General features: G+C 37.7%; 3 protein-coding genes and 1 pseudogene across 4 annotated transcripts in view; 2 read left to right on the forward strand and 2 right to left on the reverse strand.

Annotated features, from left to right (window-relative positions):
• The first annotated feature begins 15,908 nt into the window (after positions 1–15,908).
• On the forward strand, positions 15,909–31,489 carry cer (crammer). 2 transcript variants are annotated; one of them, XM_072302624.1, is made up of 4 exons: positions 15,914–16,070; positions 23,666–23,759; positions 28,789–29,020; positions 30,533–31,489. In XM_072302624.1, the coding sequence occupies exons 2-4, from the start codon at positions 23,709–23,711 to the stop codon at positions 30,583–30,585; spliced, it is 336 nt and encodes a 111-aa protein (XP_072158725.1). In that variant the 5' UTR covers positions 15,914–16,070; positions 23,666–23,708; the 3' UTR covers positions 30,586–31,489. The 2 variants fall into 2 exon arrangements, with proteins under 2 accessions (XP_072158726.1, XP_072158725.1); XM_072302625.1 differs by lacking the exon at positions 23,666–23,759 and having other exon boundaries at positions 15,909–16,070.
• A 480-nt stretch (positions 31,490–31,969) lies between these two features.
• LOC109040588 (cytoplasmic FMR1-interacting protein-like) lies at positions 31,970–69,586 on the reverse strand (annotated as a pseudogene).
• An 18,858-nt stretch (positions 69,587–88,444) lies between these two features.
• LOC109039946 (cytoplasmic FMR1-interacting protein) lies at positions 88,445–111,240 on the forward strand. The gene is given in 13 exon segments (XM_072302494.1): positions 88,445–88,525; positions 88,527–88,637; positions 91,223–91,404; positions 91,961–92,186; positions 94,283–94,387; positions 94,996–95,192; positions 95,715–95,905; positions 96,245–96,451; positions 98,858–99,042; positions 100,516–100,730; positions 103,139–103,204; positions 104,905–105,081; positions 111,183–111,240. Coding segments are annotated over 6 exon segments (738 nt in total). The 3' UTR covers positions 95,029–95,192; positions 95,715–95,905; positions 96,245–96,451; positions 98,858–99,042; positions 100,516–100,730; positions 103,139–103,204; positions 104,905–105,081; positions 111,183–111,240.
• A 15,507-nt stretch (positions 111,241–126,747) lies between these two features.
• Positions 126,748–144,179, reverse strand: part of LOC109041609 (uncharacterized) — a 26,740-nt gene continuing 9,308 nt past the window's right edge. The window contains exons 6-14 of the mRNA XM_019057993.2: positions 143,142–143,242; positions 139,113–139,314; positions 137,975–138,128; positions 136,736–136,922; positions 135,887–135,919; positions 134,726–134,767; positions 133,804–134,027; positions 131,600–131,830; positions 126,748–128,844 (exon numbers count right to left, since the gene is read on the reverse strand). Coding sequence (XP_018913538.1) covers positions 128,704–128,844; positions 131,600–131,830; positions 133,804–134,027; positions 134,726–134,767; positions 135,887–135,919; positions 136,736–136,922; positions 137,975–138,128; positions 139,113–139,314; positions 143,142–143,242 — 1,315 coding nt within the window. The 3' untranslated portion in view covers positions 126,748–128,703. The remainder of the gene's footprint in view (positions 128,845–131,599; positions 131,831–133,803; positions 134,028–134,725; positions 134,768–135,886; positions 135,920–136,735; positions 136,923–137,974; positions 138,129–139,112; positions 139,315–143,141; positions 143,243–144,179) is intronic.

A 144,179-nucleotide genomic window follows, 5' to 3' on the forward strand; every position in this document is an offset into this window, starting at 1 on the left:
GAGACAAAGCCAATTTTATACCCCTGTATCCCAATGTAATTTTTGCTTGTTTCTTTCTTTTAAATCAGAGTAAAACAGCGACATCGCTTATGCAATTCTAAACGCGCGGTTAATTCTTCAATTCAACATTTTTCTGGTTATGCTGTTAATTTAATATGTTCCATTTTAGTTAAATTTTTCAGTTGTCGATGGAAAGAATCCCCGCAGCAGCTCTGCAACTCGGCGGCAAAGCTACGAGCCTCTCCCACAATGACTGTTGTGTGGTTTGAATTCTTGACAGCGTGTGGGAGATGGTTTGTAGCAAAAATTTTCACCTTCAAACTACTTTTATTATAGTACCTACATTCACACTGTTGCTGTAATAGGGCGGAGGATGAGCTTACTTCTGGAGGAATTGGATAAACTTCTGGTGAGTCTGTGTTTTCTTAACTTTTCCTATCATCATATGTTTTTTTGGTTTTTTCCCCTTCATTTTTCTGTTGAAAAAAAACTGCAAAGTGAGAATGGATACCCATGTACTTTTGCTTCTATACTATTTACAATCTTTTTATAATAGATTCTCATCAGACCGAGACCTTGACTCACTGGAAATCAACGATCAGGAGAATTCAAGCTGGCTGGGATTCAACGATCAGGATCATTCAAGCTAGTTGGGATTCAACGATCAGGATCATTCAAGCTCGTTGAAATTCAACGATCAGGATCATTCAAGCTCGTTGAAATTCAACGATCAGGATCATTCAAACTCGTTGGAATTCAATGATCACGATCATTCAAGCTCATTGGAATCCAATGATCCGGATCATTCAAGCTCGTTGAAATCCAATGATCCGGATCATTCAAGCTCGTTGAAATCCAATGATCCGGATCATTCAAGCTCGTTGAAATCCAATGATCCGGATCATTCAGGCTCGTTGAAATCCAATGATCCGGATCATTCAAGCTCGTTGAAATCCAATGATCCGGATCATTCAAGCTCGTTGAAATCCAATGATCCGGATCATTCAAGCTCGTTGAAATCCAATGATCCGGATCATTCAAGCTCGTTCAAATCCAATGATCCGGATCATTCAAGCTCATTGAAATTCAATGATCAGGATCATTCAAACTCATTCGGGCGCATTAAAATTCAATGATCAAGTGAACGATCTGGATCATTCAAATTTGAATGAGCTGACGAAAAACTCATTCAAATTGAATGATCCGGATCGTTCATTTTTCAATGAGCTTGAATGATCCATTTTTTCTCGGGAAATATTTCCATGTGACTAATTTCCATGAAAATTTTTCATTGAAACAAAAAGATTTCCGTGAAAATTTTTCATGGAAACGAAACCATTTCCATAAAAAGTGATCACGAGATGGTTTCAGTACCATCCAAATTGCTCATGGAAATTAAATAGTTTTTAGAATCAAGACAAAGGAGACGAGCGTCCCCATGGGGGCAAGTGATACGTGAGTCATGCAGACATTCTCAATAAAATAGAAAATGAACAAACAACACTCACCAACTTGCTCGAATCTGTGATCCACTGGGTCAGGAAAGTCCACTTGAAGACAATAAATCCAAATTTCCAATTGGAACTGGTATTGGTACGGAGGAACACTTGAAAACACTATGAGTGCATTATAAAAATATCTACAGCACTCTTTAACGTAAAAGAGAAAAATTAGCACCATGATTTAATAGCTGATCAATACAGAACAGCACTCTCAGAAAAGCACTGACACAACACCATTTTTCAGTTTATTTTTGGAAGAGAAAGCACTTTTTAGAAGATGCGACATCATAGCTCGACAGCTTAAATAATTTCACAATTTACTCCGATCATTGATGATATTAAGGTAGCCATTGATTCTCTACCCGACGTTCCTTCCACACATGACAGGGAACGTCAAGAGGCACAGAGCAAATGGTAGTAAGCAGCAATATACATCTGATAAGGCAAGCTCCTGGAGTTGTCGATCTGCAAAAATACAAAGCAAGAGACAAATCATCAAATTGATCTACCTATAACGTTTAACATTCGCCAATTGTAGGCCAGTAAACAAGGTCTGAACTAGAAGCTAGAGGTCGAGTCATATTTCCTCTCCTCAAAATTTCACGTACAAATTTTTTCTCACGACGGAAAATTCGGAAATCAACATATTAACGAAATATTAACACGGAGCAAATGGACTGCATTTTGAAATCATAAACTACCTGCTATTTTTGGCTCATTTTAGAAACGACGTGTGTGCAATTGGTTTCCCTATGTGGATGGTTGATTTTGAGGTTGTGGCAGAAACGGAGAGGGTTGAGCGAAACAGTCGTATCCACGGTACAGAGCTTCAAAATCTCCAGTCATTGCAGAGTTATTCAAGTTATTAAAAATAACTGGAAGGAAACCAACCGACGTTCTCAATTAATTTCGTGGAAGTAACTTTCGCAAGAACAAGAAAAATAACACTTTTTGAGTGAAGATAATGATTGTTTTCCTATCAAAAATTAAGATAAGAGATGAGCTTTTGAAACATTGCAATGAAGATCAGGGCCGGATAAGGGGGTGGCCACATGGGCCGCGGCCCATGGCGGCAAATCTAGGGGGCGGCAAAAATTTGCAATTTATTTAAGTGTAGGAATAAAAAAAATCGGATTTAGGAAAAAAAATTTCAAACTAGAAAAGGCGACAAAATCTCTCATTTTCTGAGAATATAGTAATTTCTAGTTTTGTCGTCTCTTAGTGATATACAAGAGACAGCACCTTTAATTAGTCGAGTTAAGAGAGAAACCATACATGTAATCTGGCCTGGAACGGCGCGACTTAGAGAGAAATGATGACGAGGACTTGAGATGAAAAGAAGAAGCTCTCGGCGCGGCGATCGGCATGTAACACATATTAGCGCCTGCAATACTGCACGAATACTTCACGCATTGCATCAAATACAGTGTGTCCATTGCGGTCAGCGTGAAACGGATAGCGCCTACAAGAATGCATGAATACTTCACGCATTGCGTCCAACACGGTGCGGTCTGCGCGGCGCGGCGGCGGAAGTTAAAATAATTAAACCACATTTATGTTTGTTCTTTCATAATTTTTTCGTTCATTTCTTATGAATGGAAGGCCTTATCCACACAGAGATAGGTTTACGAAACATAACTTCCGCGCAAAGTTCCATGAATTTTTGCTAGTAGTGTTGACAGAGCTTTCCCAAAAAATGTGTTCAACACGAGTAAATGCGTCTTATGCACCCCTCCCCCGGTGGCACGCTCACTTGATGGTTTTTATTGAGTTTCAAAGCGAATGAGAAGAGGGCGGCAAAATACAGGCGGCCCATGGGTGGCAAGTAGGTAAATCAGGCCCTGATGAAGATGTGAAAGTCTTGCTTAGCTCTATCCCAATAGTAGCTATCCTCATTGTCAAATGTGATCCAAATGACAAACACAAACATTATAATGTTGATCGTGAACACTTTTTTGCCCAGGACTTGATCCCTAGACTTCTCGTTGTTAATTTTTTTTTCCTCCTGTTTGAAGAGAAACTATGATCCGTATATAATTCATATTACCTTGTCCAGTGGCCCATTATTATGTTTTATCGTCTTCGATAAAAATTAATCAAAATAGCTTATCTTACAACTCTTAGTGATTCCTTTTGAAACAATGAAATATGAGCAGAGACTTTAAACATCCGGATCTAATATATAAGTATTTTCCTCCTTTATACATCAATATATCGAGAGGGAGGTAACTTTGCGCTGCTCTCTAAAACACGCTTTGAGGCCACTGTGCGTCACTTTAACTAGTCGTTATAAACCACCTGTATGTCCCTGCGATGAGGGTCGAAAATATTGTCATCCCTTATGAGAATCTGAACGGCATTCGCCGAGAAACAAGTCGCACGTCTGACGCCGTAAGGACAAATCTCTATTTCCACGTGGGCCGCAGCAAGCATAGATTATATGTAGAACAGGACTCGCCTGGAAATTTAGATGCGCCCTTACGTCACGCCAGAGGAGCGACGAACATTGGGCTGGGGATGTATGGGTGGAGCTTCAACTCACGTCACTTGGCAACCGTGATTACAATGAGAGCAGGGAGGGGAGGCCTGAGGGTCGATCATTGAATTTTCATCGAATGACATCCATCGATAGATAATATTGGTAAGATCTATGTATACATCGGGATCGTTCAATAAAGATCCAATAATCAAACTGCTGGGGATTATTACGGACACTGGAAAAAAGTAGCTTGGATCTAGAGTCCAGACTCTTAAAAACATTGACAAGAAAAAGTGCTTTTGATTCAATAAGATTTTTCCTTGAATCGAAGAGCCCCAGCCTCTTGATTTAGGCGGATATCCTTTTGATTCAAGCAAGAATCCGATTGAATCAAGAGTCATTTTTCTTGTCCATGTGTTTAAGAGTCTGGACTCTAGATCCAAGCGACTTTTTTTCCAGTGGATACTCAAAAATTTTTGGTAGAGTAGTACCGTGAGCTACATTCATTAGAGAAGGAAGAAGAATCTTGGCAGGGCTGTAGCCAGGGGGGGGGCGAGAGGGGGCGTCGCCCCCCCAAGTGAGATTTGTCGCCCCCCCTAGTGATATTGCGGGGTTTAATTAACTTCATTATTTATAGTCCCGGACTTTAGTCAAAAGTTCGGTTATTATTCCTCAATCCTAAAAGAGTTGGTGAATCAACTTATCAACAAGTTATTTGTGGAGTTGTCTTACAGCCAGGGCGCACACGCTGATCGCAGATAGCTTGTTTTTGAAGATGAGGCGACAGGCGACAGGGCATAGAGAAAAAAAGGAGGTCTTTGCATTGCGGGCATCTTGGAATTTTTTTGATGACGTAGGTCGGCACAGCGACTTTTATCATCGATTTCCGATTCGGTCCGGATTCGATCCGATTCGAGTCACATATAAGCCTCTGTGAACTCTTAAATGCTCAAGACTTTTTTATACGCAAAAATCCAAGTCAAGTCAAAGCGACTCTTTCTCACTCCCCTCCTACATATCTGCCATGTGTAACTCCCCCAGAAGAGATAGTCAGCTTGGGATTTCTAGGGATAGTCGTCAAAAAAATTCAATAACTCTCGGCAAAATACTAATTTTTAGACGTATGCCCTTCACGACTCTTGAAAACCCCTAAATATGTTTTTACTTTTTCCCCCTTTTTTAAAAATGAGTAGTGATTTGGACACATCATAGCATAATCTGAGCAAACATAACCTTCACATTCCTCAAATATCCGTGCTTGATGGATGTTCATGTTGCATCTGCAAAACTGAAGGCGCGATAACGTGAGACTTGAACTCGAAATGCTCCGCTCTATGCTTTCAATGAGGTATCGTTCAGATTCGGGAAAAGATTCAAAATCAAGGCCCGATCTCGTCTCTAAAATATTTTGCTGTGTTTCTCACGTAGCTCATGAAGCATCACCACAATAATAAGACAAACAGAACCAATACAACACGGAAATAGAGCAATAGAAAGGACCTGTGGTAAGACGGCGCAAAAATACAACTATTCGTGCTTGATTGATGTCGTCGTTGCATCTGCAAAATTGAAGGCGCGATGGCGTGAGGCGTGAACTCGCAACGCTCTGCTTCATGCTGCTGATGAGGTGCCGTCGCTCAGATTTGGTAGAAAAGTTAAGAAACGAGACCCTATTGCGTCTCTCTTATCTCCGGCTGTAGTGACTCTAGATTTTTTCCTATTTTTTTAAGTTCATGTCTGATTATTCTTTTTTTACGATGTATTAGAGGACCTGTATCTAAAGCTCGTTTTTGCCGACATCATACATCCCATGGGTCACATATTTTCAGCAAGCCTCGGCTCAATTTGACCTGGCTTGGGTATTTAAGGGTTAAGTGAGTCCTGGTAAATGTAATTGTTCCTTACACGTATCAAATCATTTCCGAGATCTTAATGGAGATGTTGCATGTGTGGGGGATTTGCGATTTGACCATTGATTCTTGTGTAAAAGTTCGCGAGAAACACGATGGTGCCACTGGTTTTCTCTGAAATCATCTCCCAAGCTCAAAAAAAGCTCTCAAAGTGAGGCCAAAATGGAGGGGATATCCCACCCTATGTTTTCCCTAATGCCTCGCGTCCGAAAACACATTGTTCTTAAATCAATTTTTGCCCCCCCCCCCGCGACCTACAGATTTCTCGCCCCCTCATGTTGAAATTCTGCCCCCCCAATCATACCATCCTGGCTACAGCCCTGAATCTTGGTACTGTGCAGTTTTTGTCGCAAGTTATTTACTGACATGCCTAGAATCGTCACATGCTGAAGGCCTTTTCTGCCTCTCGCAGGGCTATCTTCAGAGGAATAGAACAAACAGAAAATAAAAACTACATGCTGGTATCAAACGGATGAACGAGCACCAGAAAAATTTAAACTATAGTTAAAATTTTAGGATTTAAGTTGGAAAAGACGAAAATGAGAAAATTCCCAACACTTTTAATTTTGATCGCCGTTCGGTGCTCAAAAGAATAAAAAAAATCTATCATAAAGAGACCCGTTCTCTCAGATTTGCAAATTGAATCAGTGAGAACGAAAACATAACAACTCGAAAAGCTGAAAATAATCAAGACACACACAAAACTGCACAGTGGGTGAAGAAGCCTAAGAAAGAGATTTTTGGTGTCGAAGGACAAGCACTTGAGGACATTTTAAAGGTATAAGCTGGAACAGTTGCGCTACCTCCGATGACTTTTATGAAAATTGACTGCCTTTAATGCAAATTGAGCATTTTTGAGTTACCGAGTTGGTGTGTTTTCGTTCTCACTCATTCAATTGACTTTTGACTATGTTGAACCAATCGACATGGTTACAATCTCACCCGTTTGATGTGTCGGATACGATTTATTCATCCTGAGCTTTTTTTTTCTGATCTTATTTTTTGTCTTCCTCCGAGTAGACACCGAAGCCCGAGCCGACAGTTCACCAAATCCACGAACGGCCCCGGCGCGGCGCTAACCCCAAGTCGAAGCGCCGAGATATATTTAAAACGATCCTGGAATCGGGGGATCGGGCGGCGCGTGGATCGTGGAAAACTCGAACGCTTCGCCGTTCGGAAACTAATCCAACGATTTGTTCAAAAAATTCTCGCGCCTCAGCGTCCATCCAACAGACGTGTTATCAGACGCCGCTGCACCCCCCCTGCCCACCTCTGCACCCCCCTCGCCCCGGCGGACGGATTTCATCACGGCGCATTAAAACTGATCCGCGCCTCTCGTGTCGACCCGGCCCACGATTTCCCCCGACCGAAAAAAAGAAAAAAAAAATGTAAAAATGTGTATTTATAATAAAATAAAATGTGGCTGTGGATTTTTCCTGTCGCTCGGCGATGCCGGGGCTTGTCGGGGGCTTTTTGGAATTTCGTCGTCGGACGCGACGCGAGTCGCGAGGCAAAGTCGAGACGCCACGGATACGGATCGCACGAATGTCCTCAGGAACAAGGCCCGGCCGTAAGAGCATTATATATATATATAGTTTTATATATATAAGTATATATATAGTATATATATAAGAGCATTCTAACGTGCCAAATTTCTCCCCAGGAAATGTTTCAAAACCCGCTCATGTCTCCTAGAGTACCTGTATAGGGAGAGTAGCGACAGATCTGAAACTCCGAAAGTCCATCAGGCCTTCACCGATGCCTCCGCGAATAAAGTTAGGGCCAAAAAGGGCAGCCAACCTATGAATTTCGAATGTCCAGAGCGATTTACAAATACAATTGGACCGCGTTAAACAGAAAGGAACCACGCCACATCAGCGATTGCCAAATTGCTTTAGCCAATTTAATTTTTTACATGAAAAGTGTTCTTCGGATTTTCGTGCAAATTGCAGTGAAAAGTCTCCATAGTCTGAATCAAATTCCTAAAAAATTTCAAAGGAATCCGCACAAACGTTCTCTCGTAAAAAATTGTATTGCCCAGTTAAATTTGGCAATAGCTGATGTGGCTTGGTTCCTTTCTGTTAAACTCGGTCCAATTGTTACGAACCGTCGTTTAGAAATCATGTATTTGGTTTACTTTTTGCATAAATTTACTTATTTTTGCGAAAGAACGCTCATTTATGTACATTCTTAGCCATCTTGGTTAGAATTGAAATCTGTAGGCTGGCAGTGAAATTTTGTGTGTTAGAAGTTGCTCAGAAGGGTGGCTGCACTTTTGGGCCCTAAGCCCTCCATGAACCGATCTGTCGCTACTCTCCCTATACAGGTACTCTAATGTCTCCGCTGAATGAGAAAGGCAGTTGGGGGTTCTTAACGTCCTGTGGGCTCATCACTGAAATCGATAGGATAGACATACCGACAAACGAGGGAGACCGAAGGAAAATGGAGCGGTCCCGTTGGTTGAGCCGATCAAACGGATGGTTGATTGCTATGGCAATTTGGCATGGTTGATTGTCGGTTGGAGGGTAAATTGAAAATTACTTTATACTAAGGGGGAAAATGATGGATCTACTATAGTGTCCTTCGTGGGTTTCGGCTAGTTAGTATATTATTCACCAGGGCTGGATTAGCCGAATTGACAACACCCCGAACCCTTGACAAGCGGGGGCTGAGACGGAGAGAGGAGAGGGAGTCGTAGCCGTAAACGAATCCTCATTTTTGGGAAACGAGAGCTGCCTTCAATTTAGAGAGTATGCAATCCGCAAATATACAATCCGTTTGTGCGGAGCCCTACCTACCTGCCAGTATCCGGGGCCCCTGAGCGCTAATCCGGCCCTCTTATTTGCATCTTTACGTCCGCTTTGTATATCAATTGGACCATCAAACGGAACTATGTGCATTATGACGTGAGCCCTGTTATGCATTGTTTCTTATGGGTCTCAGGGCTCATGTCTTAATGCACATAGTCTGTTTCGTTTGATAGAAATACGTCTCATCATTTCTTGAACGAAAGAACGTAGGTAACTACATATTAATGCTGAAAAACTTCCACTCACAAATTATATTCTCCGTAAGGGACGAATAGGTGTTTCTAACTTGAAATCTGCCTGGTTTCTTTCGGATTATACGTAGAATTAACATAATTTTGGACGGAAATTGCACCGTCAAATTCTTCCCTGGTAAAAATTGACAGTAGAATCTGTGTTCCAAAATTCCATAGACCTACGGCCGGCTGTAAGATTTCCAATAGCTTCTATAGCCGGCTACAAAATTTCTTATAGCCTTTTATAGCCGATGGCGATTAATACGGCGAACAATACCTCTGGTGTGAAATAGTTGCTTCAAGCGCCGTGGCACGCTGCGGTGCGGCAGGCGGGCAGCCAGCGCGAAACGCGCGTTGGCGCCTACAAACCTAACAGGGATACTTCACGCGTTGCGCAATGCGTGAAGTATCTCTGTTAGGTTTGTAGGCGCCAGTGCGTCGCCGCTCCGCTTTGTGTGCTCTAATATTTAATCTGGCGGAGTCAGCGTTACTCAACTCATGATTTTAGAATGTTTGTACATCCTGTACCTATGGATTACTCTCATTTTGATTGATGAAAAAAAATATGTATTAAAGGAAAATATAATGTGTGTTTTGTAAATATTAAGATGGTTCTGTATCGAACTTAATAATTTCCAAAGCACACGAATTTCTACACAATTTCTTATAGCCTTTTATAATCGATGGCGAAATAGCAACAGCCAGGCGATAAAGTGTAAAGCCCAGCGATAGGAACCATAGCCCGGCTGCATAATTTTTTATCGCTTCGTATAGCCCGGCCGTTTGATTTTCTCCGCATTCTGTAGCCTTCTTTAGCCGGCTATAAGAATTCCTATGGTATTTTGACACGCAGCTCTTATCGCCAATTTTTACCAGAGTTGTGGAGAATCGAGCTGTTAGAATGAATTTTTCAGCCTTGTGATGTAGTGACGTCCTTTCTCCCGGGAAACGACAATTTCTGGCTCATTTCAGAAACAGCGTATGCGCCATTCCTTTTCATGTGCAAAAATGGTATTTTATACATGAGCCAGAAATAGTGGTTTCTAATTGCAAATTACAGTCCATTTCTGGCTCATCTATAAAATCATCTATTTTAATGGGGATGATAAAGCACAAAAAGATGAAATTTAGCAAAAATACAACTGTTGATGAAATGTCTTGTCTAGACTTCGAGGAGACTGTATTTTGGGAAACGGCGCGTAAGTGCGATCTTATTAGAACTTGCGGTAGATACGCGGTAATCGTGTGGTTCCCGTGCTAAACGCACTCTTGGAGATACATTTTGGGATACGGAAATAAAAATTGGTTCCCAATGGATCATCCCATATCTATCGACGTGAGTAATAATAATAATACTACACACTTACGCGACGTTTCCCGAAATGCGGTCGCTTCGAAGCGAATACTGCCGTGCTCAGGAGAAACATCGTATGAACCTTCAAGCGTTGCAAAATTTCCTTTGATAAAATACGAATTCACCGGGAAAGTTGAAAATATTTTGCCTCCGCAATTTTTCAGACAATTTTCCTAGCAATTCAATCTAAGATATCTGGTCATTTCAAGGAAAAATATGCATAACTTTCTTCTAAAAAAATAGCGATAGTAGTATCAGTAATATTAGCACTAGTAGGTATAGCAGTAACAATGTGATTTTTTATACGTGTGTGGGGAACTCTCCCATGCCTCCGTCAATCAACATTATAGGTGAATTTCTTCCAATTAAATCAATGATAAACTGATCAAGCTCTATTATAATAATTATAATAATATTTATATTCTCAAGCTCACTATATAGAACTTTTACATTGTATTTAAAACTCACAGGATCTACACAGGGCTCACAGGAACTTAATAGGATTTTTTTTATTTTTTATTTTATTTTATCCGGGGAAAGCTTGTGTCAGCATAGAAATATACATACGGCGTTTCGCTCCGACGCGACGAGTTTGAGGGAGGATATTATTTTTTCACCTCGCGCAATGTTCGGACGAGCATGAGCCATAATGGATGGAGCCGAAGCAGCGTCACGTGATCCATTTCTCGGAGGAGTCGGAGCGGCGAGGAAATATATGGGGTAAGGCGTCGTTTAAATTTCTCTGCCACCCTGTCTTGTTGACACGTCTCTTAATTTGTGACTCCTTTCCCCACATCAATCCTCCCATTCCTCCCGCGGCGACAACATTTTTTCAACATTTTTGGATTTTCCACAAACTTCCCGGCGGCCGCGGCTTCGTGCTCCACTCGTTTCGTCCATTCCACTCGATTCCAGAGGTGCACTGGAAAAAAAAAAAAAAAAAAACACATTGGATCTAGAGTCCAGACTCTTGAAAACATTGCCAAGAAAAGGACTCTTGATTCAATCGGATTTAAGCTTAAATTAAAAGGAAATCCGCTCAAATTAAGAGGCTTGGCTCTTGATTTAAACCTAAATCTGATTGAATCAAGAGTATATTTTCTTATCGATGTTTTTAAGAGTCTGGACTCTAGATCCAATGTGTTTTTTTTTTTTTTTTCCAGTGTGGGATCGAGGGTTTAGCGTTCTTATGATATTGTTCTAAGCTTCACCTAAATATTTCTCCCATAATGACTTGAAGTACCTACATCATTGAGGCAATATTGGAATCTCATTGGCACAAGCTTTACAACAGAAGCTTGTCTCAATCTTCAGACAATATTGTGGAAAAATCTTAATGCTCTACCTAAGAGCTTTTGTCATCCAATATTGGCCAAAGGTTGGAGTCACAAGCTTCCGCGAAGATTTCACCACGAAGCTTTTCTTCCCAACCTTCTCCCAACATTGAATGACAAAAGCTCTTTGGTAGAACATTAAGATATTTCCACAATATTGTCAGGTGATTGTGACAAGCTCCCAGTCAAAGCTTGTGACAATGAAAACACAATATGTATTGTTACAATGAAAATCATCCGATGGGGGTATTTTATTTTTAAATCCATACTCCCCGCTTTTGTCTGGTAAGAGAGAAAGAAGAAAGTATAGAGAATGCATTACATCAAGGTGGGCATCATTATTTCAGGTCAATGATTAATATCCATTGAACAAACAAGGAGGTGTTCGCATGACGTAGGTTGGTACAGGTACTCCAGCAAAATCCGTAATTCGTAGTATGAAAAATGGACCACAACGTCCGATTTTTTTGCTTACAACAACTCATTATATAATTTCAAACATTTTATATGGTAAGACTTTTTTCCATAAATTACATAATTTTCAAGAAAATCGATGGTAAAAATCGTCCGTATCTACCAGCGTCATCAAAAAAATCCAAGATGTCCGAAATGCAAACACCTCATTTTTTTCTCTATGATTAATGTCTGAATCAACCAGGCTAAATAGAGGCTGTTCAGTACAAAGGCAGAATACAGAATGATGGTGGTTACTTGATTCCTCGTTACATATCCATCGATATGAAACACTATTGGAAAACTTGTCAAACTAATTTCTTGAAAGCACCCTTGATTTTTCCTACCTATACTTGCAGAATTTTTCGTACAAACAACTTATACAGTTCGCTTGATTTTCTTCAAAAAATAAAGTAGGAGCAGAGATTCTGACACTCCGCGATAAAGATGCGCGTAAGATAGCCATTAACACGAAGAGATAGCCGAGCAGGCTTGGACTGGCTATAGGGCCAATCTGCCATTGGCAGATACGCCCCCTTGGCGCGCCGAAAACGCGCCCCTCTGACAGATAGCAAAATAAGAGGAGAAAAAAAATTACGACCTAGAAAATATGTAGAGAATTTCTTGAATGAACGGAAGAAGAGGGAGTTAGGAGTAAAGAAAGGTACTTTTACACATGGTAGTGGTGAACAGAGGTCCAAGAACTACTTTCTGAGGCGTAAACACATTTCTGTGAAATTTTCACCTTTTAGTTCGACATACAGGCGCTTTATCGTACACCTCCTTCATTCGCTACGTGTATTCGCCCTTAGAGGCGATGGTCGGTTAGATTTTTAGACATAAGCACCCTTTATAGACCTCTTGAAAGACCTTTGAACAAATTTCTTCCTATTCAAAATGACTATTGATTTGGACATACCGTAGCATATCTCGGGCAAACTTAACCTTAATTTATCTCGAAATTCAACAATAAGAGACATCTGAAGTGTAAACGCGATACAACTATTCGCGCAAGATGGATGTCAACATGGCATTAGAAAAATGTAAGACTCGATGGCGTGAGTCGTGAATGATCTGCTCTATTCTACTAGTTTGAAGCACCATTACGAATAAGACAGACACATACAAACACAATATGGAAATAAAACGAGGGAAAGGATGCGCGTCTACGACGGCGCAGAGATAAAACTATTCGTACTTGATGGACGTCCGTGCTGCGTCTGAAAAATTGAAGGCGCGATGACGCGAAGCGTGAGCTCTCAATGCTCTGCTATATGCTGTCAATGAGGTGCCACTCAGATTCGATATAAAAGTTAAAGAAGAGGCCCGAACACATCTCTCCTACTCTCGGCTGTGTTACTCACGTAGTGCTTGAAGCACCATTACGAATAAGACAGACGCAAACAAACACAATATGGAAATAAAGCGAGGGAAAGGATGCGCATTTACGACGGCGCAGAGATACACTATTCGTACTATTCGTACTTGGTGAACGTCAGTGCTGCATCCGAAAAATTGAAGGCGCGATGATGCGAAACGTGAGCTCTCAATGCCTATACATATGCTGTCAATGAGGTGTCGCTCAGATTCGCGGAAGAAAAGTTAAAAAAAGAGTCCCGAATACATCTTTCCTGTCTTCAGATGTGTTGATACTCGTTCTTTCTTCTTTCTTCAGGTTCTTGTCTGATTTTTTTAAAGGATGGATTTGCAGACCCACGTCTAAAGCTCGTGTAAACCGCAGCTTTGGCTCGGTTCTTTTGGAAATAATGGTGCTTCGATGCGTATAGTGGCTTCAATTTTGTATGTTTTCTTTAATTTCAGAAGTCTGTCGGTTACTTAAATGCGTTCAATTTTGCAATTGTTACTCTGTACGATAAATAAACTTTGAACCTGAAAATAGCGTAAACTCATGCTGTTTTGCCAAAATTTTCTGAACCCCTCTCCACGTAGGGGATGCCCTACCAGGAAATATCACATTACGCCCCTTTCACCAGCCAAGGGTCTACGCCCTCCGATGCGAGCCAGTCCGACCCTGTAGCCGAAAAAAGGTCCAGATGTCCATTTTTTGGGGATGACAGCTTTAGTAAATTTTTAAGCTTCCAAGAGAGAAGGCACCAAGTTTGAAACTTAAAGCTTAATCTCAAATTGAGTGACGAGTTAAAAATTGAGTAAAATTTATGTAAAGACCACGAATGTAAAAATCTACCCGCAGCAGTTAGTTTTAGTGTATTTTCCGAAGGAAATACACTATTGCGTTCTCCCCTGATGTCAGACCTGGACCAAAGACCATGTAATGAGCATCGATCATGGGTCGTAGATTACGAATATGCATGCCGTTTGAATTCATGTTTATATATTTATATATATACTTATATATATATCTGCTTATTTATGTATGTATTTCCGACTCATCGTGGTTTTTCCGATTTTTGCTGGGTTATATCTCCCTCATTTTAAAAAATTTCCGGGTGAAACTTTTTGCGATGAAAAGTAGAGGAACAGGACTACCATTCTGCGAAGAAAAAACGGAGATCTAAGTATTACATTTCGAATGGTGGGGGCGAGAAGTGGGGGGAGGTTTAATTTTGTGGGCGCGATAACTCGCGCAAATTAAAAGCTTTCCCCCCGAAATTTTTACAGAAGGAAGATCTTACTTAGTTCTAGGCTGGTATTGAATTTGAGCGAAATCGGTCGAGCCGTTTAAAAATGGCGAGCTTCGAAAGTTTTAGGCGGGGGGTGTGCGGCAAAAGAGGAGGGAAGCCGCACAGTGGGTCACGACCTGAAAATTGGTGGACAAGACGGCAATGTGGTCGCACGGTGAGTCACGAACTGAAAGTTGGTGGACAAGACGGCAATGTTGTCGCACAGTGGGTCACGAACTGAAAATTGGTGGACAAGACGGCAATGTTGTCGCACAGTGGGTCACGAACTGAAAATTGGTGGATAAGACGGCAATGTTGTCGTACAATGGGTCACGAACTGAAAATTGGTGGACAAGACAGCATTGTTGTCGCACAGTGGGTCACGAACTGAAAATTGGTGGATAAGACGGCAATGTGGTCGCACAGTGGGTTATGGAGATTTATTCATCGTCATTCAAGCTTGGCCCCGCCCCTCCCTTCGGAAAATACACTCTTCCCGCGGTGGATGCGCGGGTCACTTAACAGACACAACAACTGAGGCCGGATACTCAAACTAAAAAACGCGCGCGAAGCGCGCGTCCCGGGGGGGCTTGGGGGGGCGAAGCCCCCCCAAAAACCGGCGCGGAGCGAAGCGGAGCGCCGGTTTTTTTAAATTTTTCTCTCGAATCTGAGCGACACCTCACCGGCAGCATAGAACGAGCAATGAGCATTGCGAGTTCACGCCTGGCGCCATCGCGCCTTCAATTTTGCAGATGCAACACGGACATCCATCGTGTACGAATAGTTGTATCTCTGCGCCTAGAACTACCGAAGAAAGAACGCAAATTTTGAAATACCGCAACTAACATCTGCGTTTTTGTATTTTGACCGTCAGTGCATCACATAAATTAATTTCAGGCGTCATCGCTCACAGTGGCGTGGCGTGCTTTGCGATATATCGACTGATCTGTCATTAGCCGTATGGAAAAAGATCGATAATCAGGGTGTCTGTAACGAGCACCTGAATAATCGATTCTATACCATAGCTTCAAACGGGGAAATATCGATGATTGATCATTCACGCCTCGCCATTGATCGCTCAACGTATTCTTATCTTCCCCTTCTCTCCGAGACACTAGGTATATTTTAGTTAATTTCTCATTTTTTCTGTCATCAGGCAATTTAGATCTCCGTTAATTCGTCTCTCCTGACAGCTAGAAAATTACTCTAGTGCTTTTTTGTGACGTAGCCTTCTTGTTTGAACCATTCTCAGAGCTCTTCGCGACAATGCGTGACGTAGCACAACACACTAAGTACTGTAGTTAAGTAGATTAGTAAGTTAAATAGGAGTTGCAACGGAAGATCGAGATACAGGTAAAGATCCGCGGAACCCATGTGAACGCTCCTCTTATATCTGTGTGTGATAAGTCTCAATGTGTTTCCTTACGACCACATGGAATGGATCAATAACTGGGATAGGTGGATCATTTTGCAATTCGGAACTACAACGTCTGATCCAGTTTCATAACAACGTATGTGTCATTAGTTTTCCCATACACATAAGTGTTTTTACGGAGGAGGCAGAAATTTTAGTTTCTAACTGCAAAATGAAGTCCAAATAACCTATTAAGGAACGAGAAGCATGCTATAGCCACATCAAACCGTAAAATTAATGAATAAAACGAGGGGAGTTTGGCAGAGCATAACCGAAATAGAGGGAAGGCAGTAGCGTGGCGCGAATTGCAATGTATCGATTGTTATGCCATTTAAACTTATGGTAAAGAATCGATTATTAAAATGTTCGCTGTAAACACCCTGTTCATCGTTCCTTTCCCATAGGTTTAAATGGCATAACATTCGACATATCGCAATTCACGCTACGCCACTGAGGGAAAGAGCTCATTGCTCATTAGCAGTTGTTCCCGGATTTTTATACTGATTTTTAAATAGTCACACCACAATGATTGGAAATTCTAAGAAACATAGAGATTCATAAGAAAACATTTGGATTACAGAAAGAGTTTAAGGAAAGTGAATCTGAGAATTTTTAGTCAAATCATTTTACTCGGTAAAAATGAATGAATCGAATTTGTGTAAAATAGAAATTAAAATAAAAAATAGCAATTAGACAAAAGGCTCCACACAGCCATAAAAAACTAGAGTTAATGTAATGAGATGGCTACATTCTAATCAAAGCCTAAAATGTTTTGACTCGAGTTGCCGCGCGAGGTTTTCACTTACTCAAGTTGCGCTTTATAGTCAAATTAATCGGTATCCTCGATAAAATACAAGAGTCTAGGTTCGGTTTGAGAAAACTTTGGTTACTTGGACTGATAACACCAACATACCACAGGAACCAAAGTTTTATTACCAGTGAACGAAGTTCGACTCCTTCATTTTCCACAAAAAAAACTTGGTTCCTTCTTTTTTAGAGCACGATAGACAATTTTGAAATTGTATGATGTCAATACTTCCGATCTGCAAATTTTATCATCATCAGTGCAAGAGCCTCGAGGACATTCGCAGAGAGAACAATTTCAGCTCGCAAAGATACATTAACATTTTCAGCCTGGGTTATCGAAGTTTTCAATCATCGGAACTAAATTTTGGTTCGGGTAACTTTGAGTTTTTGCCAGTCATACAGATTGCTTTACATGCGTATTCGATTTTACCAAAAACTAAGGTTATTCGGAGGGTAGTTTGGTTCGTTCAACCGTAAAATTGAGTTACTCGGGCCGAAATTTTGTTTTCACGATGCTTCGCTCCCGTCTCGCCGGATCCGAAGCTCAGCGCCCAGGCAAAGCGACTCAAAAAGTCGCCTCGTGGAAGTTTTAGAATTTTGTCAATTTTAGACCCGCATCCACGGCTGCCACTCATCCGCGACCGGGCGCTCCGTCGCACGGAAACAACTAAATTCGCCGCGAAATCCGGCAACGTCGCACGACAGCGTCGCGACGCGAGGGCGACGCGGCGCGTCTATTTAAAACCCGGCGGTTCGCGCCCGAGGGGCGGGGGGGGGGCCTCCCCCCGCCCCCGGGCTCTGAGTAGCGTCACCGCAGGTCTCTTGCTTCCTTCAGGCCCATTTCTTCAAGTGCAGAGAGATTGATCGATTATAGCCCCATGTGTTAATGACTTTGAACTTTTTCCCCGTTGCCGGCACCCGGCGGATCCGCTCGCAAGCGTAAAATAATTAAAAACCCGCCGGGAAATTTGCGCCAGCGCCGGTGGTTCACCGACGGCCACAAAATTGTAAAAGTACATACATATTATCACACCATACTCTATGATATAAATGATTAGAGTGACGCGGAACGCGTGACGCCAGAGATGCGAAGCACTTGGATAGGTTGAACTGCGAAGCGTTCAAGGGACGTGCTCCCTAGTTGTTTAAAATAGATATATTGCTTTACATAGAATTGAATTCCAAATTATCCAACTTGAAAATCACTAGGGATCGTGTTCATGGTCGTTTCTTGAACAGTTCCAGTTTTTTTTAAAAAAAAAAAAAAAAAAACCCTATACAGCCGTGCTAAAGAGAAAAGCCATATGAGCCTTCAGATGTTGCCAAGTTTCCTCCGACAAAAACCGAAATTACTGCACTGGAGGAAAAAACACGTTGGATCTAGAGTCCAGACTCTTAAAAACATCGACAAGAAAAAGTACTCTTGATTGAATCAGAATCTAGCTTAAATCAAAAACCAATAGCCTCTTAATTTAAGCGGATTTTGTTTTGATTCAAGCAAAAATCCGATTGAATCAAGAGTATTTTTTCTTGTCAATGTTTTCAAGAGTCTGGACTCTAGATCCTATGTGTTTTTTTTTTTCCAGTGTGGGAAAACTGTGAATATTATGTTCTCAGATTTTCAGAAAATTTTGTACACAATTTAATCTATAATATCTGAAAATTTCAAGGAAAAATATGCATGAATTTTGTCAAAAATACAGGTTTTATCAAGGGAAATCTGGCAACTCCCGAATGTTTATACGGTGTTCTTCCTTAGCTAGCACGGCAGTGTATGGTGTATGCACTGTGATCAAAGGCCGGAGAATCAAGGAGATCCTAACTTGGCATCATGAAAACCGACAGTTTTTGTCGACCTTGAGTGTTCAGCAATATGAATTGGGAAATGGACCCTTGCAAGGGATTACAATGATTAACCTTGGCAAAAAGTACGCCAGAATACGGAAGAAAGAATCCAATGATTTGGAGAAACTTTGAGGTAGTAATCCTAAAATGCACAAAGCGCGCAGTATGTTTTCTTTCGTATTTTGTATTTTTTGACGTGATAAATGATTTTAATCCCTTCTAAAGACCCATTTCCAAAGTTATGCTGCTGAATCCACCCCAAATTTGTCAATGGACCACTAGACAAGGTACGAATTTCAGCATTCTGATACATGTTTCTACACCAAAATTTAACGTAGAACACGATGCGCACAACGAAAATTACCGAAATCAACTCCTTACGAAGATATTTAATGATTCTTGATGCGTGAATTCAAACCACCCGCTCATGAAAACTCAATGCTCTACGTAATTCACATCGTGCGCTAAACGTTATATCATGACAGTCTCTGCGATATAAAAATCTGCCAACCTCAATCTTGACGCTTTGGCTCAGCTATAGCACATTGCTGATAGTTTTAACAATACATGGTGGGAAATGAACATTGCTCGATTGAGAAGCTTGCTGAAACCGTTGTAGTGCGCGATTTGACTTAGAGCTTTGAGTTCCTTGTGAGCGGGTAGTTCAAATTCCTCGTAACCAATGTGAAATAAAAACGTTAATATCTTCGTTAGGAGTTGGTTTCAGTAATTTTCGTTGTGTGAATCGTGTTCTACATGAAATTCTGGTTAAGAAACATGTATCAAATCGCTTAAATTCGTACCTTGTCTAGTGGTCCATTGCTCGCATAGGGTAATAGAATGAAACTAGATGGAATTTTCAGTGTTCCTTGATGACATAAAAGTATGACATGGCTCTAAAACTTGTGCAACCCAAAATCCTGGGTTATCATTTTACAAATATTCACGTGGACTGACTTTAAGTGGTTGGAAGATGAGTAGAAAATCAAAGGCTGGGCGGAGGATGAGGACAACACCTGAGTGTACGGGAAACACAAGGTGGAAGGATAGATCAAGCCACTAAGGAGCGACACATCCTAGGAAGAAAAGCTATACGATAGTAAATGGAGTCCTCTAGGATCATCCAAGTCGATCTTCGAAAGAGAACAAGAGGTGAATTTAGAACGTTGTAGTAAAAAGTATTTTAACATATGGACGCAAAGTTGGACAGCTGAAGAAACGGACACGGGACATGCCGAGGGCAAAATAGATGGATTTCTAGAGGAAGTCAGCATTGTGGCCAGGTTAGCTGATGTGTCAGGGTGCTATGGCACCCTCCGGGCCCCCTTGAGCGATCTTTGTTTTATTCTAGATTATGTAGTGGTCTTTGAAGTCTGAAAGACGGATTTAAAGAGGCCCTAAGACTGGAATTTTGACCGCGTGGGGCCCTTCAATGTTAGGTTATGGAGCCCCTCATGACGAGCACCCCCGGTCCCTGAGTGCTAATCCGGCTCTGGTCAGCGAGGATTTTTAAAAAAGATTTGGTCCGTAATGGGTATGCAGACAGTATGTCTACAGAAAAAAGGGCTACCTTTTTTAGTCTACTGTCAAAACGTCTACATTAAAATGCCTACTGAAATTTTGTCCACATTCAAATATGTCTACGCTATTAAAATGTCTACGGTTTGTTTGCCCACTTAAAAAATGTCAAAATATTTATGTTGGCCACTAAAAATATATAAAATATATTTATAAAATAAAACGATAAATAAAATATACATGTTGATATTTATAGGGTCAATAATTCGCGAAATGTGACTGACAATTTTGACGCATCAGCTTCTGCAGCATCCGCAGCCTCGTCCTGTCTTTGGGGATACACTTTCAAATGAGATTTTTATCAGATGACATAAAGACGTACTTTGAAATGTTTGACTTTTTGGAGTAGGCAGTCAAACCAAAGACATTTTAATACCGCAGACATATTTTACTATAGACACTATTTTAATAGGAATTTTCATGTAGACATTTTGACTGTAGACCAAAAAAGGTAGCCCTTTTTTTGTAGCCCTTTTTCTTGTAGACCTACTGTCCGTAAACCCCGTAATGATCGAGTGTCTCGGCTCATGGAAGTCGAAAATGACATCGTAAATCGACGTAAAGACCGAACAGCATGTCTGATGTCGCCATGTTAACAGGATGCGATGGAGGAGAGGCCATCAAAGAAGATGCTTGGTCGGGTACCTCTTGGGAGTAGACGATGGTGACGCCCACTAAAAGGATGGCAACAGAGGGTTATAACTGAAATGTGGGAGCTCCAACTCCCTACAGGGTTGCGGGAGGACAGAGACACTGTGGCGATTGCGTGCTGCAGAGCGCTGGGGAGCACTGTGAAAGTGGGCTCTTGAGCATGCACGTGGAATGATGGACTCTCCAACGCTGTTTTATTGAATAATTTACTTGAAGAGCAAAGTATGCGCAACCTTGGAGAAAATTAAAAATCGTTCTACTTTTTCCTTCGTCTCCTCCTCCCCCTCCCCCTCCGAAATTAGCACCGTCTCGTAAGAAGAAGGATGAATCAAAATCACAACCCCTGATCGGCGTGAATCAAATAAATATTCATCGGTATAAATCAAGTGAGCTTGGTCTTTTGCCGCTCTCCGACAAGAGCACAAGAAAAAAAGAATGATTAAAGGCGCCATGATCCGATAAGAAGTTACTTAAATATCCGACAAAGTTTGTAAAAATACTTTTAATTATTTACCTCACCTGTCAAACCGTGCCAGAAGTGTATTTTTCACGCAAAGAAAGTAAATTATTAGCGTTAGAAATTCATGTTAAAAATAGGAGGTCTGTTAAGGTTCCATGCCAACAGCCTTCTGGGAATCGTTTGATCTCTTTGGCGCCACTTGCTCCATCGGACTCTCGTCTCTCAACACTCTCATCCAGCCGTTCATCCTACCGCCCTCTAGCGGCAGACGCCTCAAGTCCAGCTACAACCAGCCAGCAGCAGAGCGAGCTATCCTCTTCGTCGTTTCTCCAAATAAAAATAAGGGTTAACAAACTCATACTGCCGTTTCAAACAACTAACACGACAAGTGCTTCACTCTGTTGCAATCTTTCTACGCGACTATTTCTGTCGACATTTTCTCGAAATGGAACTCGATCGACATGAATCTATCGATAGCGATTCGATCGGCACCGCAGGGGGGGAGGTGTCCCTGCAAGGGAGGGGGAGAGGAGACGTGGAGGGCGTGAATCCACCACCCCCTCCCCTTCCGTTTGCCAGAAAAAAAGAGGAAGAAAGAAGGAAGAAAGAAAGAAGGGAAGACGCTTACAATTGGTAATAGTTCATGACGAAATTGACCCAAACTGCATATTAAATGGATACAAATTTTGGAAATTTTCCGCGAAAGCCCCCCAGACCCCTCTCCGCCCCCCCCCCTTCGTTTGGAGTATCTGGATCGGTCGATGATCGATAGACACAAATGTGAACCAATCGACACCTCTTCGGTCGATTCTCGGTGCTGTCGATAAAGGTACGAAGGTCATCCAAAAAGTAAGGTTCCCTACCATGTATCTTCCGAACGAAAAGAGATAAATCAAATCAGTAAACAGAAACATATTAGACATACTCTAAGCTTTAAAATAAACCCAAGTTTTTTAAAAATCGGTTAAAAGGTTCGCGAGAAAACTTAATTTTACTGAGACAACCTCCTGTCGCCGCGTGCCCACCTCCGGGGTCAGGATACGCGGAGAGTAGACTCGGGCATTCGCCTCTAAACATCACATCAAAAGGAATTAAAAAGTTTTCATTGAGTAGGTCTTAACTTACTTTTTGACGTAGTCTCCACATCTTTTTTGACATTTCTGGTTTCATTACAGCAGTTTATTGTTGTCGTCCGCGTAAAAGATATCGCCTTGGCTCCGAAACCAGTCATTGACAGCAATCTGTACCTCTGAATCGGTTGGCAATCGCTTTTCATTGTGGAAGTTTTTCCGCTCGGGAACAGATGAAAGTCACATAAGACTAAATTAAGAGAGTATGGAGGATTGGGGGAAAATTTCCCGACGCAAAGCAACTGATTTGGAAGTGCAGATCGCTGTCAATGACTAGTTCCGGAGCCATGACGAGAGCTTTTACGCGGACGGCATCAAGAAGCTGCTGTAATGATACCAGAAATGTCAACAAAGATGTGAAGACTACGTCAAAAAGTAAGTTAAGGCCTACTCAATGAAAACTTTTAAATTCCTTTTTGATTTGATGTTTAGAGGCGAACGCCCGAGTCTGAAATAATTGACTCTCTGTGTATCCTGACCCCGGAGGTGGGCACGCGGCGACAGGAGGTTGTCTCAGTAAAATTAAGTTTTCTCGCGAACCCCTAGACCGATTTTCAAAACCTTGGGCATATTTTAAAGCGTAGAGTACGTCTAATATGTGTCTATTTGCCGATTTGATTTATCTCTTTTCGTTCGGAAGATACAAGGTAGGGAACCTTACTTTTTGGATGGCCCTCGTATTTACGGGTTATTCTTGTTTCGATCGATTCGCGGATTTGTCGATCAAATCGTTTTCGATGGCGGTTCGAGTTTTTGGTGTTCGATCGATTTGGGTCCACCGAATCAACGCTGGGTCTCTTCAATTAATCGTGGATAGGTTCACGTTTTTGTTTTTTGATCGATCCATGTCGATCGAATCTCTACCCTTCGAAAATTCCAAATTCACCGGCAAAAAATCAGACCCGTCATGAGACGAACTCGCGCACGCCCTGGGAATGCAACTGTGGGAGCGCGAACCATAAGAGCGCAAAAATCTCCCTCACTTATTTCCTTCATTTCATTCAATTTCTGAAGAAAATATGTTTGTATAGGATTTGATTTAATCTCTAAATTTGTTAAATAGGTGTTGTAAAACAGTAGTCTACGCTGCAATAAACTGTTCGCAGATGGCCTATACAACCTACATAGCGATAATTTCAACTCTCACGATTACAATGGTGAGTGCATAAGTAGTTCCATGGGTGGTAAAACTTACTCGGTTTTTATTTTGTATCAGAATGAACGCAGTATGATGTTCAATCAACATTTTTTGTCTTCACCTCCTTAAATACTTTAACTGCTGCAAACATAGACCATCGTGAACAATTTCAGGAGCCCCCTAATAGCCAGCGCGAAACGCGCATTGGCGCCTACAAACCCAACAGGGATACTTCACGCGTTGCGCAATGCGTGAAGTATCCCTGTTAGGTTTGTAGGCGCCAGTGCGTCGCCGCTCCGCTTTGTGTTAGGCTATAATATTTAATCTGACGGAGTCAGCGTTATTCAACTCATGATTTTGAAATGTTTGCACATCCTGTATGGATTATTCTCATTTTAATTGATGAAAAAAAATATGTATTAAAGGAAAATATAATGTGTGTTTTGTAAATATTAAGGTGGTTCCGTATCAAACTTAATGATTTCCAAAGCACACGAATTTCTACACAATTTCTTATAGCCTTTTATAATCGATGGCGAAAAAGCAACAGCCAGGCGATAAAGTGTAAAGCCCAGCGATAGGTACCATAGCCCGGCTGCATAATTTTTTATCGCTTCGTATAGCCGAGCCGTATGATTTTCTCCGCATTCTACAGCCAGCTATATGATTTTCTATAGCCTCCCTTTATCCGGCTATAAAACTTCCTATGGTATTTTGAAACGCAGCTCTTATCGCCAATTTTTACCAGGGCATGCAGGATTTCAGGCTCCTACAGGAGTCCTTCCGAGACCCATTGATTCACGCGGGAGAATTTCTGGGGTGCTGAAGAAGGTACTCTAGCACCCCTGGTTACTGCCAACCGCGCAGAGCAAAAATGCACGTTCTCTCGTCCGGGGATAGCATTTGCCAACCACGCAGAACAAAGATACCTACACCACGCGGGAACCATCGATCACAGTTTGAGGTACTCCCTGTAGCAGAGGATACCTAAAACTGTGATCCCTGTGTCAATTCTCTTTGCCGCAGCTCCCAATTCGTGGCCTTTGTCCCACGATCATCGGTTGAGGAATGAATCGCCTACATCGTCTTCAGACCACCTATTCGATGAATGTCAAAGCTGTGAGTTTAAATGTCACACGGTTTAATCTTTCACGAAAGTTAGGGGAGATTCTCTTCCCAGTTTTCCGAGTGGGACAGAGAGCTTTCTCTCTGTACAGTTCCTTTTTCTTTCACATGAACTGTATTTTTTTTCAAGCACGTTTCATTCCTTTATAAACTATAGATATTCTACTTGAAACTGTAGAAGTATTATTGGATTACATTTTGCAACGAGGAACCACCATCTCTGGCTTTCCCATAAAAGCACATATCTGAATTAGAGTCGAACTGGCCATAAAGCCAATTTGCCATTGGCAGATACGCCCCCTGGGGACGTAGGGGACGCCCGGTGAATGGTTGGCGACAGGGGGTTAAGGATGAGATGAGGGAATACCAACTCCCTGATGACCTGTGGGAGGACCGAGCTTTGTGGCGGTTAGGCGTCGCAGAGCGCCGGAGAGCGCTGTGAGAGCGACTCTTATGTATGTAGATATACGCCCCCTGACGCATCGAAGACGCGCTCCTCTGCCACAATAGCAAAATAAAATGAGAGAAAAAATAATGACCGAGAAAAAATGCGGAAAATTAAAAAATGAACGGGAGAAGAGAGAGTAAGAGTAAAGAAAGGTCTTCGTACGCATGATAGTGGTGAATGGATGTCCTGGAACAATAATCCGGAAATAAGTGCCCAGAGGCGCCTGGGCCTAAAAAAATGCTGGAAAATTGATGTTTTGGTTTGCGCTTTACGATTTTAGATTTCGCTATTACGCAAAAAATTGGTTACTCTTGCTTATAGTTTTCGAAAACAGGATAGCGTCATTAAGTGAGGAAATCAGACTAGCTCTCGAACTTTTGTCAAGTGTCAAAATAACTAGGTATTCATAAAAGTTCGAAGAAGAAGGTAAAAAATTCTTTCCTTCGAAATTTTTACCTTTTTGGTAACACAAGGACGCTTTAATCACCCCCCCCCCCCCCCCTTCCTCATCTGCCATATGTCACTCTCTCAGAAGAGGTAGTACAGTCAATTTTTAGACGTGCGCCCTTTTGATAGCTTCAGAGACCTCTAACATCTGTTTTTCTTTTCAAAATGATAATTGATGAAAGCACATCCTATTTTCGGCTGTGTTGCTGACGTAGCCCTTGAAGCACCACTACAGATGAGACAAACGAAACTAACACAATATGGAAATAGAGCAAACGGAAAGACGGCGCAGAGATACAACTATTCGTGCTCGGTGAATGTCTGTGTTGCATCTTCAAAATTGAAGGCGCGATGGCGCGAGCTGTGCATTCGCGATGTTCAGCAGCTCCGCTTTATGCTGCCAATGAAGTGTCCTGAGAAAAGTTAAGAAACTCGATTATTACGGCTCTCCTATTTACGGCTATGTTGCTCATACAGTCTTTAAGGCACCGCTAAAAATACAAATAAGACAAACTGAAACAAACACAGTATGGAAATAGAGCAAAGTAAAAGGAGGCGCATTGATGACGGCGCAGAGATACAACTATTCGTACATGATGGATGTCCGTGTTGCATCTGCAAAATTGAAGGCGCGGTGGCGCTGTGCGTGAACTCGCAATGCTCCTTTCTATGCTGCTAGTGAGGTGTCACTCAGATTCGAGAGAAATATTTAAAATGCACGATTATGTCTCGACTCGGTTGTTCCTCAATTTTTTAATCTTTTTTCAATTTGAGGTTTGATTCTTGTTTTAATGCACAAATATTTATAGACCTTACATATACGGCTCGTATATACCGCGGTCCCTCACAACTCGCGTGGCGTTTTCTTAAACAAGTCTCCAGTCAATTTGACCGGGCCTCAGCATCTAAGGGTTAATGAAAATATCATTAAAATATGACTGCACCTTGTTCGCCAAAAACTGTGGATTCAAGAGGGGAGCCAAAAGAAGTCATTCACTATCAGTCAGTGAATTTTAATAAAATTTAGTTTAGTTTAATCTTGCAAAATTAGGCTTATAATGTTCGGGTACGTCCTAATATATTGTCATTGCCAATAAAATGATTGCTGAATGGGACCTCCTGCAGCCTGCTATAGATCTCTGGTGCATTTAATCTAAATGTATTTCTATCTCTTTATTTTTACGTTTTTTACTGAACACCTTGTCTCTCCTTCAAAACTTCACGTTGTACTTTCTAGATTGAATGTTTTATTTTTCGATGAGGTTGAGAGGAACTTTTTGACGTACATATTGTGGGGTTTATGAACCCAAAAACAATACGAGGGCTGCCCCAAAAGAAACCGGACTTTTCTCATAGAAGGCGCACCGAGTGTCGTAATGAAGTTTTCTTGGGCTTGTTTGAAAGCTGATAAGCTACTGAAGATGCTTGTTTTTACAGAATGCAAAAAATCGTCTTGGTAAGGAAACTACACGCTTTGGAATAAAGGAAAGTCAAACTCGAGTTGCGATTTTTGTCTTCATTTCAAGAAAAATTTAGATACAACTTAAATAAACCCAGGTTTTAAGTTAAAAACTTCGTTGCTCTCTTATTCAAATGTTTAAAAATAAGGAAATTAACATTTTAAGCAGCTTACACCAAGTCATCACCTATCCCCTCCAAAATACTCGCCAGCTTTGTCGATGCATTTTTTTCCACCGTTTCTTCAACTAGGAGAAACACTGTTGGAAATCATCAGGTATGAATGATCGCAATTCCTTCAAGGTGACCTGACCTGGCTCCGTGTGATTTTTTCTTATTTCCACGACTTAAATCTACCTTGAAAGGTCGACGTTTTCAAACCATTCCGGAAATTCAAGAGAACACCTTGTAGGAATTGCGATCATTCAAATCTGAGGATTTCCGACATTGTTTCTCCCGGTTGAAGAACGGTGGAAAAAAATGCATCGACAAAGCTGGCGAGTATTTTGAAGGGGATAGGTGATGACTTAGCGTAAGCTGCTTAAAATTTTAATTTCCTTATTTTTAAGCATTTGAATAAGAGAGCAACGAAGTTTTTAACTTAAAACCTGGGTTTTTTTAAGTTGTATCTAAAATTTTCTTGAAATAAAGACAAAAATCGCAACTCGAGTTGGACTTTCCTTTATTCCAAAGCGTGTAGTTTCCTTACCAAGACGAATTTTTGCATTCTGTAAAAACAAGCATCTTCAGTAGCTTATCAGCTTTCAAACAAGCCCAAGAAAACTTCAATAGGTACGACACTCGGTTCGCCTTCTATGAGAAAAGTCCGGTTTCTTTTGGGACAGCCCTCGTACATCATTTTCTGACTTCTAGTTTTTAAAAGCAGTATTATAATTTTCAAGCTCTGGCTCCATTCTTCTGGAAAGAATGATGCATGAGTGCGTCTGGTACCTATAGCTTTTATATTAGGTATATTTTTTTTCCATGTCGCAAGTCTCCCGGTTACTGAAAAGTGTTCAATTTTGCTAGTTTTGCTCTGTGTAATTACCTAATAAACTTTGAACCTGAAAAAAGCGTAAGGATGTGCTGATTTGCCAGAAATTTCTGGACCGACTTTCACGTCAGAGGGGGGGAGGGATATCACTTCACGCCCCTTTAGCCGGCTAAGGGTCTCCGCCCTGAGATGTGAGCCAGTCCGACCCTGATCTGCATAGGGAAACCAATGTCATGCGTGTTGTCTCTAAAATGGGCCACATATACTGGTTCCTTATTTCAAATGGAATCCAAAGGTCTTAAAATTATTAAATTACTTTAGATACTAGCTATTTGTACTGGAAATCTTGGCTCTCCGAATATACAGATCCTGTGAGAAGGGAGGAGTGCGGTGCGTTTAAATCAGCAAGTAAAAACTAACATACCGTAATGAAAGTTCTGTGGAATATGAACATTTGGCTTCAATTTTTCAAATGATAATTCAAATCAATTCCACAAAAAAATTTTGAGAGCATTGCTGTGTGATACCTTAAGATATAGAACTCCGTAAGAATGAATTTATGCCCCTTGTGTTTAGATCGTCGCCGATATGAAAGATCCTGTGGAGGATTTGGATCTCAGAAGCGAGGCAGTGCTCAAAGAGAAGTGGGATGAGTACAAATCAGCATTCAAGAAGAATTACAAAACTCCTGAAGAGGATGAGTACAGGTTTCATGTTTTCAGCGATAATATAAATCAAATTCAAATATGGAACGATCAGGCGATGGAAAGGAACAAATACGGAATCACAAAATACGCCGACCTCACTAGTAAGCATCACCTTATTTTTTCCAATCGCCAATTCAATTTGAAACACCTAAGGGTTTTTCTCATCTACATGTAGTTTGAAATACTATATTTATGGTTTGTACCCAAGTAGCATTTCTCAACGGAAAAATCGCTATATTGCGATTTTATTCGCGATTTTATCGGCGATAAAATCGCCAAAATCATGAACATCTAAGCGATTATCCTCAATCTTATCGCGATAAAGTTGCGCTTTTATCGCCCGACGCAATGTATCGCGATATTTTCGAAATAAAAATCGCGATAAATAACGATTTAATCTTGATTTTATCGACGAAAATCGATCACGATTATATCGAACCAAAAGTTGCGATTCAATCGCCATATATTGCAATTTTTAATGCGGTAATATCTCGATATATTGCCACCGATATAATCGCGATAACCAACCAATAAAATCGCTGTTTATCGCGGTCACTGCTACTTGGGTAGCTTGATGTTTCTTAATCAATAATTATGTCAAATTGGAACTTGGGTTCTTTTGAAGAAGACATCTAGCAATTTTCTCCAACACGAAAAACCGTCAGACAGACGCAGACTTATCGAAATAGGCGGATCCAGCAATTTGGTAACACCGAGATTCCTACATTTAAACCTATGTTGAATAATCGATTCTTGACGGAGCACCTGGCCCCCCTCTAAGAATCGATACATTTCCATAGGTTTAAATGGAGACACACAATGTTGCCAATTCGCTGGATCCGCCAATTCTTATCGACGGCGAAACTTTTAACGCACATATTTCGCTTTGCAAGACTTCTCGTTGCAGACTTCCTACCATACATTATTTTTGAAAAGAGAACTATTTAACGTCAATTGGACTATTTATGCCAAAAGGAACTATGTTATACGAAAAACTTATGCACATGGTTCCTTTTAGCATAAATACGTCCAATTTTGAAAAACTTCCAAGATTTTTCTTCTCTGTTTGAAAATTCTGAGGAAACTCCGTGCGATGATGTTGATTAGATCTCCTTTAAAGAAACAGAAGTGGAAATTGTTGAACATAGCAAACGAGAAATATGGTATGGGAGTTTCATTATCAATATCCGACTGCCATGCGTAAATTCAACAGGGTTTTGTATCAGTGTGCAGTAGGGTCAAAGTGACCAATTATTCTGTTCCCATATTGAAGATGAAATTGAGTTAATTTGACTCTATTTTCACTTTAGTTGCCTTTAAGCAGTGCTCTCATTTAACCCGATGATGAGTTGATCGACTCGACTATTTTTCAATATAAAAACAGAATATTATTATTTTGAACAGTGTGTATGCTTCTAATAACAGCAGTACTACATCGGTTTACTATTCAGCTGACCGGTTACTTCCTTTATAAAAAGGCATAATATGATGACCTATGATGATTCTCTTAACGCTATCTAATCGTACCGAAAATTCAACTCGAGAATTTTACAAATGCAGGGCTACTTTCTACTCGGCTGGTTCTCAAAAAATCTTAATTTTTCGAATTTCAGAGGAGGAAATGTATCGCCATACAGGATTTGTTCCTGACGAATATGCGCTTTAAGACGCCTCTCGTCCGAGATGCTGCGGCTGTTAAGGACATCCTCGAACTTCCGAAATCGTTTCTCTGTCGCGCAATTCACTACTGCTGTAATATTAAACATATGATCATGGATGAAACCTGCCGTCATTTCCTTTTTTTCCTCTTTCTTTCTAATGGTAGATTTCTGAATTGATTCGCAGTGGCTTTTGTCATTACTCAGGGGAAGTAGGTATGGAGTACGAAAGTTTTTGCCAGCACATTTGAAAAGTGAGAAAGAAGAAGAGTCCAGTTTCTGTGTATATGAACTAGATGCAAAAATGTACAGTATGTAAAGTATTTATCTTGATTATAGAAGGTAACGAAATGCCTGCTTGACTTGATTTTATTGGTTTAAAATGAAACTGTCAGACTCTGAATCAACATCAATACACCAAGTGTTCTGACTCAAGATCAGCGTATTTATTTAGATTTCCTTCCGATCAGGCTTACATCCGCAGTGGAGGTGCGAGACCTGCTAATTCAGGAGCCTGTATGTATATATGGAGTGATATGACAGTTCCATGATCTAAAGATTGCTTTGAAAATATACGTACTTCTTGGAGAAATTTTAGCAGAATTATCATTTTTGAGCTTAAGAAGGCTCATAAGAATTTTTTGACTGGAGAGAAAAATTAAAGTTAAAATTAAGCTGGGTAAAAAATTGAGTTCGTCTCCAATTTTGCTGCATAGGCAAGAAGCAAGAATTCAAGCAACAAACTTGTCTTGCTCCATACATTTTCATTAAACCAATAAACAGTGCATACACCAATTGGTAATAAATGTTTACGTAAAATTTGCCTTCAATTTTGTTGCAGGCAATAAACCTGCAGGAGAGCTAGAATAGTTAGCTGTTCGAACAAAACTTTAATAAAACCAACAGACAATACGTTGACTTATTGGCACTACTTTTCAACCTGAGGTTCCCCTTCAATTTCTCTGCTTATGTGTTTTACAGCAAATGGGAAATAGTTCTCGGCAAAGGTGAGTGTATAAAATGATGATTGGGAAAAATGAGAACAGAGCCCAAATTTGATTTGCTGCTTGACTGTAATACATGACAAAGAGACAACTTAGGAAAATCTGTGATGTGAAAGGTTTTAATTTTTTTTCACTGAAAAAAGTTCAACTTTTGCTTTTACAGCCTACATCATAATCCCGAATTTTTTGAAGATGTAGGTTATGGTATATATTGACGTTCTGCCGGGCTAAGACAGAATGATGTATGAACATGCATATGTCGCCTAATATCCCCCGACAAAATATTTTTCAGGAAACTCATGCTTATTTTTCATCGAAATTTTCATATACTTTATATTAAATTATGAACGAAATAGTCCGGAATATTAGAAGAAAAATATTCACGATCTTCCATTGAAATTTGAGTTTTATTAGACAAACATTTTACAGTTTTATACATACAATAACTTTCCTGATAGTAAACACACAGCTTAGTGTTCGATTTTGATTGCATGTTTATAAAGAAAAGGCCAGATTCCTGGTTGACTCGATGACTTGAACAATTTGAAGATAAAAAGGATAAATGGATGCTTTTGTTCAGCATCGATGCTTTGAAAAACAAGGAGCAACAGAATGGCCCAAAGCATCTAAAAGAAAAGGAAAAAAAATAGTGAAAACAAGGCTAAAATGTTTACAGTCCGTATTTCAACCTTGTTTCAGCAATTTTTTCTCCCTTCTTTTCACTTGTATTGTAAGAACTTCAGTTGTTCTTCATGAGTCATAAGAACTTTAGTATGGGTTTCAAATTGAAGCAATTGAAACCCCCGTAAACCAGTTAAATGAGATCCATATTCAGAGGGTCTAGAGACTTGATTATGGAACGTCTTATTGAGAGAAACATTTGACCGTATATTTCCAGCCTGCTCGACAATGAATTGAAAAATAAAAAATATCAAGGATATGGAAAAGTGTGCAAGTAAAGCTTGAAGTTATGCGATCTCAATCCTCCACAGGCCACTTCTTACCAATTCAAACCCACTCGACATTGAATATTCTGGAGACAAATCCAGACCTTTTTCAGGAACGTGTAGAAATTTCATTCCTCAAAATCTCTATCACATTGTTGATAGAGGTTTATTCAACACATTAAGTCAAAGACATTAAATGACCTTTTTGGAATTCGGACAAAATAGATTCACTACCTCTGAGGAAAGAAAATCTCATCGCAGAAATTGTTGCAAATCTTAAAAAAGGCTGGTAAATACAGTGTGATTCATCATTAACAGATTGTATTCTTAAAAAGGGCGGAAAATGTTAGGTTTCATGGCAGACATTATGATTGAGAAGACCTCACTGAGTGCTTCAGATTTTGCGGTCCAAACTTCGAAGAATGTTTTTCCTTTTTCGATGATTTTTGTGAAGTTACAGAGCGTATGAAAATCAATAAAAATTTGAATTCCATAATCTTCACAGACTTAATTAAGTTAATTTAGAACCAATTCCTGACTAGAGTTTGAGCCAAAAATATTTATGAACTTTTAAAATGTGAATGAGGATCATGTGTCTTTAGCTTAGCATTGAATATAAATACGAGAATCAAGATCGTAGATCTTCTGTCGCTCCCTGTAATCCGTAAATTTCTTGACATAGACTCTATGCTACAATCAAGAAAAATCATAACAGCCGAATTAAAAGTAAAAGGAAACCCAAAATCATTCAATAAATCTAACCCCGATTACTATCCAAGTAGGAGATACAAAGTCCGTGTACCATATTTAGTACATCTCGGCTGCTTGGAATGTGGGTAAAACCTGGTATTTAGAAAAAAAAACCATTACTTAAAATAAAAATCAAGACATCCAAATACTCGTTTCTTGACTTCTTTACCCTGTCAAAAATTTGAATTGGCAGAAAAATAAAAAACTGTAATGAGGAGATGCCCCTCTACACACTTAAAAAGTACAAGTAACATTTTAGGTACATGATTATAAATACCTACATGCAAAACACTATCCGTATACTTAGAAAGCCAATAATGAGACAATTGACCATTAAGTCAGCGACAGTAGGTAATCTCAGAGCAGAAACTTAATGTTGAGTACTAAATTACCTACTAAATTTAGATTTTATGAAGATTTACGTAGAAATTTTGAAAAATACTCTGAACAGCTCAGGGATCTGAGATTAAAATCGATATAGCGGAAATTAACCCTTTCCTTGGGCTCATTATTGAAAATTTTCAAAACATTACTACGAAGATTGCACACAGATTTTTTGTGAACAAAAATTCAATTCCTTGGTTGAAGAAAAGGCTGCAGGAAGATACATAATTGTTTCCGGTTTAAATAATTTTCAGCGCTGTACTGCACTGGAGGTTGACTATTCTTAGCACAGAACAATTAGGAAATAAATAAAAGTAAAAAAAAAAAAAAAAAAAAAAAAATGGAAGGCAAAGAACCTTGAACAATTCTTCCAAGACCAGAACACTCCGACAATAACTGAACGATGGGTGAGAATAAACCAATGTGCATTTTCATGAACTGTATGATAGCTTATTTTCATCAAGATGGAACAACTGAGTAGGGAAATTAATACCCTTGCACTAAAAAAGGTAATCAAGCATCTTGCATATACAGTGCAATGCTAAATAATTTTCGTGTCTTGTATATTCACTAACAATGGCAGATAATATATGATAAACTAATCGCCTATGTAGACATGGGAGAAATATTAGAAAATGGTGTAGCATAATAGAAAACGAACTTAGAAGAATTGTCTTCCAATGATCTCGAGATCCTAACACCTACCTTTGGTATGAGCAGCCTTGCCAGGCGTACAAGAATTCTCAAGCTGCGAGTGATGGAGCCGTTGGCTAAATATAGACCAACAACTGTACCAAAAATTTTTGGAATCTAGATTTCTTGCAAGGTGTTAATTTTACATGACACAAGTTGGAGTGCTCATTTCTTCGTACAAACTCGACAGCACAAAAACTAATTTAGTTTAAATATGATAAAATTTCAGTTCCACACAATTCTTAACTGAGGAGAGCAGCAATATACTCTTCAATAGGTACAAAATGCATTTTGGGTACCAATTGCCTACAAAAATAAAACAAATTTTGGATGTAGAAAAAAGAGGGGATAAGAGGTATTGTACTCACACGCTGGAACTAAAATTTCCTAATCACGATAGCTCACAGTAACAGTTAGCCTTTCACAAATGGAATGAAATAATCCTTGAAATGAAGATAATCACCAATTCCTTTCAGCAGGGGAATTTAGAGGTTATGCACGGTTTGTGACTGCAGGTTCTCCCGTCGATAGTAGTGTGCGAGCGCTGCAAGGGAGGGGAGAATCGGTGGCAGGAAGTAGCGGACTTGCTCGACTGAGGCACTATCGTGTTCGCTTGGTTTCAGGTACTTGTTTGACGTTGCGAATATCTGAGAGTTAAGCACCTGGAACCTGCGGATTCCGTCCACCATCCGTTTGAGGTTCTGAAACGAGAAATTAATAACACTCAGAAAACCTAGCTCAGGAAACAGATGAATGCTTTAGATAATGAAGGATTTGAAGCACTCCAGATCAATTCATCTTTCTTAGACAAGATTTGTCTTTTATTTGGGTAAATTCTGATTCTTCAATTGTTTTTACTGCATGCAGTTGTGTATTGAAATGCCTGCTCAGCAAGGTTGCCAGATTGTGAGAAAAGATATGGATGTTTGACATTTTGTTAAATGTAGAAATGCACTGAAATTTCAGCACTGTCTGGCAACAATGCTGTTCAGACCGTGAATCTCAGCAGAGGAGTCCCGATGGGTCACTCATAAATGTGTCTGCAACAGGACAGATATTTTTCTGTGTTATCTTAGTTTTCTCAGCAATTTCCATCGGAATGGAAGCTCAAATTACACAACTTTGAACTTGATTTTTGTAGGTTGTTTTCGTTCAAAAAAATCCAAGAAAATTCCTGTGAGCTGAACAGGGTGTCTACAGCCTCAGCAGGAAAAACTTCCCTGACTTTTGCAGGTTTTCCCTGACTAAAATGTTCTGACTTTCCATGTCGACTACTTTCACTCATGGAACTGAAAATGACAAATTTTTGGCATTGGTTAATTTCACTACAAATGACGAAAACGTAACTTAGGGCATTGAGCTTCGAGCGTAATGAGCTTTTTTTCGATTGTGTGGACAACAGTGAAGTTTTTTCAGATTTCAAAATTCAAGATTTTTCAAATTTCAGATTTCTGCCATAACATTTCAAGGCTTTCCTGATTTCCCTGACCTGATGGAATTTCCAGACAATTCCTGGTTTTCAAGAGCTGAAGACACCCTATTAAGTACACTTGTTACTTCCCATGAGTGAAAGGATTAAAAATTATTGAATAACCTCTACGAGAATCTGGAGAATGATTTAATAAAAAAAAAACCCTCAAAATAATAAACATACGTGGGTTATTAAATAGGCAAATATTGAGAAGAAATGAAAGGTCTTTTCATTTTTATACATTTCATGTATTTTTGGTATTTTGCCACTGCTCAATACTTCAAAAATGATGGGAGGAGGGGTGATTTTAAAAGAATGATTTAATGGACTTACGATGCCTTTGACAGCTTCATCTTCCCCATCGACCCTCTGGACTCTTAAAATATGATAGCAGAAGTCAAGGGCTTCAAATCGGCGTTGCTGTCCTAGAAGGACGATCATTGTGCAGCTAGCAAAGTTGAGACCTTCACCGAAAAGTGACCCAGAAAACGACACAAAAATCATAATTGAAAAGAAAGAAAACCATTGAGAGATTTAGGCACATTCATTTTTTAATGATTACTATCTCCTTGAATTAAACACTCTGGGAAAAGGGGTCTCATCCTGAAAGAGCCATGAGTGAAGTAGAACACCGATTTTTGGAGGGAGGTCATTGAGGACTTTCTTGCATCTCCTTGCATCAAATTATTTGGAGTTATTATTGCAGGAAAATAGAAGGGCATACAACTTGATGAGATTAAAAGTAACGCAGAATGAAAAAATTGAAACACATTGGACAAAGGAGGGATATCGATAAGGGCCTTTTTGGCCCCCTCCTAGAATCTGGAAATTTATGCGGGTTTTCCAAGTTGACTCAATGTAGTTTACGGAAATAATCATGATTTGCCCCATAGGCCACTGGACCCATGTTAAACGGTTGCCTAAACATAGGTCTGCAGGCGTATTTTAGCGAAAATTCGTGTTTCTCTATCACTCCGAGGCTTTTTTGACACCGAGCGCATCGTCTAGCTAAAACGAGCTTTTGATAAGTTATCAAGGGGGCTTTAGGACACACTTTAACCCTGGTTTGGTTTTAGTTAGATGATACGCTCATAGTTAAAAAAAACTTTTTACAACAATCAACGTTTAAGGGACATCCGCAAAAATCTGAGGGAACACGTCTCTCCAACTTTATGCACGCTACGTATATTATCGAGGGCACTTATTGAACCTTGTAAAACCCTTGCAAGGAGATTTTCTTTAAGTATAGCCAAAAAAACCCTTACCACGTAATTTCCTAAGATTTTTGCGGATGTCCCTTAAACGTTGATTTTTGTAGAAGGTTTTTTTAACTATGAGCGCATCATCTAACTAAAACCAAACCAGGGTTAAAATGTGTCCTGAAGCCTCCTTGATAACATATCAAAAACTCGTTTTAGTTAGACGATGTGCTCGGTATCAAAAAAGCCTCAGAGTGATAGAAAAACACGAATTTTCGCTAAAATACGCCTGCAGACCTATGTTTAGGCAACCGTTTAACACGGATCCAGTGGCCTATGGGCCAAATCATGATTATTTCCGTAAACTACATTGAGTCAACTTGGAAAACCTGCATAAATTTCCAGATTCTAGGAGGGGGACAAAAAAGGCCTTTATCAATACCCCTCCTTTGGACACATTTAAGCACTGTCCTGAAACACAGCAACAACGCCTCTCTGATTCTTGTTTTGAAAAGAACAAAGCCGTTCAATATTTCCTATGAATTTTTTACACATTATAATAGGTATAGCGCCATAATTTGGAGGAAATCAATGTTATACTTTTCTTTAAGAGGAATAAAAAGGTGTGAATGAGGGTGAAAGGAAGAATGCAAAACCATTAAACTAAAAACCTTTATGTTATAATACATTTAAGAAAGAAGGCAGAGAATTTACAATTCCTGTTCTTTTAGGTAATCATAGTATTATCTAACGTTAACATATAAAATTAATGCAGTTTGTTAAGTTTTAGTTTTAAGCCACGTAGATAGATACAAGAAACACTTGTAGTAGTTACGATATATTTAAATAAAATTTCTTTTTAAAAAAAAAAAAAAAAAAAAGGAATAAAAAGGGCCCGAGTTAAACAGGGACGCAGTAAGTAACATTTGAAGGGGGGGGGGGGGGGGGAAGAGTTGGGAGTAGTTTCGAATTGAATTAGACATCTTCCTGTTGTAACTTTAATATCAAGACAAGAAAGAGTACTCACTCGACAGTGAATTCCGTCTCTCTGACAGGAATGGAATAAACGAATTGCAGTGCAGACCACAGCCTATGGAATTCCTCCACTCATCGATATTCATGACTCCATTGGTGGGCGGTACTCCCTCCCAGATGGGATCATCGAGGGACCCACGAAGGCGAGACAAGATGATTTTGAATGTCAACAAACCGCAGTACAATCTTTCGCGGGTCAAAAGGTCTCCTTCTTGGCAATCATAGTTTGTTTGAAGAAGGTTAAAAAAAGCAGAAATTAATGATCGCAACCAAAAGACAAGAAAAAACAGCACAGAGAAAAGAGAGCAAAAAATATCTTGATAATATACAGAACCACGCATGAAAAGCAATCTAATACAACTGAATTGCTCCTATTATATTAAAGATCTCATTTGATAAATACAATTGATATTACAATGTTATTTGGATGGATTAAAACTGGAATTACCCTTAATGCATTTGATGTTATCCAATTCTCGCACAGAACAACGAGAATCATTATATCAGTACCCCAGAGTCAAAAGGTACCTAACTCCATTTCAGTCATTTCGAGATATCAGAGAAAAACCGTGCATCAGCCCCATCAATTCCAATGTAAATCGCAACTTTTGAAATTTCGTACCTCATAACCGGAGTAAGATACTGCTTTTTCCGTACACAGAACCGTTATTGAATATTTCCAAAAGGACACTGACTCGATTTTTCGAGAATGTGAGTTGGGTTCCTTTTGACTCTGCGGTAATGATATGATCTAGGATGAATTGATTTGTTAATGATGAAGATGCAAAGTGACTTTCGTCATATCTAACAGTAAGTCGGGGCATAATTTTTTCTTTTTGATAGATTGCCAACTTATGAATTACTCACCTTGGCAGATCCAAGTTTTTCTACATACACGACCACATGAGGAGAATCAAATTTGGCTTCTAGCTTCCGCAAGTAAACTTCTGGTTTCTCACCCTCTGGAAAATAGAGATAATGATTAGAAACTTGTCTTTAAAAAAATCAGGAATCACTTTTCCAACACAAGAGCAAAATACAATAGAGGGCCTCTACAAAGTCTATGAAATAAAGTACTGTGCGGCATGTTTACTGTTAAAAATTTGCTAGGAAAACAAAAAACACAACAAGACGACTAGGAATAAACTCCTGAACAAAATTGAAGTATTTACAATCAACATTGGTTAAACAACAAAATTACAAACGGCATTATTTGAGTTATCTGACTTCTATTTTATTTAATTAAAAATATTTATCCATGTCTCATTCAGGACTTGATTTCGGAACTTTGTATTGTGTGAATTGTAATCTGCAAAAGATTTTAAAGGGAAAACATGCCGCATTTTTACTTAGTAAAAACCTAGTTAAACGAAAGACTAAAGTCTTTCTCTTGGGATCAGATATGAAATTTTTCTCCATGCAAAATTTTAAGCACGCAGTCTCATGAAATTGAAAAAAAAATACAATTCTTTGCTGAAAGAAAAAAATGACAAGGTTCCCCAACAAAATCCCCTTGCTTTTCAGAGTTGGAAGAAATTCTCAAACTTTTCAAGACCCCTCTAAAAATTTGAAATTTTTTAGAGGGGACCTTGGACTAGACGTTGAAAGTTCCATATTTCGAATAATTTTCGGACATTTCAAGATTCAGATGGAGAGAATCTTTACCTACACAAAACGGCCTTGGCAAGATGTTCTGGAATGCAGCAGTATGGGCTAGGTCGCACGTTTCTTCTTGGGAGAGCGCCTGCTCCACGAGCGGACAAAATAGGATTGTGTTGCCGAACTCACGGAAGTTGTGAAACAGTTCCGTCCTGGCATCTGGGTATTGCACTACATCGTTTAATTGAGCATGATAATAACCTAGGACCCCTAAAATAGAAGAGAGATCATTAATTAATTTTCACTCGCCATAACAATACCATGATTAACTGACCATAGCTCATGATAGCTTTGTGAAACCAAAATCAAGGACTTTTCAAGGGATTTAAATGAGTAAAATTATGAAAATTTTAGAGACAGCAGAAAAGAATATTTTTGACAAAGGAGAAATCAAGAAATTGAATGAAAAAGTGAAGCGGAGAACCCTAAATAAGGAAACATCAAAGTTAAATATAAAGAAAGCCGAGATGAGGTTCAAGAAATTCTCATACCATCCGAAATATGCCCCAGCTTTTCGTAGGATTTTTGAGAAGTTCAACATAAAACTAAGCTTCACCAATAGGTTCAATGTTGCTCAACAATTTAGCAAGAAGATTGAAAACAGAAGACCTGATAATGAGGAGAAAGGTATTTACCAAATAAACTGTACAGAGTGCAATAAATTCTACATCGGACAGACCAGCCGTTCACTGAAAGTGAGAGCCCAAGAACATAAAAGATGTGTTAGAAATAGAGAAACAGAGAAATAAGCAGTAGCCCTACACTACTGGGAAGAAGGACACGAAATATCGTTTGAACCGAAACTGCTAAAAAAAGTCACTGAGAAAAATAAACTAGACACATGGGAAAATATTTACATGTACCAAAACAAGAACAACATTTTTAATACGGACCTAACGGGAGTAAATAACAGACTATTCAGAACAATACACTCGAAATGTGACAACGATGGAGGGACGGGAAATAATCCGGGACCGAAATCAGCTGATTGAGATTGACCAGTCGCGCCGATGATGGAGGACAGGAGCCTCTGAAACGCGTCCGCTCCGTCAAAACATTTTATGCAAGTGAGTGTTTTCACAAATTGTTTTTTTAAAAGTTTTAAAATTGTAAATTTTTAAAAAAAAATTTTAAAATTTTAAATTTTACGTACTCTTGTGTAGTGCTTTAAACTCCTTAACCGTTTTCATGCTTCAAAGAATGCCTTAATTTAGGAAGATTACTTTTCTTGCCTCTTTGTTCTCTGCTACATATTCGTAAGAAAGTATTGTGACACTCAGATGACGCTATTTGACACTTCAAAGACTAAATAAACAGAGAGAAACTGATTTTCCAAACAATTGCAAACGAAAAACAAAAAAATCTTTTGATACATTTCCTAGTGAACATTCATAATTGGCTCAAGAATTTACTTTCCAAACTGACAAGTGCATCCATCATTAAGCAAGTGAAATTTTGAGGAGAAAAAGCGTCACTTAAGTCCTTTAAATCAAATCTTCTCCTTCCGAGGAAAGCAAAACCGGGCAAATACTTGGGCAAACCGAGCAGTAGGGTGTGTTAAAAAAGTAATCCACGTTTCTGTCTTATGAGCAAATGGAAACAGCTATCAATTCGCGGTTTGCATGCGCTTAAAGTAGACGTAATTACCAATAAAACAAGACAAAGAATAGCTATCTAGCTTAAAAATTGACCGTGTGACAGGGTTTTGAAAATGATAGGTCGAGGGACATCCTCCAGGCTTTTTAGCTACAAATATGTTTGTCAAGAAAAAAAAAGTTAAATGAGATTTGAGTGTTTCTATTGAAAAAACTTACAAATCTTACGGAAATTGACTTCAAGCTTCTTCATCGGATGACACGGCTGACTCAACATTCACTGTTTTTCGAAGTATTTTCCACCACTTTGAACACAGAGATTCAGCTGTTCTGCTCACTTCACAAGGATCGTCTTTTCAAAGTCTTTTTGACGGTGGGCTTGGAAGAATTTTTGAACAGCAGTTTTGATCTCGACTATGGAATGGCTCTGTCCTGAGTTAAAGAAATTCCTGAGAGGTACACGGTTTGATTCCATAGCCGAGATCAAAACCGCTGTTCAAAAATTCTTCCAAGCCCACCGTCAAGAGGACTTCGAAAAGACGATCCTTGTGAAGTGGGCAGAACGGCTGAAGCTCTGTGTTCAAAAAGGTGGAAAATACTCCGAAAAACAGCAAATGTTGAGTCAGCCGTATCATCCAATGAAGAAGCTTGAAGTCAATTTCCGTTAAGATTTGTATGTTTTTTTTAATGAAAACACTCAACTCGCATTTGACTTTTTTTTCTTGACTAACATATTTGTAGCTAAAAATCCTGGAGGGTGTCCCTTGACCTCGCATTTTCAAAACCCTGTCACTCGGTCAATTTTTAAGCTAGAGAGCTATTATTGGTCTTGTTTTATTGGTAATTACATTAATCTACTTTAAGCGCACGCAAACCGCAAATTAATAGCTGTTTCCGTTCGCTCAAAAAACGAAAACGCACATTACTTTTTGAACACCCTATGTATCTTACTCCACATATTGCAATTTTCTTCCTTCTTTTGCGTTCAATTTGTAGGAAAATCTAATCCTCACTATGTGTCATTCCTTTGATTTGTATTTTCAATGATACGCAAAAGCTGCTCTGAAAATCTGAAGAATATGTATGCATTTGCGTTTGTTTAATAATACATTTCCTCAGACAAAAAGTGAAAATCTAGAGTTGAGTCACAGCATGTTTTCTTTTGATGGCAGATTCACTGGCTCACTCTCTACTTTTGTCTCCATAGGGAACAAAACAAACTTAGAAACAGAGGAAGAATCTATCAGCAGATTAAAAAAGTAGGATGATAACTTGAACAAACCTGGGGATCCATAGTCGTATCGTGAAAGCTTGCATGTTTTGGGCATTGCTTCCATCAAAGTCTTCGTGACCTGAAGAAGGTTTCCTTAGATGAGTAATTTGACGATTTTAAGGAGCTCTTCCATCACTACTGCAATGCCTTGGTAACCTAATAATCTACACATATGGCGCATGTGGCAAGGGCCGACGAAACCTACAACAGAAGCAGATAAGAGTTGAGTGCAAGGATGATAATGACATTGAAATATAAATTAAAGCTTACAAACAGGGAACTCATATAGGAAGATTAAGACATTTTGGTCTTAATTTAATGCATTTATGATAAAATGCAACATAGCGTTTTCTTCCCTTATATTCTTGGATTCTTCAAACCTAACTGTTATTCTTTTTACAGTATCAGAGAAAGAAGTCAGAACTGCAGAAGAAAAATCTCCCAGCTAACAGAGGTTAAGTTAGGGACCTTCTTTTCCAAGAGCAAATTTTTCTTCACATTTGAAAAATGAACGGAGGAAGAAAATACGGATATTTCGGCACAGGTTTGACCCTGAAATCTAAAAAAATTGAAGGAGATATTGGTCCTGAATTTCCGAGACAAAAAATTTTAGGTTGTAGGAAAACACAATTTAGGTGTTTGCAAAAAAATTAAGGAAAATATTCTCCCAGAGGATAAGGTTCCTTCTCACAGATTAAGTCGCATTTATTGTTAGTTATGTTTTGAATTAACATCCTACAAACAGGGTTTCCACAGAATTTAGAAAATTATTTTCCCTGACATTTTCCTGGTTTTTCTGACACATTTCATAACAATTCAAGAACCGCCAAGTGGTTATGCAGACTCAATTTGAAATAGTTTATACACATTTGTTGTTCGAGACTTCAAATCCATTGTAAAAAGCAAAATAATGTGGCTCAACATTTATCCCTAACACATACATCATTTTCCAGACTTTTAAGAATTTCCCAACATTTCTCCATATTCCTTGACTGTGGCCACTCGGTAAAATTTAATTTAATTAGCTTTCAAAATATTGTTGCAAAATATTTTGAAATATATTTTAAATATATTTGATAATATTTTTTTTTGTTTAGGCAACCAAAAGCTCTTCAAAAGCTAAGTAAACGAGACATTACTGAACAAAGTTTTCACAAATTTAGGGACTTAATTTTCCAGCACAAAAGGCACTTATTGAAGCTCTTATTATACACTAACACAGCTGACGCAAAGTTAACACCAAGTTAGAGAATAGTAAAAAGGAGGTTCTTTCTCCCAAGTATTTTACTTTTTCTTGCAAAAGAAACTGGTCTGGGACCAAATGAGGCCTTTGTAGGTACCTTGAATGTGGGGCAAAATGAATTAATGATGGTTCTTCGGAAAAAGATGACTATCTCCTCACCTGTATATTGACTATAAATTGTTGTGTATGCAAGATTCAATTGTTTGCTGCCCCAGAGATAAGCATGGCCCATTTGTGGAGGCTTGTCTCTTTCATGGCATTTCACAAACCTGAAGACATTTTAATTTAAGTTAATGAAACCGGAAAAAGAACAAGAAAAGACATTTTTTGAAACTACAACGAGAAGGCCAAAGAGGATAAGTTTCTAATCTTAAACGGTAAGTAGGTGGAGCTATTGAATATGATTTGAAATTAAAAAGTGTACCTCCATATTGTATCATTTGCACATTTTTGGCACCCTCACCCCTATTTAACACCATAAATCTCTTTGATGGGCCCTCCTAACACACCGTAAATATAAAATTATTCAATGCTTACCTAACACATACATTTTAAAATATTGTGAAAATTTAACACAGAAGATTAGCTAGGTTGTTAGAAAATAAAAAAAAATTAAGTATTCTGCCGTAAGGTTACTTGAGAGTTGCGAAATTTCCCTACCTAAAACATAAATTTTGGAGGTAAGTTGTGCTTTTTTTTTCCTAGAAATTTTCAGATATTTTGATTAAATTGCAAACAAAATTGTCTGAAAATATTCTCAATTATTCCAGTAAAGTTGTTTCTTATTGAAGGAAATAAAGCAACAACAATTTCCTCCTTGGTGTCTGTTTGTTATTTTTTTCTTTTATTTACCAGAAAGCTTTGATTGATCACAGTCCCTAGAATCTAAAACTTTAGAACTAAAAAGCAAAATTTCTGACTTTCGTCAAAGGAGCATGTGAAATCAGAAGAAACCGATTACATTTCTCAGTTAAAGGAAAAAGAATCAATATTCTGCAGCAAAATTCCCTGACTTTTCCAGGTTTTCAGTGACTTTTCATCCTTATTTGTCACCCTGTAAATCAGAGGCTGTCATGACAGAGTTAACACATGCCTGTTAGTTGCCGCAAATTTGGTAAAAAGTCGTAATTAAGCTCCCAAAAAACGTGTAAGGTAATCCTGCCATAGGGAGCTAAAACGTTGTGATTAGCCTCTCGGAACATGGCATCGTATTCGTCCAGTGTCAAATGCTTGCTCGAAAGTTGGTTGAAGAATGCTTGCTCAAAACTTGTTCACTTGTAATAAACCATCCAATTCCTGCAAATAAAAAAAAAAGGAAGTAAATTACACAAAGTAGAAAATATTAATTTAAAAAAAGAGGAAAAAGATTATTTTATACACGATTAGAAGTTCAACAGCTTATGACATTGTTCTTTCATCAAAAATTTAATGTGAAATAAAATGAACACACAATTTTTCAAACTCAGCTAGGATATGAAAAATTAGAGAGTACATTTCAATTTATAAATACTTTATCAATCATTATTAACTAAAAATCATAGTCAGGTGAGGTCAATATAGATACTTTATCAATCATTATTAACTAAAAATCATAGTCAGGTAAGGTTAATTCAGAATTAGGGCTGATTTTTTTAACTGGTGAACGATTGTAATTAAAACAGATTATAATCAGATAGCAACTAGAATCAAACGATTACTATCTAATTTTTGTTATTCTTGCCTGCTGTCCGGGACACATTTCTCAGTTCGTTGATTGAAAAAGCAGAGTTTTTGTCGAGAAGGACAGATAATACATAAGTTGTCCCAAAAGTACTGCACGGTTTTTTTTTTAGGCGAACGAGGTAGCAGATATCAAAATGCGGTTTGTGTAGTCTTAAAGACCGAGCAATTACCAATAAAACAAGACAAATCCGAGCTCTCTAAGTCAAAAAATGACCAAGTTACAGTGTTTTGAAAATGACTTGTAGAGGTGACCCCTACAGGATTTTTAGCTTCTTTTCTGGAAAAAAAAACCAAGAATTAAAGATTCAGGTGGTTTTATTAAATCAATTTTACAGAATCTTACCAAGATTACTAGCATTTACTCTTCTTCACTGGACAACTGGACACTAGTTTCCTTCTCAAAATACCTTCCATCACTTGCCACACAGCGCCGCGACCTTTCTTCCCACTTCTTCAAACATGTTTTTTCGAATTCTTCTTGCCTGGTGTTCTTTAAGAAAGTTTCAATAGCTCTTTTTATCTTGTTGATGGAGTTAAACTTCCTGCCTCTGAAACCCTTTTTCAACGTAAGGAATGACCAAAAATCGCAGGGTGCGAGGTCTGGGCTGATACCATGTTGCCAACTTCAATCGATCGTGACGATTTCTCTGTAGAATGTTTGATTGATCAAATCTTTGTTTTTTTTCCAGAAAAGAGGCTAAAAATCCTGGAGGGGTCACCTCTACAAGTCATTTTCAAAACACTGTAACTTGGTCATTTTTTGACTTAGAGAGCTCGAATTTGTCTTGTTTTATTGGCAATTGCTCGGTCTTTAAGACTACACAAACCGCATTTTGAATTCTGATACCGTTCGTCAAAAAAAAAAAAAAAACAACCAAATCTTTGTTTTTTTTTTCCAGAAAAGAAGCTAACAATCCTGTGGGGGTCACCTCTACAAGTCATTTTCAAAACACTGTAACTTGGTCATTTTTTGACTTAAAGAGCTCGAATTTGTCTTGTTTTATCAGTAATTGCTCGGTCTTTAAGACTACTTAAATCACATTTTGATATCTGCTACCTATCGTCCAAAAAAAAAAAAAAAAAAAAAAAAAAAAAATGTGCAGTACTTTTGGGACAACCAATGTACATCAAGCAAATAATTACACATCGGCTGCAGTTAATAAAGGTTTGCTCTTCCCCCTCATTTTACAGAATATAAAAATGTTGAACACTTACAACAACGCCTGTTATGTCTCCCCCTTCAAATTTACAAATGGCAAGTTCAAGAGATTTCTGCATGTCAGCATTGATGCGTTGCGTAATTAGTTTGCTGAGATCGATCTACCCAACAATTGGACGTGGTGCTGCTTCAACAGTGTTTCATACTGGTTTGCCTGCAGATGTGCCAGCATGTAGGTTTTCATGGCCACACACTCGATACAAAAACGATTGTGTAACAGAATACTGAAAGAGAGATGCACACATTCAACATTAGAGGAAATATCCCAGAAAAGTATACACAACATTTATATATTTTAAATAAAAAACGAACATACCCACAATTGTTTTTCTTTTTTTCAAAGATAAGAATTTGTCAGGCACTCAAAGTAAAAAAAATTTAATAAATAAAAAAAGTTTTGATTATTTTTATCATCAAGTTGATATTAATTCCTGATAGTCGAATGAAGGAAGTTTTCTCCCGTTAAGAAAAAAGCTGCAATGTCGCTGTTTATCATTGCATTCTAGGAGAAAAAAAGTAGCAGCCAGAAGAATGAGTCTTTAGCAACCTTTCTCAGCATTCATTCCTTCTTATCAAAGATTTTTTGTCATCATCACTTATCAGAGATGCAAAATGAAATACAATATTACAAGAAAGTTCACAGATTTCTAAGGAGGAGTGTATGCCACCCGCTAAATTATCTTAAAATAAACTTAAGAGTTTGACTCTCATTTTGTTAAATATAGAGATTTTACTGATTCTACACATTTCATGGCCTACTGAGCCTATTGCAGAAGTTCCACTCTCATGATATTTTACCTTATATGAAATTGCATGCAATTTTGCATCTCTGTTCATTATGGAGCCCATTCAGCAGGCTATCAAGACTTAAGCTGCTTTAAAATATTGCTAGCAGGAAAGGGGAGGGAGAATTTCTCCCGAGTTGTGTCAGGCCTCTCCAATTCGCCAAAACACATGTGATGGTACGAGATAACACCTGAACAGGATTAGACTAGATAACAATCGGCGTGTTTACGTTCATATTTTCCTCGCCCGCCTTGATTGACCTTGAACTCTCCTTGAATTACGCGCGGAACTACCGAAGCGTCGGCCATGATGAATATTGCCGACGATGGAACGACTCCACTAACAAAATGTTTACCTGTGCCGTAGTATCGTTTTTGAAGCGGGAAGCTCAAAAAACCGCAAATTTCTTACGCAGATTGTGAAGTTATGAGTGCATTTTAGACTTTGCCGATGCACTCATTGTGATTTTTGAGGCATTATCTATAAGAAACAACTCTTAGTTTTGCTCTAGCAAAAGTTTGCAACAGGCCCATTGAAAATATTTTAACTCCTTTTATCCATGCACAGGGAAATTAATCAGTGTATTCAAAATAAAACTGTTTTTAAATTGTTTGCTATTCCTGGATCATTGCCAAACTTTGTGAAAATGATTGATATTGCCTTTAAATTTCAGTAGTATAAGAGCAAAACTTAGGAGAAACGTCCATGAAATAACACGCTTTCTTGCTTTCTGTTGTCAATACTTCAAATGATTCAGTTAATTTCAACATTAAAGGGAAAAAGAAGAGGAGAGAAACACTATGATTGAAAAATAAACATTTAAAAATTTATTGCGCAAATGAAAATACAATATTCAACATGAAACAAAAAACAGAAGGAAACAAACAAACAGGCAAAGAAGGAAGAACCACATGAGTGGTTTTACAGGAAAACTGAATATTGACTTTAAAAGTTCTTTGAAAAATCTCGACTATTCACATACAGAATCACAGCAAATTTATTCGTCATAAAATTGAGAATAATCAAAGGTAAGATTACTTAGTAATTGTCAATGAAAATAAAGAGAAATAACAACTAGAATATGTGTACACTAAAGTCACTAATAGTTATTTCGTCAAAACTGAAAAATGGTAATAACAAGGCTTTTCACTGAACCAGATCATTTACAGAAAGTATCACAGCTAATTTGTTCGTCAATAATGAGAAATGGTCACAACAAAACTTCTGAAAAGAAAGAATAAAATACTTGTACATTAAAATCACAGAGAGTTCGTTTGTCAAAACCGACAAATGGCAGAGAGAAAGTTTATAACTAAACCAGATTATTTATATCAGAAATCACAAATAATTGTTTGTCAATAGTGAGAAATAGTCACTGCAAAAATAAAAATTAAAATATTTGAACATATGATTCACACGCAGTTCATTTGTCACGGATGAGAAATGGAAATAGCAACATTCTACCAAACTAGACTGTTTACAAAAAGGACCTATCACAGCTAATTCATTTTCAATAATAGGATATGGCGAGGGTGAAACTTTTTACTAAATCAGGGTCCTTTAAGTATAACATTTCATATTTTCATCATAAAACTGAAAATAATTGAAGTCAAGCATCCAAAACTTGTCCCAAAGGAACACACAAATAAAGAGTAGACTATATCATACATTGAAATCACAGAAAGTTTGTTCATTTGAAATTAAAAGTGGCTACAGCAACGTATTTGTATCATGATTAAATGGTTTATATCGTAGTTAATAATAAATTTTAAGTGTAAAAAAAGCATTTAGAAAGACGCAAAAAAATAACAAAAATTTATCTGCATCAAAAAATGAAAGATAACATCTTTGTTAAAAATAAATTGCACCAAGATTTTACAAGAACATGAAAAAAAAATTTAAGGATACAATGTAGTTGTTGATAAAAAACTATTGGCGATGAGAATAATTTTCTTTCAAAGACTGATACATGGACAAGCGATTATTATCAACATTTAATGGAGTAGCTACAAGTTGATCTAGTACAATTTTTTCTGTATACCAGGACACATGAACTCCACAGCTAATGGAATCAGATTGGAGGTCATGCATAGGTAAGCATACTTTCCAGTCAGCAAGAGGGCTTCCAGAATATTTTGCTAACACTTTAGCCCACTGTCCGATAAATTGGTGATAATGGTGTTTAACAGTATTTGAAGCTGGATCATAAAATTCTATCACTTTACTGTCAGGATAGGCGACTAACAGGAGCCAATGATCTTCTGTTGGGTTGCGTGGGATAATTAATTTTTCATACAGGGGTACATTTAAATTTTGAAAGTTCTCTCGATCGAAATACTTAACCACTTGACTTAAGCATGGATCTACAATCTTAGTGGTTGGGAAATCACTTGCAATTTTGACAAGATATGAATAGATGATACAATCGTACAACCAACCTCTTGAGAAGCGAGGGTCAATTAAAGCAATTTTTTCATTGTCTTCAATGAAAATATTCGAGTCTAATGATTTCATTTGGTACAGTTTGACTGTGTAAGGGCCCTTAACAAACAATGTATCAGTAAAAGTTTCAGGAGGGGAAATTGTCCCTGAAAAATTAGGTAATGGCGGGGTTAGAAGTGACGTTCTAACAGAGGCTCTTTCTGATTCTGGAACAAATAATTTGTGACTTTTCCTGCTGTCACCTTTCTTCTTAAATGTTTGGTACAGTTCAATACTTTGTGTCTGAAGTTTGGTGTTGGGAGGTACAGAGTTATGCTCCATTTCTGGAAGAGGGGTATGTGAAGAGTCACTTGCTATTAGACCTTTGCACTGAGAAACGAGCAATTTTAAGTCTTTTTCGATGTGCGACAGTAAAGGCCGTGTTTTTTCTTCATACAAGAGAAGCTGCAACTCACTAATCTGAGTGTTACAAGACTTTACAAGTTTTTCATAGGCTACATCTTTGGACTGAGCATTATTGTTTTCTAAGGGGGCAAACAAATGTAAACCATGAAGGGAGTCTTCAAGATCATTATCTTCATCACTATCACTATCTCGAAAATTTGGAGGCAAATTGATTGAATGAACCTTATGAATATGCTTACATACGTCACTTATATCTTTGCACGAACAAACATTCATATGGCGGCATAAAGATTTCCACGGAGACTTAGTATAAACAACATTACAAAGGCCAGGCTCAGGGCAAGTTGCAGCAATGAGCTTCACAGTGTAACAAACATTACTTTGAGATTGAGATACAACTTCGAATTCCGAAGCAGACAGTGCTTTAACACCTTCAACTCCAATTCTCATTCCTTTCATGTGCCGACAGTCATGGCGATTCTTTTTACCCCCTGGAATTTTTTCTGTTAATCTTCTGTACATCAAACCTAAATGCAAATCTTTATCGACTCTGAAAATAAATCTAATTAAATCATCCACCCTCCTGTTAAATTTTCTCATTAAATAGCTGGATTTGAATCTATTATAAAAAGATTCGCAAAAATTTGTTGTATCAGTATTGGCATGGGGAAAATTGCGGTAAGACATTGCCCACAATTCACTTCTAAGTTGACAGTATGATGAAAAGACATACAAAAAAAAATTCGCAAAATTCTGAGGTTTCATCTTGGTACTCTTTCAGGAATGTGGTTAACATTTCCTTAAAGTTATCAGGATTTTTCTCTTCCATTAAGACATGAGGGCACTGTCTAATTTTTGCTCACAGAGCTGTATCTTTAACTTTTTCCCTTAAATTTTTTTTCCATGCACGTTTAACGTGCCATGTGCACAATAAATGTATTGCATCTGGAAAAACATTGGTAACAGAATTGTACAAAGCTAGGTCATCATCAGTGATAAAAACGTTAACATTTAAATCAGGACACTTATCTTTGATAGCTCTAAAGCAAGGGGTCATGGTTGGAGTATCTACTTTGTTCGTTATAAAGTGCCCTACTGGATAGCCGATTCCAAACTCGTCAGGGACAATTAGGTTGACGAGATGGAAATCATATTTGTTAGTGCTGTGTGTGGCATCAATTACAAGGATATCCTTACAACCCCTCAGCATTTCAGTTCGCTGTCTGTCTGACTGAATGACTAGAGCAAATGTATCTTAATCACTAAGGAGGTGCTGAACAGAGTTGCCACCTATTTCCACCGGTTTTTTTTTTTTTGAGGTTTGTATACTATGATAGATTCCTTTTCTTCACCAATTAAAGACTTCACTAATTAATCAACTGACATTGCATCATTCTTGTGCAGGTGCATTTTCTGATTTTTGTACTTCATTTTACTTCTCTGTGTAGTAGAAATAAAATGTTCTTTAATTTGAGCAGAATCTATAGAGCTAGGGCCTAAATCTTCTGTTATTTTAGGTGATGGAATCTCCTTACTGAACATGAAATTAAGAACATTTTTGGTGTCTGGATGCCACCTAAAATGTTTTAAATTTTTGAATTTCAATTCATGATTGTGGCATGGAACATACTTTACTAGTACACTATCTGATTTCTCAGTCGCATACATTCTTGAGGGGCAATCTGTATTTTGGATTTTGTCCCCACAAAACTTTCTCCTACAAGTCTTTGGACTACTGTCTGCTTGATGCTGAGCATCGAATTTACAAATGTAATAACAGTGCAGAATTGACATTTTCCCTATTTTTAACATACATGACATGTAAACTTTGTTCCTCTTTTCGTTTCCATGAAAAAAGTTCATCAATTGATGGAAAAGATAAATTTTGTATTGATAAGTCTACTTTGTGTTGAATTTCAAGGTGTTTCAACATTTCCGCATAGGTGCGAAACATAATACTACAAGAAGGTGCAATGCAATTTGTGAATTGCGCAGCGGTGTTGAGGCAGGTTTTAAAATGTTTACTGTAGGAACTGCTATTTGAATAAGCGGAGGAACAATCGAGGCAAACTATCAAACTTCCCGTGGTTACAGGATCAGCTTTTGGAATAATTTCTTCATTAGTTTTCTGGCAATCACTATCTGGGCAACACTCATCAAGGTGCTTTAATAATTGTGAGAGCGTAACATACTTAAATTTACATGATTTATTATTACAATTCTTGAATTTATTGGAAGTTTCTGCTTCCTTCACATTGTTCGGTTTTGGCGCACATCTGTTTAATCTGAAATGAGCATAATACGATTGTTTGGAGGCTTAAATTTTTGTGACATACATCACATGGTCGGGGGTAAAGATGAGTTTCTGTGGAGCCACCTCCGTTTACATTCTCTCAGCTCCCTCTACTTCCTTCATTCTCTAGTGAGGGGCTATTATCATGAAGGATTGAAAGAATGCCCGCTTGCCTGTCTGAGGTGTTTAAGAGAAGGAATGAGCGATCTGTGATAAAACTGCACCTCAACAATAGTGGCATCTGATGACAATATAATTTCATGCGCTGCGTTAGCCCATGAATTACTGGAAGCGTGTTCGCAAATGCTAGAAAAAAAAGGGATATCTTCTAGGTAAGGAGGTTTCGTTGCCTAATTTGGTCCATGACCACTAGATAGAAACAGAGGAGCTGTTAACTTCATAATCAGTTTCTAGGGTCTAAAATCCCATTCTGCTCTGTCTCAAACTTTTTCTTTCTAACAATATAGAGTGGTGGGGAGAATAAATGATATAGAAGCAGGGAAACTGTGCAAACTATTCAGCAACCACTCATTCAGTCGGTTTGTCAGCATTAAGGATGGACATTAAAGCTGAAAACTAGTCGGAAAACCCACCTCAGAGTGGATGAGGCTCACATTCACGAATAAATCAGTTGATACGACAGAAAATACTTGATTTTTATGCATTAAATTCGGTAGGGAAGCATTAATGTGCTAAAAACCAGGCGGAAAACCCACCTCGGAGGATGAGGCTCATATTCACATGCACATCAGTTCATAGTAGGACGGAAAATACTTATGATTGAATGTGAATGAAAATTCAGCTGAGTAACGAAGCACCAAGATCACAGATTACGCACGAAAACTTTAAAATATTTGCGAACTTTATAAAAATAAAACTCATAAAACCCGACACACTTCAGCAACACTTGAGCGTTTTGGCAAATAGGCTTTGTAAACAAAGATGGCAGCGTTGATCCGACAACATTGAGAGTACCGAACCCCCGATAACACCCCGCCGCGGTGGAGATTTGGGGTAAACCGCCAAATTCCAATGGTTGACCTTCCACTTCGCCAGTCGGCAAAACCCATCAAACTAGGGTCGCCTGGGCGAGAATCCCACCCGGGACCTCCCGATCACAGAGCTAGCGCTAAAACCACTACACCATAGGAGGCAGAAATATGGGATTTACAAAAAGTTTCACGACAAGTAAGTAACTGCATGCTATCAATTCAGAGCCCTTTAATCACCGACCGTCATGGACGGTTAATTTCTTAGGAGGCTTCATCAAAAAAAAAAAAAAAAAAAAAAAAAAAAACAAACAAACAAAGAGTGCAACAAAAAAGAAAAGCGCAAAATACGGGAGCAGGGAAATAAAAAATAAACCGGCTGATGAACAAATAATACCTTGCTGCGAGTTGCTTATAATGAGCTAATATCTGCTCACTAAGTTTGTACAGGAACTGATCGAAGCATAGATTGACTTCTGCCTCAACTTCATCGTATTGAAAATGTTTACGGAAGACAGTCAGGGCATAATGAGCACTGTCATTGTAGAGATCTAACGGGTATAAGACGAACCTGAAAAGGAGAGATAAAAAATTAATGTATAAAGCAATGCAGTATAATTTTGAAATGACCTGACTTTGAGATTACTTACAAACATAAAAAAATAGGGTACTTTTAACTACTAACCTAGCAGATTTAACTTCCAATTGTATGCCGTTACAAGTATTATGTTGGCAAAACCGAAAAGTTAGTCTTCAGATCAAACACCAATCTACCGCCCATGAGAACATACCTTTTACAGACATTTTAGTTTTCCATGAACTGAAAACTTTTGCACAAATGTGTCTGAAAATTTTAATGTCTCCTCTCTAAAGTGTAAAAAAAGTAACTGGAAATTTCAGACAAATTCAGGCAATGGTGTTCCTATGAAAAAATAAGATGTCAATGAGAAATACTGAAAAACGCGATCAGGATACATTCCTGTCCAAGTTGTGTGGAAGGCGACTAATCTTTGAAGAATGTTCAAGAAAAAAATCTACAAATCTAGCCTTAAAATAAGCTCAGAAATGTTGTTTTCAGTTGTTAAAAAATTTTGATGAATATATCTTGTAACTAATTAGAAACAGTATTATGGACTTCATTAAAAGATAAATTTTGAAAGATACTTCCGAGTTCAAATATTCCTTGAATGATAGATGCAAAGCAAGCAGCATGAAATAATGTTTAGGTTTCCGATAAATCCTTTCTCCTTGCCTTCCTTCAGAAAAAGTGTCACTGTGACACCACTTGGGGTAGGAATTTAAGTCGCCAACTTACAACTTTCCTCGAACTCTCAAATAAAAGTACATATGTGGAATAAAATTTGACTGCAAATATTACGAATCTCGTTTGTTACAATTTCGAAAAAAGTAAAACAACAGAGAGGTGCAAACACTTTCATTACACTTTGAAAAGTATCTCGAAACAAATTTTACACACCGATGATTTCAGAAAAATGGATGAATATGAAAGGAAATTAACTGTCGAAGGGAGCATTTCCTACTTACTCCATCATCAAGGGCTCTTCAGTACATGGAATGTAATCAGTCAAAATCCACGGCACTGGCATTTCGATAGGAAACTGTGAACTAAAAAATTATTTTTAGAAGAATCACTCAAATGATGCATGGATAGAAATGTGTTGCACTTCATAAAAACCAGTATTAGATCATGCTCAAGACAAAAATGTCCTTCTTTCATTCTGTGTGGACTCTGATTTCCACACTTGAGCCCACTTTTACTAACGACGTGAAAACATCAACCATTCCCCCAAAATTAAAACAATAAAAAAATTGAAATTCTCCACCATTTGAGCGACAAAATCAGTACTGATTGAGGGTGTCTAGTTATTTCCAACTTCCTAATTCCCGGGTTTTTCGCCGATTTTTTAAAAAACATAAATCCTCATTTTTCCCCAGTTCAGATCCTCGATTCCTGGTTTTTGCCCGGGTCATTCTCATTCCTGATTTTTTCCTGGATTTCCCAGTTCTCCTGGTTGCTAGACACCCTGTGATGTTTTAGGGATAGATAGAACACTTACTGGGGCTTAAAAACAGCATTTTTGTCTAAAATGGGCTTTAACTTCCTTTGAACCAATTTCAGTTGTTGCTATAACTGCATCAAGTAACGATAGAGCTCAAAGAAGGAAAAAATTGACGACAAACGTCCATTTCAAGTTGATCAAAATGAAAAAAAAAGTTACGTTGTGAAAAACCTTCCGAGTTCTTGAACAAAAATCTATTATCATTACCACTTTTACAGAAAGCTTTTTTACCTTTCAGCAATCAAACCATCACATGAAACTTGTCAAGTATTTTGGATGCAGCAAGGTCCAGAAAATTTCAATTCATTTCATGTTTTAGCATATTATTCCAAGGATTTAACAGACAAATGAAGGCTCCTGGTTTTTACGAAAATCTTCCAAAATTTTCTGGGATAAAATGTAAGTTCGGCACTAATTCCTGCTTCCAGGAATAATGGACGACTTGATGAGAAAAAATAGAAATGCCCAAGAGCTATATTCACCTGTATGTGTTTTTCCATTGTGATGAGATCGTTGCACTCTTGATTGTGTTGATGTCACACTGTGCATTTCTGAAATCCGAAGACAGAATGTAAATACACGAAAAAGAAGTTGACATTAAAATTGGTCAAAGGCATGCAAAAGCTAAGTTTCTAATCTGGACATAATTTTGACGTTTCTTACAAGATGCTCTTTAGGTTTAAATAAAAAAAATTTTGACGATAGGTATTTGAGAGCAGATGACCAAAAGATAAATATGAAGTTACTTGGATTAATTTTAAAGCTCACTTTAAATGGTGATGTATGTTTCCTATATTTACCTGAATATGTCGCCCCATGGTCATTTCAAGGTAAAATTCACGATACTAAAGTTGAGATAAATCACAGCATTGTTGTAAGGGCTATGAAATTAAGCAAAAAGTAGTTCTGTAGAGAGAAATTGCATTAATGCTAGTATCGTAGTGGATCCACTCACTTTGTAGGATCCGCTGTGCGCTAAGAAGGATAGGATTAAAATGAAAAAGACTGCAAGGTGGTCACTTGGCTACAATTATTCAGTGTCATGCTTTGAAAACTGCTCAACTCAGAAAAAACTGAAGTTTCCGCTGAATGCAGAAAAGTGATTTAAAAGGTCAACCACATCTTTTTTTTTACCTCATATTTTATTCTGAAAAATAAGACAAAAATTTCGAATAATTGGAGAATGACCAACTTCAAGGTTTACAAAAATTCATTTTGCACATTGAACATTTTCCTCTTTTAAGGAACTGTGGAACGTTCATAAGAAACCTTTATCATCAGTGAAAAATTGTCTGCTGAATTCCATTTAATTCGTTTTCTGGTGTTTTTTTTTTTTTTTTTTTTTTTTTTTTTTTTTTTTTTTTTTTTTTTTTTTTTGGAGTTTGGAGTTTGGAGTTTGGTCTGCTTAAAATGGCCTGAATAAACTTTAAAAGAAATGTTCTCACCACTAAAACCGAGCAGATAATTCCAATAGTACAAGGTTATGTAGAATTGGTCTATTTGCATCTGATACTGGCCATCGATATCTTTCCTCAAAGTCCTTTTCCCACCTGACTTGTCCGCGATCAACGACTCCAACATTAAGCGCACCATGTAAAGCTGGGTTGAGGATGGGCCTGAGAAAAAGAATACAATTTTTAATATTTCCCTAAAATGGGAACAAAAAAATCAAGTCCATAATTAACTGGAAATGTCTATGGAGCTTTTCAACTGCTCTGAGTAATAATTTGACAGTTTATAAAGAAAACAGGAAGTTTGCGGCTCACTATTAACAATCAGGCACCAATCAATACTACAATATAGTAAAAAAAACCTCAGTGGTTTCATTGTAATTTCTCCATTCCCTCTAACTTTTTCGTGTGTTTCGACAAGAAGCTATTTCCATTTTTTGTGCAACGTGGATGGAACAGTCACACACCGAACATCTTGAAACAGTAATAAACACCATTTACACAGAATCCTCCAAGAGTCTAGAATTTGACAAATGTTGAACAATAAATTTAAGAGATTTCCTACTTTAATGGATGTTCGTTTCACTTATTGAAGTATTCCACTTCTATTACATAGCGTTAATTTAGAACGGTCTAAAATTAAATGAACTTCAGATTTTGTTCATCCTATTTAAGTGGTACATAATTGAGTTACACACCGACATTCCTTCGAGGCACTTTGATACCAAAGCCAGAATCAAGATCTTTCTTTCCTTTTAGCGCAGGATCCACTGATGGCTCAACCTCTTGCTGCCAACGGCACATGTTTCTCTCACAGAAACCAAAATACTGCAATGTAAAAATGAAAAGAACATACATTAAGCAAAGTCAACCTCATAATAAGCCCTAGGCCATAACATCTAATTATTTTCAATTCCAAGAGATTTGGCACAAAAATAAAAAAAAAGGGATTTTTGTGATCTAAGTCTTCACATAATAGATTTTCTTACATGCACCACAAAAATCTTCCAATCATTAAACGCTTCTGGCTCTAGTCAGTGTTTGTTTATTTTTTGCTTTTCTTTTCTCGGTGGAATTTTGGCAGTTTTAAACTGAACAATTCAATTTTTTTAAAGCACAAATGAAAATTTTTATTAGAATGAATCATTCATAAGAAAACAATTACCTCCTCTCTTCTTTCAAAAAAAATTATTGCGATCCAATTTTAATGCATTTAGACAGGATTTTAGTAATTAAATTTAACTGTGATCGGCAAAAAGAATTTTAAAGTTCTGCAACGGAATGCTTTGCCATTTCCATGTTGCACCTATCTTTTCAAAAACTCGTTGCCTTAAAAAATAATACTTTAAAGAAAAGAATTGAAGAAAAAAGGAAAGATAGGAATAGATAATGTACCTTCTGATTAGGTTTCTCTTGTTCTTTATGGCTTTTCTGAGAGGCTCTCTGAGAAGTACTTGCACAAAGCCCTGGAGTTAGGCATAAATATTGCGTCTGATGGCTTCCGTAAAAAAGGTTTTCATACGAGACATTAAAACTTGCAGGTCTTTGATCATTGCAATAACCTCGATTAGTGCAAATTTTTCCTCTTCCATGTAGTTGTAGTGTGTTGCCTGAACAAAGGAAAGTAAAGGTTAAAAGCAACGAAGAGAAATTTACAAAGATTTAAGGAAATGCTTGAATAAAAATAAAATCTGAAGTGCTGACGGCATTAAGAAATATATTAAAATAGAGAGACAAAAGGACAAATTGAGAGTTTTGAAAAATACACAGTATCCGGAGTGCCAACAAATAGGAAAATTTTCTTACATCCTAGTATCTTCCAAAAGGTTTTTGACTTTCTCAAAATGCTGAGCTCCATGACTCACAAGGGGAGTCTACGAAGTGACATCCTGGGATTGGGTTCATTTTGCTTGTACATGAAGAAGAGACAAATCTAAGGTTGACGTATTTTTTTTTAGCCGCCACCTCCCAACCGTTCTCGAGATATCGATTTTTAAAGTTACGATTTTTGCACGTTTCCGCGCGGAGTTCCGGCGAGTCAACTGAGCGCCGGCAAGCTGCACGAAGCGCGTTCCTTATCAGCGCTGCAGACCGGCCGAGGTTATCAACTGTTCCGTGGCCGAGTGGTAGAGTGTTCGCCTACCGTTCCATCGGTCGCGGGTTCGAGTCCCGCTTCGTATCGTAGCTTTTGGGGTCCGCCGCAATGCGTTTTTACAAGTTTCCTTTATTTTTATCACACACCAAGGGGTCCGCCCCTGGCCGCTACGCGGCACAACCCTCGGGGCGAAAAGGCCCGCATCGCGGCAAGCGAAATCATCGAAATCAACCGTTGACGGTTACTGGGTAAATAATTTGAATTGAATGATAAAATGATGTTTCAAATAAAAATTTCCCACCACACAATATTCTTAATGACTTTTTCCTTACTCTGAATTTGCAACCGGCAACGGTCGATTTCGATGATTTCGCTTGCCGCGAAGCGGGCCTTTTCGCCCCGGGGTTTGTGCCGCGTAGCGGCCAGGGGGCGGACCCCTTGGTGTGTGATAAAAATAAAGGAAACTTGTAAAAATGCATTGCGGCGGACCCCAAAAGCTATGGTACGAAGCGGGACTCGAACCCGCGATCGATGGAACGGTAGGCGAACACTCTACCACTCGGCCACGGAACAGTTGATATCGTCGGCCGGTCTGCAGCGCTGATAAGAAACGCGCTTCGTGCAGCTTGCCGGCGCTCAGTTGACTCGCCGGAACTCCGCGCGGAAACGTGCAAAAATCGTAACTTTAAAAATCGATATCTCGAGAACGGTTGGGAGGTGGCGGCTAAAAAGAAATACGTCAACCTTAGATTTGTCTCTTCTTCATGTACAAGCAAAATGAACCCAATCCCAGGATGTCACTTCGTAGACTCCCCTTGTCAGTTCAAATATCTATGGTTTTCGATGTAAAGAAATCCTACAGAATCAAAGGCAACTCTGGCAAGCTGGCAATTCTCTTTTGCCTCCATCTAGATATATTTTAACAATTTATCATCTCAACTGATACTGTAATATAAAAAATCTATATGTGTATCTCGCCCTCCCTTCAAAAGGATTTTTGGACAAATTGATTAAATTACATAAATACATAAAACAACAATCAATTTTGGTTGAGGCAGCCTTGCCTAGAATCAGCAATTTCTGCTAATTTAATAGGAGGAAATCCCATACTGCTAACTTATCAAAATTGCTCCTGTAATAAATTGATGATCCACAAGGCTTCACTTTCCTTCGCTCTAAAGGCTGAAAACCTGGCAATAAACTTCCAAAGTTCAGCACAAAGGCGCAGGCCTTCACTCAAGTTTCTCAGTGAGGGGAAAGTTAAATGAATAACTGTAAAAAATGCTATGACCTAGAGAGGACATTCCAAGCATGGTGATGTACTTACTCTTTCATATTCCTCAGCTTCTTGTGGGCATTCTTCATTTTGATGATGATCCGTCAAGTGCAACAGCTTCTACGAGTAAAGCTCTGTGACAACACTACTCCATTCGGACAGCAATTGTGAACCACGCAAGGCTAAATCGGCTGTTTCCTTGTTTTCCTTATCCGTTCTCATTTCTTTGAATGTTGTGTTGACCTTGAAATTATCGAAAAAAGAAAAAATTGAACAGTTATTTGCAGATGAAAAAATGTTTCAAGATAAATGGTTGATACTGGCAAATAATGAAAAAACCTGAAAAAGGAAAAAGAGAAAAACATCAGACATGGAAAATTGATTCAGCCGATGATTTAAAAAAAAAATAAGATTAGAATATTGAAGATCGATACAAAATATTCACCATGAATGGAGTTCATGACGGACTGAAAAACCAAAATTCAAGTAGGTATGGTAAAAGTTTGATTTTCCAGTTTTTGCGGTTAACCCAATTTTGTTCCCGTCCCTGCCAAATCCCTGTGAGGACATGGAGGACATCCTTAAAATTTGATGGATTTTAATCCATCAGATTTTTGTACAGTACTATGGCAGGGTGTCACCTTGAATTATCTAATTTTTATATTATTTTATTTCGTTTTTACAATCATCACAGGATTCGTCCTATCATTGTTATTACAAAAAAACAAAAATAGAAACTTTGGAAAAACTAGATAATAAAACCAAAGATCCAAAATTGATTAATTCCATACAGGGTTAGGCTATTCAGGGTGTCTAGCAAAAATTTTTTTTCACTCTCCCTGACTTTCAAGGTTTTTCCTGACCTATTGAATTTTCTTTCTCCCTGACTTTCCATGACCTTTTACCAAGATTTGCTTTCAGTCTGTACAATGTTTTACACCCTCCAAAGCAATGGATTAAAATTCAAGAATAAAACTCTTTCTATGGTCTTTGGGTGTCGACGGAGACTCACGTAAAAAAGATTCTTTTCTTTCTTCCACTATTACATCATAATTTTTACTTAATAGTAATGCTTTGGAAGATCTTTGCTTGCTATTTCAAAAAACCTCATAGAAAATTGCAACTTCGAGAATTAAATAAATAGAGGAAGGAATAGTACACTTCCAATAGTACATTTGCGTTTTTCTTCCCTGACTTTCCCTGACCAATTTCATCTTCCTGACTCTCCCTGACTTTCCCGGTCGCTAGACACCCTGACCGAAAGAACTGGGAGTTGGAGGAAGAAATACGGAAAAAGCTGGAGCAATTAACAACTTGGAATCATTGACTGATTTGTTGAAAAGTGTACGAAGTCAGTGAATAAAATGAGACACTGTGAAAATATTTGACAGAATGATACCTTGAAAATTCTGTCGATTTTACTGAGATTTAGTTTCTTCTTTTGGTAAAGTCTGTTGATATTGTAGAGGTCGCTGTCCATCAAAAACAAACCAAAGCCCATGACAAGCAAACCAAGACAAAACGATGTTTTTACTGACAGTATTTTAATGTGATTGTGACCGAATCTGTGAGAAGGGACCTTTTTTCCGCAAAGAAAATTTTCCATACTTTGTTGCTTATTTAAAGGAGGAAGAAAATCTGGACATTTTGACACAAGTTTGATCCCAAAATCTTAAGTATTGAAGGAGATGTCAGTCCTGAAGTTCCATAAAAAAATTCTTAGGGTTGTAGAAAAGCGTGGTTTAAACGTTGGAGAAAGTTAAGGAAAATTTTCTCCCAGAAGACAAGGTTCCTTTGCACAGATCTGAACAAAAATGATGACTTGGATGATTCGCAAACTTATTTTTTTTTTTTATCAAAGGCGAAATATTGTGAAACCTGAAAAAAAAATACTGAGTAACTTAGAACTATCTTGCTATGAAGTCAAGAACAGTTAGACTGACAATTAGACACATGGCCAAAATATAAAATCTTATTAAAAGTTCACAAATCGCTTGAGCTTCAGATACATTTCTTGAATTTAAAAGTTTAGTTTAAAATCTAAGAGCATTAATAGCAGCGAGTACTTTTAAAAAACGCTTTTCTGAGAGACGTGTTAAAATCTCAATTTTGAGATCTTCAGAGTCTTAACTGGCTTATGACTGGAACAATAGTACACTTTTTTACCAATTTTTTTTCCAAAACACAGAAATTTCCCTGTGATAAGAGCTTGAATCCGCAATTTTGGATTCTGGTTTCAGAATAATTTCGTTTGTGAACAAGATGTTTTCCTACAATCAACGAAACATCAAAAAATGTTTCTTGGTTTCTTTAAATTAACTACTTACTCTTATCAGTAGAGAGGAATTCAAGCAATTTCAAGGCCTTGAAAGAAATGTCAAAACCAATCACTTTCAAAGGTCGAACAAATCGCGAAGATGGGATGACATGATACTCACTTTAACTAGCATGTGCTTTTCGATAAGTGTCAGGTACATTGTTGTTTCAAACATGTGCACACACAGATTGACAACATCAGACAGCAGCTCTTTGTAACCGATTATTTTTTCCAAATTCTCTTTCGTCGAGTCTCGAATTTTGTTCTGTGAAGTGAGAAACATTGATAACTTCTGCAACTCCTGCAGGGTGTGTGAATCTGCCATAACTTTCAAGAACTGGGCGGCACTGAAAAAAGAAGCAATGGTGTAGAGACTTGTCAAGATACTTTTGAGCTACAATGGAGGTTTGAAATGAATCAGAAGGAAGGGAGAAAACTGTTTGATGTCAAGGAAAAGGGACTTAACTCTCCACAATTCGACACAGGGTTGCCACTGAGTTTAGAAAAGAAATTTTCCTGACACATTTGGGTAAAATTCCTTTACAGTTGAAGATATGCTAGATAGCTGAAAGACACAGAGCTAGAGAAAGAAAAGAAGAGACAAATGTCACATCCAAAAATTGCACCATTCAACAGATATTTACATGCTAACCAATCGGCCAACTGATGACTGATGCATTCAGACTGATGTGACTTATGGCTCTTCTTTTCTTTTCCCAGTTCTAATAAACTCGAATCAAAAAGTAAAAGACTTAAATATTTAAATTTGGCCAGCTCTTGTAGAGACTTTTGCGATATTACTTCTGTACACATATTTTTTAAAAATAATCTTCATTCAGGTACAGAAAGCTTAAAAATGGAGAAATCTTTTATTACTTTACAGACATCAACTTACCAGCGATAGGTAGAATAATAATTTTTCACACTTGAGTTCATGTTTTTCAGTTCATGTAGCACCGCAAACATACTGATAAATTTTCCTAGGGTGAGCAAGTAGGCTTCCAACACAAAATCCTTCAATAGCTTTTCGCTGTGAAAGAAATAATTGGAATTAGAGATTAGTGATCTCACTAAATTGATTTATTTTTTGACAGTGAAAGTTATGTGATTGAAATGTGCATCAAACTTAAAAAACTCTTTCACCTACGTTTTTCATGATCAGTATGCGCTGTAGTAACTACCCTCCTGGCCACCATCAATGTTGATAATCAACTGATGATTATGACCACAGAAGCTGCTGAAATGCGGACTGAGCATAAAACATGATTTTGTTAGTAGAAAGTAAGACTTTTCTAGATGTCATGTACAGTTGGATAGAAGTAAATAAATTGAGGAATAACACCGCTCAACATGGGTTTTGTCCTTCGAACCAAACCAATTTATTTCGTTTCCTAGGTGCTAAACAAGTCCGAAAATGCTCATATAAACTTCAGGAAAATTGCTGCCAATTTGAATTTTTCAAAATTGAGAAAACCCATGATTAGATTTTTGCAAATATCTCCTCAACGGTTCATCCCTTGGAAAAAAAGGAAACCAGCAGAGAGAACATAAAATTTCCTACCAAAATCACCCTCCCCTGTTTTTTCTAGCTTACTATTTTGGTCGTAAAATTGACGTTTTCTTCAAAAATTAGCTTAAAAAAAGGCGCATTTTTGCTGATTTTAGGAGAAACTTTGCTTCAAATCTCCAGCCGCGATTATCTGAGAAAAAAACTGTTATGCTCATTGAAAAGAGCGTAAAATTTACTTTTAGGAAACATATGTCAATAGTTTCTAAACTTGATTTAATTCTGTGAAACAGCAGTTCATTAGTTCCGCCCTTATAATGTGATTTTGTCGACCATCTCCTTTAGAATCAAGAAAAAAGAAGAAAAAATCTAAAAAACGTGGCCCAAACTGTGTAACAAGGTTGTAAAATAATGCTGGGCCCACACTATGTGCGGAGGGGGGGGGGGGAGGAGGAGCCAAAAAGTTCAAACATTTTCGACCAGGGCCTAAAATGTTGAGCTAATGAGGATCAGTACAAAACTGATGGGGGAGAATGTTCAGCTCAGACAGCTTGCATTGGAATATTAAGGTGAGTAAATGTCGAGATATCTATAATTTTGGGTGTTTTTATACTTCATTAGTAGATCACACTAGTCAGTGAGATCAAAAGCCCAAAAGTTCAAAAATTTTCAATCAGAATCAAAACGTTTGACCTCTAATGAGTGCTAATACGAAACTTACCATCTTGCATTACAATACTTGTACCTCGAACTTGTGCTTTGATGTCATCTTGGATTTTGCAAGATTTTCAGTTGGGTTCACTGACAAGTGTGATCTACTGATGGAAATAAAAAGCCCCGAAATTATAGATCTCTCAACGTGACCTTACCTTAATATTCCAATGCAAACTGCCTGAGCTGAACTCTCTCCCCCATCAGTTTTGTACTGATCCTCATTAGAGCTCAACATTTTTGGCTCTGATCGAAAATGATTGAACTTTTTGGCTTCCTCCCCCCCCCCCCTCCATATAGTGTGGGCCCGGCACTGTATTCCACTGGTTTCCTTTCTCTTTCTTCATGGGATGAACCGTTGAGGAGATATTTGCAAAAATCTAATCGTCGGTTTTCTCAAAATTCAAATTGGTGGCGTCCTGAGCACCAGACAATTTTCCTGAGGTTTAAATGGGCCTTTTCCGATTTGTTTTACACCTAGGTAACGAAAAAATTGGTTTGGTTCGAAGGACAAACCAAAACTGGAAATTTCTTGAGCTGTGTAATCAAAGTAAAGTATGAAGAGAATGATGGAGTGAAACTCAAATTCATCATTAGGATTTGATGAGTAATTCCAAGTTTTGAGAAAATCCAAACACAGTAAGGACACTCTTTAGTTGAAGCGTTTCAGAATCTTCACCAATTTTTCATCCATTTTGATCAAGCAAATGTATGCAATTCGCTGAAACTCCTGATTATTTTTCAAAATGAATTTATAATTGAATCAGTGAGTTCGAAAACACACCAACCAGGAAAAAAAAATTGTGCAGGAAACACCTAAAACTGCGCAGAGGGCGAAGAAGTTAGTTTGAGCAAAACCTTTTTGGTGCCAAAGGACAAGTACTTAGAGACTTTGTAAAGCACCAAGTTGAAATCAATACACCATGTTTAACGACAGAGAATTAAGCGTTTAAAAATATCCGCGTTGGTGTGTTTTCGTTCTCACTGACTTTCAGATACTGATTTTTCATAGTCAGCCCAAAAAAATAAATATTTTTCGACCTGAATAAAGCTTGAATATTTATATAACTTGTTGGTACAAGGTACACTAAACCGAAAAAAGAAAACCGCAAAATCGAATGGTCACCCGTTTCCCTTGAAATGGCCAAAAATTGGTATTTCTAATGAAATACTTGGATTTTTCCCTTTTCCCGTTGCTCTTTTGAGCACTTTCGATTGCAATTTCAAAATTTCCTTTTGCCGGCAGATGCTTCTATCCATAAGTGTTACTAAACCGTAAAAGTGTTAATCGAAAAAAACCCGAGTTGGTGTGTTTTCGAACTCACTGATTCAGTTCTCTAAATGAAAATTTTCAAAAAATTCACTCCATCGTTTCTTCTCTGAAAGCATGAACCGTTCCTCAGGGCAATAGTTCAAAAGAGTAATTATAATTTGGCAAGCGAGAATTTATCATTGTATCATCAATTGAGATCTAAACCTGCGACATATATCCTAGAAAAAATGAAATTTTCCAATGAATATTGGCAAAAATAAGATGGAAGTACAATAGACAAAAAAACTGAATGAATATCAAAAAGACCTTTGACAAGTCCACAGCCAAGACCGTTTTCTTACTGAATGGGCCAGGTAATTTCAGGCATGGTGACCGGTATTTTGCATGTACTATAACAATTTTTATTGTTTCAATTGTACCAATTCATACTAAATAAATAAAAGATATCATAGTTGTGCAATATAGGCACAATCACCAGTTTTTGCACAAAACTAAAAAGCAGAGGGAAGTAATTTTAGATAATTAAGTAAATATTTTTATTAAAATTTTTAATGTTAAAGACAAAGATAATTAATTTAATCATTTCATCAGTGTAATTGATATACTTTCGTTTAGTTATTTGTCTTTAAATTATATAACTAAAGACTACAGGTGTCGATGGGTAACCTAAACCAAGTTCTAGGATTGTGGCAATTAGTGGAAATTGTGGTTTGAAGCATTCAAATATCTCTTTTTTCTTGCATGTTTTGTTGGCCCGACAAGATCAGTACACTTCTTATAGACACATTGGTAGAGAACCTGATGCAAGTTTTCACCTAAAATACACCACTTCAATTACCTACCGAATGTCAAAAACTGACAAATTTAGAATGCTCACCTGAAAATACATGAAATTAAGCAGCTTGTTCACTTCAGGAGCTAATACTTCAACAGTCTTTTCATGGATTTCCACCCGGTTCGGCTGCTCATTGGACTTCGGTTGGCCTTCGGATGGCTCGAGAGCAATATCGCCATGTATGCAGCATGAGCACTTGTTTCAAGCCATCTTCCAACAGTTCATTCTGGAGCATTACAAATAGATATTTTACAGGATTGGTAGATTGACAACTTCAAATTCATTACATGGCAAAGCTCTGAATTTTTAAAACGACCAGAGCCAGTGTCGATTAAGCTTCAATGAAAAAACCTATTGACTGTTTACAGTGCACATCCTATAAAGGTTCAAAAATTGATACATTTACATTTAAAGGCCGATCTGCGATGGATTCCTCGGATAGTTTGAAATCTTTAAACTTGAAATCAAGGTTCAAATGACCTTCCATCAAAGAAATACATAAATTTCTATTTTTAATCTAAATTTTAATCTAAAATAGATGCCCCTACCAATTTTCAAAATGTCTGCTTTAAGTTGAAAACACTTGCATGGAACTATCTTTTCAGATACGATGTTTCTGATCCTGCTGAGGCTCTGTAATGATTTAGGTAAGAGTTAAAGAGTCATATCATTTTTTTCTGAGCACCGATTTAAGCATGTTATCTGTAGTTCTTGATATCATTCCTTGCCCAAAACTTATGATTTCCTCTCATTTTTCTCAAAATTATCTTGGAAAAGCAAGATTTTCCTAAAAATCATAAAATATCATTTATCATCCATTCAATTAAACAGATTAACAGTAATCAAGCAGCAGGAATGTGAAGCTTCCCAAACTGGCGTGAACGGTGGCTTCTTCAATGTACTTTGCTATGCCAGTGACGAACCCATTCCAGTATTCGAAATTGGTATCAAAGTTAGCTTGATAAATGACAGAGCATGGCTGAGCTTTGATACACAGTTGTTCATCAGGTAACGTAAGCTCATCTATGGCGTCGACGTTGGATTAGGCATCAGTTAATGTTAGCTTTTCTGCCGCCATTTTGAGAGGTTGACTCCTTTGTGCAAGAAACCATCAAAGACATAAAAATGTGACTTGGCAAGTAAGCATTGTTGTACATGGAATAACTTCAAGAAATGAATGGTTTTGAAAACATACCCACTCTAATCAATTAAAAACGGAGAGTACACTGAAAACCGAAAATAAATATTCTGTGTGTTGCACGATTCAATACCAGAGAAGGTTGACAGTGGATAGTAGATAAAATTAGTCAAATAACTTTAAGCCATCAAGAGGTAGGACAAACTAGTGTTAAACTATCAGAAGTAATACTGCTAACTTGAGGTAGAGGTGTTTTCAGCTAAGGTGGTACTTGAATACATATCGTTTGCAAGCAACTATAATGCAGTCGTCCACCAGTGATCGAGGATTGACTAAGCTCACAATCGGGCTGCCGTCAATCCTCTAATGCTGTTCGACAATTGCATCGCAATTGCTTGCAAATGGAATACAAACAAATGCCAACTTAGCTGACGACACCTCTAGATAGCAGAGTAAACAGGTAATTGTGAAAAATTTAGACATGAAACAATAGAAATAAAACATAGAAGTGGAAGAATGGACCAGTCGTGCTGGTCTTAGAATTGAGTTTTGATACTTTATTCATGCAGACCAACTTTAAATGATAAGATCTGGCCGAACGGCAAAATTCTACATTGAATATAAACCGAGGTATCTCGCCTTAAAAAACTTGATTTATGACGTCATCCACCGCGGTAGGACGTGACACGTTATGCACTACCGCATTGAATGACATCATAAATCGAGTTAGAATAATAATCTACTAGAACCAAGCATCAAAACATGATTATGTTACCAGGGCAACTGGCCCATTGAATAAAGAAAGACAAATGCTCAGGTGGAGCAGAGGCTAAGCTATCGATTCGCAGGGAAGAGATGATCTACGTGAGCTTTCAAAATGATGAAATTGGCCTCATTATCACAGCATGACTACATGCAGACAAACTAACTCTTTCCTTCAGGGACTAAACGACATGAAAGTGAAAGAAGGAGAGAGTTAGAGGACGTTTAGGAAATGAGGAAGTTACAATTCTTGAGGAAGAAATTTAGGCAGGAAATACCTGGCAATGGAGTCCGAACTAGGATGATCATTACGTGTAGCAACGGTATTCACAGTTCTTGCTATTTGCAGGGGATTGAGAAACAAAATCTGTAAAATACTCTTCACTGTGCTCAGAGATTCCTTCTTTAAAGTTAGCTTCAGTCTCACACACAGGTATCGATCGTTGAAACTCATATCAACATGTCCAAACCTAGGGGATCAAGGTCTTCCAAGCGCAAAGCTCACACATTCCTTATCTTGTCCTGGAGTACCAACAAAATTTCAAGAACCGGTCTGCATTCATTGATTGACTAGATAAGATAAGAGGAGATAAAGAGATACATCTTGGTCCATAGTGGAGTCTCCAAGACAATAGTCCAGCGACAAACAAAAAGACATTTTCCATCACAGGAGTCTGATGACAATTCTGTTGTAACATCGTAAGCTATGGGAACATCACTACGTTCTAATATAGGAATCAGTAGTGTAAGCTTCCTCGATTTGGTTGAAAGAGAGATGATAGAAAGAAATACCAGAAAAACGACTCATACACTTATACCTGTATAGATCCACTCAGAACTTCGGTTTCACCGCACTTCCCATGGCTTCTTCTTGATTTTCGTTGGCCCTGTGGTTAAATCTTCGTCTCGAAGTGATGAATTACTTCTAAACGAGCAAAGAAGATGACAGTTTTAACGGCTAATAATTAAATAAAGTAAAATTTATTGAACGATCTGGGGACCGGTCGTGAATTCGTGATTGAGCGGGAATATGCAAGGGGGAATATGCTTGCCCGGGCCCGGGCCGCCATGTTGCATTCTTCAAACAGGTGGACGAATCGAATATCGTATCGAATGCGATTGTTCGATTATCGCACTATCGATTCTTTACCATAGCTTCTAACGGGGACACAGCTATAGTCGATCGTTCACGAAGTTTGCCAATAAATCCACCTCAGCCACTGGACCCCGTTCTTCTCGCACCGGCTCACGGAGGAGAGGCCGCGGCTAGAATTCTTACGATCAGCGACCTTTCTCCTCATTTTACTTTTAAACTTTCAATTTTAGAGGAAAATGTCATAGGACCCGAAATAACGACCGTAAAATTTCCTATCGGTTCATTACACAAAATTTTCGAAAAAATAATTTTCGTGACCAAAAATAAGGGTTTTAAAAAGGGCGCAGGCAAAAATTCTTATGATCAGCTACCTTTCTCCTCATTTTACTTTTAAACTTTCAATCTTAGAGGAAAATGTCACTGGACCTATAATAACGGCCGTAAAATTTCCTATCGGTTCATTACACAAAATTTTCGAAATAATAATTTTCGTGACCAAAAATAAGGGTTTTAAAAAGGGCGCAGGCAAAAATTCTTATGATCAGCGACCTTCCTCCTCATTTTACTTTTAAACTTTCAATCTTAGGCGAAAATGTCACTGGACCCATAATAACGGCCGTAAAATTTCCTATCGGTTCATTACACAAAATTTTCGAAATAATAATTTTCATGACCAAATAAGGGTTTTAAAAAGGGCGCAGGCAAAAATCCTTATGATCAGCGACCTTCCTCCTCATTTTACTTTTAATAACTTTCTCGTTCCTGGGGATTTCGTGCGAAACTATAGTATTCCGAGGTTATTTTAATCGTAGAATTCATTTTTGACCTTTTTTTTCTTATTATAATGACGCAGATACACAATTTTACAAGTTCTTTCAAACTTTCCGTAGAAACATCAAAATATAAGTTACTACTCAAAGATAAATTTTACATCGTTCTTATGGGCATTTCGTGTTGAAACTCGGATTACTCAGGGACTTTAGATCGTAGAATTCATTTTTGTCCTTACTTTTGTTGACACAACAAAAAAAAATTGCTGAAAAAATTGGCTGAGAAGCAAAAGAAGGCTGTACGAAACATGGAAAATTTTCCCTCCGATATACTTGAGCAATTTGAGAGGCAGACCCAGTGTGCATAGACTAAGTAGCATGCGCAGACCGTGAATTCAACAAATAACAAATACACTCATTCATTAGCAATGGCCATTGTATTAATAGCTATAATACACACAAATGGTGAACCAGGGCTCAGAATGAAACTCGGTCATTGCGGCTTTGAATGCTTTGTTTTGTCTACGCTATACCTACTTCCCTGGTCATGGCAGTATTCAATAACTTAAAATTTCAAAGGAAATTATCAAAAATTAAAACGAAATGTACTCACACTTTACGATTAAGCTTCCTGATCAGCTGCTATTTCTTGCGTCCATTATTAAAACATTTCATCAATCGATTCAAGCACATGCAGGAACAAAAACACATGAAGACTCAGCGCTCCTTTCATTATATCAAAACAAGCAAAGAAGCTTCCATCATTTAAAAGGACCCCGCACACCTCTTATGGGAAGCTGCACCACGACCGATTGCCTTTCTGACTTATGTACTTCGATTCTCCTCAAGATGCTGATCAAAAGTTATAATTGCGCCAACTTTCTACGATGCTCCGTTTTCGCAAAAAAGCTAAGTGAAGATTCAATTATTTGGCGATGAAAAGCCAGAAAGATTCCTCATTTCAGTACTCGAGTGAACAAATCAGGGGAACTCCGCACCGACCGGCAGTCTTATCTCGGATTCCGCACGCCGGCCGGCCGTTTTCCTCGATCACCCATCGTGAGGAGCATATGAACAGGAAAATGAGCGTCAAACGGACGCATCGAGAGCGGGAGGAGAGGGATAGCCCTAGAGTCGGCAGGTACAGATAAGAAGACGGACACGCGCTAGGTACGTTTTTTCCTTATTTACATCGGGCCTTTTCTCAAATGCTTCGTTCTTTTTTATTCATAGTCGCCGAATAATTGAATCTTCACTTAGCTTTTTTGCGAAAACGGTGCATCGTAGAAAGTTGGCGCAATTATAACTTTTGATCAGCATCTTGAGGAGAATCGAAGTACATAAGTCAGAAGGCAATCGGTCGTGGTGCAGCTTCCCATAAGAGGTGTGCGGGGTCCTTTGAAATTGTGACATACTCAAGAGCAGGCAAACATGGCGGCACTGCCAAAGTGTGTCGGCTATGTAACCGACACAGCGTAAGCGACACTTGAAAATGTGAGATAAAAAATGATACAAAAGATGAAACTTGGCAATTCTTGAGAAATGAGGTGGAATAATTCACGTTGCCTGAAAAGTTTTCTAAACTTTTGGGACTTCCTGTTATAGTTTAATAATATTAAATTAAAGATTTTGTGCGTAGTGTAAAATTAGTGCTACCTGGGTGAATTCAAATAAGGGTCAAATTCCAGGTTCTATTTCCTCCCAAAATTTTTTTGTGAATTTTTGGGCAAACCAAACTTTATTTTGACTATCATTAGGTGTAGACTTAGGAAATATAGCTCGTCGAGCTTAATAGTTGGGCTTAAACCCGAATTTCCACCGTCAAGTGTATCACTTCCCAAAATTTGCTCTAATTTTGCCTGATTTCCCAAATTTTCGTCCCAGAGGTGACATATGATACTTTTAATTGAAAATTGAACACAATTGTCATAAAAGCACCATCGAGCCTTAAATTAAAGCATAATTGAAAACATTTAACCCTTTCATATCTTGCAGAACCAAAAAAATTTAGGAAAAATCATCCGTCATGAAAGATATCTGGAGCTTATTCTGCTTGTCTTTTAGACAGTTCCGTCTGTTATCAAAATGCGCACTGTTTTCCTTTAACACGAGAAGAAGCTTTTATTTCTTGGAATATTGCAATACAAAATGGATCAAAAACATCGAATTTTAAAACTTCGAGTGGGCGTGTACCCGCTGAAGTGGAGATAAAGCCAGGAAAAGTTTGAGGACTAACACCGGTCAACTTTTTTCTTTTTTTTTTTTTGATTTTCCGAAGATTTGCCAATGGTTTTGGAGTAGATTTTTGGCGCTGATTCTGAAGAACACCTCCATTTAACTGTATCAGTGCGATTTATCCTGGGAAAGTTCGGAATTTTTCCGGAGAAATCGGAATTTTCCTTAAAAATCTAGCTTTTCCAGTAGAGTCAATTTTCCGGAAGAATCTATGCACGATGGAAAAAACCCAGGAATTTTTCGATTTCGTAGCTTAAGATACATAAGAAACCCTATTGCACCCCTATTAAAATTTCCTTTCTTTTCCTAATACCAAGGTTTTCCGGTCCAGTTTCATTAAAATCAATTAGTTAGTCACCGAGATAGTGTTTTAAGCCACGACCACCATCTTAGATTTTCGAATCTTGGAAATTTGACTAAAATTCGAGTTCCCCATTCAAAAATACCCGCGGGTACCAAGTTTCGCGTAAATCGCTTGATTAGGCGCTGAGGTAGCATTTTAGGCCATGTCCGCCATCTTGGATTTTTGAATTTTGGAAATTCGACTAAAAATTCAAGTTCCCCATTGAAAAATACCCTCGGGTACCAAATTTCACTTTAATCGACTGATTAGGTGCTAAGATAGCATTTTAGGCCACGTCCGCCATCTTGGATTTTCGAATTTTGAAAATTCGACTAAAAATTCGAGTTTCCCATTTCAAAATACCCCCGGTACCAAGTTTCGCGTAAATCGATTGATTAGGCGCTGAGATAGCATTTTAGGTCATGTCCGCCATCTTGGATTTTCGAATTTTGAAAATTCGACTAAAAATTCAAGTTCCCCATCAAAAAATACCCCCGTGTACCAAGTTTCACTTAAATCGGTCGAAAAGAGCGTCTACAGGGCTTAAACAAACAAGTCTCAGTTGATTAGGCGCTGCGATAGCATTTTCGGTCATGTCCGCCATCTTGGATTTTTGAATTTTCAAAATTCGACTAAAAATTCGAGTTCCCCGTTGAAAAATACCCCGAGTACCAAGTTTCACTTAAATCGGTAGAAAAGAGCGCCTACAGGGCTTAAACAAGCAAGTCTCAGTTGTAACAGTTTTCCACTCTGTCCCACTTAACTGGGACATGGGACAGGATGGAAACATATGGGACAGGATGGAACGGGACAAGATGGAACGGGACAGGATGGAATAAGCTGTTTTTTAAGCTTATCTCTAACAGTAAAGACAATTTTGGTGTTTTTTTTCACGGAATATTTAGTAGCACATCCTATGTAATGTTACTTGGATGGGCCTCTGTAGGGTGCCCTTGCTCGAAGACGAATGGGAAGAGGATGAAAACACGAAACACAAAAATATAAGGGATGAACTCTGTACTTCAACGTGAGAAAAGTGGAGGAGCCAGCCGAGGCCTGGCCTCCAAGAGGTACAATCCAACTCTATCCGCTGCTGAACTGTAACTGTGTCGATCGGATCCTCTGGTCTCATTAGCTCATAACGGTGACCAGCAAATGGCTCCAGATATGAATGAAGGGCAAGGGTTGAGGGTGATTAGTCCGGACCCCGCGCGGAACGATGGGATAGAAAGTGCAGAGTCCGGTGATATGACGTAAGAAGAGAAAGCATGCGAATAGGTGGAATGTCCTGAGACCGGATATGAGGTATAAATGTAAGAGTGTAAGTGATGATGGAAGATAGGTATAGATAGATATAGGTATAGATAGATATAGGTATAGATAGATATAGGCATGTTGGGGCACACAACACTCCTCCCTCCATGTGAGAAAAAAAAAATCGAAATTTTGGAAAAATTTTGATTTTTTTTTTTTTTAAAAAAAAATGTTGAAGAAAATGAGAGATTAGAAAAAGGAAAGTAAATGGCACAAAGGAGAAGAGTTGAAGAGAGGAGATGGCCGGAATGAGAGAATTAAAATTTGTGAAAAATAAAAATGACAAACATGGAATTACAAATTATGGGTAAAAATCACAGAGATGATAGGTACGCACGAGCATAAATGTTTTTGGAAAGTGAAATTAAAATCGATTAGAATTAAATATTTGTCATCTGAAATCAAGTACAATGAGAGTGTGACGAGGAGATTGTGAAAAATCGATCATAAAATATTAAATGTACTCAAATTAAGTTCATAATTGGAATTTTCATGTTATGCGTGAGAGAAAGAGTCGTTTGATAGAAAGAGTAAAAAAAAATACAAAAGAGCTGAGATTGAGCAAAGAAAATAACATGAGCCAAAATTAAAATTTGATCGACTTCGTCAAATTTGAAGACAAAATTTCGATGGCGTAATCTGATTTTTACTTCCTACTTTTCGAAAAATGAAAGTAACATATGAAACATTTTTGAAAACTTTCTTGAGACTAATTTTGACATGATGGGCGTGGTGAATCTAAAAAAAATAGCTTCTACTTACATGAGTATTTGAGTTTATATTAGTAATCAAATTCGTCAGTACTTAAATCTTAAGCCTTTTTTTAAAAGTTCGTTGTTAAAGTGTCATCAAAGTAAAATTGGATTAATGAAATGTGTAAATAGTTCTTAATGGGTCAAATTTGAAGTGAAAATTAAAATCACGATCGCAAGAGAGTAAATGCAAGTATTAAGTAATATACCTAAATAAGGGAAAAATAAATATATAGAATAATGTGTACATAATAATCATAATAAAATAATTGAGAGAAATGGGAAGTAAATAACAAGATTGTCACTGAAATACCCAATACAAACATTTTAGGAAAACTTGAAAGTGCGTGATATTTTCTACTTTGACCTAATGTAAGTACGTTAAAAAAAAATGCGCGTCTCGCTTGTGTTCGTTTAGATTCTTCCTTTTTTTAATATTATTATTATCATTAATTTAAAGATGAGATGATTATAATCAAAACAAAATAGAACGAATACAGCAATATTGCTGCTGAAATGAAAGATTGTTCCCATGTTCTTGAATTTACAAGATGCATGTCGCAGTCAGAGCGGAATCTTGGTCTCAGTCCTCGTATTCTGGAATGTCTTGTCTTATAAATTCGTTCGCATGCAACGATATTTTTTTCTGAACAATATGAACTGAATACGAAAGATGAAATAATTATAATCAGAACTAAATAGAGCATTTAAATAAATATTGTCACTGAAATGAAAGACTATTTCCATGTTTTTTGAATTTATAAGATGCATGTCACAGTCAGAGCGGAATCTTGGTCTCTGTCCTCGTTTTCTGGAATGTCTTGTCTTATAAATTTGTTTTCGTGCAATAGTATTTTTTTTCTAACGATATGAATTTAATGCCCGATCTTCAAGAGTCTCTTAAAATGAAAGATTGTTTCCATGTTTCTAAATTTATAATAGATTTCGTGGCTGGATCAGGGTCGTTGCCCGTTTTTCCACCATGAACGAGAATAATAGTAATAAAAAAAATATAAATAATTCAGTATTCAATATAAAATAATTCAAGATTCAATAATAAAAAAAAATAATTCATTTTTCTGACTTTGAGAATAAAATGAATAAGAGCTTATAAATTTATAGACATGCAACAATATTTTTTCGAGATAATCTTGAATGGTTTTCGTTTTAAAGGCAAGGATAAATGTAATTTTGACTTTAGGGTCCGAAAAAATAAGTGAGAGGAAAATAGAAAAAACAAACGTACGTACTCACAAAACTGATGAAATCGATGAACACTTAATACGATATAACTCATTATAACACTGAAAATTTGGTTTGGAAGATAAAATTCGTGATGAATTTTGGAAGAATTGATTAAAATTGAACTGTTTTGTTTAACACTAAAAAAATCGAGGATAGTCATTGGTGATGTTCAAAGTTCTCAAGATTGAAGTTGTAGAAAATGCTTGAAGAGAAGTTGTAGTTAAAAGTTGAAACATGCTGGATTCTGGTGATGAGAATTTCGCAAAATTGCCGTCAGGTGTGAAAAAATGTTCCAAATTGATGATAAAATTGATGATGAAAATTTGACGCTGAGGAGGTTGAATAAGGCTCAATGTGAATGTGTGGGCTCTTGCTCTGTGGATTGGATGGTTCAATTAGATGTCTTTCTTCTCATCCTCTATTGTGAGCGGAGGGACACGCTCTTCCTTTACTTGACGTGTGATGATATATTTTTTCAAGTCCATGAGATGCCGATTTTAAAGTTGTAAAAGCTGCTTGAAGAAAAGCCTAGAGGATCGGAATAAGAGAAAATTTTCCCTAACGCACACTTCGAAAGTATTTTACGAGCTGATATTAGTGTGTGTGTGTATGCTTGACGCCCTGTTAGTTATCGTGTATAGAATTCTGTTTGGCACCGTTAATGGCGTTAATCTTGCACAAAAATTTGCGAATTTCAGAATTTTTGCCATCTAGCTACGACGTGTGAACTATTCAATCAAAACAAAAAAAGTCGTTTTTGGAAAAACCTCAAGGTTACGGCAATCATTTAGAGCTTATTACATCGTTGCCATGTCTCTCCTGACTGTTGCTGACTGTTGCTCGGGACAATGATTCTAGGGCGTGAAAAAGTTATTGATGGAGCAAAAAAAAAATTGACATATTTTTTTTCTCAAATTCAAAAGCATTACCTATCATCTCCGATAAAGTTTTCTCAAATAATCACTCTGGTTATGCTGCAACATCGATTTAAAGTCAAGAACCAGGCACGGGGGACACGCAAATTTGGGACAAATATAGGCAATTTGCACATTCAAAGTTCTCCTAAATTTTTATTTCAGTCCAAATAAAGTGGGAAATAGCATGTAATAGTCAACAATAGTGTGGAAAATGAGAAAAAAAATTGATTTGCCCATGTTTCTCAGATTATGACGATTAAAACAGCTCGGGACACCAGATTAGACGCTTATTTGAACTCACCCACCTATACTGACCTAAAATTCACTGGTTTTCATCAAAATTATAGTTTTCAGTGTAGAAAAAGCCGTCTTATTAGTAATGGTTCGGTCAAGAAGACTTTAGCGAACAATTTGATAAAAATACGTTGCCAAATGTGGCAACACTTTTTCTAATGCCTTTCCTCGCTTAAAAAAAAACTTTTCAGTTCAACATGACAATTTTCTTGACAATTATAGAGTCTCCTTTCATCATATATTGCCAAAGAATTCATGATCAGCACTGACTTACTAACGCAAATTGCTCTTTTGCTTCAAAATCGGGGTTGGCGACGCGTACCTAACCGACCGGACATTTTCGGCCTTTAAAGTCTTATATTATTATACTAGCCGTTCTGGGCGCGCTTCGCGCGTCCGTCACGGCCAGCCAAGGGGCTGCGCCCCCTGGACCCTCGATCACTCGCTACGCGAGTGACATTCGGCTCGCTCCGCGCGCCAGTTCTCTCAGTGATTGGACATTTATAATCACTAAGATGTATAAATTTTGGAGACTCTGGACTTCTGGAGGCATAAATGATTTCGTCACAGAACCTTGTTGCCGGACTGTGCCATCATTTGCACATGAATAGGTGTGTGGAGATGAATAGCGATGATGGGGATCGATCTTCCTCAAAAACGCATTTGACTGGGACATCATCCCTTCGGGTGACGGAAAAAGACAATCCATGGATCTCCTTCCGCGATTTGACTTTCTGAAGTAGCAAAAGTTCATATTTACCTCTTAAGAAGATTATCGGGGGCGTAGAGGTCTAAAAACTGCTCAACGATAGTATAGTTCGGGTTCCGAATCGCAATGAGCCCACTCGTGTTTTTTTTCCTTATACTTTCATCGCATATAAATTTCTCTGATGTTTTTGTTTTATACTCTCTCTGATTGCATATTAGTAATCACATCCTCATTTCATTTCCTTTCTCTTTCCTGTTTCCCTCTCTGTAGCATTTGTGTCCATTTACAATTATTATTTTAAAATAGCTTTCCTCTAGTACACAATTGATGCTTCAAACGGAATCAATTGTTTTAATGACATTTCCGAATTGAATCATGGGTTTACCCAGGAAGGCAGCCTCTCGTCCCTCCCGGACTCTATTGTTGCCTGACAAGTTACTTTTTTAGCACTTTTCCCAATCCAAATCCATGTTAAATATTCACATTTATCGCACAATCTGGCAATCTCGCGAGTGAAATAGAAAAAGGTAGAATCGCTGAAAGTCTGAATCCTTTGAAGTTTATATTAATGATGATAAAATCATAACTAATCATAGTGTTCAGTATCAAGGTAGATTTACACAGGTATGGACAGAACTAAACAACTGGCCTCTGATTGGCTCTCCAGCGGCCCCTTAACGTCAGCCATTTTGGATGTTTTGATTATTTTGATTTATCATGTTCGGTTTATCGTTTGTCAAAATTTTGTGGGATTTTTTGCACAATTTTGGTTATGCGATATTAATTTTAGCGTTTAAACGCACAAACGTTTGAATGTTAATTTGATTGTAATTTAATTAAAAAACGGGCCCCTTAACCTACGTCACGAGGTCATGTGACACGTACTGAGGCTCATGGGAAATTTTTAACTTTTCCATACCTGTGTAAATCTACCTTGGTTCAGTATGGATAAGTTCACGGACATCATTCCTATTGATTTATCAACTTGGTTTTCAATCGTTTGGCTTTAGGTCGTTAGTAACCCACGGCGACACGACTACTCCTTTTATCGAGAAATCACCCTTAAGTGATAGCGTAATTTCGCAACACGCACCTGCAGGAAGAAATGGGAGGGAGAATGCAGATGCAGCAGAACTGAGAGCTGCGGCCCGCTCCGCGCACCGCCCGCAGGCGCGGGGGAGGGGGGGAAGCGGAGGACGAATCGGAATGAGGAAATTCGGCGGTTTGCAGCAGAAACAGCTCTGAACGGATGAGCGGCTCTCCTCCCTCTCCTCTCCCGCTCTCTCCCAGCTCCCTTTTCTCTTTGCTAAGTTTACTCCGCGAGCGCGGTCAGAAGTGACCCGCTCTTCTCTGCCCCCCGCGGCGCCTCACCTCTACCCTACCCCTTGCCCCTTCATCATTGCGTTCCCCTCTCGCTCTCTTCCTGTCCCCTGTCGCAGGATTTTCTCTCTCCGCCGCGCCGCATGCCGCAGGCATCGGAAGCCAAGCGCCCAATAATTATTTGCGGTCTTCTATTCTGTATTGTTTCCCACATTCTTAGCCATACTTACTAATTGTTTCAAAATATTTTTTTCGGTTGTTCGGCGAACACTGCGAAGCTAATGGACGCCACGTCACTGATACAATCAGTTGGATTTCTTCAGTATTTTCATCGTAGAAGTCAATTTTTGTTTTACTTTTGCTCGTTTGACCGCAATTTATCATTCGTGGAGTTTATGAATTGTTGGTCGGAGTTAGAAAAAAGCTGTTATTCAAATAAAAAAGGGCTTGGTGGGCTGGGTTTGCTTACAAATGTTGGGCATTTAATGGAGAGAACATTAAGTAATACCTACTATATGTTCTATCAATACTTTTGAGTGAAGTGTTCGTTATATTTGTCCGCCCTTTTGCATGGGTTTAAGAGTTACCTTACCCATGAGTTTCCAAATCACTACTTCCTAGAATTGTGCTCTTCTCAGCCGACTCTCATATTGGGTCTAGTAGAAAAGGGCTGAAAAAGAGTTGCCCTTGAATAATAAAAGGCATCCAAGGGTGGAAAAGGGTAAGTGTAGAGATGGTATCAAAATGACTCAAAAGGTGGTAGGAGGGGAAGAGGTGCAGTTGTAAGGGAGTGAGATTGGGCTGAAAAATCGCGTATTGATGTGAATCAATTAACATAAGTAAGGTCAAAAATGGGATTTTCGATGAACATACCATCAAGTATCAACAATAAAACGTGAATTTTCAACCGGAACTAGTAAAATCTATCTTTGAATAACTTCTTTTCACTCCGATACTAAAAGTTTGAAAATACCCCCCCCCCCCCCCCCCAAGTGGCGTGCGGTGGGTTTAGTGACAGGGTAAGCTCTAGCGTTCGTAATCCACGGGGGGGGGGGGGGGGGGGTTTGTTTAACGTAACCAGTGGCGTGCGGTCCGGATAAGTAAGGCAAGCACTGCTTGCCCAAAGATTTCAAGAGAAAGAAGAAAATTACAGCTATTACATGTTTTACATTTTAGCAAATATAATTTATAAAAGGTGTTCAGTAAGTAAATTGCATTAAAAACAGAAAAAGAGAGAGACAGAAATACGTGTAGAGCCACAGCAGTGGGAAAGCGGCAGGGCGGATGGAGGTGGCGCAGCGCGCTGCGCGGCCCGAACACGGGCCAACCCTATGGAACGCCGTTAGTGTCAAAACCCTTTACTTGCGCGCGCGGAATTTTTTCTGGCGCGCGGAATATTTCTCCGGCGCGCGGAAAGAAAAAACCCGTTTTCGATGAAAATCTCTGAATTTCCGGATTCCGCGCCGGTTTTCGATATATTTGCGCCGTTTGTGTCAAAACTATTTATGTCGGCGCGCCGCTTCAAATCTGTTCCGCGCGCGGAATTTTCGATATATCGATTCCTGCTCGCCGTTCGTGTCAAAACTATTTTTGTCGGCGCGCCGCTCCAAACTGTTCCGCGCGCGGAATTTTCGATATATCGATTCCTGCTCGCCGTTTGTGTCAAAACTATTTTTTCCGGCGCGGCGCTCCAAATCTGTTCCGCGCGCAGAATTTTCGATACATCGAAAAAGTGTCGCGCGGGATTATTTTCTGGTGCAGCGCCGGAAAAAAACAGTTTTGACACGATCGGCGAGCAGGAATCGATATATCGAAAATTCTGCGCGCGGAAACAGATTTGGAGCGCCGCGCCGGAAAAAATAGTTTTGACACAAACGGCGAGCAGGAATCGATATATCGAAAATTCCGCGCGCGGAACAGATTTGAAGCGGCGCGCCGACAAAAGAGTTTTGACACAAACGGCGCAAATATATCGAACACCGGCGCGGAATCCGGAAATTCAGAGATTTTCATCGAAAACGGGTTTTTTCTTTCCGCGCGCCGAAAAAAAATTCCGCGCGCGCAAGAAAAGGGTTTTGACACTAACGGCGTTCCATACAACCCATGCGCTGGCATGCGCTGGAGAATCGCTTGCGATCAGCTGAGCGGAGCGCCACTACTCAGCGGCGGAATCGAGGCAGGCGGGGAGAGCGGTACATACGTTCCGAGTCCGAGCCCTTCGCTGCGCGATCGCAGCTCGCTTCTCTTGGCCCGTCATCGCAGCGCGCTGCCTCTGCCTCCGATGCGCTATCTTGTTCCCTCTTTCCGTCGCGGTTGAAATAGTTGAAATTGCTCCTCCGAAGCAAATGCCCTTAAATTCTATAAAATGTCGCTCACTTGGATCTAATTGGTGATAAATTAGACAATTCTCAATCATGTTTTGAACAATCTTTTATGGGAAATTAGCAGGGGGGAAAACAAACAGTAAATTGTAAATAATAAATAAAATAGGCTCAATCATTAAATGTAAAATAGGCCTTCGGGTTAGATTCTGTTAAATCTAATTCCACCCTGTAATCAATTTAATAAAATAATATGTTATATTAATTAAAAAAAAAAAAAATCATGTTTTAAACGCAGACATGCAGCTGTTTTTTTTTTTTTGGGGGGGGGGGGGGAGAGTAACTCAAAAAATTCTAAATGTCGTAGAATAAAGACCATGATACCTCAAATAAGTGGCAAAATTAGGAGTTAAGAGCATGGAGCCGTCCTCCAATGCTCAGTAACATTCGGAACAAGTTGAGTAAACGAAATCATAAGTAAGAGAGAAAGAAATGAAACCAAAGTTTTTCAAGACGTTCCATCAGATTTCATCCGCAAAAGAGAGCAAATAGAGTAAAATTTTAAGAATTTTCTAGGGAGTCTCCCTGAGGAGGGGAAAGAGGCTACGTTAACCCCCCCCCCTCCGGCCCCTGGATGGCGAACGCTAGAGCTTGCCCTGTCACTAAACCCACCGCACGCCACTGCGTAACCTAGCCCCCATTCCCTCCTCAGGGAGCCTCCCCAGAAAATCGTTAAAATTTAGATCCTCGCGAACCTCAATTTACTCTACTTTTCGGTTGAAATCTGATGGAACGTCCTGAAAAACAATGGTTTTATTTCATTCTCTCTTACTTAGATTTCTATTTGCCACTTATTTGAGGTATATCTAGTCGTTACTCCACAGCGTTTAGAATTTTTTGAGTTATTATACTTCTCAAAAAAACATCTCTCTGCGAATAAACATGCTTGAGAATTGTCTAATTCATCATCAAGTTGATCCAAGTGAGCGGCATGTTATTGAAATGGAGGACACAATTGCCTCGGAGGGAGCAATCGCAATTGCAACCGCGACGGGAAGATGCAACAGGACAGCGCATCGGAGGCACAAGCAGCGAAGCGCTCCAAGGTAGATTTACACAGGTATGGACAGAACTAAACAACTGGCCTCTGATTGGCTCTCCAGCGGCCCCTTAACGTCAGCCATTTTGGATGTTTTGATTATTTTGATTTATTATGCTCGGTTTATCGTTTGTCAAAATTTTGTGGGATTTTTTGCACAATTTTGGTTATGCGATATTAATTTTAGCGTTTAAAACGCACAAACGTTTGAATGTTAATTTGATTGTAATTTAATTAAAAAACGGGCCCCTTAACCTACGTCACGAGGTCATGTGACACGTACTGAGGCTCATGGGAAATTTTCAACTTTTCCATACCTGTGTAAATCTACCTTGAAGCGCTCGGACTAGTAGGAACGTGGTACCGCTCTCCCCGCCCCGCCCGCCATGATTCCGCCGCCGAGCAGTCTGGCGCACAGATTAGTCGCCTGGCCAGCCCTTCGCAAGCGATTCTTGAGAGCATGAATTGAGTTGGCCCATGTTCGCTGCGCCATGCGCCACCTCCGTCCGCCCTGCCGCCGCTTACCTACTTTTGTGGCTGCTGCATACGTAACTCTGCCTCTCTCTCTCTCTCTCTCTTTCTGTTTTAAATGCAATTTACTTACTAATACATTTTGTAATTTTCCTCTTTCTTCTGAAATATTTGGGCAAGCAGTGCTTGCCTTGCTTATCCGGACCCCCCCCCCCCCCCCCCCCCCGCAATTATGTGTCATCATCGTTTGTGTCATCATATATATTGGCATAAGTTTAGTTATAAATGAATTTTTCGATCAAAATACCATTAGTTTCCGTAGTTTCAACACGAAATGTCGACCAGGACGAGTGCAATTTATCGGTGAGTACCTTTTCTTTGTACCCCCGAGATCATGTGTTATGTGTTTGTGTCAAAAAATCAACAAAAGTAAGGTCAATTATGAATTCTACGATTTAAAGTCCTCCAGGAAACCGAGTTTCAACACGAAATGCCCACAAGAACGAGTAACATTTATCTTTGAGTAACTTTTACTTTTATGTTTCTACGGAGTTAGTAAGAACGCGTGAAATTGTGTATTTGCGTCATTCCCTCGAGAAAAGTAAGGTCAAAAGTGAATTCTACGATCAAAATAACCTGAGAACTCTCTCGTTTAGCACGAAATCCACTGGGAACGAGTAGAATAATAGCCGCAACAAGTTAGGAAGTAATTGGCGATGACCGGGCCGGGGATTCTACTAGGATTTCGCTCCACCGTGATATGAACCGGCAAAACGGAGTCCAGGTGCCGATGAGGCGGATTTCTTGCCAAGTTCCGTGAATGATCGAATATCGCTACGTCCCCGTTAGAAGCCATGGTAATGAATCGATCGTGCGATAATCGAACAATCGCATTCGAAACGAGTATTTCGATATTTTCCTCTAAGATTGAAAGTTTAAAAGTAAAATGAGGAGAAAGGTCGCTGATCATAAGAATTTTTGCCTGCGCCCTTTTTAAAACCCTTATTTTTGGTCACGAAAATTATTATTTCGAAAATTTTGTGTAATGAACCGATAGGAAATTTTACGGCCGTTATTTCGGGTCCTTCGACATTTCCTCTAAGGGTGAAAGTTTAAAAGTAAAATGAGGAGAAAGGTCGCTGATCATAAGAATTTTTGCCTGCGCCCTTTTTAAAACCCTTATTTTTGGTCACGAAAATTATTTTTTCGAAAATTTTGTGTAATGAACCGATAGGAAATTTTACGGTCGTTATTTCGGGTCCTATGACATTTTCCTCTAAAATTGAAAGTTTAAAAGTAAAATGAGGAGAAAGGTCGCTGATCATAAGAATTTTTGCCTGCGCCCTTTTTAAAACCCTTATTTTTGGTCACGAAAATTATTTTTTCGAAAATTTTGTGTAATGAACCGATAGGAAATTTTACGGTCGTTATTTCGGGTCCTATGACATTTTCCTCTAAAATTGAAAGTTTAAAAGTAAAATGAGGAGAAAGGTCGTTGATCGTAAGAATTCTAGCCGCGGCCTCTCTCCTCCGTGAGCCGGTGCGAGAAAACGGGGTCCAGTGGCTGGAGGTGGATTTCTTGGCCAACTTCGTGAACGATCGAATAGCGCTGTGTCCCCGTTAGAAGCTATGGTAAAGAATCGATAGTGCGATAATCGAACAATCGCATTCGATACGATATTCGATTCGTCCACCTGTTTGAAGAATGCAACATGGCGGCGGCGGCCCGGGCTAGCATATATTCCCGCTCAATCACGATCACGAATTCACGACCGGTCCCCAGATCGTTCAATAAATTTTAATTTATTTAATTATTAGCCGTCGAAACTGTCATCTTGTTTGCTCATTTAGAAGTATTTCATCACTTCGAGACGAAGATTTAACCACAGGGCCAACGAAAATCAAGAAGAAGCCATGGGAAGTGCGGTGAAACCGAAGTTCTGAGTGGATCTATACAGGTATGATTGTATGAGTCGTTTTGGTATTTCTTTCAATCATCTCTCTTTCAACCAAATCGAGGAAGCTTACACTACTGATTCCTATATTAGAACGTAGTGATGTTCCCATAACTTACGATGTTACAACAGAATTGTCATCAGACTCCTGTGATGGAACATGTCTTTTTGTCTGTCGCTGGACTATTGTCTCGGAGACTCCACTATGGACCAAGATGTATCTCTTTATCTCCTCTTATCTTATCTAGTCAATCAATGAATGCAGCCCGGTTCTTGAAATTTTGTTGGCACGCCAGGACAAGATAAGGAATGTGTGAGCTTTGCGCTTGGAAGACCTTGATCCCCTAGGTTCGGACATGTTGATGTGAATTTCAACGATCGATACCTGTGTGTGAGACTGAGGCTAACTTTAAAGAAGGAATCTCTGAGCACAGTGAAGAGTATTTTACAGATTTTGTTTCTCAATCCCCTGCAAATAGCAAGAACTGTGAATACCGTTGCTACACGTAATGATCATCCTAGTTCGGACTCCATTGCCAGGTATTTCCTGCCTAATTTTCTTCCTCAAGAATTGTAACTTCCTCATTTCCTAAACGTCCTCTAACTCTCTCCTTCTTTCACTTTCATGTCGTTTAGTCCCTGAAGGAAAGAGTTAGTTTGTCTGCATGTAGTCATGCTGTGATAATGAGGCCAATTTCATCATTTTGAAAGCTCACGTAGATAATCTCTTCCCTGCGAATCGATAGCTTAGCCTCTGCTCCACCTGAGCATTTGTCTTTCTTTATTCAATGGGCCAGTTGCTCTGGTAACAGAATCATGTTTTGATGCTCGGTTCTAGTAGATTTATTCTAACTCGATTTATGACGTCATTCACTGCGGTAGTGCATAACGTGTTACGTCCTACCGCGGTGGATGACGTCATAAATCAAGTTTTTTAAGGCGAGATACCTCAGTTTATATTCCATGTAGAATTTTGCTGTTCGGCCAGATCTTATCATTTAAAGTTGGTCTGCATGAATAAAGTATCAAAACTCAATTCTAAGAACAGCACGACTGGTCCATTCTTCCACTTCTATGTTTTATTTCTATTGTTTCATGTCTAAATTTTTCACAATTACCTGTTTACTCTGCTATCTAGAGGTGTCGTCAGCTAAGTTGGCACTTGTTTACATTCCACTTGCAAGCAATTATTACGATGCAATTGTTGAACAGCTATAGAGGATTGATGGTAGCCCGATTGTGAGCTTAGTCAATCCTCGATTACTGGTGGACGACTACATTATAGTTGCTTGCAAATGATATGTATCCAAGTGCCAACTTAGCTGACGACACCTCCACCTCAAGTTAGCAGTATTACTTCTGATAGTTTTACATAAGTTTGTCCTACCTCCTGAAGGCTTAAAGTTATTTGACCAATTTTATCTACTATCCACTGTCAACCTTCTCTGGTATTGAATCGTGCAACACACAAGAATATTTATTTTCGGTTTTCAGTGTACTGTCCGTTTTTAATTGATTAGAGTGGGTATGTTTTCAAAACCATTCATTTCTTGAAGTTATTCCATGTACAACAATGCTTACTTGCCAAGTCACATTTTTATGTTCTTTGATGGTTTCTTGCACAAAGGAGTCAACCTCTCAAAATGGCAGCAGAAAAGCTAACATTAACTGATGCCTAATCCAACGTCGACGCCTTAGATGAGCTTACGTTACCTGATAAACAACTGTGTATCAAAGCTCAGCCATGCTCTGTCATTTATCAAGCTAACTTTGATACCAACTTCAAAGACCGGAATGGGTCCATCAATTGGTGGTACATTGAAGAAGGCACCGTTCACACCAGTTTGGGAAGCTTCACATTCCTGCTGCTTGATTACTGTTAATCTGTTTAATTGAATGGATGATAAATGATATTTTATGATTTTTAGAAAAATCTTGCTTTTCCAAGATAATATTGAGAAAAATGAGAGAAAATCATAAGTTTTTAGCAGGAAATGAATGATATCAAGAGCTACCGATATCATGCTTAAATCGGGGCTCTGAAAAAATGATATGACTCTTTTACTCTTACCTAAATCATTACAGGGCTATGGCAGGATCAGAAACATCTTATCCGAAAAGTTAGTTCCATGCAAGTGTTTTCTACTTAAAGCAGATATTTTGAAAATTGGCAGAGGCGCCTATTTTAGAATAAAATCAGAAATTCATGTGTTCCTTTGATGGAAGGTCATTTGAACCTTGATTTCAAGTTTAAAGATTTCAAACTATCCGAGGAATCCATCGCAGATCGGCCTTTAAATGTAAATGTATCAATTTTTGAACCTTTATAGGATGTGCTCTGTAAACAGTCAATAGGTTTTTTCATTGAAATTTAATAGACACTGGTTTTGGTCGTTTTAAAAATTCAGAGCTTTGCCATGTTGTGAATTTAAAGTTGTCAATCTACCAATCCTGTAAAATATCTATTTGTAATGCTGCAGAAGGAACTGTTGGAAGTTGGCTCGGAACATGCGGTCATGCTGTGCATGTGGCGATGTTGCTCTTGAGCCATCCGAGGGCCAACCGAAGTTCAATGAGCAGCCGAACCGGGTGGAAATCTATGAAGAGACTGTTGAAGTATTAGCTCCTGAAGTGAACAAGCTGCTTAATTTCATGTATTTTCAGGTGAGCATTCTAAATTTGTCAGTTTTTGACATTCGGTAGGTAATTGAAGTGGTGTATTTTAGGTGAAAACTTGCATCTCGTTCTCTACCAATGTGTCTAAGAAGTGTAACCAATCTTGTCGGGCCAAAAAAACATGCAAGAAAAAAGGGATATTTGAATGCTTCAAACCACAATTTCCACTGATTGCCACAATGCTAGAACTTAGTCTATGTTACCCACCTGACACCTGTAGTCTTTAGTTATATAATTAAAAGACAAATAACTAAACGAAAGTATATCAATCACACTGATGAAATGATTAAATTAATTATCTTTGTCTTTAATATTAAAAATTTTGATGAAAATATTTACTTAATCTACTAAAATTACTGCTTTTTAGTTCCGTGAATAAACTGGTGATGGTGCCTATATTGCACAACTATGATATCTTTTATTTATTTAGTATGAATTGGTACAATTGAAGCAATAAAAATTGTTATAGTACATGCAAAATACCGGTCACCGTGCCTGAAATTACTTGGTGCGTTTAGCAAGAAAACGGTCTTGGCTGTGGACTTGTCAAAGGTCTTAGTCTCTCTGATATTTATTTAGTTTTTCAGTCTATTGAACTTCCATCTTATTTTTGCTAATATTCATTGGAAAATTTCATTTTTTCTAGAATATATATGCCATAGGTTTAGATATCAATTGTTTAAACAATGAAAAATTCTCGCTTGCCAAATGACTACTACTTTTTTGAACTATTGCCCTGAGGAAAGTTTCACGCTTTCAGAGAGGAAACTAGAACTTGAGAGGCGCATTTTTGCTGATTTTAGGAGAAACTTTGCTTCAAGTCTCCAGCCACGATTATCTGAGAAAAAAACTGTGATGCTCATTGAAAAGAGCGTAGAATTAACTGCTGGAAAACATATCAATAGTTCCTAAACTTGATTTAATTCTGTGAAACAGCAGTTTATTAGCTCCGCCCTTAAATTGTTATTTTGTTGACCATCTCCTCTAAAATCAAGGAAAATAGAAGAAAAAACCTGAAAATGTGGCCCAAACTGTGTAACATGGTTGTAAAATAGTGCTGGGCCCACACTGTGTGTGTGTGTGTGGGGGGGGGGGGGGGGGGGGGGCCAAAAAGTTCAAACATTTTCAATCAGAGCCAACAATTTTGAGCTGTAATGAGGATCAGTACAAAACTGATGAGGGAGAGTGTTCAGCTCAGGCAGTGTGCATTGGAATATTAAGGTGAGGTCACGTCGAGAGATCTATAATTTTGTGTCTTTTTATACCTCATCAGTAGATCACACTCGTCAGTGAACCCAACTGAATACCTTGCTAAATCCCTGACCGCATCAAAGCACAAGTTTGAGGTACAAGTTTTGTACTGCAAGACGGTAAGTTTCATACTAGTACTCATTAGAGCTCGCAAGTTTTGATTCTGACTGAAAATTTTTTAACTTTTGGGCTTTTGATCTCACTGACTACTGTGATATACTGATGAAGTATAAAAACACCCAAAATTATAGATATCTCGACATTTCCTCACCTTAATATTCCAATGTAAACTGCCTGAGTTGAACTCTCTCCCCCATCAGCTTTGTACTGATCCTCATTAGAGCTCAAAACTGTTGGCTCTGATTGAAAATGTTTGAACTTTTTGGCTCCCCCCCCCCCCCTCCTTATAGTGTTGACTTAGCACTATTTTACCACATTGTTACACAGTTTGAGTCTCGGTTTTCGGTTTTTCTTTCTTTTTTTCTTGATTTTAAAGGAGATTGTCGACAAAATCACAATTTAAGGGCCGAGCTCATAAACTGCTGTTTCACAGAATTAAATCAAGTTTAGAAACTATTGACATATGTTTTCTGGAAGTAAATTTTATGCTCTTTTCAATGAGCATAAGTTTTTTTCTCAGATAATCGTGGCTGGAGATTTGAAGCAAAGTTTATCCTAAAATCAGCAAAAATGCCCCTTTCTTCAGCTAATTTTTGAAGAAAGCGTTAATTTTACGACCAAAAAAGTAAGCTAGAAAAAACAGAGGAGGGTGATTTCGTTAGGAAATTTAAGGTTTTTTCTGCTGGTTTTTTTTGTTTTTGTTGTGGGATGAAGCGTTGAGGGGATATTTGCAAAAATCTAATCGTGGGTTTTCTCAATTTTGAAAAATTCAAAATGGCAGCGTCCTGAGCACCAGACAATTTTCCTGAAGTTTATATGGGCATTTTTGGATTTCTTTAGCACCTAGGAAACGAAAAAAATTGGTTTGGTTCGAAGGATAGAGCCCATGTTAAGCGGTGTTGTTCCTCAATTTATGTACTTCTATCAAACTGTACATGACATCTAGAAAAGTCCTATTTTCTACTTACAAAATCATGTTTTACGCTCCATGCGCATTTCAGCAGCTTCTGTGGTCACAATCATCAGTTGATTGTCAACGTTGATGGTGGCCGCAGGAGGGTAGTTACTACAGCGCACACTGATCATGAAAAACGTGGGTGAAAGAGATTTCTAAGTTCGGTGCTTATTTTAATCACATAACTTCTACTGTCAAGGAATAAATCAATTTAGTGAATCTCTAACTCCAATTATTTCTCTCACAGCGAAGAGCCATTGAAACATTTTGTGCCGAAGTAAAAAGGCTGAGCCATGCTGAAAAGAGGAAGGATTTTGCGTCGGAAGCCTACTTGCTCACCCTAGGAAAATGTATCAATATGTTTGCAGTGCTAGATGAAGTGAAAAACATGAAATCAAGTATGAAAAATGATGATTGTACCTATTGCCGGTAAGTTTATGTCTGTAAAGTAATAAAAGATTTCTCCATTTTGAAGATTTCTCCTGTGTACCTGAATGAAGATTATTTTTAAAAAATGCGTGGTGTACAAAAGTAATATTGCAAAAGTCTCTACAAGAGCTGTCCAAAAATAAATATTTAAGTCTTTCATGTTTTAATTGGAGTTTTTTAGGACTGGGGAAAGAAAAGAAGAGACAAAAGTCACATCAGTCTGAATGCATCAATCATCAGTTTGGCTCATTGGTTAGCATGTAAATATCTGTTGAATGGTGCAATTTTTGGATGTGACATTTGTCTCTTCTTTTCTTTCTCTAGCTCTGTGTCTTTCAGCTATCTAGCATATCTTCAACTGTAAAGGAATTTTACCCAAATGAGTCAGGAAAATTCCTTTTCTAAACTCTGTGGCAACCCTGTGTCGCATCTGGAGAGTTAAGCCCCTTGTCCTTGACATCAAACAGTTTTCTCCCTTCCTTCTGATTCATATCAAACATTCGTTGTAGCTCAGAAGTATCGTGACAAGTCTCCACACCATTGCTTCTTCTTTCAGTGCCGCCCAGTTCTTGAAAGTTACGGCAGATTAACACACTCTGTAGGAGTTGCAGAATTTATCCATGTTTCTCGCTTCACAGAACAAAATTCGAGACACGACGAAAGAGATTTTGGAAAAAGTAATCGGTTACGAAGAGCTTCTGTCCGATGTTGTCAATCTGTGTGTGCACATGTTTGAAACAACAACGCACCTGACACTTATCGAAAAGCACATGCTGGTTAAAGTGAGTATCATGTCATCCCATCTTTGCGATTTGTTCGACCTTCGAAAGTGATTGGTTTTGACATTTCTTTCAAGGCCTTGAAAGTGCTTGAATTCCTCTCTATTGATGAGAGTCAGCAGTTAATTTAAAGAAATGAAGAAACCTTTTTTTTATGTTTCATTGATTGTTGGAAAACATCTTGTTCACAAACAAAATCGCTGTCTTTTTGAAACCAAAATCCAAAATTGCGGACTCAAGCTCTTATCACAGGGAAATTATTGTGTTTTGGAAAAAATTTGGGAAAAAAGTGAACTGTTGTTCCAGTCATAAGCCAGTTAAGACTCTGCAGGTCTCAAAATTGAGATCTTAACACTACTCTCAGAAAAGTGTTTTTTAAAAATTTTTGCTGCCACTTTGATTTTAAATTTTCATTCTTTTAGATTTTAAACTAAAGTTTTGAATTCAAGAAATGGAGCTGAAGTTTTGGCGATTTGTGAACTTTCAATAAGATTTTGTATTTTGGCCATGTGTCTCATTGGCAGTCCTTCTTCGGCGCTGTTCTTGATTTTATAGCAAGACAGCTCCAAGTTACTCAGTATTTTTTTCTCAGGTTTCACAATATTTCGCCTTTGATAAAAAAAAAGAAATTAAGTTTTCAAACCATCCAAGTCTTCAGTTGTGATCAGATCTGTGCAAAGGAACCTTGTCTTCTGGGAAAAAATTTTCCTTAACTTTTTTCCAACGTTTAAACCACGCTTTTCTACAACCCAAGAATTTTTTTATGGAACTTCAGGACTAACATTTCCTTCAATTCTGGAAACTAGAAGTAAAACTATAAATGTACTGTGTTTTGTTGAGCATTGGATTAATGAATGAAATGAATGAAAATGTAAGTGAACTAATTATAAATGGACTATGCTACAATGACCTGACAGAGGTTGCCTGTAAATTTAATGAAAGTTTTGCCAACATAAGAGAAAAATGCCCAAAAACTGGAAGTGTAGCACAGACAAATAGTACTTTTAACTTCAAGTCTCCTAGTAAGGAGAAAATAGAGGAAATAATTAAAGCCCTAAATAGAAAAACAGCGATGGGTTTGGATGGGACTCCAAATAAGGTCCTTCTCAGTAACATGGATGTTCTATTCAACCCCATTGTCCAAAGCTGTAATCAAATGGTTGACTCCACAAAATTTTCTGGCAGCTTAAAGTTGCGAAGATCATACCGATACATAAGAAAGGTTCCAAAAGAGATATTGACAATTATAGACCAATAGCTATTCTTCCATTCCTCTCCAAAATTTTCGAAAAAGTACTGTATGATCAAATTCATAATTACTTTGAGAACAACAATTTGTTTTCCAAATTTCAGTTCAGCTTCAGGAAATCTAAAAGCACCAGCGATGCAGTCTTGTCTTTAATTGATTATGTAAGGGACATGCCTCGAATGTGAGAGACATTCTATCAGCCCAAAAGAAAGTTTTGCTAAAAATAGCAAAAAAAGATAGATTTGAGTCATGTGGAAGGCTGTTCCCTGAACTCCGAGTTATGAAAGTCTCTGCTCGTTTCATTTTTATCTCAATCAAGGAAGCGATAAAAATGGCATATATCAGTAAGGAGAGAAGCAAAAATGACCATCAAATGGAAACAAGAAACATTTTAGTGAGAACTGCGAGAAATGTTGACAGGGGCTGGGACTGGGATAGCTTTGAGTTTAGGGCTGTCAGATTTTTCAACAAGTTACCCAAAGAGTTGAAAGAAATCTTTCTCAAATCTGAGTCGCCAAATTTGTTGATTAAGGTATTAAAAGAACACTTTTTACAAAACCCTCTCTACACCTTGCAAGAGTTTTTAAATTTGTAAGATCACTCTTTTTTGTAATTTTTTCTAATGTGACTTGTATTGAACCTTTCTGTTCAGGCTAATGTTTTAATCTTTACAAATAAAAAATAAAAGATTTTAAGGTCAAACTTGGGTCAAAATGTCCAGATTTTCTTCCTCTTTGAATTAGCAAAAAGTTATGGGAAATTTTCTCCACGGAAGAAAGGTCCTTTCTCACACATTCGGTCACGATTACATGAAAATACTGTCAGTAAAAACATCGTTTTGTCTTTGCAGGTCATGGGCTTTGCTTTGTTTTTGATGGACAACAACCTCTACAATATCAACAAACTTGACCAAAAGAAGAAACTAAATCTCAGTAAAATCGACAGAATTCTTAAGGTATTATTTTGTCAAATTTTATCACTGTGTCTCATTTTCTTCACTGACTTCGCACACTTTTCGACAAAGCAGTCAATGATTCCAAGTTGTTAATTGCTCCAGTGTTTTCCATATCCCTTCCTCCAACTCCCAGTTCTTTCGGTATAATACCTTAACCCTGTATGGCATTAATCAATTTTTGATCTTTGGTTCTATTATCTAGTTTTTCCAAAGTTTCTGTTTTGGTTTTATGTAATAATTATGAAAGGACGAATCCTGTGGTGACTATAAAAACGAAATAAAATGAAATAAAAATTAGATAATTCAAGCTGACATCCTGCCATAGTACTGTACAAAAATCTGTTCGTTTAAAATCCATCAAATTTAAGGATGTCCCCCATGTCCTCACAGGGATTTGGCAGGGACTGGAACCAAATTGGGTAAACCGCAAAAACTGGAAAATCAAACTTTTACCATACCCACTTGAATTTTGGTTTTTCTATCCTTCATGAACTCAATTCATGGTGAATATTTGTATCAATCTTTAATATTCTAATCTTATGTCTATCATTGTCTAAATCAATTTTCCATGTCTGATGTCTTTTTCTCTTTCCTTTTTCAAAATCTAGAGGTTGTCCCTATCTTGGGTGACATGCAAATAGCATCATTCACCTATATCAAGCGCTCGAAGCATTTTGACCCCGGAAAATGGCCTTTATCGAGCTCTACTACGATCAGTCTCCAAGCTGATCTGATGGTGCACTTGCTGCAAATACGAGAAGATTACATCAAGTACATCTTTGAGCTTGCTATCTACAGTAACGAGGTACCTCCTCTCCCTCCTACAAATCCCTCCGCCATGTTTATTGTTATTTTTATTTTTTATACCACTGTTTTAGAAATAACAAGTGTGAATGAACAGTATCCAGAAATTAAAGCGAGAAGTATTGTTACAAGTTTTTAACATGGAGCATTCTCATAAGAAATTGAATTTCCATTGAAATCTAGTGTATCCAGCATGTCACAGGGTGTCTAGCATCAGGGAAAATCGGAAAAATCGGACGTTTTATCAGGAATTTTTCTCACGCGAATCTCCTCCTCCGAGAAAGTATGACTGCTTTTTGCCCACCATGCCAGGATTCGAGAAAAGTCAGGAATTTTCAAAATGAAAAAATCAGGAATTTTTTATATAATATCTGAAAAATATCAGGATTTTTCAAAATTAAAAAATATTAGACACCCTGATGTTATCTTTTTTCATTATTTGCCAGTATCAACCATTTATCTTTAAACATTTTTTCATCTGAAAATAACTGTTCAATTTTTTCTTTTTTCGATAATTTCAAAGTCAACACAACATTCAAAGAAATGAGAACGGATAAGGAAAACAAGGAAACAGCCGATTTAGCCTTGCGTGGTTTACAATTGCTGTCCGAATGGAGTAGTGCTGTCACAGAGCTTTACTCGTGGAAGCTGTTGCACTCGACGGATCATCATCAAATTGAAGAATGCCCACAAGAAGCTGAAGAATATGAAAGAGTAAGTACGTCACCATTCTTGGAATGTCCTCTTAAAGTCATAGCATTTTTCTTATGTTATTCATTTAACTTTCCCCTCACTGAGAAAATTAAGTGAAGGCCTGCGCCTTTGTGCCAAACTTTGATTGGAAAGTGCCAGGTTTTCAGCCTTTAAAGCTAAGAAAAGTGGCACTGTGGATAATGTGTATTTTTCAGAATTCTAAATTAGTACTGTTGTCTCGTTAGTTTAATGTATTTCCTAATGCAGACAGCTCTTTAGACTCTATTTTTATTCAAGTATTTCTTTAAATCTTTGTAAATTTCTCTTCATTGTTTTTAACCTTTACTTTCCTTTGCCCAGGCAACTTAATACAACCACAAGGAAGAGGACAAATTTGCGCTAATCGACGTTATTGCAATGATCAAAGGCCTGAAATTTGGCGATGGAAACCTTCTTTACCGAAGCCATCAGGCGCAATGTTTATGCCGAACTCCAGGACTTAGTGCAAGTAATTCTCAGAGAGCTTCTCTAAAAAGCCTTAAAGAACAAGAGAGACCTAATCAGAAGGTACATTATCTTTTCCTTTCCTCCCTTTAAATTTCTTCAATTCCTATCTTTAAAGTATTATTTTTTAGCGTGACGAGTTTTTGATAAGTCAGGTGCAACATGGAAATGGCAAAGCATTCCGTTGCAGAACTTTGAAACTCTTTCCGCAGGTCATAACATCTAATTACTTTCAATTCCAAGAGATTTGGTACAAAAAAAAAGAGAGAAAAAGTTATTTCTGTGATCTAAATCTGTATACTTGTATACTTATAATAGATTTTGTTACATGCACCACAAAAATCTTCCAATCATTGAAAGCTCTTGGCTCTAGTCAGTTTTTGTTTATTTTTTGCATTTATTTTCTCAATGGAATTTTGGCAATTTTAAGCTAAGAGATTCAATTTTTATAAAGCACAAATGAACTTTTTTATTTTAGAATGAATCATTCGTAAGAAAATAATCGCCACCTCCCTTCTTCCAAAACAATTCTTGTGATTCAACCTCAATGCATTTAGACAGGATTTTAATTTTCAAATTTAACTTTGATCAGGGCTTATTATGAGGTTGATGTTACCTAATTTATGTTCTTTTCATTTTTACATTGCGTTTGTCGTCAATTTTTTCTTTCTTTGGCTCCTATCGTTAATTGATGCAGTTCCAGCAACAACTGAAATCGGTTTAAAAGAAGTTTCAGCTCGTCTCAGATAAAAATGCTGTTTTTAAGCCCTAGTAAGTGTTCTATCTATCCCAAAAACATCATAGGGTGTCTAGTAACAAGGAAATCCAGGAATGAGAATGACCCGGGGAAAAACTGGGAATTGAGGATCTGAACCGGGAAGAAATGATGAATTATGTCCCCTCCGTGAGCTCATTAAGTCTTTAAAAAATCGGCGAAAAACCCAGGAATTAGGAAGTTGGAAATAACAAGACACCCTGCATCAGTGCTGATTTTGTTGCTCAAATGTTGGAGAATTTCAATTTTTTTATTGTTAAAATTTTGGGGGAATAGTTGATGTTTTCAATGTGGTCAGTAAAACTGGGCTCAAGTCTGGAAATCTGAGTCCACACAGAATGAAAGAAGGACATTTTTGTCCGGAGCGTGATCTAATACTATTTCTGTCCATGCATCATATGACTGTTTCTTTTCAAAATCCAAAAAATAATTTTTTACTTTTTTGTTCAGTTTTGTATTGAATCGTCAATGCCGTGGATTTTGACTGATCACATTCTATGTACAAAAGAGCCTTCGATGACGGAGTATATAGAAAATGCTCCCTTCCTCATTTAATTTCTTCTCATATTCATCCATTTTTCTGAAATCATCACTGTGATTACTATTAGTAAAATTTGTAACGAAATAACTTTCTAAGTGTAATGAAAGTGTTTCCACGTTTCCGTTTTTTTACTTTTTTCGAAATTGTAACCAACGAGTTCTGCAATATTTGCAGTAAAATTGTATACAGCACTAGTTCTTTTATCTTGAGAGTTTGAGGAAAGTTGTAAGTTGTCAAATTAAATGCTTACCCCAGTTGACGTTGCGGTGTCACTTTTTTTCTGAGGGAAGGCAAGCAGAAAGGATTTATCGAAAACCTAATTATTATTTCATGCTACGTGCTTTGCATCTATCATTCAAGGAATGTTTGAACTCAGAAGCATCAATCTATCTTTAAACAAGGTGGAGAAATGGTGCTGGACCCACACCATTTTGCGGGGAAACAAAGCCAAGAAATACCAAAAATTAAAATTATGCTTTGTTTCCCCGCGAAATGGTGTGGACCCAGCACCATTTCTCCACCTTGTTATATACAGTTTTGGGCCGCTTCTTAGTGTTTAATTTTTTCATCTATCTTTAAATGAAGTCCATGGTACTGTCACTAATTCGTGACAAGATATATTCATCGCAATTGTTTGAAAATTGAAAATAGCGATTCCCAGCTTATTTTAAAGCTAGATTTGTAGATTTTTTTCATGAACATTCCTCAGAGATTAGTTGCCTTCCGCACGACACGGACAGGAATGTATCCCAATTGTGTTTTTTCAGTATTTTTTATTGACATCCTATTTTTTCACAGGAATACCATTGCATGAATTTGTCTGAAATTTCCAGTGACCTTTCTTTACACTCGAGAGAGGAGACACTAAAATTTTCAGACACATTTGTGGGAAAATTTTCAGTTCATAGAAATCTAAAATGTTCGTAGAAGATATGTTCCCCAGGGCTGTAGCTCTTCGATTGATCTAAAGACAACTTTTTGGTTTTGCCAACATAAAACTTGTAATGGCTTAAATTTGAAGTTAAATCTGCAAGGGTAGCAGTCCAAAAACTCTATTTTTTATGTTTGCAAGAATTTCATAGGAAGTAGGGTCGATTCTAAATTATAATTCATTATTGCTTTGTGAATTAATTTTTGTATCTCTCCTTTTCAGGTACGTCTTATACCCGTTAGATCTCTACAATGACAGTGCCTATTATGCCCTGACTCTCTTTCGCAAACAATTTTTATACGATGAAGTTGAGGCAGGAATCAATCTGTGCTTCGATCAGTTTGTGTATAAACTTAGTGAGCAAATACTTGCTCATTATAATTGCACAAATAATATCTCGCAGCAAGGTATTATTTGTTTATTAGCAGGTTCATTTTTTTTTTTTATTTCCCCGCTTCTGTATTTTACATTTTTCTTTTTCATTTTCCTGATTGTTTTTTTCGATAAAGTTTCCTATATAAGCTAATCCTCTGTTGAGGCTTGGTAACTAATTGGCTATGTATTGACGATGCATAGTTAATTTCTTGTCGTGAAACTTTTTAAATCCAATATTTTTCTCCCTGTAAAATTTTAACCTGTTTAAGCTAGCGAGTTTTAATTACAGAATATAATAAATTCTTTCTTTCCTTTCAATAATTTTTTTATTCGTTTATTTACCAATTTTTTAAACTAATAATTCGCTATTTTATCACCATATAACATCAGGGTGCGGCTTATTTCAGTCATGTAGGAAAATTGACAAGGTCCGAGTGGCAATCGGTTTTATCCATGGAAATATTAGGCTGTATAAAATTTGAGCCAATTTGAAGCTTTTTTAGATGATTCTCAAAGGGATCAAAACTACGAGCAAAATTACATTGGTTTGAATGGGCGGAAAAAGGCCTGATCTGTGAAAATGCGTTTTTTGGATCTAAAATTCGCTGAAATGAAGTAAACCTGACCAGCTCTTGAAAAGCATCTAGGGGCCCATTCGAAACGAGAAAATCACACTTTTTACCCAAGGGTGAAGGTAGGGGGGATCACTCGAGTGCAAGATAAAATATATACATCAATTTTGTTCCAGGCTCGAGAATAGTATGGGAGGCAACATTGTAAAGGGCCAAGTATAGTTCTCAAGGGCTAAAACAACCATTATACATTATTTCTCATCAAGTCGTGGAGATACATTTGCCTCTTCAACTTTGGAACACTTATTTTGAGTTCAATCAGAAAGTCTCAAAAGCGATCACTTAACTGCGGGCGCGGCGCCTCAAAACCGGCTACACTGTGACCCCCCTGTCCCAACTCATGGGTCAAAAGTGTGATTTTCTCGTTTTGAATGGGCCTCTAGATGCCTCTCCAAGAGGTAGTCAGATCTTCTTCATTTAAGCGCATTTTAGATCCAAAAAACGCATTTTCGCAAATCAGACGTTTTTCCGTCCATTCAAACCAATCTAATTTTGCCTGCAATTTTGATCCCTTTGAGCATCCTCTAAAAAAGCTTCATATTGGCTCAAATTGTATACAGCCTATTATTTTCATAGTTAGAACCGATTCCCACCCAGACCTCGTCGAATTTCCTACATGATGGAAATAAGCAACACCCTAATGTAACATCATGCAAGTGGTATTTTTGAAAAATAATTTTTACTGTTGTAAGCGCCAAATCAAAACTTTTTTTATTTATTAATTTTTTTTTTACTTTGTGTGCCTGACAAATTCTTATCTTAGAAGAAAAGAAAAATAAATTGTAGGTATGATTGTTTTGTAAAATATCAAATTTTGTGTATACATTTCTTGGATCTTTTTTCTAATGTTGAATGTGTGTATCTCTTTTTCAGTATTTTGTTAGATAAACGTTTTCGGGTTGAGTGTGTGGCTATGGGAACCTACCTGCTGGCATATCCTTGCGCAAACCGGTACGAAACACTGTTGAAGCAGCACCACGTGCCATAGCCATTGTTGGGAAGATTGATCGATCTCAACAAAGAAATCACGCAATGCATCAACGCTGACATGCAGAAATCTCTTGAGCTTGCCATTTGTAAATTTGAAGGTAAAGACATAACAGGCATTGTTGTAAGTGTTCAAAATTTTAAATTCTATAAAATAAGGGAGGGAAAAGCAAATCTTTATTAACAGCAGTCGATGTGTAATTATTTGCTCAGTGTATTATCTGTCCTGCTCGACAAAATCTCTGCATTTTCAATCAAAGAATTAAGAAATGTGTCTCAGACAGCAGGCAAGAATGTAGTTTTCCAATCTTGAATCGGAATGAATCCATTCATGTTTTTATCAGCCTGTTAATTCAATCAATACATGCTACAGACAATGAAGTTCAAGAATTCTTGGAAGATATTGCGATCCTTGAGAAACAATTGATTCCAGAGACAGTCAGCCTCAGTGGTGTAGTGGTCAAGGCACTTCGCTGCCAACACTAAGGTCCCGGGTTCAATCCCCAGAGGTGACCAAATATCAGTCATTGTGACTGTGGATGACTATGACACTCCGATACCCTAACCCTTGGAGGTAACAGGGAGTGGGAGGGACATAGTCAGCCAGTAGGTAATCCGTCTGCACTGTTCGACTGGGTTGTGAAAAAATCGGTGATCACTCGTAGTGTGCGCAACTGCCAGCGCCACCTATCAGTAGAGATTGCAACAACACAGCCCAACACGGTGTAGGCATGGCCATGCTCCAAATATTCATGCTCTGCAGCGTCTGCCACAGTCTTTGAGAAGACCTATCGTTGGCAATCAGACGGCCGCTGAGCCTTGCAGGAATATAGAGGTTACTTAATGCGTCAAGAGTACAAAGTTAAGGAGCATGGTCCAATTGGAAAAACCGTTTCAAGAGCTTTTAATTGGCATCAGAACAGTTCAGATCGAATACACCGCTCCAAAAATGCAGGCAATTGAAGGGGATAACATCAATTATTTTACTCAAACTTTAAAGCTCAATAAAAGTTCAACTAATGGACAAAAAAATTTAAAAAATCAACTATTTGGAATCAGCTCAATAAGTAGAGTGAGTGTATCAATTTTCATCGAATTCGGAAGAGGTCGGGTCAGATTTACATTTGATTTGACATGAAATGACCCTATATCTCTTTGATGAGCCCTTCCGAACACACCGTGAATATAAAATTATTCAATGCTGACCTAACACATACATTTTAAAATATTGCAAAAATTTAACACAGAAGATGGAGCTGGGTTGCTAGAAAATACAAAAAAATTAAGTATTCTGCCGTAAGATTATTTGAGAGTTGCAAAATTTCCCTAGCTAAAACATAAATTTTGGAGGAAAGATATGCATTATTTTCCTAGAGATGTTCAAATATTTTGATTAAATTGCTAACTAAATTGTCTACAAAAATATTCTCAATTATTCCAGTACCTATAGTCATTTTTTATTGAAGGAAATAAGGCGACAACAATTTTCTCCCTGATGTTTGTTCGTATTTTTTTTTTTTTTTTTTTTTTTTTTTTACAGAAAGCTTTGATTGATCACAATCCCTAAAATCTAAAATTTCAGAACTAAAAGGCAAAATTTCTGACTTTCATCAAAGGAACGTGTGAAAACATGAGAAACCAATGGCATTTTTCAGTTAAAGGAAAAAGATTAAATGTTCTGCCACAGAATTCCCCGACTTCCCAGCTATCAGTGACTTTTTGTCCTTACTTGTCACCCTGTAGATTCGAGGCTTTGTCGTGGCAGAGAAGATATTAGGATGGTGCATAAGCAATTTGAACTATTGTCTGAAGCAGTATGTAGAAGAATGGAAAATTGGAGATTTGTAGAAAAACATTTATTTTTAAAATTGGTAATTGATAGCCTTGAGAATGATTATCTTATTCGGAGACAACTGCAGATTTGTATTTTGTGTAGCATTAAAGGAATTTTTCTGACTTTGCCTGGGTTTTGCTCCACAATTCTTATCTCCAAAGTTATAAGTAGACTTCACGCCAAATTTTTCACTGAGCAGAGCCAGTAGAAGGACGCACCAGTCCCTCAAACCAAATTCTTGGAAAAACACGAATCTATTTTCTTACACTTTTTCGATTGTTATCATATCACTCTTTTGAGAGGTGACGAGGACGTATTTTTTGGGACACACCACCATATTTTGCCTTTAAAATTTTATGATGTCTAGTGAAATGTGAGGGGTATTTTGGTCCATTGTTGCCATTTTTGGCCGGTATTTAGGAGATTCTTTCAAATTTTCTCATGTAAAACTTGACTTAACCTACTAATAGTCTGCATTCTTGAAAAGATGTGCTGTAATATTCTCCTCTGTTGCATGATTATCGAACAAGAGTGACGAGAAAAAATCGTCAAAAAGGACAAAAAAATGAAAAGTTAAATGAGCCCTTTAGCCGAACTCTACCACAAATCAGTCAAAATGAAAGCACTAAATGATATAACTTTTCCGCCTGTAAGTAAAGAATATTTTTTTCCCAGGAGGATCAGTCGAGCAAGCGATTCAAATCCTAGAATTGTACGCGAACATCGTTTCCCCAAGGTAGGGTACGTATCTTTGTCATATTCCCTTTTATTGTTAAGTGAAGATGAACACTAAAAACTATCCGCAGATGAAGTGTGGAAATGTCATTGTTCAACTATTGAACATGACCAACTGGCCCCTTGAACAGCACACAAGGAAACAGTTTCAGTTGCCTCTCAAAGAAATAACGGCTGTTGTGCACATGAAGTAGGATGTTTCTTATTTTTTTTCCTCTTTTAAAATCAAGTGGATGACACCCCCTCCCCCTTCCCCCAAGTGATGCTTCAGGGGTGATGTAACCCAAAACAATTTTTGAGCGAATCATTGTAAGTGGTGAAGTAGAGACCTTGCAATAACCAACAGGGAAATTTAAAAATTGAGAAATCACATTTTTCCCCCAATGAAATGTTGCTACAGCTTTGAAATTGTTTCTACTTAATCAAATAATTTTTTTAGGAACTTAAGATGAAAAAACATATTTTATCCAATCACCTCCAAAACGCTACTCCCTATCTCCTTTCCGAAGGCAAAACGGTGAGTTTTCAGCTACGTATCATTTTTCCGAAGTTGAGGATTGATTTTTCTTTTTCTTAATACACAGCCATCTTATACTTCCTCCAATGTTTCTCAGTTTTGCTTAGTCAGCATATGAAACATATTCTAGAAAGAAATCAATCTCCAAGATGTGTTGGAAGAAAATGATTACTAAGAAGGGATATTGAATCAGTAAATTATTTATCTTCAAGTTTAAAACTGGGAACCCCTTTTTTTACTAAACTAATTGATAAAATCACTTCCGATAATGGGTCAATGATTTATCATTTTTCTGAGGCAGAAAACCTACTGACTAAAAGAGGACAACCAGCGTTTCCTGGTGCCAAGTGCCAAAAGTGGGTTTTAAACTTAGAGACAGTAGCACTGGTAATGTCTTCTCTCCATTTGTTGCTCAAGAAAGCAGAAGCAGCCTTAAATTTCGTAAATTAGCATCCGCTAAGATCAGAACATACTGTCCATGTATCATTGACAAGATGCTACGAATTTTCTATTAATCGCATCTGCTCGTTCTCCGTAGGATTATTGAATTAATTACAGGATTATTACAGGGGAATTTATAGATTGACAAGACTGAAAAGTGGTTCCACCTCTAGAACATCATATATGATGAATGAGTAAGTAATTGAAAGAAACTCATATTTCCAATCACATGGTGTATTTTGCAGTTTTTTTGGCACAAAGGGATGCGCTTCAGTGGAAAGGCAGTAACTATAGAAAAGCATGAAGGGAGAAATGACGTTGACACAACTTGAGACGGAATGCATAGTCACTCCTCCAAAATGTTCTCTCTCAAGGAAGTACTCAATTTGTGGTTGACTTTGGAATCGAGGATTTCTTATAAAAGAAAGGTTGTAAAAAATGCTTGAACTGTACATCCTTAAATTCTGATGAAGAAGAGGATACTTCTGGGTTGTCATCATTAACAATCATCTGATAGTAACTAGTGTCCTAAGCAAGTAAATAATTAGTTGAAAGGTTATGTTATTTCAAGTAGATTATTTTCCAATTGCCTCCAACTTGGTGAAGAACATGAAAGTGTACTAGTCGTTCACTGCAGGGAAAATAGGCAGTATTAGGAAGTTGTTTCTGGTTGTCCAAAGTGCTTTTATTGTTTCAAATTATTTATGAAGATTCATCTGTTGATCAACTATTGGATTCCGTCTTTCAGACATTCCAATGCGTAGGAGGAGGAGTGGCCGGGGCTGTTGGCATGTAGGACCGGGACCGCCCCTCGAAATAATTGCTCCACAACCTCCACTGCAACCTCAACCTCAACCGCAACCTGAACAACCTCCACTGAAACCAGCACCTGCATCGATTCCTCCACAGGAGCCCCGATGTCTGGGTAAGACATCTTATTGATATTATTGTGGAAATTACTCACAGTATTGATGTTCCCCATTCCTGAGGGGGAAGCAAGGGTTAGGAATTAAAATTTGCACCGTAGATAACACATTTCGTATCTTAAAGTTGATTTAGACTTGGTCGGAACAGTGGAACTGTTGCAGGAACAAGTTGATGAAGAAAAATGTTACAACGATGAATGAAACCTTCAATGTAAATGCTAAGTAAATATAAATGGTATGTGAATCCAAAGTAAATGTAGAAAGAAAAAATTTGGATACTAGAGGCTTCTGACGTTGAAAGATTTGCTTACAGTTAAAACATTTTTGTTCATCACCTCTTTCCTGCAACTATCAGGGTCAGTTCTCTCAGTTGGCCGAGGCTCATGGTCAATAAGGTGAAATAGTAGAACAAACTTGAACGCAAAACCGCTTAACTTCTCCCAGAAGTTTAGGAGTGGTAGTTTCTAAAAAATTAAAGAAGGGGCAGATTTTAAATAGAAGAGACTTCCATAAGTAAGTATTTTTTTGCTGAAACTTCTAAACTACTGTATAAAATTAAAATCTGTAAAAAACCGCCTATTGGTCATGATGTCAGTTTTTTAACAAGCTATAGTATTTTAAATTTTGTTGAGTAGAATAGCAGAAAAGTTGTTTTTTTTTTTGTGAACCCACCTCACCTCCAAACGGGTTTAAAATTTCATGTTGGTACATCGGCGCAGCAACTACTCGGTGTCAACATATCAGCAGCCTGATTGTTGAAATTTTGTGTTTGTCGGATCGACATAGATGACTTGAATCAAAAGGCGGAGCTTGATTGGTCGGCTATGTCTTATCGCTGCTTTGTCGTGCCTATGTCGGATTGAATTCACGATAAGCTAAACGGCACCTCCTAAGTTTCCGGCAGTATGTCGTCCGTTCCACCTGACTAAGGCACTATAAAGCAGCGATAAGACATAGCCGACCAATCACGCTCCACCTTTTAACCTATGTCATCTATGTCGAGCTGACAAACACAAAATTTCAACGATCAGGCTGCAGACAGCCACAATTTTTACCTAAAAGTTCCTTTTTGATAAGATCACCAAAGATGCACCTTAAGGTGATTCGATGGACGCCATATTTTGTGTCAGAACGGCATGGCATGCGATATATCACATCAATTGGTTCCATTATTTCAGCTACTCGTCATTTTTCTCCAATTTTGAGATCGCAATTCTGTTGTCAGGAGACTAAAGCAGTCACTTACCAATTTCAACTAAGAAATTCAACGTAATAAAGGCGTGGTTTTCTCTCTGAAAAAACCTGAATTTCTTAGTTGAAATTGGTAAGTGACTGCTTTAGTCTCCTGACAACAGAATTGCGATCTCAAAATTGGAGAAAAATGACGAGTAGCTGAAATAATGGAACCAATTGATGTGATATATCGCATGCCGTTCTGACACAAAATATGGCGTCCATCGAATCACCTTAATGTGGACACCAGCATGGTATTAGTTGTATTTCAGCTACTTTTTGTGAAATTGCTTCACAAGCGTTCCAGGGGGCTTTCCTATCGGATCATGGAGTTACCCATAAATCTTGTTCATCCATAAGGAGTTGTATGCTGAGGGGATAAGGAAGCTTGTCCAACATTACATTTTGTCTCGCGCCTTGTTTAAATTTCGGACGCACTGGTAGCGTGAAATTTTGGACCCAAGTGGTCCGGAGGTGAGTCCACAAAAACAACGTTTCTGGCATTCTACTGAACCAAATTTTAAAGGAAAAATAATACCTTGCAAGAAAGGTGATATTATGACCAATGAACAGTTTTTTTTCAGACCTTTATTTCATGCAGTAGTTAAGAAGTCATGGCAAAAAGATACTTTTATTTGGAACGACCCTCGTACATAAGTAAAGTTGCAATGGTTACAGTCGAAAAAAAATTACAAGTGGAATAGGATGTAAACTTCATATTCCTAATTTCATATTTTGGAATGTAGTAGGTCCAGTTCATAGCGTTTCGAAAAAAAATTTCAGTTAAAGAGGTTGGCAATTTGTCAACGTTTATGATGTACTTGTGGGGAGGTAAGAAAATACTCAATACATCTAGACTATCCATAGTACAAAGGCTGCCATAACTTGGCTTAGAACCTCATTTTCTCTCCCTCTCTTGATATTGTTTGAGAAGCAAGACAATGATACAGGTTGAGGGGTGTTTAAGAAAGACAGTTCGATGTCTACTGTTTTGATTGGTGGCATTTTCCATTGTGAATTATCACGAAGAGCAATCATAGTTGGCGACAGGAGAAGAACTTTGATTATTCGGGTACCCTCCTCATCGTCGCCGTTAGGGAATGATGCACGTTTATTTTCTAAAAGGGAAAAGAGAGTGTCTTTAATTTATTCTCTCGTAAGAGGAACAGTAGGATCAACATTCCTCTGTCAGAGAATTAACACTATTTAGCAATTGCAAGGATAACATTTTAATTATGAAACTACAAGGAGTTTTGCCAGACCATTACTTCAAGAGGAAAATTGAAGCGAAGTTTCTTTATGTGAGTTCAATGAAGCAGGACATTTTGGTGTGTAAGCTCCTCCATCTTGCGGCATTTTTGTCGAGGAACCTTTGAGCATTTTCAGAGGGGGTTAAATATTAGCCTCCCTCAGGTGCTTTCAGAGGAGTAAGAAATTACTCTGTTCTTTAAGGAAACCGAAAATAAGGTTATATTTGACCTTCAAAATAAATATACATGGGAGGAAAAAAAAATAAATGAAGCAGTAGATTTGCAGCTGACATTTAAGTTCAATCTTTTGCACGGTCTCCTAAGTCATTGTCATTGGACTGTGTCCAATTGACCTTGTCCAATGTCTTTTGGAAGGAGAAAGAAAAACAAGAAAAATTGTAATTTTAAGAAGGTGTTGGTTCCAGAATTAGGTTTAGCAATTGAGATGAAGAATTTTTACTTCCAACAAATCCGTTATCTAAGTTTTTGAACTTGCTATCAAAATTGATCAGTATTTTGGGAATCTTGCCCCTTTTTGTTTTTCATCTAATCAAATTTTATCTGAGAAAAGTTGTTCAAAGTAGCGGAAAATCAATTTTTTTTTCAAAGTTGGTCCAGGAAGAGCTGAGTGTGTTTCGGCAATCCTTTTTCACGAGTGTACACTCTCTACCTAATGAGGTTATGTTGTTGAACAGGATTGCTGTTTTTAGGGGTTGCTGTAATTCTTTTAGTAAAGGTTCCTTCTTTTAATTATACTATTGAAAATTTGTGTTGCAGGAAAAATAACAATCAGTTCCGAAGAGGAGCCGCCGTCCACAGACACATCGAGAACTGGTAAGTAAAAGTATCTACAACATCGGAACTTGGCAACCATAAAAATACAGATTTTATCACAATTTTAACGGATGGATAAAGGAAAGAAGGGCACAGTAATTAATTTCAAGGTGTGTTTGTTTTGATCCAAATTGTTGATGGGTTGCAGAAACACAGAATTTTCAGAGGACAATAGACCAATTATAAGTCTCTGGCAGCGTATCTGCTAGATGAACCAAGCTCACATTGGTTGTATCAAAAAGAGAAAAAAGTCGGCACATCGGTCCTAAGAAACCAAGCCACAAGAAGGAATATAATTTTCTAAGTGTATTTTTAGGGCTGATCTCAAAAATGACGTTAGTTTTCGGCAATCCTTTTTCATGAGTGTACACTCCCCACCAAATGCGGTTGTATTGTTAAACAGGATTACAGTTTGAATCTTTCCGACTGGCGACTTGGACGGTCAACTGTTGGAATTCGGCGGTTAACCCCAAATCTCCACCAAGGCGGTGCATGTTCCGGGATCAAGCACGTCAACGTTTTCATATAAACAACAAAGATGGCAGTGCATTTTGCGCGGGTGTTTTGAAAGTACGGATTGCAGTCCAAATCCACAATCAAAACGGACTTAAAGCAGCAACGTATTTAATTAACTTTTAAATATGTTTATCATCAAGTTAATATCAATTCCTGATAGTCGTGTGAAGGACTTTTTCTCCAGTTAAGAAAAAAGCTGCAGTGTCGTCGTTTATTATTGCATTCTAAGAGAGAAAAAACAGCAGCCAGAAGAATGAGCCTTTAGTAACCGTCCTTAGCATCCATTTCTTCTTTTCAAAGATTTTCTGTCATCATTACTTATCAGAGATGCAAAATGAAATTTAATATTACATGAAAGTTCACTGATTTCTCAGGAGCAGTGTGTGCTGCCCGCAAACTTCTCTCCAAATAAAATTTACAGTTTGACTCTCATTATGTTAAATATATTGAGATTTTACTGATTCTAGGCATTTTTTGGCCTACTGACTTCTATTGCAGAAGTTCCACAAAATTTGATGAAATTTTATCTTATATGAAATTGCATGCAATTTTGCACCTCTGTTCATTATGGAGCCCATTCAGCATGCAATCAAAACTTAGGCTGCTTTAAAAATAAAATATTGCTAGCAGGAAAGGGGAGGGAGAATTTCTCCTGAATCAAGTCGGACCTCTATGAGGAACATATTTTCCTAAATTAAAATTTATCAAAGGGAGAAGTTGTATTAAAATTTCCATCTTTCAATCGCCATGAATAATATTGGTTGAATATTGCCGTGTTTACTAGGTACTCTTCATCGGAGCTGATCATTGTTTTCTCGTAATTGAAATTGATAGAGATTGTGTTTCAGAAGGTGAAAATTCTCCCTAATCAGGCAAATAGGGATTGTCCCCACCCCCCTTATTCTGTGAGAGTACTAAACATTTTTTGGGACAATTTTGCTCAATTTCGAGGCTTCATACTGATTCTCAGCAGCCCCTAACCCCCTCCGTGCAAGCCTAAAACCTCTCCTGTCAGATTCCCCGGGTCCAGCTTAAATAGCACAGCTGCATTTAATCATTTAATCTAATTTTTTAAATCTACATTTAGTCATACATAATGAAGACTTTAGCCTTCAATGCTTGTCTTTTACACATTTGTAAACATTTGTGTTTTTTTTTTTTTTGGTAACTGTCTTCTAAACACTTACGTCATCGTATGGTGGATTTTCCATCAGTCTAGATACTCAGACTCATCACTGATCAGTTTCTCTGGAATATCTAGCATAAATGGTTTAAGTGTAGGTAACACTTTGTAGGTCTTCTAGATAGAGTAGTTGGTGGCTAGAAAAATTATTCTCACTAATATCAACTTCCGTCAGGAGTCAGTCTTCTGCATAGATTAGAGGTCTGAGATCTTTACAAATCGAGTATTATGTAAGATTTCTTGAGAAAATGTATTCTAAGTTGAGCCTAATTTGCTGCTGGCATGAAAAGAAGCATTTACACTTTAGGTATTGGCTGTGGTATGAGAGGCTGTGCAACCAGAATCAAATTATTTTTTTGAGATAAATTCCTTACCTCTGAACTAGAAAAGCCATTGATTCAGCTTTGTTTTGACACCAACCTAAATAAAACGATCAGCTCAACAGGCAGTGTGCATCAGAAAAATTTGTGCATTATTTGCTTTGGGTCTGGAAAATACTGAAGTAATGGTTTATTCTGCTGAGATCAAAGGAATTTATTTGATGTTCAATGCCTTATGCATCTACTTACACACAATTGCAAGAGGCTGGTGTTACCTTTGACGCATCAATGAAGAGGTATCACAATTTATATCAAAGTTAAAAGTTACAAAATCAAGCAGCGCTACTATATTTAAATTTCTTGAGAGTACTAGATTTTCATACCAAGTAATCAGAAGTGTCCGGAGGCTTTTAAGTAAAGGTGAGAGCATATTAAGGCTAATACTGAACAACTGAAACGATTTAAATTGAATTACTTTGGAATTAATATAATATAATCGATCAGCACTGGACGCTTGGGCGTGCGGAATGATGATAATTGTGTAAATAAATATGGCGGCGCCCGGCGGTCTGTCACAACGTTGAGATTGCCGAACTCCCAAAAACGCACTGCCTCGGTGGAGATTCAGGGTTATCCGTCGAATTCCACCGGTTGACCACCTAAAATGCCAGTCAGCAAAACCTGTTACTGTTTTTAGGGGTTACTGTAATTCTTTCAGTAAAGGTTCCTTATTTTAATTATACTATTTAAAATTTGTGTTGCAGGAGAAATAACAATCAGTTCCGAAGAGGAGCCGCCATCCACAGACACATCTAGAACTGGGAAGTGAAAGTATCTACAACATCGGAACTTGGCAACCATAAAAATACAGGTTTTATCACAATTTTATCGGATGGATAAAGAAAAGGAGGGCACAGTAATTAATTTCAAGGTGTGTTTGTTTTGATCCAAATTGTTGATGGGTTGCGGAAACACAGAATTTTCAGAGGACAGTAGAGTCATTCCATGTCAATTCAACCAAAAAAATTGGAAAATGGCACCCATCGTCTCGGATTTTTTTTAAAAAAATTTTTTACTTAATCCATAGATCAATCTAAGAGAAAGTACACATTTTTAACTCCATCTGTCTAATACTTTTTGAGAAAAAAATTATTGAAGTTTTATCGCCTTTCATAAAAATGCACTCTCCAGATCTCAAAAACGGCAGTACTTTGCCATTGAAAAAGCTTCATCATTTTTTAGTTTTTAAGATATTAAGCTAAAATTTGGCATACTGGTCCATAATAGTATGTATTTGAAGAGAAAAATCCCTGCTTAAACCTAACATACCCTGGAGCACAAAACGAGTTGAATATACCCCTTTTTTGCCCTGATATTTGGCTGTAATACCTTGATCCCTTAAAATGAGCATAACCATGTAGGGTGTCGACAAGTTCGGAAATAGTACTGATTTTTTAAGGGCGGTCTGGAAGTACTGAAAAAGTACGGAAATCCCGTATAAAGGTCCAGAATTTTTTAATATTTTGTCATTTTTGTCGCAATTTCAAATTTTTCGAATTTTGTCAAATGGAGGTACTGAAAAAGAACAGAATTTTTCTGTTGGGGGAGGTATTGCATTTCTTGAGAATTTACTGAAAAAGCACTGTAAAAGTACTTATTTTTGACCAGCTTGTTTTAGTAGACACCCTGCCATGTGAGCTATTTTAATTTTTCTTTTCTTTTTTTTTTTTTGGTGAAAATCATCGTTAGGTCGTATCGCCCTCTGAAGCAAAAAATGCATGAAAAAGCTAAAAAAAGCAACTTTTTGCTGCTGTTCCCCACAAATCCTTTTGAAGCTTAGCATCTCCTCTGAAATTTGCCTGAATTCTTTCCGTTTCCACTAATTTCTCTTTAGGAATCCTTGGCTTTTCTTACCATCCACACTTGATCACTCATCGTAGCAAACAATGCATGAAAAAGTTGAAAAAACTATGTTTTTGTGGTACATCTCCACTAGGGTGGTTCTTATTTTTCGACTTTTCGAAAATCAAATGTCTGACCCCCCATAAAGTTGTCTTTTGGTGTAAAATGAAGGTACGAAAAATTTCAGCTGGATCGAATCATCCTAAGTGATGCTGCCGGGGCCGACAAGTCTCCAAGCGGGAACTTCAAAGGGACAATCTCGTTTTCCCGTCATTTCGCGAATTTTTTTCCCCCCTTTAAAATGTAGGTACAGCTTTTTGTACGTTTGACTTGAAATTCGAATTCTATGTGAAAAAGTAGTGCAGTATTGATAGGATGAATATATGTGAACAACAACCAGAAGCCCGCAGCAACATCAATTCAACAAGAAAACAGCGAATATTAGATGGGATTTTGCCCCCCCCCCCCCCCAACTGAGAAACCGCTCCCATGCTCATATTGAATATTTTCTCTGAGCTGTAGGTCATCATAAGCTTTCATTTCAAACTCGGTTTGATGGTTGAATCGACGGCCCAGAAAGCAGACCATTTTTAGAGAGCTTCATGGAGAATTTGAGAAATTTTCGGTTCCGATGGGTAATTTCAGGTCTCCGAAATTTACTTTGTTGCTAAAATCTGTGGTTTCAGTGTTTGAGTACTTAAAATAACCGTATCGAGAAACTTAGGCATTATAATTATCGAGGAAAATTTTTTTTGAGATATAACGGGACTTACCATCGGATAGTTGCCCTTTTTCGCCCTAAAAAACCTTTAAGTCAGTTTTATTTTCCAGGAGATCGACAGAAAGTTTTTCTTCTTGGCTTAAATGACTCGGTAGACACTCTACTTCATGAATCTGAATCGTTTTTGCTTTTGATTTATCAACAAATTTTAACCCAGTCAGGCAAACCGTGTTGGGAGAATCTTACGAAAAATCGGCGGAATCTCACGATGAGACTCCTTTGAGAGGTGGAAAAGGGCATTTTAAAGTTGGTAAGGGAAAGAGTGTTACTTTTCTTGTAAAGCACCCTAAAAAGTGAGTTACCTCAAAAAATTTCAAAGCTGTATCTACATTTTAAAGGGGGGAAAAAAATTCTCGAAATGACAGGAAAACGAGATTGTCCCTTTGAAGTTCCCGCTTGGAGACTTGTCGGCCCCGGCAGCATCACTTAGGATGATTCGATCCAGCTGAAATTTTTCGTACCTTCATTTTACACCAAAAGACAACTTTATGGGGGGTCAGACATTTGATTTTCGAAAAGTCGAAAAATAAGAACCACCCTAGTGGAGATGTACCACAGAAACATAGTTTTTTCTACTTTTTCATGCATTGTTTGCTACGATGAGTGATCAAGTGTGGATGGTAAGAAAAGCCAAGGATTCCTACAGCGAAATTAGTGGAAACAGAAAGAATTCAGGCGAATTTCGGAGGAGATGTTAAGCTTCAAAAGGATTGGGCCTGTTGCAAACTTTTGCTAGAGCAAAAATAAGAGTTGTTTCTTATAGATAATGCCTCAAAAATCACGATGAGCGCATCGGCAAAGTCTGAAATGCACTCATAACTTCACAATCTGCGTAAGAAATTTGCGTTTTTTTAAGCTTCCCGCTTCAAAAACGATACTACGGCATAGGTGAACATTTTGTTAGAGGAGTCGCTCCATCGTCGGCGATATTCATCATGGCCGACGCTTGCACGCAGTTCCGCGCGTAATTCAAGGAGAGTTCAAGGTCAATCAATTCGGGCGTGGAAAATATGAACGTTAACACACCGATTGTTATCTGGTCTAATCCAGTTCAGGTGTTATCTCGTCCCATCAAACGTGTTTTGGCGGATTGGCGTCGGCTATGATGATTATTGCCGACAATGGAACAACTCCTCTTACAAAATGTTCACCTGCGCCGTAGTATCGTTTTTGAAGCGGGAAGCTCAAAAAACCGCAAATTTCTTACGCAGTTTGTGAAGTTATGAGTGCATTTCAGAGTTTGCCGATGCGCTCATCTTGATTTTTGAGGCATTATCTATAAGAAACAACTCTTAGTTTTGCTCTAGCAAAAGTTTGCAACAGGCCCTTTGTGGGGAACAGCAGCAAAAAGTTGCTTTTTTTTAGCTTTTTCATGCATTTTTTGCTTTAGTGGGCGATTTGACAGCGAAAAAGTGAAAGACCCAGGATTTTTATTTCAGATACTGTTAGAGCACATCCTAACGATGATTTTCACAAAAAAAAAAATAAATTAAAGTATGTTTTTGGCTCACATGGTTATGCTCATTTTAAGGGATCAAGGTACTGCAGCCAAAAATCAGGGCAAAAAAGGGGTATATTCAACTCGTTTTGTGCTTCAGGGTATGTTAGGTTTAAGCGGGGATTTTTCCCTTCGAATACATACTATCATGGACCAGTGTGCCAAATTTCAGCTTAAAATTTTAAAAACTAAAAAAATTATGAGGCTTTTTTGATGGCAAAGTACTGCCGTTTTTGAAATCTGGAGAGTGCATTTTTACGAAAGGCGATGAAACTTCAATAATTTTTTTCTCAAATAGTATTCGACAGATGGAGCTAAAAATTCGTACTTTCTCTTAAGTTGATCTATAGATTAAGTAAACAAAATATAAGAAAAATCCGAGTCGGTGGGTGCCTTTTTCCTATTATTTTGGTTGAATTGACATGGAATATAAGTCTCTGATAGCTTATCTGCTAGATGAACCAAGCTCATATTGGTTGTATCAAAAAGAGAAAAATGTCGTCACATCGACCTAAGGAAACCAAGCCACAAGAATGAACGTAATTTTCTAGGTGTATTTTTAGGGCTGATCTCGAAAATTACGTTGGGTTTTCCGGATCCTCACGGTATGCTTGGATAAATCAGAATCTTGCCTGTACTCCAAAAAAAAAATCAAGGTTCACCACAGGAAATTCAGTTACTGAGTAAATAATAGAGGACAGGGGAAAAGAAAGAAGAGCCAATTATCGCATCAATCTGAATGGATCAGTTATCATTTTGTTACCATCTAAATTGATGTTGAATGGTGCGATTCTGAAATGTGACATATGTGTCTTCTTTTCTTTCCCCAAGTGGATGTAGGTGATTGTTAAATGCACCTTTTCAGAATCATTGCAAAAAGCCCACCTAGAATCAGTGACAAATTTTAGGCGAACCGAAGTGTCTGTTGACCAGCAGCCTGATTATTGATGCTCATGTCAGCACAAAAAAACTTGAAAAACCGATCAGATGAAGGATTATCATGTGTTAGCCCGCCGACAAAGCCTGATAAAGCTTTAGCAATCAGGCTGTAGTGTCTCCTGGTTGCTTGATGAATTCAGGGGAGAATTACATTTTTGCGGGTAAATGAAGAGCAAAGAGGAGATTTGGATAACAAAAGTGACAGCAAAATTAAGGATATTTTTGGTAAACGGGCATTAGCGCCTTTAAGCCCATTTTCAGGAGTACAAGATTTCTGTATATTCGTAAGATGGCGTATCCAATAAAATGTATGTAGCTTATACATGTTTCTGTAAAATAGAAATGAACTAAAAATCATAGAGAGAGAATAGAATGAGTATTTTGCAAAGTTTTCATGTTTATGGGAGAACATACAACCCTGATCCACTGTATAGTCGTCATCTCTACTCCTGCATCATCCATGCGTTGGCAACTAATGGACAAAGACTTCAGTTCTCTTATTTTTCTGGTCAAAATGAGAAAGGTGACATGTTTTTAGTGACAAACCCAACCCTTCTCCATTATCATTCATGTTGAAAAGAAAAACTTAAATAATAAGGAACATATTATCTCAGCAGCAGAAAGTCCCTTGCCAATAAAAGAACTTGTGCATGTTTTCAATCAAAACACAAAATAAAAAAAAAAGAAAAATAAATATGGTAGAAACCTGCACAGGGCAGCCATCTGCTATTTTCCACCCCCTTTTCAAAGGTTCAGCAAGTCACAAAGGAATTAAAGCTTAGGGTCAGTTTAACTAATGGAGGAAGTACATGGTGTTTAATCATCAACTAGGGATTTTCTCGGAAATTAAATTTTCGGTATAGAATCTTTTACCGCGAAAACTCGATGCCGAGGTTTAAATTGAAACAAACTCTACTCCTTAGGTGCTCGTTATGTTATCACAAGCCTGTAACATTGACTAAAAAAGCATGATGATATGATATAGTTGTGTTTCCAATAAAATATCATCATTGACTGAAGTTTACTGTTTTTCGAATTTGTGATTTCGAAATCACACTTATGTTCAGAACTGTTCGAAATTACCTGATTTGTTACCTTGGACTTTTTTTTTCATTCACAGATGCAGTAGATTAAATGGGGTGGCGGCTGTTCCTGCAGCGAGCCTGATAACTAAGTGAGTTTTCAATTTTTTGCCAGTACACTTAAAAATTGTATACGTAGTAAATCATTCTTGGAAGTAAAGGGTTTTTCCCTAAGATTTTACTCCTCCTTCAGGTCAGTCATTCAAGATAATCAGCTTTTTTACAAATTTTGTTTTAACCCATCTTCTCAAGTAAGGTCTATGAGGACAAGATTTAAAAAGTTCCCTGAGAAGATCTGTTCAAAAAGTTTTTCAATAGTGCAATGACCTGGCTGTTTATTTTTGTTGTGTTAAATTTTCTGATACTGAGGACACTTTTCGTATTTGTCAACTGAGATATGTTTCGAAATAATGCGGCGAGATGAAACGGATGCTGCAGATACAAATTTTCGGAAGTGAGAACTTGTCAATTGGAAATGTGGAGCTTGTGGTGACAAGACGGTTGCCAATGAGGATTAGGTACGAAACTTGTGTAAAGAGCGACGCCAAAAACTACCGTTTTTTGGCGCAATTTGGGTCAGCGGGGATTTTTCTGAAATCTAGCCCAAACGATACCTTAAGATACCCTAAAACTCTTGTTAAAATTTTAGCTTGAGTATAAGCACGATTTTTGAGAATTGAGGGGGCAAAGTTGCCAAATCGCCATCATTCTGCAGGCCGATTATTTTCGGGTCGATATCCGAATCGTATCGTTAAAAGTCGTGTTATTGCCATGATCAAGAACCGAGTGATTATTTTTGCCGCGTCGGTCGATAAATGCGTCGTTAACTAAAGGTTGCCCCCCCGGGCTATCGTTCCGTATCGATGTAAACATAACCTCAAAATAGAGTTGGTTCTGAAATTCGCCGCAGCGCTGGCGGCCAATCACGTGACCGGTAGACGGTCTGTGATAGGCTGATTATTTGTTTGCACGACGGCAACGTCGCAACCGTTTATCCTGTTAACGATATCGATAAATGCGGCAAAATAATCACGTCGACTATGAGTGGTCGATCGTTAAGTGAATTTTGTCAAGTTATCGATTCAGATATCGATGCGAAAATAATCAGCCTGCTGGACAGCATTTCTACAGCGAAAAGACGGAAAAAATGGACGAAAAAGTTACACCTTTGATGGGTACGGCTGTAAATGTTCTCATTGGGCCCCTAAGCATTTAACTGTGATCAGTTTCAAAAATAGTGGTCGCACAGTGGTCCAAAATGGGGAGAAATCATCGACAAATCAGGATTCTTTGTCAAATTTTTAGAAATTGAAGTAAAATTGTCGGTCTGCTGCAGTTTTCATGGCTAGCAATGTTCTCATTAGTCCTCAATGCATGAAATTGTGTTCAGCTTCATAAATGTACATTGCACAGTGGTCTAAAATGGAGGAATTAGTGGACAAATTAAGATCCTCTGTCAAACTTTTTAAAAATGAAGTGAAACTGGTGGTCCCCAGTAGACTTTAGATCCCGGAAAAATTCTTTAAATTCTGTTTTTGACTATTTAAATCCTTTTTTAATTTTTTCTCTCCATTTTTCCCTCTTTTTTTTTAATTTCTGAAAGTTTGCATATTTTATTGAGATAATGCTATATAGTCTACTCCATAACAACGTTCTATAAACAATATGGTCTGACATGTAGTACTAATTAAAAAAATTAAAAACATGAATTTTTCCGGGATCTAAACTCTATTGGGGACCAACAGTTTCACTTCATTTTTCAAAAGTTTGACAGAGGATCTTAATTTGTCCACTGATTCCCCCATTTGTGACCACTGTGCGATGTACATTTATGAAGCTGAACACAATTCCATGCATTGAGGACCAATAAGAACATTGCTAGCCATGAAAACTGCAGCAGACCGACAATTTTACTTCCATTTCTAAAAATTTGACAAAGAATCCTGATTTGTCGACGATTTCTCCCCATTTTGGACCACTGTGCGACCAAAATTTTTGAAACTGAACACAGTTAAATGCTTGGGGGCCCAATGAGAACATTTACAGCTGAAACTCATCAAAGGTGTAACTTTTTCGTCCATTTTTCCCGTCTTTTTGCTGTAGAAATGCTGTCCAGAATGATGGCGATTTGGCAACTTTGCCCCCTCATTTCTCAAAAACTGTGCGTATACTCAAGCTAAAATTTTTACCAGAGTTTTAGGGTATCATATGGTATTGTTTAGGCCCGGTTTAAGAAAAATCCCTGCTGGCCCAAATTGTGCCATTCTTGGCGTCGCTCTTTAATGGTGATGGTATTATCCTCCAGAAAATTTTGAAGAGAGATTTCATGCATGTTCATTCCACCTTCATATCCTTGAAATTGAGATAAGAGAAGCTTTCGAAGGGAAAATGGCAAATTAAATACGAAGATCTCCCATTAATAAAGAGCATAAGCCTTGGCCTGATATAATTAAGTCAAGTTTCCAAAACGTTAATGAAGTCCTAAACTATTTGCATTCCACTAAAGTGATGTTTTGAAGCCAAAGCTGAAGGAGGAATAAAAGTAATGGAAGATTGTTGAGTTTCTTCAAAGAGCGTACCGGTAAAGCAGTTCATTGTCCAGTGGACTTGTGGATACAGAAAACTCCATCCAACTAGAAATAGGCAGATGACAGTGAATGGCACAAGAGACACGTATGTTCTGTGTAGGAAGAGAAAAAAAAACTTTTGGTGAGGCAGTGGTTGGTAATAATAGAATTACTTTTTTCGATCTCAAGGTCCTCTTGACCAGTGATGTTTTTAATCCTTGGCTTACTATGAGTTATACAAATTTTAATTGTTTCATGCAGAGGCCGCTCATGTCCATTCTTTCAGTCTTGAGTTTTTTTGAGTTGATAATACATTCGAGAGTTGAATTTAATAATGAATGTGGCGTTATTACCTGTTTTACACTTTGACGGTGGTGTCAATTCTTGAAAATCATTATAAGCACAAGAAAACTAAAAGCTGGAAAAATATACATTACATACTTTCGCACGACATGACTCAATTATGAAATGATAAATGCCAGAAAAGATGAATTATGAAACTTAGAAATATGTGTTACATAACTTGGCAACACCTCATAAGGGGCAGCGTTGCCACAGTCCGGGAATGTAATAAAGTCAGGGAAAATGTTGAAAATGTCAGGGAAGTTGAATCTTCTTTATTTGCTTTCTAAAATGGGTTTGAGGTCTCGAACTACCAATTTTGCCCAAACACTATTTTCAATTATGTCTTCTTAGCCATTCACCATACAGGGTGTTCGTAAAGTCCCCTCCCCCCCCTCTAACTTTTGACCTAATTGAGGTAGAGATTTGAAACTTGGAGGGTGTTCCTAGATCAAAGGGAGCTACTTTTTGACCCCCCAAAATTTTGGGGGGGCCCCATTTTGGGGGGGTTACGGACCCTAACTTTTAATTTTCAAATGAGAAGACCCCCTTTGTGATACCTCGTTCGAAAGAGCATAAAAAAAGAAAATTTTTCGCGCAAACCGGAAGTCATTATCTCAAACCGTTTCAAAATGGCGGCCGGTCAAAGTTCCAAATGGCCGAAAATTGGCACCTCTGCTATTTGCACATGGATTTGCTTGAAACTCGGTATCTGGGGGTATTTTGGCACGAGAAAAACGAATTTAACGTTAGATTTTAAAAAAAAACCCTAATTTTTCAAAATGGCGACCCGTTTAGGCTCAAAAAGGCCGAAAATTTGACAAACTCGATTTTTTTGCCAATGGATTCACCTGAAATTCGGTACCTGGGGGTATTTTGACCCGAGAATAACGAATTCAACGTTAGATTTTTAAACAAACCCTAATTTTTCAAAATGGCCGCCGATTAAAGTTCAAAATGGTCAACAATTGGCAACCTCGACTTTTTGCCGATATATTCGCCTGAAACTCGGTAAAATAACGTCGAATTCGTTTGTTTCCCACCCAGATACCCTCAAACACCGAGTTTGAGGCGAATCTATCGGCAAAAAGTCGAGGTTGCCAATTGTTGACCATTTTGAACTTTAATCGGCGGCCATTTTGAAAAATTAGGGTTTGTTTAAAAATCTAACGTTGAATTCGTTATTCTCGGGTCAAAATACCCCCAGGTACCGAATTTCAGGTGAATCCATTGGCAAAAAAATCGAGTTTGTCAAATTTTCGGCCTTTTTGAGCCTAAACGGGTCGCCATTTTGAAAAATTAGGGTTTTTTTGAAAATCTAACGTTAAATTCGTTTTTCTCGTGCCAAAATACCCCCAGATACCGAGTTTCAAGCAAATCCATGTGCAAATAGCAGAGGTGCCAATTTTCGGCCATTTGGAACTTTGACCGGCCGCCATTTTGAAACGGTTTGAGATAATGACTTCCGGTTTGCGCGAAAAATTTTCTTTTTTTATGCTCTTTCGAACGAGGTATCACAAAGGGGGTCTTCTCATTTGAAAATTAAAAGTTAGGGTCCGTAACCCCCCCAAAATGGGGCCCCCCCAAAATTTTGGGGGGGTCAAAAAGTAGCTCCCTTTGATCTAGGAACACCCTCCAAGTTTCAAATCTCTACCTCAATTAGATCAAAAGTTAGAGGGGGGGGAGGGGACTTTACGAACACCCTGTATCTTCAATTGTCAGGGAATTTCACCAAAATGTAACAGGGAAATGTCAGGGAATTTCATTTTCCAATTTTTGTGGCAACCCTGCCTGATCGAATGACTATTACTTTAATAACCGGAACTTGCTCTGCTATACCACTTATTTGATAGTTGATGGATTATATATTTTCTCATGTTTTCAGATGCTTGAATTAGGCAGCCAAGAACACATGTCTTGAAAGAAAATGCCAACTATTTTCGTTCCTCAATGATTACTTTTAGACGGAATTGATGCTGTGCAAATTTGTTTTACTTCTCTCTTACTGCCCTTTTTAAACAATATATATATTTTTTTTTTTTTAAGTTAATGGTCATTTTGTTTACTTACTAATTATAATATTCAGTTATTAGTGTTTGAATGTGTTAGTGAGTTGCTAGTGTAACACTGATTTTTGTTCCTATTTTCGGAAACTTGAATGAATTTTATGCGCTCATATAAACAAGCTCGTTCTTAGACTAGTGCAAATATGGCAAATTTCACTTGCGCCTTTCTCTAGTATGTTCAACTCATATTTTGTACTTGTATCTCCTTGAAATACCATTACGTTAGTGAGTCGACAGAGTAATGCTGATTTTTATTCCTATTTTTGGAAACTTGAATGAATTTCATGCCCTCATGTAAACAAGCTCGTTCTCCGACTGACAGTGCAAGTATGACAAACTTTATTTGAGCCTTTCTTTTGCACGTTCAACCCATATTTTGTACTGGTATCCCATTGACATATCATTATGTCAGCAAGTCAACAGGGAATTACTTATTTTTTGTTTTGTTTTCAAGAACTTAAATAAATTCTCTTTTTTTCTACTACCTTATGTCTATTTATCAACATCTCTTTTTTCATACGCCATTTTTTTTCACGACTAATATTAGTGTGTGAAATATTTTTTCATGTGTGTTTTAAATTTCTTCCAGTCATTTATTGGCTATTAATAGTCGCATTTTGTTCCTGAAGGCCACAAATTTTTTATTTCTCCCTATTTTCTGAATCTTATCATCCTGAGATGGCTTTATGGCGAAATTCTTAAAACACTTTCCTCATTCGGAATGTTTCAAGAAGAGCTGATGATGTTTCATTTTCATTTAAATTTTTTCCTTTCAATGAAAATCAGTGAATTATTCATAATTTTACCAATTATTCTGCACATAATGCTGGGTAACCAGCAAAAATGTCAAGAAATAATGTTCCTTAGTTTATCGTAAGCAATACAGACAGTGTGACAAGAAATCATCAACGTTGCAAAAAGAGACATTCATTTTTCAATTTTCAACGACTAACATTGGTTGAAAAATAAGAGTGACCATGAGTGAGAAATTCATTAATTTTAAGCCATTAACTTTTTGCAGGATTTAAAATAGGTTACTAAAATCTTGACCTCTTTACACGAGAGATAAAGTTTCGTAGATTTTGAATCACTAAGGGACAAAGACATAAAGACGGAGCGCTAAAAGCAAAAAATGAAGCTATATCTAAATGAAGCTTCTTTTCAACCACCTCTACTATAGGCTAGAGGATTGGCGGCAAAATCGGGACAAGTTTGAAATTCAAATGTAGGGCGGGAACTGAATGAAATTGCGTAAACAAAGTATTCTAGGTTGATTTTTGCCTAGATTCACTTACCCACATATATTTTGTTAGCTTTAGGTTATTTTTGGTCCGTCATAGACCAATTAATTTCATTTGGGAGTAACGGTAATTTAGGACTGTAACGGCCTGTTTGAACCGGCAGGACCACCATGAGCAGAAGAAAAACTAACTTTATCTGAGATTACTGCCTGTTACCGAGCAAAAGTAGGTGTATTATAAAAATTCAATGTGCCAACTTTCTTATTATATTCGTTGCAGGCAATTAAAAGACGTTTAGAAGAAAAAATGTGGAAAAATCAAGAGGACAAGTTCAAATCAAATTTCGTTTGCCGCCATGAATTCCCGCGCTCATTTACACACTCACCCAAGCACCCATCGCAAAACCAGGCTTCATTTTTTCCCCGTGATTTTAGATACGAGCAGGCCGTCTTTATGTCTTTGCTAAGGGGCTACGTCCCAGTGAATAATCACTGAAAGGAAAGATAAAATCTTAAATTTTGCCGCCAAGAAGCACTTTCTCTTGAATATAGAATTCTGATCATTATCTGCTTCTTACAAACTACATACCTGCTTAATTCAATATTTTCATTTATGTATCAAGAAAGATTTAGCTTAAGTGAAGACAAAAAAAAAATTTTGGCGACAAATTCAAGAACCATCGTGTATCATAATGGATACGGCAACATTGCTCGTGATACCCCCCTTTGTTTTTCTCGAAATTTTCTGATGATGATTCTGGGTGTCCATACTCAATAAAAAAATCTTCCAAATTGGATGAACAAATGAAATTAATGAAACGACAGTACCTACTGCTCCGAATCTACGCGACTCGCGAATTATGGGTGATGCAGCAATTCGGCAACATTGCGGAAAATTTCCACCTCGGACTTTCTCGAAATTTTCTAAGGATGATTCTGAGTGTGCATACTCAATATCTTATGTGTCAAAGGGGATGGACAAATGAAAATTCGATAACCTCCGAGCCTGCCCTGAATTTACGCGACTCGCGAATTTTGGATGAAGGAGCAATTCTACAACATTGCATGCAATTTCCCCTTTGGATTTTCTCGAAATTTTCAAAGGATGGTCTTGGATGTCCATCCTCAATAAATATAATCCGTCAAATCGGATGAACAAATGAAATTGATGAAACGACAGAGCATGCTCCGAATTTACGCGCCTCGACTCTTATGGTTGATGGATGCGGCAACATTCCCTTAGATTTTCTACTTGGAAAATCTCGAAATTTTCCAAGGATGATTCTGGGTGTGCATACTCAATATCTCATGTGTGAAAGGGGATGAACAAACGAAAATTTGAAAACCTCAGAGCCTGCCCTGAATTTACGCGACTCGCGAATTATGGTTGATGGAGCAATTCAACAACATTGCTAGAGCTTTTCCCATGGATTTTCTCGAAATTTTCCAAGGATGATTCTGGGTGTGCATGCTCAATATCTCATGTGTCAAAGGGGATGCACAAATGAAAATTTGAAAACCTCAGAGCCTGCCCTGAATTTACGCGACTCGCGAATTATGGATGATGGAGAAATTCAACAACATTCCTTGAGGTTTTCCCCATGGATTTTCTCGAAATTTTCTAAGAATGATACGGAGTGTGCATGCTCAATATCTTATGCGTCAAAGGGGATGCACAAATGAAACTTTGAAAACCTCAGAGCCCTTCCCTGAATTTACGCGACTCGCGAATCATGGATGATGGAACAATTCAACAACATTGCCAGAGATTTTCCCCTTGGATTTTCTCGAAATTTTCCGAGGATGCTGCTGGGTATCCATACTCAATAGCCAATTTGTCACATGGGATGAACAAATGAAATTGTGAAAACCTCAGAGCCTGCTCCGAATTTACGCGACTCGACTCGTATGCATGATGGATTCGCAACATTGCATGAAATTTCCCTCTTGGATTTTCTCGAAAAATTCCTAAGGATGGTCCTGGGTGTCCTTACTCGATATATAATCTGTCAAATCGGATGAACAAATGGTATCCCATCCCATCCCACCCCACCTATAATAGTTACCCGACCTATGTCGTCAATTCTTTCGTTCACGATAAGTATCGTTAGATTTACGTTAGCCTACTCAAATTTTGTAATGTTGTCCATTTTGGTCTCATAAAGAACTGTATAGATTTTTGGTTAAATCGCACTTACCGTTTACTTATAAACGGTAATTAACGCGAGTTCCCTACTTACGCTGTTCTCCACTGATCTGTTTTTATGAAAGTTCCATTCCTTGGTTACCTTGGTAACCTTCGTATGCTACATTTTTTTTTTTTTTTTTTTTTTTTTTTTTTTAATTTTTTTTTTTTTTATTGGGTGAAATAACAACAATCTACTGGTTGAAGTTGGACAGCTGATGTTTTATTTCAATTTTTTTTTCTTTCTTCTTTTTAATAAATCATTCTACATTGCTAGGTTAGTTCCAATTTTTTTGCCAGCATTTATTCTACCTCCCCCCCCCCCCCCAGCTCATTTTTCTAGCTGCATCACCCTCTCCCCTCAACTCATTTTTCTGTCGATTTTATCATTTTTTTAATGCACTAGGGGCCTGAGCCCGCTACGCGGCCGCTAAACTTTGAAAGGGAACTGCTCGTAAGAAATCATAGAACAACCACGTTCAAGTTATTTATTATGATTGAATAGCAACTTGAATTGACAATAAATTTTGAAAGAAGATATAACATGCTCTGAAATTTTGGAAATTGAAATTGGAATTTTGAATTTATCATCATTTAATAACAATTTAAATTTATAATCTGGAAAAATTAAATTATTCCAGAAAATAATTTCGGACTTTTAAATGTGAAGTGCCAGTATTGTGATGCCTTGCATTTCAAAAAAGAGGAGGTGAACGGCCATTTTAACAGATGTTGTCATAATGGTCCTCTCAGACTTGCCGAGCCTGGAATCAAAGACCAACTTCGCGACCTCTTCTCCAAACCCATTTTCATGACCAACATTTTGAGGTACAACACTTGTACGGCTTTTGCATCTCTGTCTGCTTCCAAAGCTCATATAATTTTGAACCAAATCATCTGCTATCGAATACGAAAAATCGTGGAGAATTTAAGTTTTATGTTGACCAGCTTCGCGAAAGAAGAATAAAATTTCTAAGGTAGTCTGCAACGTCGCAAAAGCAGAAACGTCGTCTCTCATTTTGCCCAAAAATATGTACGTATAAAATTGAAGGCATTATGACTGGCCTCTCTCAACTTATATTCGTCTGTAACGATAAACAATGGGACGCGTTTGCTACGGCGCCTTGATACAACTATACAACCTCGACGGATGTCCGTATTGCGTCCAAAAAATTGAAGGCGTTTTGACCTCCTACGCATAATGCCTGTAGTTGATTCGAGCGACAAACGCGTTGGTCGGCGGTGACGGGGACTGGATGCATTTTTTTAAACTTGATGGATGTCCGTATCGCACCGACTGAAGTGCGAAACCACGTATCTGAATTGCGGTGTTTCAAAATACTCAGTTGCGCACTGACATCAGTAACTTAATTTCTAATTTTCATGTGGGGCACAAAGTAGAATATGAACTACATTTTGGGATAGGGAACTACCAGTTCTGGCCCATTTTAAAATCAACATATAAGCCATTTGGCTTCCCTATGCAGATCAGTGTTCTGATAGTGAGCCAGATATACTTAATTGTTCCTCATTGCAAAATCCAGTCATTTATAGAAAAAAGCCTTTTAGGACCTTAATAGAGATCTTTGTGGGAGCAGTGCTACTTTTTACGTAATAGTAATTTTTCTTGCCACAGCAACCTTTTTTTATAAACTGTGACGATTGAAAAATTAGATTCTTAAATTTTTACACTTTGCAACTGGTTGGAAGGATAAAAATTCACAATGTAAAATAGGACAAAAAAATTTAATTTTGGAATAGAGATTTAGTATTGGTTTCAACAGATTTTAAGAACATAAAGATTATTGCTCACAGGTAAAGAAGAATAACATTGAAAATTAGAAAAAGTACAGATTGGAAATACACAAGAGCCATGGAAAGAGAGAAGAAGAAACACAAGCACCAAACTCTAATACATACAAACATTCTGAATAGAGTTCGAACCGGTAAGGAGTACCTAGGCCTGTAACTCCGGAGTGAAAATTTCACTCAAACTTTTTCAAACATAAATTGAAAGTAATAACTGAAGCTGCTTACAGCAAGAAAGAGAGTGACTTTTATGGTGACTTCCAGCAAAAATGCTCCAAGTTTAAGACGAGATAGGATTCTTGCTTTTGGCAAATTTGAGAAAACTGAGAGATATTTGAATTCAGAGCTTTAAACGGACAAATTGACAAAAGTGCACACTTTTTGTCAGACATTATTTTTTAATTGGGATACAAGTTGAAGACATGTCTTGAAAAGTTCTGTGCTTTTTCCTGTGATAGAAGAACTTTCTGTACATATTTTCAGCAATACAGTTGGTACGTTTCCTCTTCACAAAATAAAATAGGAATGGAAGTGTTGAAACTTGGCAATTGCAATACGTTCTTTCCAAGTTTGGAAACCTTATGCTGATGCAAAAAAGGTATGAAACTACTGTTTTTGATACAGAGGGAATGGAGGAGGAATTTCATGATTAATTCACCTGAAGTTTTTCTACAGAACATTGTGAAATCATAACAAAATTTGTCTGAAATGCATGCAATCACTTTGTTCAAGATGAACAAAATTCATATCAGCGGGGATTCTAAAACATTCCAATGAAGGTCCTTCTTACACACGGCACCTTAATTGCACATCTTCCGCTCTTGCAGAAAAACCTAGTGAGAGAGTGCATTCCGATCTAGCCATGGCAAGCCCTCAGCAAAGGTTGCAAATCATTAAAACTGAGAGGAACCTTCTCACCTTATAAATAAGAGACTAGGGTCACAAAATGAAAGATAGAAAACAAAGATGACCCTGGTTCCAAACAGGCATTTTCATTTTCATTTGACCCCATCTCTCTTTTTGGCGCAGAAAAAGATTGTAGATCTAGAGAAGGAATTTCAGAGACAAGCAGTGAAAAAAAAGAGGAAAATATTGAGTGTAGTCATAGGATAAAAAACATGGATGAATATGCTGTTACTGTCCTTGCGTGCAAATATTCTAACCAATGAGAAATACATATAAGGTTTTAACTGTTTACTTGATTGCCTACAGATGCTCCAATGATGTTATGATTTTAGATATGTTGAGTTTCTGCTTAGGAAACAATCCAGCCAGAAAACTCAAAATGTCTTGCAGAGGAAGTGAAAAAGAAGCTTTGAACAGGTAATATTTCCATCACTTCTACGGCAATTTCTAGGATGAGCATTATTTGACTCAGCAGAAGTTAGTCGATGAATTGATCAGAAAATTAATTAAAGAGCTAATGGGATAAATAAGTCAAAGTATTATCCAAAGATCGAAAAACAAAAAGTTCAGTCTAATAATCCGGAGGGTAGCTTATAATATGGCTTCACAATACTAATTGCCATAATACTAAAGAAAAGATGATCACGTGGGGTGTGCTACATAACTTTTGCAACCTGCTTTTGCCAGAGACCAAGATTATGCGGTCACAATAATCAAAACAATTAGAGAAAAAGACAAAAAATATTCCATGTGACTGCAAAACCCTACTAAATACACCTATGAGTACGAAGTAGAAAAATAAACAGATGAACCAGAATCTACAAGAACTGAGATCACATAATGCATACCTTTTAAAGGTGCTCTCTGTACACTTAACTACACACAAAAACGAGATAAAACCTTATCCTTTGAATTAAAAAAAAAAACAACGAATCATAAATCTAAAACCAAGCAGTCTATGTGGAATACTAGGATGCGCGATTGTTGCTTCGCATGTTGTCATCTATTTCATCGGCGTGCCTCGTTTTGCTGAGAATCGTCAGCTCCAAACAATTCATCGCCAGGTCTTTCTTGACGGATTTGCTAAGTTCCACATTGTACGTATTTGCCTGGAATTAAAACAAGATACAAAAAATTGAAAGCCACATTGTACCTGAGGAGGATTATGATTTTTTAAAAACTGGTATTTTCCTACGACCCACTTTAGTAATTTTTCAATATCTATTCAATTTCTGACTGTAGAAAATTAGAAATCCACCTTTTTCAAAGTCCCTGCAGCGCTGGCTTTTTAAGGGGAGCCATAAGTAATTTTTTTTCAAGAAATTTTTTTTTGGTTGTTTTCTGATCAAATTTTTCAAATCCTTGATTGTAATTCAAGAGCAAGTCTTTTACAATCTGATTAATATTAAATAAGTTATGGGGCGTTTTGTGGCACCTGGGGTGATGGAAAATTCTTTCAGTTTGTTCTAAACTTTATTGACATCAAGGTACACTTTTCTTAAGATCTGCTTGATGGATTTTCAAAAACATTTTTTTGAACTCTTTCCTAACCTTTTCTCTAACTCTTGGCGAGAGGGTTTTCCCTGATTATCATTTTTTCTTCTTTAAAAATAAATTTGAAGGCCTCATTTGCTAATTTTGTTTTGTTTTTCTTATAAAATTCATGAAAATTTTTATTTTAAGAAATTTTAAAAATTCTCTCATCTAAAGCTAGAAAAAAGTATAATGAAAAAAAGGTTTTTGAAAATCCATCTGATAGAACCTGTGAAAAATAATGTACCTTTCTTTAGCATCAATACAGTTTAAATGGTTAAATAGATAGGGGCTCGTAACTACACTGCCGTGCTGAGGAAGAACGCCGTATGAGCCTTCAGACGTTGCCAAGTTTCTTCCGATAAAAACCGAAATTACTGGGAAAATTGTGAATATTATTTTCCAAAATTTTTAGAAAAGTTTGTACGCAATTTAATCTACAATATCTGAAAATTTCAAGGAAAAATATGCATGAACGTTGTCAAAAATACATGTTTCATCAAGGGAATTTTGGCAACTCTTGAATGTTCATTCGGCGTTCTTCCTTAACAAGGCAGAACACTGGACTGAGTTTCAATTTCATCCAAAATACCTACACAGCTTGCTTACTAAGAATTTGATAGCTTAAGCTTTCTGAGACAAAAGAAAAATTTATTCTTTTGAGAACGATACAAATGTGCTTGGCAAGAGCTACATAACTAAATTCTACATTTTCCAGTTATTTCTCAAGTACAAAATTTAACAGGGTGTAGTTTTTTTTTTTCATTTTGAGGAATCCTGATGAAGTCTTGATTTTTCCTGAATTTTGACTACTAAATCCGGATTTCATAATTTTTCCAAATCCTGACTCCATAATTTTTCCAGATCCTGATTTTTTGCGGAGAAAAATTAACGGACGGATAGCATAATTAACGGAAAAAAAGCGGACAGCCGACTTTTCTCAAATCCTGATTTTACAACCGAATTTTTCTCAAATCCTGATGAAATCGGGATATAATCCTGACTGACCTCAAATCCTGAATCGGGAAAATCCTGATGCTAGACACCCTGTTTAGTTTCTTTATAAAAAATGAAGCACTTTTTTACTTCAAATTTTCAAGATAGGATCTTCATAATAAAATTCACTATACTATAAAATACAAAATACGAAGGTACACAAGTTCCCTTGTACATAGTTTCCCAAAAGAGCTGCACGTTTTTTGTCAGGCGAACGATAGCAGATATCAAAATGCGGATTTTGTAGAGTTAATGTTCTAGTAAATACCGATAAAACGAGACAAATCCAAGGTCTCTAAGTCAAAAAATGACTAAGTTACAGTGTTTTGAAAATGGCATGTCGAACTGACCCCTCTAGGATTTTTAGTTTATTGCACTCTTTGATTTTCGAGGGATGGTATACCAACATTTTGTCCCTTTTGGGCAGACAATCACTAAAGAGTACTACAGCTCTGTGCTGATGACACTACGTGAGCACATTGCCAAGAAGCGGCCAGAGATGAAGGAGACATGGCTCCTGCACCACGACAACGCCCGCCCCCACATGGCCCAGTACACTAAAGGTATGGATAAACACGGGATTGTCTGTCTTCCTACAACCCGGACCTCGCACCCTGCGACTTTTGGTTGTTCCTTATGTTGAAGAAGGGCTTAAAAGGCAAGAGGTTTAACTCCATCAACGAAATAAAGAGAGCTGTTGAAACTTTCTTGAACAACCTCAGGAAAGAAGATTTCGAAAAAACATGTTTGCCGAAGTGGGAAGAACGGTTGCGGCGCTGTGTGGAAAGTGAAGGAAGGTACTTTGAAAATGAAACTAGTGTCCAGTCGTCCAGTGAAGAAGAGTAAATGCTGGTGATCTTAGTAAGATTCTGTAAAATTAATTTAATAAAACCACTTGAATCTTTGATTCCTCGTTTTTTTTCAGAAAAAAAATGCTAAAAATCCTGGAGGGGTCAGTTCAACGTGTCATTTTCAAAACACTGTAACTTAGTCATTTTTTGACTTAGAGAGCTCAGATTGGTCTTGTTTTATCAGTATTTACTAGAATATTAACTCTACAAAATCCGCATTTTGCTATCTGTTACCGTTCGCCCGAAAAAAAAAACAAAAAACGTGCAGTACTTTTGGGACACCCTATGTAATTCAACGTTAAAACAAATAAAGAAAACAAGGAAAAGTAGAATATTCTCATTTCAAAAATTTCCCAACTTTCTTCTGATATTAAAGTTGGTCTTTTTTTTATTTAAAAATCATGAAATTAACATATTGAATTTGTTTATCCTGATATACTTAGTTCGGGAATTATTAAATGGGTGAGGGAATGGGACAACTTACTAAAACTAATGATGACAGGAAATATCGAGCAACTTCTTCTGGTGGTTGACCGCCGGCTATCCTTTCAAACGGAATCGTAGTTCTACTGTTATTGTTAGGAAAATGGCTGAGTATCCTACTTCCATACTCGTGAATGTCAAAGCTACTTCTATTTTCCGCTTCTTTTAGAACAGGCGCTATCATTTCATGCCATGCATTCACTCTTAAGGCTAAATCATTGGCACGAGATTCCTGAAGAAAGAAAAAAAAAGATCATTTCTAACAATGAAGGCAAGAAAACAAAGATTTGATTTTAAATCACAGAATCACAAAAAAATTTCAAAGGAAAAATTATTGTATGGGCACAGTAAATAAGATACGATTATTGATATTAACTATTTTTCTTCTCTTGATCATTACTTACTTACACACCCACTAATATATTAAAGACCAAAGTGCAAAACCACATATTTTCATGGAGATGTTTCAAAAGTTTTACTCTAATTTTATTTTTTCGAAAAGAAACAAGCAAACTACATAGTTTGAAATTGATACAAAATATTCTACTGACAAAGGAAAAAAATCAAGGGATTTTTCAAGAAATTACACAGATTAGCTTTCCTAAGAAAAAATAAAGTATGAGGGGAAGTCTGCAACATCTCAAATGGCGATAGATGTTTTCGTACTTTGGCCACTGACATGTTCTTTTTCATTTCAGCAATAAGCCTGTTCAGTAATTGTTGCACTTCTAAGACATAGAGCCAGCACTAAGTTTAATGAAATTTTTTGCGTTTTTCTTATTGATATTAACCAATAAAAGACGAGTTAGAAGTTGCATATTTTGAATTCCAATTGAAATGTGCACTGCCAAGGAGGACAAGATGGAATCCAAAAATATCCTTCTCCCTGTGGCCATGATCCCGATTGTGCGCTGCCTCTGCAGAGATTTCCATGCTGTCGTGCCGTGATAGCAACTGCATAGACCATGAAAAAAGCCAAAGGATCATGGTTGCATGTGAAGGGATATTTTTGGGCGCAATCTTGGCTCTCTCAGTGGTGTGCATTTGAAAGGAAAGCTCAAAATCTGCAACTTTAGACTCATTTTTGTGGGTTGATATCACTAAAAAAAAAAAGAACCAGAGAAAATTTCTGTGAACTGAGCACATTTCTTGATTTTTGAAAATGCGACGATTACAAATTACTAAACATGATTATTGGGTACAGTTGTTACATATTCATTACAACTAGGGCCGGATTAGCGAGGGATTAGCTGTAGCACCTTGGACCTCCAGCCCAGGAATCCCCCTGGGCATTTTTTCCATAATTCTAGATCCTTCATCAGGTCTCTGGAGTCTAAAAGACAAACTTGGAAAGGCCCTAGGACTGGAATTTTGGTTGTCATGGAACCCTTATATTTTAGGATTTGGAACCCCTGATGACCAGCACCCCGCGCCCCTGAGCGCTAATCGGGCCTGATTACAATTTCTGATATGGAGCTGTTCGCAAAGTGTTTGCCTAATAAAGCAATTGAAGATACCTCCTTCTTTTCCTTCCAAGATTACTTGACACTTTGATCTACCTTCCTTTCATCGCTGAAATTGGGAGATTTTCAAGAAATGAGGGTTAAAAATTGGCACTTCATGAAAATTTTTTGTGTAAAACAATACAGCACTTAGTTAGGCTTTTTGTCTAAAAATTCATTAAGCAGCTATTAAATGAGCATGGCTGGTTACTACTAGCAGATTTCATAGTTGATTTTATTGCTTCAATTTCTTTCAAAATTTCTCGTTGCAATGCGTTTTTGCTCATTTGTTCTTTTTTCCGCGATTGATTGTTGCTCTTTGTATTGTGAATGAATATTTTTCTTTTGGTCCACATAATTTGTAGCTCCTCTGCATGAAAGCACACTCAATTTTAACAGAAGTCTGTTCTCCAAAAAATTCAATGTTTTTCACCGCTCATGTGGAAATAGAGATATGCCTTTCATATCAGAGAGGCAACGTCTTATGCATTTTTCACTCCAGTTATCTTGTTGCCCTTACCTCCACTTTTAGGAGTCTGAATCCTTATCATTCTCGCCAGCTTTTGTAAATTATTGGTACCCAAGCCACATTCTACTTCTTTCATAAAATTGTTAAATGAATCATCGGTACGAAAATTTGCAGTAGAAACTTTCACTTCAATTTTTAGATGTTGAAAAAAAGGTTGAAGATAAGATCACTCACATCTAATGTTTTGTTTGCATTATATTGCTGAATAGTTCGGAGGGCATGAGCTTCATACTGATCACCAGCGTCAACAGGTTCATCTGCGTTTTCATTCCAAATACTCGGTCCGATGCCATCGAAAATGGTCCCTGCATTGTCGTGAGCCGGCAGAGGAACTTCAATATTTTCAACATTATTATCTTGATGATTGTTATCACCATCATCGTCGTCATCCCCAAAATCTGTGCAGATGCAATCATTAGAAAATACTAAGCATTCTTAAAAAGTTGATATTGTAAACTATTGGAGAGGTGCACTCTCAATACCCACAACAAAAATAGTATGGTAAAAATGCATTGTTCCTCTTTATACCGCAATTTTAAACACATAAAGGTTTAGGAATACATAAGCAGAAGTTTTAGGTATACAATTTTATAGAACCCTCTTTTATTGACACAAGCAGGATTTCCATGATCTTTTCATTTCTTGATCTCCAGACTTTCTCTGACTTTCAATCAAACCCTCCACTTAGAGATTTTCTACCCTTTTTTTGTGCTGATTTCTGACAAACTGTGGACAAAATATCCACTTCTGGCAGTTCAAATTATGGAAAAGAAACTCGGAAGTTAATCAAGCTCTCCTGAATGGCACCGGCTCCAACCCCCCCTTTCAATACTTCTCTACCTCCAACGAAATTTGGGGGAATTTCCCCCAAACGCTAGGTTTCATCTTTCTCTAGCAATTACTTCTATTGAAACCTCAATTTCCTTATTAAAGGGTGGAGCGAAACTTTCACTTGATAAACTTAAATTGATCATAGTTAAAAATCGATATTTTGGAGTCTGAGACTTAAAGGATAAAAGCCAGTTCACATTAACAAGAATAAATAATAATAAGTGTGACGGATTCAAAATAATTTGAAATAAAAACAGGTACATACCTGCGCCACCATCAATTTCAGTATCGTCAAAACCATAAAAATCTGGGGGAAAAAATTAAATTCAGAATTAATTCATATGATAAGTTTATCGAATAACCTGAAAGCAAAATTAGACTAAAATTTTAAACGATATTAGTTCAAAAAATAAAAAATAGTTCAGACCTTTGTTCTGAATCATGTTGGAGCTTGCAAAGTAAAAAATTATCAGAGACGTCAATTTCATTTCAGCTGATAAGATTAATTTTTTCAAGGACAGTAACCTCCAGAGCGTCAAAAAAAAGAAAGAAAACCAAACAAACAAAAATAAAAACTATCTTACTTCATGTGTTTGATGAGCCTTATGTTTATAAAAACTTGCTGCTACAAAATATACAAGATCAAATACACAAAAAACTGGATCAACATGGAACTCATTCAAAATCCACTCAGATCGAAGAGCTTTACTTTATTCCTCAAAAATTTTCAGTACTTCAATCATGTAAAGAGAACTACAGAGTTGTCGCCCAAGGAATTCACACCCAAACAATTCGTTGTTCCCCATACAGAGGAAGTAATTTCATTTGATCTCTACAAAATTTCCACTCATCAAATTCATTTTAACTGGAAAAATATTAGACATTTCTGACTGAAAATTTCACTACTTTTTCTACAGAGCGCACGTTAAAATTAGCAAAGTTTTGAACAGAAATTGCACGATGGAGAATTTTCACACAAATTTTTTATCTCTTCATCTGAAAGAACTTAAAGAGCTGATTTAATAGTATTTCTTATAATTTTTTTTTGGCATGGAAAATAGTATAAAAATAGATTTAAAAGTGAAAAAATTCACCGCTTAGTGACGACACCCGGCAGCACTTCCTATTTAAACACACACATTTTGGCAGATTAGATCATTTTGTCATATCTTCTCAGATTATTGTTCCATTCACAAAGCAAGGGTATCCTTGCATTCAGTTCACTCAGTAGTTTCCATTTAAACACGAAATTCATCAAATTTCAGACACCTGCAAATTCTCTATTCTATTATTGTAAAGAATCAAGTTATTTGACTAAATTTTGCAACCTTAGAATAAAGTTACGTTCCTATGTCCGGGAAAAGACAATTCATCTTTCGAACTTGATCAGTGTTTAGAAAAATGGTTGACAAAAGAAAAAACTCACCTCCTTCATACTCTGAAGCAGCATCTAACATTTCTAGAACAGAGGAAAAGACAAAATAGTTGAATTAATTATTAAAAACGTATAAAAATGCACAAGATCTTCAATTACACGAGTGTCACATTCTCTGGAATTTTGAAATTCCCTGACTTTTTCATGCATTTTCAATGCTTTTATTTCTAGAGCTTCTTATAAAAATGCTTTCACCAAAAGGTTTCTCTCGTTAAGTTTTCGAAAATTGAAAAAATTCAAAATTCAAGCATTTTAAGGCCAAAGTTCTAGTTTCCACAATGGAGCTTGCAGTTGTGATAGAAAATAATTAAATGTTGCCATCGAAAGAAAGAAATCAGGAGTCTGCAGCAAAATTCCCCTACTTTTTCAGGTGTTCAATGACTTTTCAAGAACTCGCAACCCTAATTTCCGAATCATATTCGATCAATCCTTCAAGACACTCTTGACAGACAAATTAAAGTGATTTTTTTCAATCTATCAGAAAGAAAAGAAAGACTACTTACTGTAACTTGTAACAAAAAAGGATCGAAGCATGAGTGAAAATTGAGTACAATTACCTTAAGAGAATGTTTTGGATTCCAGTATTCAAATTAGATCCAACCAAGATTTTTGGCCTGACCATATTTTCTTTTTTGTTTCTGTTTTTGAGGATTATTAGTTTTGAAATTTTTAACAATCAATTATGAGAATCAGTTACTCTGTTTTCCACGTAAAGGATCCTCCGCACCAAAGACCATTTTTGTAAACTGCACCTCAATTTTGAATTCTTGTGGACAAAGGTCACTTTTGCTTTTCCTGCATATAATTAAAACTCTTATTTTCAGAGATGGTTTTACTTACCTAATATTTTTCTCTTCCTGTTGGGAGCGTCTTTCAGTCTTTTCATCTGTACCGCGTGGAATTCTGCTAGAACCCATGGATCAAACCCGTGGCCTTTGTTAAGATAGTATTTACCCTTTGTGAACATTTCTGACACAATAAACGTTTCTGACTCTGTATCTGTCTTTCCTCTATTCTTCTTTTTTCTCTGTAGAACACAGAATGAAATCAATTTATGATAAATGACGAAGATGAGTGAGAAAATTTTTTGCTGGTACAGATAATGTTCAAGACAATACACCATAAAAATAAGGATCATCATTGCATGGAAGTTTCCTTGTCACTTTTTTGTTATGCTGGAAATAACTGAGGAAAATACTTATTCCACTGAGTAATATTTTAATGGACCGAACCCTAAAAAGACGAAATGCAAATTTGCACATTGTAACACACGCTTTCTCATCAAAATCTCATGTAGAACTATTATTAAAGGTAACTCCTTATCAAGACATTGACGTTTTTCAATATGCGTATTCAAACTTCCCACTCATAGGAAAACCATGAACTATTTGAGATAAGTTGCACACTAAACATTACTTTCACAGTCTCAGAGGTATGAACATACACGAATCTCAATCTCGGAGTTAAGGCTTAGCTGTTGGATGTTGTTTACACTTTGAAAATGCAGGGTGAAGAAGGAAAGCTGCTTAGTTAAGAAGCCTACAAAAACTTGTGTACAAAGCCCAATTTGATTCAAGTAAACTCTTGTTTTTCTTGTGAACGAGAAAATTTTTGTGACCAATGCCATTTAAAAACACTGATAAATTTTGTTTAGAAGTTTATTTCAGCCATTGTCGTTGCTTGAATGTTCAAGTAATTGCGCATTAGTTAATTTGGTGGAATTTCATAAATCATAAGACCTGCCACCTCATGATTATCTGATGAGTCGATATTTGTGAAATTTTATTCATCTATAGAAAACTGCAAGTGTTTTTGAAGATATTAAAAAAGAAATATACAATTATGAAAACAAAAATAATTTTACACGAATTTTGTGGTCCTGCATCAAATTACATCAGTCAATCCACAGATAAACCAAACCCAATTTTTTAAGTTATTTTTTGCTCCTAAAAAATGACCGTTAGAAGCTATAAAAAGGTACCAAAATCATGTGCATCACAATCCTATAGATATTACAATTAATGAAGAACAAGTCAGAGAGAGAAAAATGGAAAAGAAATTCAGAAATGTAGTACTTACCGAACTAGACGAATCACTTGTATCCAACTTGTATACTCTTCGTTTTACCAAAGGCCGATTCGGATTGCCTTTGTCCAAAGGGATGGGTTCCCACGCTTTTGCTATAACTTTATCTAGGGACACAATGTTTTCTCGCTCTGGATTTTTTTGTAATCTGAAAACAGATTGAGTGAAGAACTCATTAAATCATGATTTGAGTTGATAGGCACTGTTAATTTAGAAATGGATAAATTCTTTCTGATTTTACTGAAGAATTTTTTCCTTTAGAATAACTGCAGCTATTTTGAACTTGGGCACATTGTCATGTTATAAAGCAAAAAATACAAATAATTCGGGATTGCGTTTTTATTTTTATTTTTTTTTAAAAAAACCTGACAATGGGTACAAGCCTGAAATGGCTGTAGTTTTTCAAAAGGAAAAAAGTCTACAGTAAAATCAGCGAGTGAAAGATTTATCCATTACTGAGAAAAATATTTATCATGACAAGTCTTGCTAACTTTTTAAAAAAGACTTTTTGAAACAAGCTCATCAATGTAAGATAAAAATAATATTTTTACGCTTATGATCCAGCTGGGTGTTTGGATCATTATTTTCATGAAATTCTTGGTCTCATCAAGAAAACCATGCATATTATGGAGATTACTGATAATTATACAAAGTTTTTATGAAGAAAATTACAAAAATCAAAAGACGGAAGAAAAGCTTCAATAGATGGCAATAAAAAAAAAATAAATAAATAAAAAATTTGACCAGAGGAAAATAAATCAAAATAAATACGATAAAAAGCAGATTCGCCATCAAAACTCCTCAAATTTTAGGAAAAATATACCTAACTGTTTTCAAAAATATTCTTCCTAAGTTTCTGGCGTCAAAGTCAAACCATTCTATTTTCTCATGCCGTGCTATGGAAAATTGCCATAAGAACATTTAAATGCTGCTAATTTTTTCCAATAAAAACATAATTTAGGTGGAAAACTATGCATATTTTTCCTTGGTGTTTCAGATATTTTGCATTTACTTGCGAACATAATTGTCAGAAAATTTGGAAGAAAAATAAATACAGCTTTTCCAATAAATTCATGTTTTATTGAAGAAAGTTTGCCCACGCCTGAAAGTTCATACAGCGTTTTATACTTACTTCTGCCGACACTCGCGTTCTTTTTCAGTTTCTTCTTGAGTATCTTTTAAACTTTCAGGCGAGTCGTTCATGGGGAGGTCCATAGGCGGAGGGGTTGGTGGTGGTGTTGGTGGAGGCGGGGACAGAGGATTGTGTCCATCCATCATCGAGTGATCCATGTCATTATTGAAAATTTCCTCATTAACAGGATGCTCCGCAGCCTCTAAAAAAGTCGTACAAAAATTATTAATTCACTTTTATTGACATTGTGAGGACATGAAAAGGGACACAACCTAGACTAGAAATTCCTAGAATCTGGAAATACGCTAGGAATTTATAGAGGAGAAATTTTAATTACAACACAGATTTTTCAGATAAAAAAAAAAAAAAGATCAAACATTTCATTTTTCTTTTTTATCTCAATAATCAAATAATCTTGTGCTTAGGTGATGAAAAATTATGAATCAATTTTTGTCGGATTGTTTCTACCGTTCACGGTAGAAAAGAATTGGCAACCTTTTTTCCTCCTTTTTTTTTAAAAGATTTATTTTATTGTAAGCTTCCAATACAGGAAATATATACAATTAGCTTAAATTATAAGTAGGTCAGCCTCAGTGGTGTAGTGGTCAAGGCAGTTCGCTGCCAACACTGAGGTCCCGGGTTCAATCCCCAGAGGTGACTGATATTTGAGGACACTCAAATATCAGTCATCGTGACTGTGGATGACTATGCCACTCCAATACCCTGACCCTTCGAGGTTACAGGGTGCGGGAGGGACATAGTCACCCAGTAAGTAATCCGTCTGCACTGTTCGACTGGGTTGTGAAAAATCGGTAATCACTCGTAGTGTGCGCGACTGCCAGCGCTACCTATCAGTGTAGATTGCAACAACACAGTCCAACTCGGTGGAGGCATGGCCGTGCTCCGAAAGTCCGTGCTCTGCAGCGTCTGCCACAGTCTTTGATAAGACCTTCCGTTGGCTATCAGACGGCCGCTGAGCCTTGCGGGAATACAGATGATACTCAATGTGTCAATAGTACGAAGATATGTTAAGGAGCACGGTCCGACTTCGGGGTGCATGATGGCAGTTGCCAGTTGCCTTGGCCCCTTGAGGGCGCCTCGCCGGCCAGCCCGGCCTTACTTACTTACTTACTTACTTACTTACTTACTTAAATTATAAGTAATGTATGTAGAAGTAACAACAGATTAATTACTTAATATCATAAGAGTTAAGAAAGAAAGTGGTAAAATAACTGACTAGCTACAGTTAGTCAATTATATAATTTTAAATATTACAAGTTTAGGACTCAGAATCAGTAAAGACATTTACAAAGATTCAGTGGATTAATGAGTGAGTTTCAGATGAGATGAGTTGACGTAAATAATTTGATCCTAAAATTAATTTTGTCTTAGAAATCAGTGTCAGGGCTGGTGACAAGTTCCCGAGGTTTCTTCTTTTTAAGTCTTCTAACCTCTATTAGATTATTTAGTAACTCAATCGCTGTTTCGTAGGGGTGGCGATGAAGCCTGTCTTCGTACCTTTGTGAGATTTTCTGAATATATTTATAAATAGATTCTATACCTGGGTCCTTGTGAATGTCTCTATTGGTTTCATATCTTTCGGCACCACACAATTGTTTTCAAGTTTTTGACTGCATTGATTACAATAATTTTTAACTAGATTTGGTGGCGCAGCCCCAAATTTGACAACCATATGCCCATGTGGGTCTTATGATTTGTTTATGAGGTAAAATCTTATTATCTAAAGAAAGGGAGGACTTCTTACCTAGCAACCAGTTTGATCTAAAAGTTTTAAAATTGCATTCCTTCTTTTTGAGTTTAATATGATGTTTCCATTTAAGTATGGTATCTAACGTAATTCCTAAATATTTTGCTACTTTGCATAACGGTATATTGGCAACCTTCACTGATGTTTTTTCAAAAATCAGGGTAACTAATAATTAGATTAAGACGGGAATGTTTATCAGGTTGGTATAAACACTTTTCCACATAAGATTATTGGCCTCTGATCTCAGTAAAATCAGAGGGTTTTGTTAATGTAGGCTTCATAATAAATAGAAGAGTGAAAATGCGGAAAAAATGCTTTAAAAAAATGCATAATATTGAACATTATTTGTGGAGGCACTCACCGCCTTCTTTATACTTGTGTTCAATGTATCATACATTTTTTTTTTTTTTTTTTTGAGAAATCTTGTGAGTTCAACAGTTGCAAAAATGAACTTTACATGACACCACGCTACTGTGAATGGACATAATTGCAGCCAAACTTTGATACAATCGTACTCGGAAAAAGTAAAATGCACCGCGTTTAATTCTTGAGAAAACTAAATCAGAGGCAAATCACTCATCTTCAATGATTGAACATCTACCTTAAAATATTTTATTTCAAGCCTATAGTTCAAGATCAAAATTACACAGAAAAATCAGCTACATAAAAAACAACCTGAATCTTTAACCTAAACATTTCCTTACAACTCTAAAGGAATTTACTAGAGTTGGGCCGGGTATCCGGCGATTATCCGGATTGCCGGATTATCCGGCCGGATACCGGATATCCGGCTCCGGCCGGATACGATTTTCGCGAGTATCCGGATCCGGCCGGATAATCGCGCTATCCGGTTTTTGGACCCGCCGAATAGTGCTTTTTTGGCCCTGAAAATTTCGATAAATTTTTGGTGGTATTCTTTCTTTTTTCTTCCCTATCAATACAATTTTCTGAATTTTTTCCTGAAACTTTTGACTTTTTTTCAGTCATGGTAATTGTTCGACCTTTATTACCGGAATAACGCACATGTTCTGCTAATTGACGCGATCGCAACGTAAATTCCTTTAGTCCGCGACCCGCGTGTTTCACTATGGAACGCCGTTAGTGTCAAAACCCTTTTCTTGCGCGCGCGGAATTTTTTTTGGCGCGCGGAATTTTTTTTCAGCGCGCGGAAAGAAAAAACCCGTTTTCGATGAAAATCTCTGAATTTCCGGATTCCGCGCCGGTTTTCGATATATTTGCGCCGTTTGTGTCAAAACTATTTTTGTCGGCGCGCCGCTTCAAATCTGTTCCGCGCGCGGAATTTTCGATATATCGATTCCTGCTCGCCGTTTGTGTCAAAACTATTTTTTCCGGCGCGACGCTCCAAATCTGTTCCGCGCGCAGAATTTTCGATATATCGATTCCTGCTCGCCGATCGTGTCAAAACTGTTTTTTCCGGCGCTGCACCAGAAAATAATTCCGCGCGCCACTTTTTCGATATATCGATTTTTCTGCGCGCGGAGAATACATATTCTCCGCGCGGCGCGGAACAGATTTGGAGCGTCGCGCCGGAAAAAATAGTTTTGACACAAACGGCGAGCAGGAATCGATATATCGAAAATTCCGCGCGCGGAACAGATTTGAAGCGGCGCGCCGACAAAAATAGTTTTGACACAAACGGCGCAAATATATCGAAAACCGGCGCGGAATCCGGAAATTCAGAGATTTTCATCGAAAACTGGTTTTTTCTTTCCGCGCGCCGGAAAAATATTCCGCGCGCCAGAAAAAATTCCGCGCGCGCAAGAAAAGGGTTTTGACACTAACGGCGTTCCATAGTTTCACTTTCATAGATGCAGGTGGAAATTCAAGGCCCGAATTTTGTTAGCTACGACCGATCGTGAGTCGAGTAAACTTAACCTCAAAAATCGCGACATTTTTCGCGCGAAAAAAGCACTATCCGGATCCGGTACTATCCGGATCCGGCCGGATACTTTTTTGAATTATCCGGTATCCGGATCCGGCCGGATACAAAAAACCGATATCCGGATCCGGTTCCGGTGACGCGAAAATTCCATTTCGGCCCAACTCTAGAATTTACTAATTCTCATTTTATTATCTGCTCAGAAGAGTTTTTAAGTTCTCAAAGGTCAAACTTCGAAGATTTGATGATTTCAAGATTTGACATTAAAATAGGTGCGTGGAACAGTTTTTGCGTAAGAGGAGATAAATTGTTTTTATCATGATTGATTCGACTGTTCAAGGGATACAAACGTATTTTGTACCTGTAAAACTTTGTTCGATGATTCTTTCAGGAAACACACACCGATCATCAGGTTCATAATCTTCTTGTAAATAACCGCTTTTTGTAATGGGCCAAAATAATCTGGGAAAAAAAGAGGTGAAGCATAATAAAATGAACTAGGTAATCGACCCTAAAGACAAACAATTACGGATTGCTTCGGGAATTTTGATGTGTCTGACTTGAACAATAAATAGAGACAATATTTGGAAAAATCTGAGCTGAAAGGTGAAAACTTATGAATGTGATTTTCTTTAGAATCGTCAAAGTCTTTCAATGAACAAACTAATCTGGGAGAATTACTTTTTTAAAAAAAAGCAAGAAAGAAAAAAAAAATAAATAAAACGTCCTGGAGAAGAGCAGGAGATTTGTTAACATAGTTTAGGTGTCAATAATAACATCTATTAACTCTCACAAAACTGTAAAATAAAAATCGAGGAACCGAGAGGCTCAATGATTTTGTGGAAAGGGGTCTCATTACTGCTTCATTTTCCTGACTTTTTGGGCTTTTTCCTGACTCCAGAATTTTTTGATTTCCTGCTTTTCCCTGATCTTTGGACAAAACTACCTCTTAGATTTTTTCCTTTGAATTACGCTGACTGCTGTTAAATTTTGCATGAAATCTCCGCTCAGATTTTAATTATAAAAAAAGGCACTTGAAAGTTGTCCTTGCTCTCTAAAAATAGTACCGGCTGCAGTTGCTGAGCTGATGCACTACTTGCCGAAGTCTTAGACTTTTCAGGTTTTCTAGAACGCCAAAAACCCTGGAGATTCGTTGAAAAAATGTATGATAAAAGATGTATTTAGATTAAGTTTGACTATTTCCTGCGGAGTTATCAGAATATCAACGTTTTGTGAGACTTTGACGAAAAACAATGTATCAGGTAAAACAGCCTAATTTTCTTGGCAAAGCTCATTCCCTGATTTTCAGGAGCTCATTCCCTGATGAAAAACTGAAGTTTTCTTTCACTTTCCCGGAATTTTCTTAGGGAAAAGAATATAATGAGTCGGATGAGTGGAG

Source organism: Bemisia tabaci, chromosome 7, assembly GCF_918797505.1.
Source record: "Bemisia tabaci chromosome 7, PGI_BMITA_v3".
Lineage (NCBI taxonomy): Eukaryota > Metazoa > Arthropoda > Insecta > Hemiptera > Aleyrodidae > Bemisia > Bemisia tabaci.

Bases quoted from the DNA above. Each gene is read 5' to 3' on its own strand.
- cer (XM_072302624.1), top strand. From the start codon at position 23,709: ATGGCCTATACAACCTACATAGCGATAATTTCAACTCTCACGATTACA. The intron at 23,760-28,788 runs GTGAGTGCATAA...CCTTGTGTTTAG, and splicing joins CAACTCTCACGATTACAATG to ATCGTCGCCGATATGAAAGA. The intron at 29,021-30,532 runs GTAAGCATCACC...TTCGAATTTCAG, and splicing joins AAAATACGCCGACCTCACTA to AGGAGGAAATGTATCGCCAT.